The sequence below is a fragment of the Phaenicophaeus curvirostris genome, chromosome Z (assembly GCF_032191515.1).
Source record: "Phaenicophaeus curvirostris isolate KB17595 chromosome Z, BPBGC_Pcur_1.0, whole genome shotgun sequence".
Classification (NCBI taxonomy): Eukaryota; Metazoa; Chordata; class Aves; order Cuculiformes; family Cuculidae; genus Phaenicophaeus; species Phaenicophaeus curvirostris.
Window position 1 is genome coordinate 8,363,742 of NC_091431.1, and position 128,848 is coordinate 8,492,589.

The window sequence follows — 128,848 nt, forward strand, 5'->3', positions numbered from 1 at the left end:
AAGTACAAGTCTATTTTCATTCCTCCCAATCCAGGACAACTCTGAGAAAACACCTGGGCAGAGGAAATACAAACAGAAACTCAGGCACCAAGGAGCTCAGTCTTTGGTAGAAAGCGTGAATCCCTAAATTGCTGGTATGCCTTTATTTTACCAGGGAAAGGCAAAGTAGCTTTCTACTGTGCTTTGATCTTTCTCACAGTAGGGCAGGAATCTCAGGCTTGTGTTCTAGGATAGCCCCAAGTTTATCACAGGCCTGTGCTACCTATACACAGAAGTTCCTGCTTATTAAGCACCCGAGACTACACAGTGACTAACATCATTTCTGTGTTTTTAATACATCCAGATGCAAGATCACTTGAGTGCGTTTTACAATTCCTCATTGCAAATTTTGCATTATAGTTCCACACCAGGGTAGATACATTCATCATTACAGTGGAAGAATTTGTATTAAGAACCTCCTTTTTCATGCACAGACATGCAACACATTTCTTTTTTACTCAACACACCAGAGTGTCCATTTGTCTTTCATGTTTGTTTGGGGTTTTTTTTAATATTCAAAAAAATTGCCTTCCATTTTGATAGATTGCATCTTGCTTTGCATTTTTAAATAAGGTTGGTGGTACTACCCCATTTATGTAGAGTCCAGTGAGGACAAGTTGTACAAAGATAGTGGCAATCAAAAGTGCTGTTGCTGGATGATAAAAAGGAATAAGCCAGTATAGGTAAATACAGTGGTTGACGTTGTGTTTCAAAAGGTTCAGAAGAATTTAAGTATCACCTGTTCATTTTCCAGTAAGTATGAGCCCCTGTGGAGTTGGATAATGTGCAGTCACAGGGTCAGAGTTTGTCCTTATTAGTCTGCATTATTAGATTACCTGGATGAGTAGGAATAGACCTCCATATTTATCATCACAAAATAACAGCCTTAGTGTACTCTGAAGATAGCAAAGGCCATGTCATTAGGAAATGTTCATGAGGGGTGTATAAGTTTGAGATAAAAATGGGATCCCTCAAGCAGTTATACAGAAAATAAAAGATTAAGCAGTATATGCTTAAGCATTCTAACAGGAAAAATGTTAAAGACAAATCAGGAATAATCAAATACTTAGTAACTGCTTCAGTTGCTATTCTTATACAATACCTTTCACCTTTATTTGTGTGAACTATATTTTCAATGAACACAGCATCTATTTGCACAGAGTCCACAAGCTAACTAGGTGTGTTGATAAAACAATCTTGACAGTATTAGCATGTATATGGTCACAGTTAGGCTTAAAAATTTACTGTCCAAAAGGGGTAGTTCCTACTTAACACTTCTTTCCATGTGTTCAATACAGATCAACCGTGTCTTTGTCCAGATTTACCAATTCATCTTTACAACTGGAAAGAAAAAAAAAATCCACCAAATGGAAAGCTCCATCGCTGCAGTGAAGAAACATCAAAAATCAATTGGAATAACAGGAAATCTTAAAATGCCTAGATAGTCCTTTAGGCTTTGAACAGTCACATATGGCATCCTGTTGCTGAACACTTAATTTCACAGCCTATTCAGTACCCATTTTAAAAAGGTGGAAAAACTTAGGCTGCTGCTAGATTTTGGATTTGTTGATAGTTTAAAGAGAGGGAGAAGAAAACAAGAAAATTATCACAGGATATAGTAATGGATCAAATTCCATTAAGATGGCTTAACTAAATATTTTTAAACAAAAAACGTCACACAAGTGGAACCAGCAGTTTATATTTCCTAGTGCATTTACAGTTACCTTTCTAGTACTAATCTATGGTACTACTGTTCTACAGTAGACTGATTTAGCACATTACATTAAAGAACGGACTGCATCCAACAGTTCATGAATGCATGGTTCAATGTAGAGTGCTTTTAATGAAATAAGTCTGCAGACTTAAGTTAGTTTATTTCCGTCTGCTTGAGATTAGGCCTAGATGACAGCAAGGCGTGTCATAATGATAACCATTACAGCAATCTTGTGATCTGTGTTCCCCAGATTATGTGACTATAGTCTCCATTTGTCTTGGCAAGTACAGCAACTGGTTCTGACCAGTCAGCTTTGACTGCTCATTCAATTCCCTAGTAAGGCATTTTATATTGTATGCCGAGTTCTGGTCAAAGTAGATCCCAAGTATTTCCACTTCATAAATACCAAGCAGGGCCTAACAACAGAAGTTTAATGTGAAGTGCTGCTTCATGCTGTTTGCTGTTCTTTTTTAAGAGCGTCAATTCAAACTTAAAAAAAAAGATGTCAGGGGATTTATATCATCTACTGAGAAGCTTTGAATTCTTAGTAGAAGATACAATTTCTGCTCAAGTGATTCTTGAAGTCACTCAAACTTACTTGTACTATTCCCCTGATGAATCAAGTCAGGAGCACTCAGCACACAGATCACCTTATATGAGGTTCATTGCTGTAGATAAGAAGCCAACTCCAAGTTCTGTGGTAGGCATATACTTGTTTTCAATGTCTTCTGGTCTCTAAAGATCATGCACCACGGACCTCATGTCTGGCATGTTTCCTAGGCGTAGATTTAACATAATTTACCTGAAACAGAAACTTTATCCAGGTGACATCTTTAAGGTTTTCTAGTTGTTGTTGATCTCAGCAGTGTATTTTATAGTGTACTTACATATATCTGTGTAGTTTTGTACATCCATGCTTATGTGTCCCATGATGGAGTTTTAGAACAGTATCATTTAAACCAAGAGCAATAGTGCTTGTTAATTTTCAAGGTAATGCTGACAAAAAGAGAGTATTTAGTTATGTCAGAAGATGGAAAATAACGTCCACTGCTTCGTAGAAAATGTACATCTCTCCCCTTTTTGCACTCAGCTTGTGTTTGAATGCCCCCAGTTTTGTTAGCCTGGGAATGTCCACTGAAAGTTACTGCAAAAATGAAGGTATAAGGATGCTGATGTACTTCTGTGTTGAAAAAAAAACATCCTTGTTCCAAGATCTTACAACATACTGCAAGATCTTTCTGTGTACTGTAATTTTTGATTTTTCTGCATTACTTCTTTTATATGTTACCTCCATTGCCTATGCTGCCCTACATGTCTCTGTGGAGTTGTCTCTCCAGGACAATTCCTGTGGGGATGGAACCCAATGTCCCTCATTCTCTGTTCCCTCAGACAATGCTAAATCACGAATAGTCAGGTATCTCGGTCCCTGTAGCAGCAATTGGCCTTCTATCCAAACACTCCTGGCCCACTTTGTGTATCTTGCCTAACATGTAGTACTGCAGTTCTCAGACGAAGGATTCTTAGCCATGCCCCATCATTTCCCTGAAAATTTAAGTGGATTTTGCAATATCTTTTAATATACCATTTCTTGGAGTTGTCAGAGTAGGTTTATTAATATAAACAATTTTTGGTCTGGGAAATTCCATGACAATTTTCACGTAAAGAGGTAATCTGTAACAGAAAGCCCACAATAAAAAAAACCAGAATGTTAGAGGAATATAGATTTCTTAAAATAGCACGTGTACAATCACAGTTAAAAACACAACATTAAAAAGCTAAAGTTTCAATAACAATTGTATAGTAGGCAACCAAAATTCAACAGAATGGCACATTACTTCACAGACATATTTACTCAAGTTAGCTTCTTAGTTGTTTTCTCAGGAAAGGGTTGATCTATTGTTAGGCACTGTAAATCCTGAATAATCTCTTGGACTGCCTTATACATGAGCCTGCAATAGATCAAATGAGAAAACCCGTCACTAAGGCCATGATCAAGACTGTAAGGATACATATATCTGGAAATCCATCAGGCATGTAATAGCACAAGCGTGCAACTAAGGATCTAAAAAGAAGGTTTGCTGGAAGTGATGTAGTAATTCAGCCGGATCAGTGAGATAGAGCAAAAAAAGTTGAAGGGTTCTTGGTCACAAAATTGATCACATACGGCACAGATTAGGCAGGCAGATATCGTGATGAAGAGCTCATGTGCTAGAAAAGCTTGCCCCTTTTTTCATGTTTTATTAATCTAATGAAAAACTTAACTTGGACATTGGCCATCTTGACTTCACCTTAATTCTAAAACAAAGTAACATTTGCAGGAGTAGTAGGAAATAACACTCTCCATTGGAGCTAAACACATTAGATTTTCTGGAACAGCTATAAACTAAATTTTCTCTTTTCACAGTCGCCAGTTTTGTTAAAGCTACTTCGTAAGACTTAACTTTACAATTGTATAGTTTACAATAAAATACTTCAGGTGGAATGGACCTACAATGATCATCTAGTCAGTTGCCTGACCACTCCAGAGCTGACCAAAAGTTAAATCATGTTATTAAGGGCATTGTCCAAACACCTCTTAAACACTGATGGGCATGGGGCATTGACAGTCTTTCTAGGAAGACTTCTGCTGCTGCTCAGTCTGTTCCATGCACCAAAACTTCTCTCCCACTCATCAAGAGGACTTTTTTTAAAAATCATCTAGTATTTCACAACACACTTCAGACACTTGCTATCAACTGGTGGAGTGTTCCTGTCATTAGAAGTCACGTAAAAGCTTTGTAGAAGTTCAAGCCATTTTACAAGCTACAAGATAGTCAAGCACAACATCTATTTGGCAATTAAAGATTCTACCCCTCAAAAAGTTACCTAAGTTCAAAACAGTGAGAGCCATAAAACAGCTAGGTTTCAAAAAGGAAGTGGAAATAAATGATGGAAAATTAGGTAAATGCAGTTTCCTTACCAGCATATGAGACCAGAGTTAATATTAACCAATGTTAACTAATAAGCTTGTGAAAAACACCATGGAACTCTGGGCCACTTCTTTACTGACAAAAAGCCCAGTCAATAAACAGCCTCATTGTGCCAAAAAGCAGAAGTGTGGTTGGGGTGGGCATTGGAGTTGACAGTCACTGAATCAGCCATTTCCTACATTTCCATCTAGGTGACCTGTAAGTACTAAGATGGTTGGACTTCCTGGTGGTGTATTTTGATCTAAGCTACACCAGAAAGATTTCCTGCAAAGATCCTGTGCATTACAGATTTTAGAAAAGCAGTCAAATGACAAACAGTGTAAAAAGTTTTATTTGCTCTGTATCTTGAAACAAATCAAGTTTAATTAATCCACAGTATTTTCTCAGTTATAGTATGTCACAAAATATGAAATAAAAGTGTGGGTTTCTTTCTGCATACACTTCTAATAAAAACAATTATAGCAGATCAAGAACAAACCTACAGCATTCCTTTACTTTAGCCGGTTCTGAGACAGAGGCATACTTTTTTATTTGAGAGTCAATTCCAAGAGACTTAGCTAATTGCACAGCATTTGTATCATCACTGATTAGCGTCCCAAGAGCCACAAGCAATCTAAAAACGGCTTCAAGATCTTGAACAACTTCCATAACTGTGCTGATTACTGATAAGCATTGAGCTTTGCCCTCAATGTTGTTGACTTTATGTAAACATACAGCATAGTTCAACGTCAGTGTGGCAAGCGCTATGTGGATATTTTTATTATTGCCAGATTTCATTTCTATTGCTTGTGTCATTATTTCACCTCTCTGTTCCATAACAAGCTTCTGGCCTGCTGGGTTGACAAAACAATTGCAAAGAGTTCTAAGTGCCAACAGCTGGTTTGCTTGCTTTCCTTCAGGGTTCAGAAATTTAAGGAGAAGGACGATAAAGTGTACGTGGTCCTTTTCACTGCAGAAATTCTCATTTACAGTGGGATGCCTGATAGACAATCTAAGAATGTCTAGAGCTGGAAAAACAATATCTAAGAAACAAAACAAAAGAATAGTTTAGTGTTAATTATGTTCAAATGTGTTGGTGAGTTTCTATCAGATACAGACATTCTTAAATCCTTAGGTTTGGGAATGGACAGTTAAGTTTCATGCAGGAAGAGATTTAGTTAAAGCACAAGTTGTTTGAAATTCATAAAGACGAGTATTGACAAATCCATTCTAGTAACACTCAAAATGATCAAACCAAAAAAATGCTCCTTAATTTAGTGCTTTGCAAAAAATCGTTCCCAAAAGAGCTGGTAATGCCAAAGGCAAGCATAAAATATGATAACTAATCAAAAAATGTCTCAAAGCTTCCCAGTGATTGAATGCCCCTACACAAGCAGCATTTCCCTTTGCTGTTGTTCCATATCTTAGTTGAGTATAGCTACAAAGCTGCTTACTGAAAGAAAAATGAGAAATTTAGACTACCTTCAACTCTTGGACATAATTTGCAAAGAATAAAAAAAGATGCTCGCAATCTATGAGCTGGAAATCATTGCAAGAAAAGCGAACTTAACAGTTTGTTCAGTGGTTCTCCCCACTTTACCAAATTTCAAATGTAGCTGGTTCCTTGACTCTCCTATTGGTATCCCATGCTTATAGCCACATCAAAGCTGAACTTCTTTATCTACTTATTGAGCAGTTTTTCCTGCAGATATGCAGAATCTTCAGAATTAAGGCTTTGTACACTACGATGACTCTGAGTAGTATAAAGACATTAGCCATGATCAGCACCCAGCTGATCAAAAAATATACTATGTTCCTCCCATTCATAAATATTTATGTGCAATTTCATGAAAGTAGTCAATTTTAACTGCATATTCAGATACCTGTATATGCAATGTATTCATTTTCTCCAGAACGTGTGGTAACAATCAAAGTACCCATCAGCACTTATGAAGGTAAATTATCAAATGAAATTACATCACCTCTACTTGCATTCATTAGGAACATCATTCCCCTAATGCAGTTCTGACCATATAACCTAGCTTGAGTAACTTCTGCTCTATCACATTAAACAGGAGCTACCTTGAGTTCACACTTCCTTCCTCTTTTCCATACAAGCCTCACACCTCTTTCTTGTGGATGCTCCTGCTAATGAAATAACCATGACTGATGCTTACATCAAGTTTCTCTTTTATGTTTACTGTCGGGCCAACACCAACACCTGACAATGAATTCCCAATTTTCCAGTTCATGGCACTGCCTCAGCTACTAATCAATGCTACTAACATCTGTTTATCATTTTCTAGTTTCAATGTGGGTTATAAACTCTGTGGGACAGGCTCTGTGTAACAGCCAGCATAATGAGACCTTTTATTCATGAGGAAGTCTTGATGAGGCTATGGCACAAAAAATGATTGCAAATGTCTACCTTCAGGCCAGTTAACAGCTCTCCATAAAGTCTGAAGTTGGTTTGCTGTAGGTGTTTCTGCAGAGGCGTTGCAAGTTGCCAACAGTAACTTTTCCAGGATTATCAAGTCATCTTCTGTAAGTTTATGTTCTTCGGTTGCATTGCCATTAAGTTCCTTTAATTTGCCTGTAAGACCAAGAGAAGAGGCACAGCTTTCCAACCTTGGAACTTCACAAATCCAGATCTTGACTGAAATGCTACAAAAGTACTTTACCACTAATTTTTCTGTTATTAGGTAGTAAAAACAAAAGCTGTATATTCTTACTGTGATTACAGTTTTTGTAGTTTTATTGTCTAGGTACCATAAGCAAATTATGATTGCACCATATCCTATATTCAAATTTCAATATAATTAAAAAAATCAAAGTATTGGAAAAATTATTTTTGTGTACAACATTTTGCTTAAAATAGATCTACAATCGAACACCTACCAATCACGGCTCTTCCACAACTGATAAGGGCCACATCAATAAACAAAAAGACAGGCAGCATTACATTAGTACACCCTTAAGGATTTTATGTTATACACAAAAATCAACTGTAGGCCTCATGAAGAAACCCATAGAGATATCAAATCTGTCCCAGTCTAGCCACAATATTTACAAGTGTACCTGATCATGAACTGTTACAAAACTGCAGAAAACTCAGTAAACCTAGCCTTCAGATTCTAAGCTTCAAAAAACTGAACCACCTTCTAAGCCTGTGGCTAATACGATTATCCTTCAAGAATACCGAGGAAAAAAATAAATTGATGCAGTGTGTTTTTAAAACTAAATAAAAACCTCTGCTTTACTATACAGAGTGAAAGTCAGCTGGTCTTGCCATTCCCCCTCTTGGTAAGTCTATGAGGCTAGAGGGGATCCATCCCAGAGTATTGACAGAGCTGGCGGATGTGCTGGCCAAACCCCTTTCCATCATCTTCCAGCAGTCCTGGCTAACTGGGGAAGTTCCAGTGGACTGGAGGCTGGCTGATGTTGTGCCCATCTACAAGAAGGGTCGCAGGGAGGATCCAGGGAACTAGAGGCCTGTCACTCTGACCTGAGAGCTGGGGAAAGTCACAGAACAGGTGATCTTGAGTGCTATCATACAGCACATACAAGAGAACTGGGTGATCGGGCCCAGTCAACACGGGTTCATGAAAGGCAGGTCATGCCAAACTAACCCGATCGCCTTCTATGATAAAGTGACAATTCTACTGGACAAGGGAAAGGCTATGGATGTAGTCTTCTTGAACTTCAGTAAAGCCTTTGACACAGTTTCTCAGAGCATTTTGCTTAGGAAATTGTCAGTCTCTGGACTGGACAGGCAAACGCTCTCCTGCGTGGAAAACTGGTTGGATGGGCGGGCCCAGAGAGTGGTGGTAAATGGAGTTAACTCCAGTCTGAGGCCAGTTACAACTGGTGTCCCCAGGGCTCAGTGCTGGGTCCAGTCCTTTTCAATGTCTTTATCAATGACCTGGATGAAGGCATCGAGTGCACCCTTAGCAAGTTTGCAGATGACACTAAGCTGGGTGGAAGTGTCGGTCTGCTGGAGGGTAGAAGAGCTCTGCAAAGGGATCTGAACAGGCTGGACCGCTGGGCTGAGACTAATGGCATGAAGTTTAACAAGGCCAAGTGCCGGGTCCTGCACTTGGGACACAACAACCCTGGGCAGAGACTAGGAGAAGTCTATCTGGAAAGCTGCCTGGAGGAGAAAGACCTGGGGGTGTTGGTTGACAGCAACTGAACATGAGCCGGCAGTGTGCCCAGTTGGCAAAGAAGGCCAGTGGCATCTTGGCTTGTATCAGAAATGGTGTGGCCAGCAGGTCCAGGGAGGTTATCCTCCCTCTGTACTCGGCACTGGTGAGACCGCTCCTTGAATACTGTGTTCAGTTCTGGGCCTCTCTCTACAAGAAAGATGTTGAGGCTCTGGAGCAAGTCCAGAGAAGAGCGATGAAGCTGGTGAAGGGACTGGAGAACAAGTCTTAGGAGGAACAGCTGAGAGATCTGGGGTTGTTTAGCCTGGAGAAGAGGAGGCTGAGGGGAGACCTTATTGCTCTCTATAACTACCTGAAAGGAGGTTGTAGAGAGGAGGCTGCTGGCCTCTTCTTCCAAGTGACAGGGGACAGGACAAGAGGGAATGGCCTCAAGGTCCACCAGGGGAGGTTCAGGCTTGACATCAGAAAAAAATTTTTCACAGAAAGGGTCGTTGGACATTGGAACAGGCTGCCCAGGGAGGTGGTTGAATCACCTTCCCCAGAGGTGTTTAAAGGATGGGTGGACTGGGTGCTGAGTGGCATGGCTTAGTGATTGATAGGAATGGTTGGACTCGATGATCCTGTGGGCCTTTTCCAACCTTGTGATTCTGTGAAGTTCTGGACAAAATTTTACTGTAAAATCTGTGAAAATTTAAGAGGAGGCTAAATCTATTTATTAGCAACTATCTCCAGAAGGAAAAACATAAATGCAAGTTTGTGAATCCCTTATCTTCTCACTGAACAGACACCAGAGCACAAGAAAACTCAAGGAAACGGGATTGTAAACCAATGAAGCTGACTGGGGATTGTGATTGATGTATCTGAATAGAAAATGAAGCCTGCACAATATGTAGAAGAGCAATACTGCAGAAGGAAGCCCCCAGAGAGTTCTGGAGATGTTTTGAGCGGCCTGGGGAGTGGACCCATGGAAACTTCATGATGTTCAACAAGACCAAGTGCAATTTCCTGCAGCAGTGTAAAGGCAACCCTCAGTATCAGTACAGACTAGGCAATGAATTCACTGAGACCAGCCCTGCAGAGAAGGAGCTAGGGATATCGGTAGATTAAAAATTGGACACGAGCCAGGAACATGCATTTGCAACCCAGAAGGCTTATTGTATCCTGGGCTGCATAAAGAACAGTGGCCAGCATGCTGAGGGAGGTGATTGTCTCCCTTTATTCCACTCCCGTACCTAAATGTGCTGCATCCAATTCTGAGGTCTTCAGCGCAAGAAAGACTAAGACCTGCTAATGCCAGTCCAGGAAAAGGCCACAAAATTGATCCAAGGAATAGAACACCTCCTCCTATGAGGAAAGGCTGAGAGAGTTGGAGCTGATCAGCCTGGAGAAGAGAAGGCTTCAGGGAGACCCTGTTGCAGTCTTTCAGTACTTAAAGGGACCTCATAAAGAGATGGAGGGAGATCTTTTATCAGGGCCTGTAGTGATACAACAAGAGGTAGTAGTTTTAAATTGCAAAAAACACTGGAACAGGTTGCCCAGAAAAGCTGTGGACACCCCATCTCTGGAACTGTTTGAGGTCAAATTGGATGGGGCTTTTGGCAAGCTGACCTAGTGGAAGGTATCCCTGCTCATGGCAGGGGGGCTGGACTAGATCTTAAGAGTCCCTTCCAACCCAAACCACTGTATGATTCCATGACTGTAAGGCCAGGAGCTTGTCCTCTTCAAGAAGTTGGATATGGATGAAGGTACACTTCTAAAAAACAGAATCTCTTGTTTAAAGTTTCCTTGTCAGACTATCTATTTAACAACATTTTCAACCTGTTTATATAAAAGAGAGGGAAGGAAGCAAGAAAATTTTAAGTTGGAGATCTTCAAGGCAGGCATGTTGTAAATACAAACTAGTTTTACAAAACCCAGAGATTTACTAAGGCACTTCATGGAAACACACTAAAATAAACTTCTTTCTGTGGAACATTTACAGAAGATATAGAAGTAAGAGTAGAATAGCAATTGAACATGGGAAAAGAGATAGAAAACCAAGCCACTAATAATTTAGCAAAAATGGGGATAATTACTTAACATCGTATACTGTTTTCTTTTTCTGTTACGCAGCGTTCTGCTTAAACACAGAAGTGGCTGTTACAACTTGTGAAACTGCAGAATGCGTTACTTTGAAACTTCATAGAGCCCACTGAATAGCTAACTGGTGAATTATAACTTTCATGAATAAAATCAGAAAGGGGTTGGACTAGATGACCTTTAAGGTCCCATCCAAGTGAAACCATTCTATGATTCTGTACTCAGCAGCTAGGCGAAAACAAGTAACAGTATTCAAACGTATCAGCTTGATAAAAAAAAAGACACTGAATGGCAGATAAGCCAAGAGGAAAACAACTGGAAATGCTGTATCAGGTAGGAGTTCTTCTGAAATTTACTCATAATTCTAAGCCTTCAAATGCATGCATTATTAAAGTGATGAATGCAATTTTAAAAGGTCAAAACCAAGAAACAGTAGGAAAATTATTGGAGATGACTTAGTGTCTTGAAAAGATCCAAAAACTGCCATTACTTCAGACAGCTGAAAATTAAAACCATCCTTGAAATTAAAATACAGACCCAATATCTGCGTAGGATTGGCCTGGTCAAAGGTGACAGCATCCTTCTTTGGAAAATAAAAATTTTCAACTTTTGTTGCAGCTGACTGGTAGGCACCCCTTCCTACATAAAAGAAATACAAAAAGTTCACCAGTGTACCAAAGTGTCTCATGTAGAACAATATCCTACCAATAGGTCTCTCCTTCTGGACATTACTCAGAAAATACCTCTAAAAAATTATTTTTTTATGCAAATAGCCATCATTCCTTACATTATTTTTAAATTCATGGGCTAAAGCCGAAAGCAATACCTTCACAAACTGTTTTCCCCCAATATAAAAAAATGGCTCCTGAATTATATGAACTAAACACATTGTCATTCATAGGACTGGGTATTTAAGACATAAGAATAGCAAGGGTAATTTTAGAACAAAGATCTCCACCGCTTCTAGAAGCTTTCGGTTATTTTCATAACAAATAGGTGAAGTTTTTGCATATTGGAAGATGTGCGGATATGACCAAGTTATGTCACATGCAACAGTAGCCTAAAATCTCTTTAAAAAAAGAGAAATGAAAAGTTTTAATCTATGGCCTATAATGATTTCGTAGAATCACAGGTGAGCTAAGGGTTGATAACATTTAATTTCTGTTAAGTGCATATATCAATTTCTTTAATCAACAACATGACCAGTAGAAAAACAAAAATCCCTTTGAAGAGATTAATGTCATATTTTAAAGCTCCTGCACATGATTCCTTTGTGTAAAGGAAGACTGTGTTACCCCTCTTTTCTGAATAATTTCCAGAGTATAAGCAGCTTCAATCAGCTCATTATTTTCAATTAATTATAATTTTGTATCAACATAGAATCCATGTAAAAGGAAAACAGAAGTAACGTATCAGAAATGGTTTTCATTGGCACACATCATCTCTTACCTGTATATGGATCAACCCCACTTCCTGGAGTTAACGCATTTGATGCTGAGCCAGGAACATAGCGACCAGCACCTGAACAGAGACAGAGGGTTTTTAAACACCACTGCTGGCAAAGACATCATGTATACCCGTATTTATTTGCTAGTTTCAAAAAAATCACTAATAAAGATGTGTTTTGTACTAAAGGAATTAAAATTACACTAAAGGAATTAAAAAGTAGTCTTGAACACCTCCTGAAATTTAAGTATTAAATCTGTGCATGTGTGCAAGTGTGGTGCTGATGGTGATAGTGGCATTCACAAGCTAAGTGACCCACAGCTGGGAGAGATTCTGGCATGATCTCTGGCACCCACTGGTGCAAAGGCCCTCAGCTCAGCAGATGCCTTGCCCAGAACAAGCTTAAGAAGGAGGACAAAGTAGCCCAGGCCTTGCCCCTCTGTATGTCAGAGACCAGTAGTGGCCTCTCCTGTGGGAGATGAACTCCATTTGTGGTACTGAGACCTCAGGTGAAGGAACTGCAGGGTCTTTGCAGATGCAAAGACCACAGTCAGCGGCCGTAGAAAGCAAGGGAGGAGACATAGCTAGAAACCACAGTAGAATAGGAACAGAGAAAGACAGTCATGTAAGGGAAGTCTGATGTCTGTGCCTTTTGGCAACAGTGGGAAAGCTTCTGCTCTAGATATGCAGCTGCAGAACAGGCAGTTTCCTGACAGCGCTGAGGACAAACACCCAGCAGGGGATGCATCAGAGCAAGCTGAGACTGCACTGCATATCTGCAAAACAGGAAAGGCAAGCAGCAGTGATGGGAGGCTTCCTCCTGCATGGTTTGGAAGCATCCATCTACTGACCGCATACCTTGGAAGGTCTGTGCCTGCTGGGGGCCAGGATGCTGCAGAAAGACTGTCAAGGCTTGCCTAGCCTTCAGACTATAACCCTGCTACTCTTCTGCATGGGCCAAAATTATACTGTCAAGAAGTCCTGCAGAGTATTAAGAATGATTAGAGAGCTCTACAGGCAAGGATGAAGTGTCCAGGTAGTTATCTCTTCGCTGCCAGCGAAGCTAAGTGTTTGAGTAGGAAGGAGCTCATCATGTGACTTGTCAGCTCACTGCATGACTGGGTTTGCAGGGAGGGCTTTGGCATCAGTGACTACAGGACCCTCTGAGGAGCAAGGGCTACTGACCAGGGATGAGATAAGTCTGACAAAGCAGGGCTGGAATGACTTTGCAAACAGCCTTGCAAAATAGTGAGGACTTTAAAGTACCCATGCCAGGGAAAGTAAGAACCTAAAATTTAGGGTGGAACGTACCAATAAAGGTCATGTAATAAGAAGAAAGGAATAACAACATAAAAAAGAAAACTATTTCTCTGAATATACCCATTCCTGCGTTGGTCATACATATGAGAATTCAACAAAACATAAGTTTTAAGACCTTATTCCTCAGCTATAGAGAACTGTGACGTGAGGCAGACCAACAGCAGAGGGCTCCCATTACTAAAGAGATCTGGGCGTGCTTTGACAATGGTGGAAGCCCATGTCTCCAGTCTGTCCTACTCTACTGCCCTGAATGGAGAACCGCAAGAAACAGTGGTCTGGAGCCAAACACTGGATGCAGCTGAACATGCTAAAATACACATCTTAAATGCTAACAAGACAGATGATGAAGTTTACAGTACCTGTAAATGGATCTGCTGCAGGCATTGTACTTGATCCAGATGAGGAGCCTGGAACATAACGTCCAGCACCTAGTAAAACAGTAAGACAAGCAATGACTACTATGCACAGCTTGACGTTATTAAAATGCCAATACTTTTCAGACAAAAGCAACTGAAAAATAAAAGCAAATATCAACTACATCTTAATATTTACTGTGGTGTTACAAGAAATGTGATCCCATCCACACAAAAGTCACCTGATACTAAACAAATTGTTCCTAACAACCTGAGGGTGAGAAATGTCTTTTTTTGGGACATAAACATTAAAAGTTTGGATGCAGTCAAATCAAAATTATGCGTATAAGTTCAGATGACTACACCTCTGAGTTCTATCTGAACTTGATTAGCCTCTACTCTTATTTCTAGCGCATTACAAAAAAAAGACTTAGCACAATTATTTTAATGACACTTTATTCCTAAATAATTTTTTGTGAAACTTTTAAAATGAGAGTGGTTTGATAAGGAGAATGTAATTAACATGGTTCAGTTTATGAGTAGTTAACTTCTTGTAGTTCCATTTCCTGCCTGAAAAATGGTCACTTATGTATTTCACCCAGTTTGACTTCACTCTCCAGTTAATTTTTTCCTAAAGCAAGATGAAAACTCAAGTTTTATTCCACTGGATAGACTGAAAAATACAATCGGCCTAAAATTTCGCTGAAGATTTGTTCTGACAAATACATCAGAATTCTGTCAAGTCTTCATACTTTTCTGGTTAGATCGATCTGTGCTTTGCCCTCAATCATTTAAAGACACGTAAGTGCTGTACAAGTAGCACAGGAACTAAGACACTGAATTCTGCCTGAGCAGACAGTAAGGTGGATTGAAAACTGACTGAACAACCAGGCCCAGAGGGTGGTGACAAGTGGCACAACATCTAGTTGGAGGCCAGTCACTGATGGTGGACCCCAAGAGTCAGTATTGGGTCCAGTCCTGTTCAACATCTTCTTTAATGATGTGGTGGATGGGTCAGAGCACACCTTCAGCAAGTTTGCTGATGACACAAAACTGGGAGGAATGACTGTTGTCATCATCTAAGTTTAATTTTTTTTACCTGTAAATGGATCTGAAAATTGAGCGCTCGTACTCAACAATGTTTGCCCCTTAGTGTTGTCCATAATAAACTTGGCCACCTGATCCAGAAACATAGGATTTAGATCATTCTTTTGCAAGAAGTTATACGCAGTCAGCCATGGATCATCAGTTATGTTGTACGGCAGTTTGTAGGAAGGCCCACTTTCATTTACATCGATAGTGAAAACATAGTCATACTCCTTTAAGCAGAATAGAAATACAAACAAATTAGAAGTTTATCAGCATCTTTCAGATAACGATGTATCAAACGCAGGCTACTGATGGTCGAGAGCTAAGCCTAAAACTTTTATTAGTGCTACTTGCAGATTTTATCAATAATACTGTCCTACACAGACTGCAAGTAAAAAATATTTAAGCTATACCTTGTGTTTTCCAGAATTTTCTGTCTCAGGAAGAGTGGTCTAGAACAGCATATCATGATAATGTGTGTGCAGATATATTGCAAAATAATATATACACCTGATAAGTCTCATGGATAGCTCTGGCTACATGCAGAGCTATAAGGCAGTCATATGCCTTCAGTCTTAAAAGCCCCCTTCTAATACTAAAAAATAACAAACTCCTAAGATATCTTTAAGCCACGAGAGGGGTAAAATTAGTATCTCAAAGGCACCCCTTCTGTGGTGGCACCAGATCAGACTTTCCTGTGTGTATTTCATAAAAGAAACATTTTGCAACTTATCAGACTTTAAATTCAAAAGTTACTACATAAAAGGGGTACAGAAAACCTGGTGCCTAATATTTTATGTACAACTCGCATTATAAATTGTACAGTACACTTCCTTCGGAAAGGAAGTTAAAAATAACTTTTCAAGGTATTAGCAATAAATACTGAAAAAAAAATCCCAACTAATAGTTTACCTTTCTCCAAAGCAATTTGTCTGCATTGGCTTGCTCATTTTGCAAAATGTTCTTCAAAAGTAATAGAGCAAGTAGCACATATTTATGCTTCTACTGTGAGTTTTAATACATCAAAGAAAACAACAAATACCTATTTTCTAAACTATATTTTATTTAAGTAAAGGCTGGAACAAACTTTTTACAGGAAATTAAGTATTTTACTAGAGAAGTAATAAAACCAATTGAAGTCTGCATATACCTTTCCTTCAAATAAAACCTTTCCAGATGTTTGTTGTGTGGCTCCAGAAGAACCAACAACATCACCAATCTTTATCCATCTTCCTTCACCAACACTCCACTGATATGCTTCCACTTTCCCATTATCTTTAATAAGCCGTGTCTGTCCATCTCTTGTTCCTGTAGACAAGAATTTAAGAGTTTGAACAAATTCAACAATATGATTTATTTTAGGAGAGAAAAAAGATCTCAAATAGTTTAAAGATAAAACGACAGCTCACCAACATTTACAGTCAGAGCACAAGAGGTAACTAGATACTCTATGTTGCCACAAGAAAGGTAGAAATCTTAACAGCATTTTACAATTATGATAACAGTAACTTACAATAGACTAAGTAGCAAAAGCAAGCCTTCACTCAAGTATTTCAAAAGTTTACTATTTTCCCAGGGAGATGACAATCAAGAAAGGTGATATTCTATCATGGTATAACAAGATGGGAAGCTTCATATGACTGTAAGATTTATGCCACTTGCTGATCAGAGCCAAGGGCTGAGGACATGGCATACGTCACCTTGGGAAAAAGTATTTGTCTATTTAAGAGTGATCTTAACTATCACTGCTTCCACTGTATTCTCAGTGATCTCCCGAGTACCTGGAAAAAGTAAACTGAGTCAATCAAGACAAACTACTTTTCAAGCCTAAAGCTAAAGTGGAAAATTTGCATCTATTCCTTTTCTAGGGAAAAAATTCCCCATTCAGTAGTCCTTTTGCAAATTACTTAACTGTCTCATATACTGTTGGCACAGCAGGCATAACAGATCCAGAATGTCTTCAGCATACTGCAGAATCCTGAATTCCACCTTCTAAATTATCTCATAAGAGAAACATTTTTTCATCACTTTAGTCCGCAGAAAAAAATACATATTTAAACTAGAGCCTTGCCTCCAAAAAAATAAATGAAATGACAGTAGAGGAAAATTAAGCCATCTCCTTCAGCAACTCTACTGAAAGTGATTAAAGCTTTTACTGTGTAAACTACGAAAAGTTTCAATACCTCAGAACCAAGATTTGGAGACATCTCTAACATGTCAAAAGTACAATAACTTACCAGGATCCTTAAGATGTTCTCTTCCAGGAAGGTCATCAGCATTAATATCTCCTAGATCACCAGTTTTAGGGTCAATGGATGCTTGGGAGAGCTCATTTTCAAAAGCTTGGATCTCCTCAGCACTTGCTGTACGTTCCAAAGACTCCGTAAACACTCTTATAATTCCATCACTGAATGGAGAGAAAACATTCAAACAGAAACATTACTTAAAATATCAAAATCATTACACGTGTTCTAATGGTGACTTCTATGTTATTAGAAACCATCATAACTTCTAACAAATTCACAATTATTTTTGTCAAAGGAATTCACACTCATGCTAAAATACCCAGAGAAGGACTTAAGCAGGTAATCTTATCTGTATAATTTTAAAATCAAGATAGGCTCTGCAAATCAAAAGGGTTACTTATACAGTACCAGTAAGTCCATTCTTAGTCTAGTCATGCTTTATCACATCCACAAAGAACTCGTTCTACCTCTGTGATTCACATAACAGAAGAAAGGCTTTTGGATAAAGCAATTCTGGATAAATTTAAGCACAGCACATATTTAAATTTAATCCACATACACTTTGATGGTTGTATTTTTAAATATAAAAGAAACTGATATGAAAAGTGATGGTTGCAATTTCATCAAGGATTCACAGATTTATATCTAAAAATACACTGAAGAGTAAAGCCTGGATACCTTGCACCAACTACAATGTCACCGTTGTCTAACACACAGCAGCACCAAACAGACTGAGCTGGGAGTCTGATTGTTTGAGAACATTCCCCTTGTTTCCAGATCCGAAGAGATCTATCCTCTCCAGTAGTTACAAAATCTGGAATAAAAAACACACCAAATTTTGAAGCATATTTCTGCTGTACTGTAATACTAAATGTCATTCTGCAAATGAGTATCTAAAACCAGTAACAGTAAAAGAACCTGTCTATGAAAGTCAATGAAAGTCAATGAAACACAACCATAGTTCTTTATTTGTGACGCCTCCACAGGACTCTAAAATTCCTACCTTGTAATTTCATTTTCAAAGCATGTTGGTCAATAGTCACAAAAATAATCTTACCTTTAGAGCGAGGGAAGACAGAGATGCTGTATATATAATTTGTATGTCCATAATACACCTGCAGACACTCGCCAGAGATCTGCCATCTTCGAACACTAGCATCATTAGCACAGGAAAGGAATTCCATTTCACTGAGAATAGCTAAACCTCTCACACAATCTTCATGTCCTTCACAAAAGAAAGGAAAACTTTTAATGCAGCTTTTCTTCCCATTAGCAACAGTAAACCATTTTTATTTAGCTCGCATCTAAATCCTGGAAATCAAGCTTTATTATGGGAGCAGTCTGAAAAAGCAGATCATTGCTCATTGTTCTTTGGGAAAAAAATCTAATTCTAAAAGTTATGTAACTTCCGTGCATACAACTTGAAAGACTTCAGACACCTTACCTACCTAACTGTTCCATTTATCTACAGTTTTGTGGGGTTTTAATTTTTTTCTGTTTTTTAAAAGAACACATAAACCGGATGAAATTACCAGTAAACGTTCTTTCACATCTGCCTGCCTTCCACAGTTTGATAGCTTTATCAGCTGAACCAGTCAACATTAATCCCTGTTCAGGCAGTATTTTCACTGCCCATATTGCAGCTGTGTGACCCTGCAAAAAACCACAACATTGTTAGACTCATCATAATAAAGTTCAGAAGACCTATTTCATATTTATACAGAGAAACTTCATACCTGTAATGTCATCATACATCTGTCATTCAACCAGACCTTGGCTGTTGTGTCCCATGATCCACTTAATAGTGTGCCGAATTTCCCAGATGAGAGGCTGCAAACTGTAATGAACATAGAAATCAGCAATGAGAAGTTTCCTGATTTGCTACCATTCTCATGCCAGCAATTTAGAGAGATGTGTTTAACTAGATTAGCTTTGTATCAGTAGCATACTTAGTGTTGAGAAGTTCGGGGAAGAATTAAATAGAACTGTAGTTGCACTGCAACCTAGAAATGAGCTGCTTAAAGATCTCCTCATTTTCAATTTCAAAATTTCACATCTTTTTTCCATTGATATTTTAAAGTTTCTCTTAGTATCAGATCTCTTCTCAGACTAGAACATGTTGATAAACAGCTTAAATAACTAATCAAGATAGAACTTATGCGAAGTTTTAGTTTTAAGACTACAGAGAAAGCCAAGATTTTATCAACATGTATTAATTTATGCCCTCAAAAAGCAACATTACATAAAAAAAAAATTACTTAGCTCATCTTCCTGCAAGGTAAAATTCTACTACCAAGAAATGGTGGTGACATTTAAAGATTTAGCAAAAAGATAATCTGCAAATGCTGCAGTAATACACAGGTATAAAACTGAATAAACAAGCTAGTAATAAGTTTAAAATAAGTTTATGAAAAAGGCTAAGTCATAAACAAAGCATACCTGTCCATATAATCATTCATAAAAGGAAAGTATGGCCTTAGGTTTCTTGCTTCTATGACTTCAGAGTGAACTGGACAGTATTCTACCCCTGCCATTTGTCATGTCCTACTTTTTTTTCACCTTAAAACAGATTTTACCATTAATGTAATTTTACATTTTTAAATGTTTTACATTACTGTAAAAATAGATAGAAATACTTTTTTGTAGGGGAATCTACAACTTGCCTAGAACACATCAACCCTGTTTACACCTCTGGAGGAAGCATGTCACATGTTACTTTAAATGCTAGTCAATGCCAAGGTTCTCCCAGGGTTCTGATAAGTGCATACTCTGTTCCATTCTTCCTTACACAATAAGATTATTTTCTTTCTTTCCCAGAGAAAACCAAGAGGCTAATAACAACAATAATAACTTAAAAAAATGGTGCTGCTTAGCAGTTCAGGGTATTTTCAAATGAGTTTCCACAATCATTCTTTAACACAGTTAAAGCCCTGAAACATCCAAGACTTGACTGTTCAAAGGTCCATTAAATACTAGATCAGCTCATACAACAACAAATTTAGTACGGCTAACATGAAAATTGCTGAATAGTTTATTATATAGCTCAAGAAAAAGAATACAAAGTTGATTTAATATGTCACATGCTGCACTGACCTGACTAAATAGATGAAATTTCTGCAGTGACCTTTTAGTCTTCACTATGTATTTAAAGCATCAATTACTATTAGATCCCCATCTAGATAACAAAATGGTCAGTGAAAGTTTATTTAGGAAGCTCACTTTTTCCACTTTTATCAAGTAAGACATAAAAATTAAGCTTCATACATGGAGACCTAACAAAAAGCTCAAGAACTCAGTGTAAACTGGGAAGCCCTTGCAATGGAGACACTGTATGAGCAGAGATTCTAAAACCTAAAAATTCTAAAACCAGAAATTCTAAAAATGCAGAATACAGAATTAAAAGTTTGCTATGTGAAATGCCGAAGAACTAAGAGTTATATAAACTTCTACCAAATTTCCTCTCCAATAAAGCTCACTAACTTTTATGCAACAAATTAAAAAAAAAAAAGGGACTACATACCTGTGTTCTTATGACCCTTAAGGACGTAAAGGGGAGCTGTGTTGTCAACTGTGAAAATGCAAATATTATGATCATTGCCACCAGTTGCAATCAGCCCACGAGGATAGAGGTCACTTGGAGGTATGATGCACACACAAGATACAAAATTTGAGTGGCCACTCATACAGTGCATTTCAGTAAAACCCCTGTTAAGACTAAACATACATCATAATCAGTTTGGAGTCATGACAGAAACAGTACTTATCTCAGGCACTGAATTATAATAGGTGTTTTATACTCTACTCTTCAATTAATAACTATGCTTGCATTGTGCTGAATAAATACTATGGATGACCCAGAAAGAATAAAAAATTTCAGAGAAAAATTATATCCCAGCATTCCCAGTAAGCAATACTTAAAGCTTGCTGCTTATTTTTCAGTAAAAATACGCATGGAAGGACTTAGCTTTGGTTCCCTTACTCATTGGCAAACACTATGCCCAATTTGATCAGAAGGAGGTGCAGTTTGCCTTTGAGCAAACTTTTGCTGTCTCAAAATTCAACTATGTACGCCAATACATCCTGCAGTAACAAAGCATGGAAATGAAGTAAGCTTACTGCCTCCCACATCTATTCACAGGCTCTCAATTAAGAGCACTGTAAAGGTTTAACTTTAGCTTTACACTCCTAAAAAAAAAAAACCACCATAACATATTACATCATACTGTCATCCTTCATACTCTAATGCTTGGAAAACTTTGAACACAGAGGGAAACCAAGACAATCTTCTAATTTCTAAAACATCTTCATCGCTGAACATAGAAAGCACAAATGAAGGTAACATACCTTCTGTAAAATTTAAATAACAAAAATAATATACAGCAGTTTCCTTACCCACTGAACCCTGCCTACTGTAATCCCAGGGTCTTCAAAACAGAGAGAAATGATCCTTACAAGAACTATGACTGCAGTAGTTACTCCTATATTCCTCACACAGGTTTGAAAACCTAGGGGTTACAATTAGTTCCTTTCCTGCAACAAATGTCTATATAGTTTAACATGTTCTCTACCTTGTGATGAGAAATTCAACATGACAAGCTTAATGAGATTAACCTTTCCTCCCCTCAACTGCAGAGCCTCAGAGATCCATTCAAACACACACGTAAATATTCATCCAAATTTACCAATTATCTGTTTCACTGGAAGGCAGTGTAAAGAACATCCATGCCTACCAACTTCTGAATGCAGTTCTGAAGTTCAATCTGGAAGCATGTGAGAAGATACATCCTGTAGCTCCCTGTAACATCCTACATCTCCATCACTTCCTATTCACATCGCCTAGTGCTACCTACCTCGCCTGGTTACAATGATATGCTGAAAAATTTACTGAGTGAATTTAATAAGGAAAATCCAGTAAGAGACAACTCTATACAACATGAACAGCATAAAAAAAATGTTGGTTCCCCCGCCCTGCATTTAAATTTTCTGTGTAGTTTTTGGTTCACATTCCATTTTATCTCTGCAAAAGCGAGAAAAGAGTTAAAAAAAAAATCAAAATGTATTTCCTTGTTATCAAAAACGCAGCATTGTTACAGAGCAGAACTGCTTTGATATTGAACACTAAGAAGTAGAGACAGCGTGGACGCCACCAGGACTGGCGACGTTCAGGTTTACGGGCAGCGTTAGCGCCTTCACACCGCTCTGAAAACACCGGCACTCTGAGCGAACAACGCTCTCCCCAAAACGCGCCTCAGACATTAGGGACCCGCCCGAACGCGTCTAGAGAGCGGATTCCGGCCGCCATGCACCAGCCCGCCGCTATCTCAAGTCCCGCGGCAAGAAAAGGCCACGGGGAATCGCCGCGGCCAGGGCGCCGGCACCTCCGCACCCATCCTCCCGCCCCGGCCCGCCCAGCGAAGGCGGCCCCGCCAACAGGGCCGCGGCCCGGCGCTCACCCGTCAGGAGCCCAGAGACGCGCGGTCCGGTCCCGGGAGACGGAGACGAAAGCGCCTTCAGGGAAGAGGCCACGGGTCAGGCCCCGCACATCCTGTCCGTGCCCCAGCAGGGAGCAGCGAAGCCGATACGCGCCGCCCTCACCCGCCATGGCGGGAACACGCCTCACCGCCCTGACACAGCAACCACCACTCCACCGGAAGCCGCAGCGCGCCGCGCCGGAAGAGGCGTCAGTCCGAGACACCGCTGGGTGTGGGGATAAAGGGCGGAGGCGGCGGGACTCCATCTCCCGGCAAGCACCGCGCCCGGCGGCAGGGGTCGTGTCACGGCGCTCCCGTCGCGAGGCACTCTGGGTGGAATAGTCTTCTCGGGCGGCAGCAAGGAGATTTCTGGCTGTCGCGAGAGCCGGGAGGTTGCTGCGGTACGGGTTGCGTTCTCTGGCGGGGGCTTCGTGGCCGCTTGGGAGTGCGGTGAGCTGAAGGGGCTGCCGCTGCCCAGGGAGCGGGGCCCGCGTACCCTGCCGCAGCTGGGAGTGCCGTGCCTTCCACGCCTCCCCACGGCCCCAGCCTGTCCGCTGGGGAGCTTGTTTAGGGCATGGCCGACAGCATCATCGTCTCATAGCTGCCTCCGAGCACTTGCCGCCCCGAACGGGGCCTGCGTGAAAGTTGGGGAGGGACTGTTTGCAAAGGTTTGTAGTGATAGGACATGGGGCAATGGGTATAAATTGGAGAGGGGTAGATTTAGACTAGACGTAAGGAAGAATTTCACGATGAGAGTGGTGAGGCACTGGCACAGGTTGCCCAGGGAAGCTGTGGCTGCCCCATCCCTGGAGGTGTTTAAGGCCAGGCTGGATGGGGTCGTGGGCAGCCTGGTCTAGTGGGACGTGATGCTGCCTATGGCAGGTGAGCTGGAACTGGATGGGCTTTGAGGTCCCTTCCAACCCAAACTATTCTATGATTCATCAATGGGAAACCAGTCTGCAGGTGCTGCAGCTGGGGCTGGTGAAGGCTGTCGGGATTTATGTGGCTTTCTTTCTGGTGGTGCCTGGGGGACTGTCTCCAGATAGGTATTTACAACAGCTGCTCGTTTCCAGGTTGTTTAATAAGAGGCCTGAATTCTGTGGGCAGATGCTGAAACAATGAAAGCCCCAAGAATTAGAAGGAGTTGTCTGTTTAACAACATAAATTGTAGAGTGCCTGAGCACTGAAGAGGGCCAGCTGTCCCACCTTACTGATGGACCTCCCCTTGCCCTTTCTGGGCTGTTTCTCTGTCTTGTGCTGTGCTTTCCAGTAAGGAAGTGCTTTGGAGTTTTCTAAAGAAAACTGAACTTCTTTTAATCAGAGGAAGAATTAAGATTTGAAGAGTTGATCTCTGGTAGTTTTAAAGAACTCATGCAAATTAAAGGATTATTTCCATCCTTTACAGGGAGAACTTTAAAAGGGAACAAATATGGCCAGCAGTCACAGACCTCCAATAGCTCGTCCTTCTTCAAGAGCAGGAATAGGGCTGACCACAAGGCCTCCCTCTTCATCAAGGACTCCATCAGCAACCAGAATAGGAACAGGGGTATGTTAAAAAAATAGAGCATTAACTTTGGTGTTTAGATTTTTATCCACTTTTTTGTACTTTTTTTTTTTAAGTACCATGGCTGGAATGGTAGTTTCTCAGGAAGAATATTAAGGTATAATTATGTAGAGAGTTGTATTTTCTGATTTTGTCTGAAGGAGGTCAAGGTGGTCTTGCATCAAGGGTTCACCTGGGAGACCTTAATAGCATTAATGTTGCTAGTAGAGGGAACAATGAACAGCTACTGAAAAGTAATCTTCATACTTCTGTAGCAGGCATTTGACTGAAGCTTTGTTTACCTGAAGAGATGTAAATGCTAAAAGATTCTTATAGGAACAGTATAAAGACTAACTTAAGCTTTTAATTGCTTTGGCAATTATAATAAATTATAATAATAAATTCATAATAATAAATAATAAATAATAAATTCATAATTCAAAGTTGAGTGTTTTGTGTTTGGGTTTTTTTTGGAGATGCCTCCTAGCTCATCAAGACCCATTTCTCGTGGTGGTTCTTCAGCTGCTGGAGGAGTTTTATCATCTCAGATTAAAGTTGCAGACCGTCCAGTGACTCAACAGGGATTAAGCGGAATGAAAACTGCAATGAAAGGTATTTTTCACTGACAGTAGCCTTCAAGGTGCCTTCAAACATTTTAAAGAACTATTCAGTTTTTTAAAGGAAAATTTTTAAATGCAAAGCTATCTTTAACAGGAGTGGGAGAAAGGAAAGGAAGATTAAAGCATCTCTCTTTTTTTTTTTTCATTTGTTCCTGGCATTTGGAGAAGACAAAGGCATTTCTGAGCCTGAGCCATATTTAAAAATCATTCAAAAGAATAGAACAGGATAAATTGTGTCTTCTTCCACCACCGCAGAATAATTAAAATACTTTATTATATAGTGACTATTCATACAGCAGAAAAAGTAATGTTTATCTTCACAGCAGTCTAAAATAGGTTTCTACCTTCTTTTGTTTTAGGCAAGTGAAATATTCAAGAACACTGAGAATAAGGCAGTTCTCTGCCTGCAAATTCTGCAGATCATTTTCATAATTTACAGTTCATCAAAATTAGTTGTTTACTAACAAAACATCATCTTAATCTCCTTTGTCAGGTCCTCAAAGACAGATAATGGATAAAACATATTACCTTGGACTGCTGAGGTATGTTTTAATAACACATTTAAACTGTTTATGGTTTAATTCTCTGTTCTCTTTCTGATGTGAATTTTCTTGTATTTAACAATAGCATGGGATAAGTGGTGTTCACTTATAAAGAAATCTGTGCAGTTATAAGAGTTAAGGCAATTTTGCATGTAGCTTGTAGGAGGAGAGGACCTTTATGCTGTGTCCAAGAACAGGCATATTTCTTTGATGTTTTATTATTAGGCTTGCGTACGTGGTATGCAGTCCCACAGTGTTAGTAAAATGAGGGCCAGTGATTTTAAACTTCAACTTGTAGTGCTTGATAAGTCTGATAGCTCCTTACTGTGTAAGAAGCAGCATCACAAACGAAGCACTTCTCAGTGGATGTTTCAGGTAGTCTACTAGGATTATATGTTGAGCTAACACTGGCAAAGGCAAGGCCTTGTGGAAACTATATTGCATACGCTACTTTGTCAGCATATCACATTGCTGTATTGGATAATCGGTCCTAAAATAGTTATTTTAAATGTGGATGATATCCACGTTCCATGAAATGGTACTATGATTTTTTTTTTTCTCTTGTCCATTTGAGGATAATTAACAGTTGTTTCACCAGCAGGGACAAAAAACTAATTAAGACACTTCATATCCAGGTTTTCTGACAACTACTTATGTTTTTATCTGATAGAAACATGCTCCTTTTTCCCTCACTTATCCAGCTCTTCTTGGAAATACGCATCTGAAACAGGGTGCAGCTTGAGAGATATTGATTGTGTGTCTCATAAGATGTAATTTCAGTTTTATCTGTTCTGTAGTTGTACATTCCAATGTTAATGATTCTTTTTTGTTTCTTTTATTTTCAGAAGCAAAACAAATGAACTCACAACAGAAATTAACAAGCTGCAGGAAGAAGTAGATAAATACAAGCAAGAGAAATCTGTCTATTTGTCATATGAAAAAAGGTGCAACGTATTGCAGCTACTGCAGTGCTAACTTTCTCAGTCACAAGACTGTTCCCACATATTGTGGCGGCTTCAAGGAACCATTAAATAATTGATTTTTTTCAGTATTTTATTTTTACGTGTACAAATCTCCCCATCTTATGTTTGGCTTTTTGTTTTATATTTAGGGCAGAGGCTTTAGCTGCTGAGATTAAAGAATTTCAAGGTCATTTAGCAGACTACAACATGGTATGCTGCTGTCAGCTTTTGATACTGAATGCTCTCCCTTGTCTCATTTACTTTGTACTGCGTTTACTTTACTTCAGCATATTTTTATTTAAATTTTCTGAAAAAAATGTGCTGGCTAATACTATCTTTTATTCAGCTGTTGGAAAGGAAGAAGATAGAAACTAGGGAAACCGAAAGAAAAACGAAGGTGTACTATACATTTGCAGAACTAGTTGCATATGAATTTAAGAAAATACTGCTTCAAAGTATTTGTGGGTTTTGAAGAGCTATATGTAATGATGATTACTTCTGAAAACTTCACGTATTCTATTAAGATTACCATATCATATTTTTTCCATTGGCAATAACAGAAAATTGATATGTTTTCATGAAAACTTTTTAAGTTTCTAGTTACTTTTCTGATTTTTTTGTGTGTAGTTAAAAAAAAAGGAGAGCAATAACAAGTTGGAATTCTGTCTTCTTTCAGGTTGTGGATATACTTAATACCAATACAGACATATCAGAAGTTATTCGAGATTACAATATGGTAAGAACTGGGATATTTGCGATGTTTGAACAATGGAATGGTGTGTGTTACATTCTTGGTGCTTTGAACGTATGACATAGTAAAACAACATAGCACTGTTTTAAAACTTATCCATTTTTCCAGTTGAATTCACCGTAATATTGGCAATGTGTCTGTACTAAGACATTGTCTGAAGTGTTGCATTAGCATGCCCCATGATAGTTTTCTGTGATTTAGATTTGAGAAGTCTGTCATCCCAATCCAAATTATGAGTGTTAAAATGTATTCTTTATTTGACTTGAAAGTATGGAATGCTAGTCTTACAAAAGGCAAATTCACTAGACTGCACTGCCTTGTAAAGGTGCCTGGTCTTCTGGAAATTTAGTTCTCTTTTACCTTCTGTATTTCAAATTACTCCAGTGCAGTAAATACTAAAAAGCTCTCTGACACGGCCAACCACAAAACTATTTGGCTTTAGCATTCCTTTATTTTCTTTTATTTTCTAACACAGTTGGAGTCTTCCCTTAGATATTAGGGCCTGAGTGGCATTAGCTGCATTCTCTTTCTTATGATGCTTTGCCCATAAGAAAAAGAAACTAGTTTTAGAAAAGGGTATTTTGTTAGTGTGGAAAACCATCAGTGTTTCTTGGTCAAAGCAATAGGGTTTTTTCCTCCTGCAGTTTCCCCCTGCATTTAACCGAAAAATAAAATCAGTATGTCTGTGTCATAGAGAGAAGAATGCTTTACAAGTGTCAGATTTTAATTTTTTAGACTTAAGCAGTATTTTATTAAGTCATCCAGGAGTAGATTCTGCAGTAATAAGAAGTGAATTGGTTTGTTACAAACTTTCTTGTATTTCTTTTTCAAACATAGAGATGCCTTCTTACTTCCTTTCATTTCCAGTGGAAGAGTACATTTTCAGGCCTTTCTTCAGTATCAACTGCAAAAAAACTCTGGAGCAGGCAATCACTGCTGGTCCTTCCTCTACTGCATTCTGAGCAGCTTCTTGCTCATTTGAAGCTAACATTTGCTTTGTATATAAAATCTGTATCTTTATTATTGTATGCATATCTCTTTTTTTTTTTTTTTCCTTTTTAAGTTGAAAGTTCAGAATGATCGAGATGCTCAGAGTGTGGATAAAATTTTCACTGAAAGACAAGCGTAAGTACATGAAGTATATGTTTCTCCAAAGCTATTAAAATCGTAACTGAACTTAACCAAATCGGAGTGTTACCTACTTCAGAAGTTCCGTAACAGTGCAGTGATGCCTGAGCAATTTCAAGCTGGGCTCTAGCTTTAAACACTTCTGAGTAACTGCTGGGGAGATATTTAACCATGCCATCCGGGAGGAGTTTAGGTGGCAGTGGAGAAGCCTGCCTTTTGGCAAACCGCTGTCAAGGTTCTGGGTTTTGGACGTTGTGTTGTGGAGTAGCAGAGTGGGGAAAGCAAGCAGGAGTGGGAAATCGATCTCAGATTCCTATATGGTAATGTATGGGCGTGCAGAGGGGAGGACGAGGACAGTGAGATGCTTGCACTAAGAATTTATAAGCGACGAAAATTGCTTGTGTAGTGGTAGGCTGAGAGAATGAGTTTGAGATGTTTAATTGAATTACAGGAGACGTGCAGGAGTAAGGGTGATCCCAATGATTAGACTTGATTTATAAATAAGCGCTTCTAAAAAAAAAATCCAGAACAATTTACCATTTAATAATAAGTGACTTTTCAATAATACTGTTGTTTTCAACAAATGTGTCTGTTCTACCCTTGAATGCATTTTTAAGTATAAGAAAATATGGAGAGAAAAAACCTGATTCAGTAGCAAACTAAGGCATAAAGATACTAGTAATATTCATTTATTGTATTATTATTAGTAATAGTAATTTATTGTTGTACTATATGTAGACACATAGAGCAGAATGGAGCTATTGACCTTGTTCTGCTAATTCGAGTTAAAAAAAAACTCGAATGCTCTGTTCTCCCCTTGTGTTAGTTTTGCCTGTTAGAATACTGAGCTGTGACACCATTGGTTTGGACTCAGTCCCCAGTCTGGCTGTGGTCTGCTTCAGTGTTTTTGATAAATTAATTTTCCTTTCTGGACTTCATCACAATTAAAGCAATAGTGATTATGCGAGCTTCACAGTGTGCTTTGTAAAGACTTATTAATGTTAAGCAATAGAGAGTAAGCCCTCCCCCGGCATGAATAACTAAATAGGCTTATAAAAGGTGGATTGTGGGTATTTTTTGCATATTTGAAATATCTGTTGTGACATTAACGCATGCAGCCATACCTTGTTATGGATTAGACAAGATGAAAGGAGATGGACTGCTTAGTATCTTTTTGTATTGCACAATCTTGTTTAATATCTTTGTCAATGATCTGGATAAGAAGATTGAGTGTTCCCTCGGTAACTTTGCAGATGACACCAAACTGGGCAGGGATATTAATCTGCTTGAGGTTAGGAAGTCTCTGCAGAGGGACCCGGGCACGCTGGATCAATAGGCCGAGTTCAGTTGTATGAACAATGCCAAGTGCTGGAACCTTCACTTCAGTCACAACCCCATGCAACACTGCAGGCCTGGGGAAGAGTGGCTTGAAAGCTGCCCGCAATAAAAGGAGCTGGGGGTGCTGGTCAACAGCTGGCTGATCATGAAGCAGCAATGTGCTCAAGTAGCCAAGAAGGCCAACAGCATCCTAGCTTGATTTTGGAGGTCTATTCTGAACTTAATGATTTTAAGATTCTCTAAGTAGCATGACGTGGAAGTACAAGTTTACTACAGTTTTGAAAAGCCAGTTCATCACGCGTTGTTTAAGGCATTAACTCTCCTCAGTTACATAAGAATCTATGTATTTATCCTCACTAAATCCATCTTCCACTGGCGCAAGTGCTTGATTTTTCTCAAATATTACTATGGGTTCTTCATCATTTGTATCCAATACTGTAGGAAAAGAACTCATGTCTGCTGAGAACTCTTGCTCAAACATCTCTGAGTCATTTTCTTCCAGACGATGGTGACTGTAGCTCATCAAATAGTGACACCAGGTTGGGCATTTTATGGCAGTAATTATCAGGAGTGTAGTGCTTAGGACAAACCCTAAGACACCTGCTAGGAAGGTCCAACTTTTACCAATAAGTGGGAGCTCTTTAAAACAGACAGGAAAAAAAGAAGAGTTATCTTCAGGAGAAATATGAGCAAGAACTCAAGTATTATTTTTTTTCACAGTTAAATTCAGAACTTGTAAAATAAACAGTGGTAGGAGAGTTACTGAGTGTCTTCAAACCTTTAATAGAATGTTATTGCTATTTTATTAGGGAGTTAGTAATATCACTCAGACCAGAATTGTGTAGACATCCCATATTTCCTGGCAATATAAGTCTGCCACATACGTGTATCAAAAACAATAGTTTCAAAGTCAGATAAAGTTCTGAGGACATATATAAAGTCCAGTAATCTTTTTTTTTTTTTTTTTTTTTTTCAAAATTTGAATTCCAAGAGTGGGCTGTAGGGGAAAAAAAAAACCAGTAATGTACCACCTAATTCCTAGGCTTAAATATTTGTTTGCTGATGATCTCTGCACCCTAAAATATTACATCTTTTGTATGGCATATTTCTTTTATGATAAAGATTTCAATAGACTGTAGTTGCCAGTAATCTTTATTTAGAAGCTGATTTTGTGTGCTGGACGTTGTACTAAAATAAATGATAGTTGCTGTAGCAAAATAAGCGTATGGTAGTGTTGGCATACAATTTGTGTATGTATTGGGGTATTGATATTACTTCTACTTTAGCCAGAAGCAAGAAATAAAGCATTTCAGTATGGAAGAGTGGAGAAGAACATTAATTTGCATGTAAGAAAAAAAAAATTACCAAAAGAAAAGCTAGACTATTGCAGAGTGATGGTGAAAGGGGCGTCAAAAGGTGAAGAAAAGTAAGGAGACCATCACTGACATTTTCGAAGAATGTGGGATGGGTCAATCTGTGTCCTTTACACTGAACAAACTTGAGAGCAGGACTGAAATTAATGGACTCGCTTTTTCATGTTTCAAGAAGGCAACTACATCTAGAAAGGAGTTTGGAGGAAGTATAATTGGAATTTTTTAAAGATGCTTCCCTAGTTCTGTTAGGCAGAGATCTGGACAATTATCTAGATTTCAAGCCTTTGAAATTTCATCGTCAGTTTGTGGTATTATTTGAGAATTTGGGAGTAGTGTATCCATTTTGTACACTTACTCAGTAGAGCTTAACATTTACGATCATGTCACTACAGTTTAGCAAAACCTGGAAATATGCTTGTTCTGTAGCCCTGGCTTTTGTGGAAGAATTATAGTGTACTAGGACGACAAAACAGTATAAGATCATGGAACAGCAAATCAGACAGTCTGTAAGCAGTAAAGCAAAACATCGGTGTATTACCTGCATGTGTTCTGTTGTTTCCAGTGGTGGTGTTGGGGGTCAGAGCTGTTGCTAGGGTACTACTTTCAAGTTTACTGACAGAAGTGGAAGTTACAATGCTTTTTAGAGAAGCTTTTTGAATTTTGCAGTCATCTGCTTGGATATCTGCTGTTATGATGGAGAACTTTTCCATGGTGTTTTGGAATGTACATGTAGTGTTGTCTTCATTTTCTGTGAATGTGAGCAGTGGAAAAGCTATGACGTAATTAATTGGCACTCTAGTCTAAAAAAAATTTCATGGATAACTAACATTACTGCCAAATACCAACAGGTTGATGGTGGTTATCCAGATCAGGAAAAAAAAGCCTAGATAAGGCTGTTTGATGTAAAAAAGTATGGAATGCTGCTCTTGCCAAACTTACCCATTGTCACGTTGGAGGCAGTTAGCCATATCTGTAAATCAAGGAGGTCACAGGAGCAGGTCCATGGGTTTCCAGCTAAAACGATTTTAACCAACTTAAAAGGTGATTTTATATGAAAAGATTTCAGGTAGTTATACTGTAGATTTAAAACTGCCAGACTTTTTAGAAAACTGAAGACATCTGAATCTAGTTGAGTAATCATGTTATAGGATAGATTCAACACTGACAGCTGATTTAATCCTGCAAATGCTGCTTTATGAACTGTGCTAACATAATTGTTGCTGATATCGAGAATTACAAGTTTTGTCAGATTGCAGAAGCTGTTGTTATAAAGTACATTAATCATGTTTTCATTCAGATAAAGTTCAGTTAGGTTAAAAAAGCTTTGAAGAATCTTTTTGTCGCCGTCTTTTAAAGTGATTTTATTATTTTTGAGGCTTAATTTAGTAACATTTTGGAAAAGATCAGTGGAGATATTAGAGAGGTTCTTTCCAGACTCCTCACAAGTGACCTGTGATAAAAAAAGAGAATGACAACAATTAAATACTCTATGGAAGTCTAGGGATGAAAGTGTCTCAGTGATGACTACGAAGGGTGTGAAAAACTTTTCTTGTTCTTTTTCATGCCAGCAATTTAAAAGAAAAGTTCAACTGCTCTTCATGCAATCTTATTTATTTTTCTTAGTGTATTTCTGGTCTGATGACAGAAGAATGATGACTACTAGTACATACAGACTTGAAGTTCCAAATTAGTGGTATTTAAACTTTGTTTGAGATGCAAGGCTCTTTATGAGATGATCATCCAAAATATAACCAATTTGGCATGCTAATTTGGAATTAGTAGGGCTATCTATTTTAGAATTCTTTATAAAGGTTGAATAGGTAGAAAATTTTTCGAAGTTTTTTTTTTAGGAACAGATAGGTTTACTCTTTAAAGCATCTTCAAATACCTGAAAGGAGCCTACAAGAAAGCTGAGGAGGGGCAGTTCACGAAGGCTTGTAGTGATAGGATGAGGGGCAATGGGTATAAACTGGAGAGGGGCAGGTTTAGACTAGACATAAGGAAGAATTTCTTCACACAATGAGTGTGGTGAGGCTGTGGATCAGGTTGCCCAGGGAAGTTGTGGATGCCTCATCCCTGGAGATGTTCAGTGCCAGTTTGGATGGGGCCTTGGGTAGCTTGATGTAGTGGGACATGTCCTTGCTCATGGCAGAGGGGTTGTAACTAGATGATCTGTAAGGTCTCTTCCAACCCAAACTATTCTATGATTCTATCTTTGGAGCAGACCTTCAACAAAGTATTTACTATATCTTTTTATTATAAGTATAACGCTTAAATTAATTTTGGGTTTCTGTGCTGAAGTTTAGCATAGCTGCAGTGTTTTCAGGTTTGAGAGTATTTACGCTCAATACCTTGAAACATATCTATTTTCTGAAAAGGAAGTCCTTATATGTATATGTGTGCATCACTGCAGGCTGCAGTTTAGTGTCGGAATACTTGAACTGGCATTAAAGTAAATTCTAAATAGATTCTAAGATTCTAAGTAGATTCTGGAAACAGATTGGTTGTGTTATCCCTTTTCCTAAAGAAGTAGCATACATTCAGCTTGTTACTGCTGTAGCCAGATTGAGAGCAAATAGTGCAATACTGATTTTATCACTTGACACTTAGTCAAGTCCCCTTCCTTTCCTTCCATTCCCGAATAAATACAAAATCCATTAAATTAATCTCTGAAAAAAAATATAAAATTTCTTCAATACATTTGGACCTGACTTGAGCAAATGCTGCGTCAGTAAATCTCACTAACTTGAGCAGTAGTTGGTCTTGTCTAAATAACTGTTTCTTTTTAGATCTGTTCCAAAAATATAAAGGAAACATTCCTGTTGACTGCAGAGAGTTTTGACTGAGATATAAAACAATCTCAAATATGTTTCAGTGTTATTCACCCACTTAACAACTGCCAACAGCTAGTTGTCCATTTTGCAGTAAAAACACATCTTCGTATTTGTCTTGGTGTGCTTCTTTCTTCAGGAATTTTAAGTTTACAGAGTAGGTTTTAAAATGCCTTTAGCTTCTAGTTTATCTTTCAGAAGTAATTTACATACATATAAAACTTACAGTTTGAAGAGTAATGTTACAGTCAGCAGTGACTGGATTTAAAAACAGTGGTCCCGCCCAGATCACAAGCCAATGCAGTTTCATCTTAAAGCCTAGCAAAAAACAACACTTTTGTATACATTGACCAGAATACCAGTGTCTTCTGTAATGGTAGTTTAACAAATTATTAGGTACAGTTATTTCAATGATAATTTATTCAAGTTTGTTCTACAACCATAACTACAAAATGTAAAATTAAGAGGAAAACCACAGATTATCAGAATTAATGCATTCTGCTTTTACTTAATTACCCAAACCTAAATTCCGGTGAGCAGACTGTATCAGCAAATAGAAAAGGCATTTACTGGGTAAGTTAATAGGCAACAGTTTCAGAAATGGATAAAGCAATCAGACAGGGTTGGACTCCTTAACATCCCTGTTGAAGCAGTTATGGGTGTAGCAATTAAGGCACGGACCTCGTTGATGGGGGCGACAATCGAGATCAACTTTATTTAGAGAATGCAAACCTTATATAGTGCCTCTGTATCCAGCAACAGCTGTCCCAGTGAATTTCTACCCATGAGAATCCCACAGTGCAGCAACAGAGCGCAACCCCCATGATTGCTACAGATGTGCCTCTTATCTCCATGTTTTACACCTAGAGCATTCCTTTCCTATTAACCCATGGGTCTTTAATAAAGATTCCAAGGTTGCAACAAGCTAGCAAGCATGAGAACATCAGCCGTTTGCTCCCTGCTTGCTGCTAGTATTGCAGGTATATCAAGGCATCGGCCGTTTGCCCCAGCATGCACGCAATACTGGAATCTTTATGCCCACATATGGGTACTGGAAGACTATGATAGGAGTAAACTGCAGAAAGTATTCAGGTGTGCATGCTCTCTGTAAATAATTTCTCTTGTTGCCTGTGACAGAGACAGGATCCTGTACTAGATGGATTGTTGGTTTATCCAGTCATATTTCTGTTACGTTTTAACACAAGTTATTAAGCAGTTTCTGTGATTTTTTTTTTTTTATTTAGTGGATTTATCTTCTAATATCTTTATTATCCATAATGTAACATATATCACATGACATAAACCTATATTATGAAGGTGTAGTTGTTGCTTTGATCTTTGGAACTAAGTAAACATAGTTCAATTTGTTGCGCTGGAGTTCGTGTATTGATTTGAACCTTATTTTACGAGAGTCAAGAAAGCTTTTCTAACAAATGGTATTCACTGCAAAATTAACTTTTCTCATAGAACGTGTCACCTGTCTCTTTTGGATCAGGACTTATTTGCAAGATCTACTAATTTTGAACAGGAATGTTAAACCATCTGTTTATGCCAGACTTGAGTTAAAATGTTGTGTAAAAGGTATTTTTACACAAAAGATTATGCCTTAATTTTTACACTTTTTCTTAAGCACCTGAATAGAAAAGATAGTGGGCTAAGTGAATCTCAGTATCTCCTTCCCAGATTTATATCCTCCAGATTCAAAAAGACCCAAAAGGTAGGGTGTAAGACACTTACTTAAAATGCCTACTGGATCTTGAGCTGTAGAAAGTATACACTGAATTTAACATAGAAGAGTTCGGGAGTTGAAGCTCAACTGCACAAACAATACTAATTATAGGCAACTAGTCAAACTAAAATAACCTCCACCAATCTTTAAAAAGAGTGCCAGGAGGCTTTTGCTGATCAGTATGGAGTAGAAGAGAACAAAGTGGTCAAATCTAATTGATTGCTTCTATACATTTGTATGTTTGCGGACAGACCTCCTTCACCTAACTGAATCTCTGACTTCTTAGGAAGAAAAAGAAGTTCAATGGCACTTACAGAGCTCTGATCCCCAGTGCATTGCTACTGCTATTGGAAATTTACATTAAATACAAAAAGAGCTCATAAACCTTTCCTGTTAAACATTATCAGGGGCAGGGGCAAGGAGTCCTATCAGCAGCAACCACTCTGGTATTTTGTTCTATGTTAGGTATTGTTCTTGTCAGTGATGGTACTGGTGGCCTGCATGCTTCTTGGAGCCAGTTTGTATATTGCTAGTGGAAAACATGATGCACTTTAAAAATTCCTGGTATAGACTATGTTAACAGTTGGATTTGTGGCATACTTTGACTTTAAAGATGTTCAGAAGCAGAGTAGGCTTTAGCCAGTCAATCTAGAGATTAGTAGTAATATTGTAGTTTGCGGATTTCCAGAAAAATACTGTCTCTAATAGAGTGGGAGAAATATATTTAAATGTTATTTTAAAAGTTAGTCAGTAATCAAATAACAATCAAGTTGAAATTAGAAGTTAATTTAAAAGTTTTTCAGAACTTCAGGCAAAAAGTTAACATGTCGAATGAACTTGAAGAAGTAATTCCTTTCTAAAAAATTACATGTCTAAGTCAAAAACATAGTTCCTATTTTTTACTTTAGCTTCTACTAAAATGTTAGATGGTTTCTTAAAAAATTTTGGTGGGGAACCTGTGTAATCAGTGTAAGAACAGGAAAACATCTAATTTTAATTGCAGTTTAGCTTTTTACTAGAACCAGAATTTAAGAATTGTTTTTTAAAGCACGTGCTTTGGAAGGAAACTGAGCCTGGCAATACACTGGTAGTACCTTGATATTTCCTTATAACTAGAAGTGTTTTCTTAAAATGTTTTCCTTGGAGAACATTTGGAGATTTCTTTATTTAATAGTGATGTGATTCCTATTGTTTTTCTTGTGTTTATAAAGACGGATTTGGAGAGGTAATGGAATTTATATGTATGATCAGGTAGTCTGCTTTTCAGAGAAGCAGCAGACTGTTCTCTGGCTTTCTACTGTAGTACAATTTGCTTATCAACTTGGTGTGTCTAAGGTTCATAGTAATTCCTGAACTTTTAATGTGTCTCAATATACATTTGTTTCTTTTCTAGCAACAAAATTATACTAGTAAATCTTTACCTAAATTTTGAAAAAGATGTGCCAAGCAGCTTACCTTTCTGTCGTTTCTTAGAGGCAGCACTGACAAGCACTTAGAGGTGCACTGCCAAGAAATAATACAGTGCAACAGCACTTTGATTTTGTTCAACCTTTGTACCTGATGAATAAGCAGGCTGTGTAAAAAAAAAAAAACCTAGAAAGTCCTTAGCAAAAGATTTACTAGGTTGAGCAACTTCTTATAATCATCTTGGATTTAATTGGATCTGTAGCCAATAGGCAAGTCTCAGAATATTATGCTCAAGTGTCAAATTCCAGATCACATAGGAAGAACTGAGTTAAAATGGCACCAGGAATTTACAAGCAAGTTGGGTTATAATCAATTACAGAAATGCTGGAGACTGAAAGACTTGCATTTTTTATGTGATCAGCCTTCAAACAAACAAAAAAAAATCAAGATATTTGCATACTATAATAAAGATCTCTAGTAGTTAGTTAAATCTGTGTTAAAATCTCGTGTTTTGGAAACACCAACGTGCAGGGTGTGATAGATAAAGCTCGTTTACAAGGAAGCATTCTGCTTCGGAGACTGTCAGCCTCTGGCCTGGACAGGCGCACAATCTCCTGAGTGGAAAACTGGTTGGATGGCCGGGCCCAGAGAGTGGTGGGAAATGGTGTGAAATCCAGCTGGAGGCCAGTGACAAGGGGGGTTCCCCGGGCTCAGTGCTGGGTCCAGCCCTGTTCAATGTCTTTCCCAATGACCTGGATGAAGGCATTGAGTGCACCCTTAGCAAGTTTGCGGACGACACTAAGCTGGGTGGAAGTGTCGATCTGCTGGAGGGTAGGGAGGCTCTGCAAAGGGATCTGAACAGGCTGGACCGCTGGGCAGAGTCCAATGGCATGAGGTTTAATAAGGCCAAGTGCCGGGTCCTGCACTTGGGGCACAACAACCCTATGCAGTGCTACAGACTAGGAGAAGTCTAGCTGGAAAGCTGCCTGGAGGAGAAAGACCTGGGGGTGTTGGTTGACAGGGACTGAACATGAGCCAGCAGTGTGCCCAGGTGGCCGAGAAGGCCAATGGCATCTTGGCTTGTATCAGAAATGGTGTGACCAGCAGGTCCAGGGAGGTTGTTTTCCCTCTGTACCCGGCACTGGTGAGACCGCACCTTGAATACTGTATTCAGTTCTGGGCCTCTCTCTACAAGAAGGATGTTGAGGCTCTGGAGCGAGTCCAGAGGAGAGCAACGAAGCTGGTGAAGGGTCTGGAGAAACAGGCCTTATGAGGAGCGGCTGAGAGAGCTGGGGTTGTTTAGCCTGGAGAAGAGGAGGCTGAGGGGAGACCTCATTGCTCTCTATAACTACCTGAAAGGAGGTTGTAGAGAGGAGGGTGCTGGCCTCTTCTCCCAAGTGACAGGGGACAGGACAAGAGGGAATGGCCTCAAGCTCTGCCAGGGGAGTTTAGGCTGGACATTAGGAAAAAAATTTTCACAGAAAGGGTCATTGGGCACTGGCAGAGGCTGCCCAGGGAGGTGGTTGAGTCACCTTCCCTGGAGGTGTTTAAGGCACGGGTGGACTGGGTGCTAAGGGACATGGTTTTGTGTTTGATAGGAATGGTTGGACTCGATGATCCGGTGGGTCTCTTCCAACCTGATTATGCTATGATTCTATGATTCTGTGATTCTATTCTATGATTCTAGTTACAGGCACTTAAAGACACCTGTTATATGGGCTATATTTCATGATGAAATTCTGAAAAGAAATCATACTTGCTGTCATTTGCAGGCATGTCTGTGCCAGCTGAAAAGGGGGTTATATTGGTGCAGAAACACTATGTACAATAGATATTTTTCTTGCATTGGTGCTCATTTTCTAAGCCACATTCTGTCCAATGCACAGCATTAAGCTACAAAACCGTTCAGTGTCCTCTCATTCTCCATTCCTCACAAATATCTGGTTGTAGAAACCATTTTACTTCACTACCGCTCTTTGATGTTATTGCTACTTTGATAACCTTAATATCTCAGAACATTCTGCAACTTTTCCAAGCCTCATCCCTGATTCAGCTTCATTGGGGACATCTAGCAAAAGCAGTTTCTAACCAAAACTAATTAGAAATTTTTGGTGGATAACAGAGTCTCTTTTCAGTGATGCACAAGGGCAGGACAAGAGACAATGGCCTCAAACTGGAGAATAGGAAGTTTCATATAATGTAAGAAAAGACTCCATTTACTGTAGCAATGACCCTGAGATTACCCTGAGATTATCTTTGTGCAGTTCCACTATTCTGCATTATCTTTTAAGCCTGGGGGCAGTCTTGGCTGCAGTGGTTGATCTGATAGTATCAGCTACACAAAGTTTTTGGCATCTTTTAACTCAGTAAGAGTTAATGAAAAACAGAAGAAAAATAAATCCTGAAGGAAGGTATCTAGCTGATTTTGTCTTTTTTAATAAAGGAAGTCATCCTGGAAACAAGCAAACAGTTTATAACAATCTTTCATTAACAGTAAAGAAAAGGAAGGTGTGCTTTTCAGGGTCTCAAGACTTTTTGTTAATTTCCTTAATCTTTAGCTATGTCCTTAAATTGACTCTCTAGCTTTAAGGAATTTCACAGAAATTACTAGACAATGCATCAAACAGCGAAAACAACTTTGTATGCCTTCCCTGAATCTGCTTATACACTTGCTTATAGCTCACTATAGCTGCAGTGATAGAGAAGTTTTTATGGTTGCAGCTCATTGATTTCGTAAAGAAATTAAACTAATGAATGAAATCTCAGGAACAGCTCTTATTTTTAGTTCTTCTGTGGTTAAGAAGCTCCTCACTGCCTAAGACTCTGAAGTCGCTATCCACTCTTACAAGATCTAACAATTCCTTACTAAAGAAAGTCATCTTGATCTTGTAAGTCCTGGTGTCTGTATAATATGTTTTCTATATGTGCAATAGCAAATCACATACCGACGTTTTTATTTCAAACTTCTTATTCTAGGAATTTGCTGATTGAGAACAATTGAGGAGTAGTATACTTTTGCTATGTTGAAGACTATGCAGATAGACAGGGTGGGAGTGTTGAAAAGTACTATGTGGGTACTGTAAGGGCAAATAATTCTTCATCTGCTGCATTCTGTAGTGTGGATGTTTATACAGCTAATCCAACTCCAAGTTAGATACAAGTAGGTAACTCCTTTTTTTAGAGTCTGGAGTTTTTGTTAAAGGATCATTTCTGTGAGACTGAAGAAATACTGGAGTTTGAAATGAGTACTTAAAATAAGCATCAGCTAGTAGAAGTTACAAAACCAAAAACATTCTATTTTTACAGCACAGAAAAGCTAATTCAAGGTGTGGAGGAAGATATCGAACATCAAAAGGTTGTAGCAGATGACATAATAAAAGATATGTCACAGGTGAATCAAGCTAAATACATGGAGATGAAGGCAGCAAATGAAAAACTCTCCCAGGTTGGTTTGTTTCATTGTGCGTACCTAAAATGTTTATCAATGTGGCTCCATTGATTCCAGATACAATTTAAATATTAAAAAGCTAGAGAACAGAGTAATGTAATAAAAAGCTTGCTGGTGCATTAATCAATTGTGGAAGTTCCTGAAAAATACCTACAGCAATTAACTAAAACCAAATACTTTTGTCTTCTTGTATATCTTATTTTAAGAACAAATTATGTTTTTAATTTTCCTTTGAATTTGTGCACTGATATACAAATTTTAAAACCCACTGTAGTGCTTACATGTTTCATAACGTGTAAAAAGCAAGTGAAAGGAAGAACCAACCCATGCAGGTTTTTTAGTTCACTTGAGCAGAAAGTTTCCTTGCTGTGTACAGAACTGAATCTGACTGGGGTTTGTTTGTTCTTATATGTCTGAATGTATCAGAGAAATGAACTGGGCTTTTTAAAATTTTTATGACTTTGCTAATCCTAGTGTTAATGAAAGCAATAAGATTTCTAGGTTCTCTGGGATAATATAGCTTCAGGCATACAGTCTTAGAAAGTTTCTCTGTGTAGTCTATACAGAGACAGTGAGAGACACCTTTTGAGGCCAGTGTCTTGGGATGAGCTGAATCAATAACCAGGGCCTACCTATCTCTTTCTGGACTATGAATTAACTGTGGTGGCCAATTTTTAAACCTGGCTTTAAAATTCTGAAGTAGAAATGATAAATTCCACACTCAGTACTGATTATAAGATAAACAGTGGAAAAGGGGCAAACGTTTTTTTATTGTAGTCAAACTGCAAATAGCAGTAATAAGAGTTTATTGGAAAATCTGGATGCTGAATCTGATTATTACACCTGAATTATTTGGAGAAGCTAGACAGTCTTGTCCTTTAAATTTTAAGAGCAGCAATGAGATATTTTACAGCACTTTCTAATTCTAAGTTGCAGAACAAAAAAGTAATTCATCAAGTAGTAGTTTTTATCTTAATTTTGCATATTTTTCCCTGTTTAGGAACTGGTTGTTCAAGAGCAGGAACTGGATGCATTAAATGTAAAGGAGGAGGCTCTAAGAGCTGTAAGTGTGGAAACAAGTGACCTCCAGTCTTCACTGAACTCTAGCGTAAAAAATAATATAGTAGAAAAATTCCCACAATCTTTGTGATTAAATTTTCAGATACTGTAGGATCACAGAATCACTAGGCTGGAAAAGGCCCCCAGGATCATCTAGTCCAACCATTCTTATCAGCCACTAAACCATGCCCCTCAGCACCTCATCCACCCATCTTTTAAATACCTCCAGGGAGGGTGACTCAACCACCTCCCTGGGCAGCCTGTTCTAGTGCTCAGTGACCCTTTCTGTGAAAAATTTCATGCCTTAGAATGGGAAGGCAAAACTGCCTCTGTTATGCACCAAAAATTTCTAATTAGTTTTGGTTAAAAATTGCTTTTGCTAGATGCCAAGAACAAAATTTTGATAACAATAGTGAGTTTTCCTAGCTTTTTTACTTGTGTGGTTTCAAATAGTTTGTGATGTGTGATTGATTTGGAATTAATCTCTGAAAATTAATGTAGTATTATCATTCACATCCTTCTTAAAGATTTGTGAGACATAGTTTTTCAATATATTTCCAACTTCCAGGATGTGTGAGAATGTTTTTCTTGTTCAACATTCTATTTCAAAAGCTGCTGGCATTTGAAATACAAAGTGGTACATCATAAGATATTTTTTATGCCTCATACATACTTCTATTCACACTTCTATTAAACTGTCATATTGCTAGATTTATAACAATTTTCTCATACTGGGTCTTTCAGAGATAAAAGGATTTAAGAGTGAAAGCATACAGTCCTATATACAGAAACTGTAATTTTCAAAAGCTTACTAGAAATTTTTCCAGTCTGTTTGAATAATGTATACAGTTTGTGATCCTGTAGAAATTATGAAGTAGTACATCTACTCAGAAAATTGGCCTGAACTCATAAAGTGAGAATTAGCTGACTAGGATACTCCATTCCAGAATATGCAATATTTGAGAATATGTATTATAAATTTTATTGTTTATAATGTCTCTGTACCTTTGTAATAAATAAGCTTAATTTTCAATGTATGGGTAACTCTTGCTTAACTAAAACATAACTTCTGAAGATAGTTAGTAAGTGTTTGTTTTTCCCAACAGGAAACAGCACATTCCCAGGTGAAACAGGAGGCTGTGCAACTCTATGAAAAGCTCCATGACCTTGAGGAACGTCGAGATCAAATGATTGCTGAGGATAAGAACATGGAATCTCCACAGGAAGAAAGAGAAAGATTACTAAAGCAGGCAAGAACATGAAATGTTATCATGTAAAAGATCTGTAAAAGAGTTCAGTATTTTAAGGAATGACTGTACTTGAAAATACTTGAGTTTGAATCTTGCTTTTATTTGCTCTTTAAGCAGCAAAATAATCTGAAATTAAGAACAGTTAATTGATTAGCTGGATTGGAAGTTTCAGGTTCAGCCAAAACAAAATTGGCACAGTCAGCTTTTCAGCTGGTTGGTTTGTTCCTATTTATTAGTCATGTTGGTATCGGAAAACCAATTGTATTGAACAGTTCTATAACATGACTCCAGACAGTATCATTGTGGGGTGCTGAGCAGATGTACTAATCCAGGATTGATTTAGTTTATAGAATCATAGAATCACCAGGCTGGAAAAGACCCATCGGATCACCAAGTCCAACCATTCCTATCAAATACTAAACCATGCCCCTCAGCACCTCGTCCACCCATCCCTTAAACACCTCCAGGGAAGGTGACTCAACCATCTCCCTGGGCAGCCTGTTCCAGTGCCCCTTTCCATGAAAATTTTTTTCCTAATGTTCAGCCTGAACCTCCCCTGGTGGAGTTTGAGGCCATTCCCTCTCGTCCTGTCCCCTGTCACCTGGGAGAAGAGGCCAGCTCCCTCCTCTCCACAACTTCCTTTTAGGTAGTTGTAGAGAGCAATGAGGTCTCCCCTCAGCCTCCTCTTCTCCAGGCAAAACACCCCCAGCTCTCTCAGCCGTTCCACATAAGGCTTGTTCTCCGGCCCCCTCACCAGCTTCATTGCTTATGAGGGTCTATGCCGTGTTATGTATCTATCCATATATGCTATACATGGATTTTGGGACTGAATGATACTGGTAAGTGTCTCCAATTTTTTAAATGTGTATTGATAAAGCAGGAGAACATTCAAAGAGCCATTGTTTGACAATGTGACGGCAAGTTTGTGATTTCTTATGCTGAGTTTCTGTTCCCCGTATACTGCATTAAGAGGTCTTTTTTCTTTTACTTTTTTTCATTTTTACATTTTATTTCATATGCTGAAGTTGTTAATACTTTTTTATAGGTTAAGGATGATAGTCAAGAAATAGCAAGCATGGAAAGACAGTGAGTAAACCCATTATAATTATACTGTTGCTACAAATTACACTTAGATCTTAAAGACAGATAGCTGAATTCTATCACATATTTCTGTGGACTTCTAGAACGTCGCTACATTTTCAAGCCTCCACTAATGTTAAAATTCCACAGGGAACAGAACATATCCTTCTGTTTCAGCTAAACAACTCTTATAGTGGTAGGACATTCAGATCTGCAAAATAACATGCTTCCTATCCTTATGAACACGTACGGAGAACATAAATTGGTAGTAGTACTGCCATAAATTTTAAAGCAGAAGAAGATGTTCATTCCTAAGGGCTATTCATCTAGGACATCAATGAAGTTGAGCTTACATTAATCTGCAGTCACATTTTCATAAGTTTGTGTTCTGTCTTCTTAAACTTAGGACTTAACAAAGTTGCTTAGAGGAAGTTCAATTCTAAAGAGTAACGGTGTCACTTCTTGATTCTTGGGTACTTTCTGAAGGTTGTCCAAAAATTCTGGTAAATGTCACAATTAATATAATTTATTGAGGGGAAGATAAAACAGTACAATATTTTTATGATTTTGAGCCTTTTGATTTCTCCCGCTTTACAGAAGAATCACCTAGAAGCAATTTTAAACTTTTTTAAGTCATGTTCCCAACTGTAAGTTAGTTGGGAACTAACTTACAAAAAAACTAACCAAAAAACTTTGGTTAGTTTTTAATGTATTGACACAATTGATTTTATAATAAGTTGATTAACAGAATTTTTTAAAGAAGCAATAACAATTATATTTGAGAATTTACGTAGAAGTACTTCTAATATAATTTCCTTTCTCACTTCGGTTGATTATATAATGCAGTATTCTACATGGTAATTTCTTGATGGGTTTTAGTGAATACATAGGTAAGAAAATTGTAAGGAATACATAGATAAAAAAAAATTAAGAAATAGTTTCCTGTTGCAGTTTACCTATTGTACATCCTGTTGTACATCTGCAAAGCTGCACAGCAACCAGCAGAGGGACCAGTTGAGTAAGTTAAGAACTACTGATGACTCAACAAAAAATGTTTTTAATAAAAAAAGAGCTGCAGTACTTATATTTAATAGATATAAGGACTGAAGTGACAGGTACTTTACATATAACATTTATAATAACAACAATCCTCCTGATATTCTTTTGGTTTTGATAAACTGAAGTTTCCTGTTGGGTTTTTTTCCCTCCATTTTTGCCTAAGAAATTAGCTATTTTACAACAGATTATTAATTTTTGCATTTCATTATCTCTTTGTCAGGCTGACAGAAGTAAAAGAAAAAACAAACCATTTTAAAAAGATTATTGAACAACTTGACATGGATCTGGAGAATCATCAAGGTAATATGATTAGAGTTGTAGCAGACTGTGCAGAGCTGCATCTATACGTACTGCAACACATACTGTTATGGACATTAGTTGTTGAAACTTTTAGGCTTATGCAAGTATCCATTATTCAGATGTGAGGAATGGGTAGTACTCACCCTTAGTGGCATGTTCATTGATTTCATATTCAGTAGTAAAACTACCATATAAAATAATTGTACAACTATCTGGTTTTGCATCCCAATTTTATTTTTTTAACTACTAGATGAACAGAAGGTTCTCTTATTGTCAGCATTGCAGAAATACCTCAGCTTTAGAAAAGCTTTTATTTATTTTACCTTTTACATGAGCTGATATCCTGTCAGTGACTGTGGAATGCAGAAACAACAACAACAATAACAATAATAATAATAATAATAATAATAATAATAATAATGTGTAAAGTGGGCAGAATTCAGTACTATTTTTACCTTTGAAACTTCTTGGGTTGATCTTTGTGAGAAGAGTTTGGGAGCTGCCTAGAAAAAGCATTAAATTAGAAACTTACCTCCAGGAAACACCTGCTGTAGTACATTAAGCTAGGTTAGGTTGGGATTTGTCCTAGTACTGGAAGATATGGGAAGTCTGAGGGAAGTCACTTAGTTTGGACATAGGCCCTTAAAAGCTGTAGACAAGATTCTCCTTAAAATGGAAGTTCATCCCACGGAAAACCTTTTTATTGTAAGTAATCTTGTTTAGGCAGGAGTTACATAAATATTTGTCCACATTCTAGAAAATTTTGTAACAAGTTATTTAAATTCTAAAGAACTGATGAATCTTTTGTACTTCATATGTTTTTACAGGCAGTCAGTGTAATATTTAGCTGTATTTAGTGTAGTAGTATTTAGTGTAGTATTTAGTGTAGTATTTAGCTTCTTCAATGTGAAGAAATATTTCTAAAACTGACCCTCAACAAATAGTTGATAGATCTGTTTCTTCTTTATTATAAATTACTTCATATTTCTTCAGATATTTCATTATTTCTATGCAAATAATTTATTTAGACTGTTCAGCTTTCTCTTTTCCAAATAATATAATTGCCAACTTTACTATTCCACTTTAATTTTTCCTTTTGTTTGGGTTGCAACTCTTCTTTTGTACCTTTGGAGAAATGCAGAACTTAAGAAGTGAGTTGCTTTTTACATTTTATACTTATGTTCACACACAGTCATTCATTACTGGACTTTATGTTTTTCATCATTTTAGAAAAAGACTTCTGTTGAAGAAGAGCATTTAAAGCATGTGTAGGAGAAAGCAGAGGCTTACTGTCAACATAGCAGGAAAAGTCAGGATATTCATAATAAAGTTTCCTTGTGGTATAATATAGAGGGCATTATACCTGTTGGTACACCACAGAGGGAATAGATTAGATATTCATAAGGAGTAGCTTTAAGACACAGAAATTTACTCTCTCAATGCCCTCTTCTTTAGTGAATGGAGAGAGAATCCCAGAGGGCTATTCATACTTCTGCTGTAATTCAGCATCTTGGCATGTCCTTGAGGTTCCTGCGTCCTCTCCCTCCCTAGTCAGCTTATTTCTGTCTCAGTATTTAAAGTATTTATTACAAAGCATTGATGAAAATTCAGTTCCTGAAGTTTTTTAGTTATATTTAAGGTAAAATAGCCAGTTAGGGAAAAAAAACTACAACTAAGGAATTTTTATGTTTCAGGATAAGTATTTCAGTTCTAGGAACATTTTTAATCAGGAAAACAAAAAAAAAATAAATATAACTTAAGTTTTCACTTAAGAAGATATGAGTAAGTAAAAAAATCTCACCCACTTCTTTTACGTTCTTTTACTAGCAGTTACCTTTAGCTGATTTCTTAAAATCAACATTAGCTCATAATGGACTAGAATAAACAGTTCATAAACAGCATGAGAGTCTAAGATGCTGACGTAATAATGCCAAATTTTGAAGAAAACTTCTTTATAAAGACATGTTAAAGATTGTGATCTTTATTTCAAGTAATTTTTTTTTTCATTTAACATGTAGCTCTTTGTTTCATGGCTTACTGTAACTGTACATTTTAAGAGTACAACAGACTGAGTTATTAAGTATTGGAGATTTGCCTTGTGAAATGAAAGAGAGAGACTAGCAAGGAACAAAGCCACAGCTGCAAGGAAACGAGTCCCTTAGGGGCCCACGGATGTTCTTACAGTTTGTATATACTAGATAAAAAGAAAAGCATAGGGGAGTACAAGTAAAAAGACCTGGAGAAATTTGCTTACTCAGTTATATCGGTAGCTACTTAATTCCTTTTCTTTGTATTCTTTAAAGTTACAAGATTATGGTAAAAATTAATCAATGAACAATGCTCAAACTTTAGATATTTGAAACTTAAAATTATTCTTGGGAGCTGAATTGCTCATCTTGAAACTTGTGACAAATATAGCAGGTGTCCTACTTTGCTACTACATTTTAATTAAGAGCTATTTATTTTCAGCAGCTGGATTTAAAGATGAAGTGAATTATGGAGTGTGTTACTTATTACTCCTAGTAACAGTGAAAGAACGCATAAGGAAATGTTATTTTAAATGTAGCTGTAGAAAGCTTTCTGTGCATTTTATTTTCCTATACTATCGCTCCTACAGTTTTCCTGTTTATTTCCCTGAGATTGTCACACACTTTATAAGCTGCATATGCTTATGAAAGTTGTTTCTAACATGTGAAAGTACCATTGAAGTGGCCTATATGTTAAACTGAGCTGCAGAAAGTTTTATCCAACCAAGGTGCCAAAATATAAAAAAGCATTTGTTCTCCATTATTGAAATTCAGCTGACTTCAGAAAAATCCTTTGAACTTCCTTTGTTCGATCCAAGTATTTATCCTACTCTTATTTATCAAAAATTCTAACCATTATAAGGTTCTAAATATTGCATTGAGTCTAATTTGTTAAGCTAATCATCTTCTTTTTTAATATAAAATTGTGAATAAAATAGTCAGTTGACACGACTACATGAAATTACATAGGATGAGTCCTGTAGTTTTTGGGCACATAGACTTTTTAATTTTAAAACTGACATTTTGCCTACCTAAAGGAATCCAGGACTGAGACAATATAAAGTTAAATCAATACTACATCTCTTGCAGGAGAGGAAAACTGGAAGTACAAGGAGCTTACGAATAGAGAAGAAAGCATGGACAGTAAGTTGTTTAATATACTTCAGTTAGGCCCAATTCCCTTAAAATACAGAGTTTCTGGTATTGTTAATACTCAGTTAATTTAGAGCTGAAAAGAACTGATGTTCTGATTTTGCGCAAAATTTCTGTGTTCTACCTCAGAACAAGATAATTGGTATCTTAGGACTCACTTAGAACATTCACAAATATACGAAGCATCTTTAAAGGCTCTTCATCAGACATTAAAGGTCTTAGGAACACAACCTTATTTTATGAAAGTAAGGCTGAAATTATTTTTAAAATGACTTTAAATAAAAGGTATATAAAACCACCTGTCAGTTCTGATTAAAGCAGAACTTCAAAATGCATCAAGACAGACATTACATAATTCTTTAAATTTAAAGCTTCTTGTACCTGTTTGTTCAAGATGAACTCTACTAAAGCTTTCTCCCATGTTAAAAGGTTCTACATATTAAAAGGTACTATCTACTGTAGCTGGCAGCTTACAAAATGAGTTGGTTATTTACTCATCAAAAGGGGAACATGATCAATAAATACACCATGAGGGCCAATGTAATACCTTTTTCTAATAGTGTTATCTAAAACTGTTCAGTATAAATTAGGGCTAGTGTGATACTGAAAGAAAGGTCTCAGTTAACAGTAGGAAAGATGGATAAAAGCAAATTTAAAAAGTTTCTGCATTTTCAAATTACCTGATTTCCTGAGAAGCAGAAGGGCAAAAGCTTGCTTGATCTTGATTTTCAGTATGAGTACAGACTGTTGAAACTGGGCCCTCGTGATCCTTTTGAGTTTTGGATTTTGGTTCTGCTTCTGCCCTTTAGCAGAGGATTTTGATGCAGTTCCAGAGCTGTTTGAAATTAACTGAGAGATTTGAGGATACATGCAGGAATCTTACAGATGGTACCTGTCTTGAAGAAAGGGATCCAAGAAAGCATAGACCAGTCAACTTTCTATTAGTTTCCAGTCTGTCTCTGCATATACCTGGAAGATGGAAAAGGAGTAATATGCAAATAATTGCAGCAAGATTTCAGGTTGGATACTAGAAAAAAAACTTTCTAACATTAAAGCTCACCAAGCACTGGAACTGATGGTTCCGGAGGATTATAGAATATCTATCATGACCTATGTGTAAGAGGAATATAGACAAGTATCTGAGTTACTGATGTAAAGCTTTTTTTGTGCTGGAATAAATCAGTTAGATGACCCCTTGCTGTCTCTTCCATTCAGTTTTTTATGAATCTGTGAAACACAGCACTCACATAAAACAAGCTCAACTTGACAGGTGTGATGAAAAGGACAGTTGCTTGCAAAAAGAGATGAGATGTAAATGTGGACCTTACTGATATTTCAAAATAAATTCAAAAAAGTTTTGGGGAAAAAACCCACTGAAAAAGGTCCAGAATGCCAAAGGAGAAAAATACTGGTCAAATCATATAGATGTGATTCTTAGGTTCTAATTCCACAGTTTTAGGCTCAGTTTTATAAAACATACACGTGGACGTAAAGTGCTTTTGTTTTGTTCTCATTTCATATTTTTGAATGTGTGAGAATGGTCTTTCATGAAGGTGCTTTTTAGTTCACTCCTCTGCCTTCTGTATGTGTATGCTTTGGAAGATTCAGTATCCTTATTGTCTGCAGCTTCCTTAGAAACAAATAAATGTATTCCTTAGAAGCAATCGACGTATTTAAGACATCTTGCTAAGGTGCAATCTTAGGATTGTCCCCTGGCCCCATTAGTGCATATTTTCCCCTCTGAAAGTTTTACAAGTGGTACTTTTGTGAAGAATCTCTCTTAACTCTTTCATGGACAGTTGCAGATGATGTCAGACATTACAATAGTTTTCTTATCCATAAATGTTTTATTATTAAAGTATTAAAAACTAAGGTATTTTTAAAAAAAGCTGGATGCTCCAAAATTCTTTTGTCAGTCCTTGTCCCTTGTCAGTATTTCCAGTAGTTTCTCCTGTATCTTTCTCTGTTTCCAAATAATCCATCTTGAATTTACTATTACCTAATCCTTCTTGCTCAAACAAGCACTCCTGTTTTTCATCCAGTGAGAAAGTTTGCAAACCGTTACATTTTGTGAGTGCTCCTATGTATATAAGCCACATTTCAGAAGACGATCAAGCATAATTTGATAAGTTGAAGATGATTGATAATAACTTATAGCCTTGGGTGGCATTCTTATGGACCTCCGACTTTCATATGATGTGTCCAGCATCTGCTTTTCAGTATGTCTGTCACCAGGAATATGACATAGTATGCCTAGAACACAAATGGAGTGCATACTACCATTATAACTTTCTTGTCAGATTCAATTGGACATTTATTAGTATGAACATAAATTAGGTATGTAATAAAAGGGCATCATAGATAAAGAAAGAGTTGATACCAGGTGAATATTGGTCTTGGGTCCTTAGCAGTGTTTGGCATTTACTCCAGGCCATTAGAGATAGTGAAGTCACCTGTTTCCTTTATTCAGTAGTCCATTTTGATAGCTCTCAGACAAAAATGACGACCAACAGCTGCTGGGACAATCGTTCAGAAAGGTGTCAGAAATGATGGTGATGAAATTCCTTTCCTCTTTGTCATGACCCAGCCTGAACAGCCATGGGGTCCTTGGGTTAAGACCCAGGGCTTCCCTGTAAAGTTTCTAAGTTCATTTCCCACCAGGCTAAAGGAAGGCAAAACGATGCCAAACTATTGATCTAAAAAGGAATTTATTTGTACAGGCAATCTTAGAAATAAGATAGGCATTGACTTGCTAAATCTGTAGTAGGAAAAGAAAGCAAGGAAGGGAGAAAAGGGGGCAGAGAGCAAAGCGCAAGGACATTGCCTGTGCTCCGGTGCTGCTCTTTTACCAGGATGGCAGGGCGTACCCCAGCTCTATCAGCCCAGTTGTATTTATAGATTGAGGTCCCCAGGGGGAGGGATTCTCGGTGGGGTTCTGGAACTGACTTTGGGGAGGTCTAGAGCAGCCTCTGGCGAGTCTCAGGTGCCGTTCTGCCCTTGCTCCCCCCGCTGGCAGGATTGCAGCAGGAGCTCTCCGGGCAGCAGACTCAGCAGCCTGCTTCTGAGAGTGAGATAAGGTGCCGACACTGCCTCTTCGCTGCAGTCTAAAGAGCCGCAAAACAAATGATTTAAAGCAGACTATTTGAATAGAAAAAAATCAGTCTCTCACACAGTTGGACAATGTTTATCACCTAAACATTGTCCAGGGAGGTGCTGATCTCATGACCACCAAATATGTGTCTTTGGAGAAATTGACCTCTTTTTAATTACAACCCTAATTTGTGAAGTTTCAAGGAGGCAGCCACCTGTCTCTTAAATAAACTATTCATCTTAATGTAACCTGTCTGAAATTCTACAGCGTATCAATTTAGTACAAAGTTTTGACTGGAAATGACAAGGATTTGTGCTGCATCCATGCAAATATAGCAGGCTTCTTCATCATGTTTTTTGATTTCTAGATTTTCTTGAGACTTTTGAAGAGGTGAAGAATCAGGAATTGGAACGAAAGGCCCAAATAGAAGCCAACATCGTTGCACTCCTGGAGCACTCAAGCAGGGTAAGTGCCTTTGCCTCCTCCTGTGTCAAGCTCAGAATTTAGAAGCACAGAACAGGGGAATACATGGATAAATGAGGATCATGGTTTTTATATGTTACCTAGTCAGTGTCTGCATAATAATCTCTTAGGAGGATTATGCATTAAACCATGTACAGCTGTAGTTAAAAGAAAAAAAAAGTTTAATTTATTTTTATTTTTGAGGAAAGAGTTTTGAATATTAGATGATGCTTGCAATCAGAACAGAAGAAATGTTTGCATAATTGCTGTAACTCATCATTGCTGTCAGGAATGTTATTCCATTCCTAGTAAACATTTTAGAATATTTCAAATAAAATTACTGCAATATTTTGTTTACCTAAAGTCAACAAATCTCAATTCATGGGTATTCTGTCACTAACATTAAGTAACTGACAGTATTTCAGTCATCATTTAGTGACCTACTAAAATTGTATCTGGAATACTGTCTGCCATTTTTTGTACTTTTAAAACTTTTTAACTTTTTTGGTTCCTGTGTCATTTTTACTTACAGAAATCTTTCAGCCAAGTAATACTTTGATTATGTCATCACTTTAATTGTCTTCTAACTCTTTCAGTATGGTATACTATAAGGTATATTTTAGGCAAGGACATTTACTTTAGAAGAGATCGATATGATGACACAATTTATATTTGTGGCATTTTTGTTTCATCTTCAGTAGCCTGTCAGCACACCTTTCATCACAAGTTGGCAGAATGAAAATTGATCACAATTAAATCACATCAGTCTATTTCCAATATTTTCAGTCTTTGTAGTAGAAAAGCCAAATAACAGACAATTTACTAGGACAGGAGAGTTTTACTTGTCCAGTTACCGTGTGTTGTTTCAGAGATACAGCATGTTCTCATTATTGTTATTGGTAACACACAGAATGTGAATCGTGTGAAACAAATTTCATCTGTTACCAATCAAGAGCTGAAGATTATGCAAGAGGACCTCACTTTCAAATCAAATGAAATGCAGAAATCACAGAGCACTGCTAAGAATCTGCTTACAGGTGAGATCAGCAGTAAATTTTCAAATTCCATTTTTAAAAAATGAAGACTACCTGAGGTGTTGAACTAATAACATGTACAAGATCAGTGATCTCCAAATATTAAAATACAAATACAATGGCAAGTTGACAAACAAACTCTTGTGAGTAACAAGTTATTTGTATTACATAGAATTATTTCACTTGCTATCATCAGCAAATGATCAGCTTTCTTGCACAGGTTTGTGTTGAAACAAGTGTATTTTAATAAAGATGTTCAAAGTTCTTTGAGCTAGAAGTATGACTTCACTAATACTCACCTTGGAATAACCATTTTTTGCAATCTTAAAATAGTGTTTAATAAATTGAAGTACAGACTTTCACAGTTATCCAGCTATTTATTTTTTGTAAATGTTCTTCATATCACTTACTTGTGGTGTATGCTTTTCTAAAGGGGTAGTGTGCCATAGGACAATAAATGCCAACAACAGTGAATAGCCATCAAAAAGCTCTCATATTCTCAGGCTTTGGTTCTGCAAAGTGAATATTCATTTTGACTTCCTTTGGAAATTCTTAAATATTTAAAATTAAGTTTAATAATCTGCAGGATCTTGCCTGTAATTTCAAAAAGCAAACAGTATTTTTCTGTCATTTCCGTAACAAGTATCTATTTAGTTCTTTATTTGCACTGTTTATAGTCGAATTGTTCTCAAAATTCTAAGCCTTTGCCAGTATCATTATTGGTTCAGCAAGCCTTTCCTTGTTTGTTTGGTTCAAAGGAAGGGGCAGGAATTTAGAACCATTAATCATTTTGTTAGAAGGCTATTACATGCTGTACTTGGTAGTAATTTTAAAAAAAAGGAGCATGTTGTAACTTCAAAAGTAGTTATGTGCAAGTAAGTTGTTATGCACAGAATGTTACAGAAATTGATTTTTTTGGAGTGTGTTTGAATATTTAGTGGTTTTGTCTGCAAAAACTCACTTTGCAGTTCTAGCATAGTTTAAAAAGCTGGACCACATATTATTGGTTCAAATATGACTTTTTGTTCTTTCATTTGAGCATAATTCTTATAACTACAATATAAGGATGTTCTGGAAGCACATAGAGCTATACAGACATTATTGAAATATGTATTTCTTCCTTCATAAGAGGAGAGAAGGAAGTTACAGCACAGAATTTTCAGATCTTTCAAATGATTCATAAGTAAACTTATTAAAGCAAGCAGCCACAGATACTGTAATAAAATACAGTGAATGTTCAGTTTGCACAGCTGAAGTTCTTCCTAACCCTTGAATTATAGCAGCCATCTTCAGGATTCTCTTGTACTTGTAAGCCGCATTTCTGAATCTTCTGGCCGTTAACAAAGATATAAAAATTCCACTAGCAGAAACCTAAACAAAAAAGAAAAAAAGAAAAAGGAAACATGAAGAGTAAACAAAAGTGCTGATGGCATAGTTTCCCAAAAACATTTCCCTGGGTCACTGTAGTTTGGTCTGAGATTTTGCCTCTGTATACACACTGCTTGCTAGATGCTGCAACCTCATGGTGTATCAGAAGGAACTGGGCTGCATCCTCTTCCTGTCTCTTCCCCTAGAGAAGACTTGAGTTTTTTTTAATTCTGAGTTTTTTTTTCATTGAGCCTGTTACTGAATAAGGGTAAAAGTCACCTTTCCAGTTTCTTTCCTTTTCTCCAGAGAGCATGAATAGACAGGAATAGCCCACTGCTGTTTCGCTGTGGTTTTTATCTACATATTGATAGAATCCTTTTTGGCTTTTTGGCATTTATGTTGTTATTACTCGTTACATGTAAAATCAATCCCAGTTAGTAAACTATGTATTATTTTAAAGTAACAAAATATAAATATTAGAAAAACTATATAAAGAGAAAAAATGCTGTCATTAAGCCTAAATAAATCCTTTAGAAAATCTAAAGTTGTTCTCTGCTATTTCCAATTTTAATATTTTTTTTATTTTAGAAACCTGTTTTTTACTGTTTTTAATGTTAAAGCCGTGATTTATTGATGTCCTTAAGCACCTGTCTGTCTTTAGACCATAGTGACATAGGAACAGGATAATTAGAGCTGTGGTCTGTTCAGTTGCGTTCTAGTATCTGACACTGACTAATATCAGGCATTTCAAAATGAGACTGTGGGCAGTTATGAAATGTTCTGGACACAGGGAAAGTGTTTTCTTACGCCCTTTAGGGTGGAAGGCAGCATAAACAGTGAATCACAGACCTGCAATGCAGTTCTAAACCTTTTGGTTTTAAACCCTTTTTATCTGTATGGAAATTTCTCATGTTTGTATAAGTGATTTTTGAACATACAGCGCCCTTTCAATCATAAGGAAGTGTGTTCCTCAGGATAATAACATAATAATTAATAACATAGTAAGCACACAATAATCTTGGCTTGTCATTTTTTTATTTCACATTTCCCAAAGAAATCACTAAAGCACTCTGTAATAAGCCAAAAATGTTGATCAAAGCAAATCTTTCATTCTAAAAAATTAGTATGTGGCATAAATGCACAAGGGGAGACATGAGTACCAAAATCTTGCCATGGCAGCATTTGGATCAGGTAAAATTTTCCCAAATAATTCCACTAAGGAAACCATACCTACAGTTTTTGGAAAGGTGGACTTTCCTTTTGTTGCATGTGAACATCTGCTCCCTTCTGCCATAAAGCCCTCTACTGCCTTGGTTAAGATGGGAGGAAAAATTCATATCCTTTTTCCAGGTGATCAGCACAAATCTGAGTTTTTGAGCAAAATATACAGTCTATGCTGAGAGGAGTTTCTTTGTGCTGTCTCATCCCCCCCAGTAATCCACTTTGCCTTCTATTTTAGACAAATTATTTGTACCATTCTGCTGACTTAGACACAGTTCTGAAACATAAGGTGATGTAGCCATGTGTTCAAATGTTCATGAGCATCAAGAAAATACAATTAGAAGGCTGCAGGTCAGAAAACTGTTCAAAATAAGTCTAGATTCATCCATACTCAGGGTGGATAATGTAACTTCAAAACTAGATCAAAGTATAGTTTTTATTTTGTGTATCTTTATTGTGCCTGTATCAGGTCAAGCAGTTCCAGAATTTACATCTTTCTTCATAAAAGAATCCATCCATACTTCTAACTTCTTTAATTACCTGTGTCCTTGTTTCTTTTTAATGGATTGTCTGAAGTAAATGCTGCATGTTTTAGCATGCGCTCATTTTATAAGCTGTGACATTTCTTATTCTGTGAAGATATGGAAGCATTTTTCTGTACAGAGTAAAAGTTTAAAGCAAATTAGGCTATTTACTCTTATAAAATTCAGTCTTATCATATACAAGCAACATAAATGAAACCAACATGATGCTAAAAATCTACTAAAATAATTCTTTTAAATATATACATTATTGCAGTCAACTTTTTGTGATATATTGCCACTGCTTTAAGACTTGAAATTGTTGTTATTTTCAGTATTAGAAATACCACACTGTGATATAGAAAGTAATTACTGTTTCACTACTATTCACTTATGAATAATACAGTAATTGTGCTATAGTAATCTGATTTATGGGATAATTGTGAAGATCAAATTTTTTTCTTTCCTTCACATTAACATTCCCATGAATATCAAAATAACAAAGGTATGTAGGAGCTGTTTTATTACTTAAGAATAGTATAAACCTTTATATGTTGGGCGATGTATTATGTAATAAAAAGTATTGTTAATTTGAGATTTTATATCTGGTAATCCAGAGAGTCAAAAAATGCAGATGGACCTACAGAAGATGGATCTTTTGGAAGGCAAGATGGTTGATGAACTGGCTTCTCTTAAAGACAAAATTGAACAGACAGAAATGGAGTTGGAGGTCTATAATAATTTGCCAGCTCTGAAAGCATCAGGTGAAGAGAAGAAACAGGTAATGAAAGGAACAAAACCTTGGATTATACAGAATTTGTGTGGTTTTGACAGCCCAATCAAAAAAACATCTATCCTGCTTATATTTGCTCCAAGACAATCTCCATCTAACACTTCCCATTTCACACACGGTAAATTTCCTACAAATTCCTAAGATCAGTATTGCCAGTTGTGCTGATATAGTGTAGTCTAAGTCCACAGCTTGGTCATAACCACTGAATTGTTTTTAGGATAAAGTATGTCTTGCTAGAGAAAAGCCTTATGAGTTCTTTATGCATATGATCTTGTTCTGAAAGGAAGAATAAGTAGCATGTGGAAAGATTAATTAAAATAATCTGTCTGTAGTCCACAGCACAAGAATGCATCCATTAATGAGTTTGTGTTGGTTTTTTTCCAAACAGAGACTCCAGGATGACAAAGAAAAGTTAACAAAGCGTAGCCATGCTTTCAAGAAAATAATGGAACACTTGAATGCAGAATATGAGACACTAAAGAGAGAGCTGCAAGAGAATGAGACACATTCGCAGGTATAGCTCAAACTACATATTATCTCTTCAGCTGTGTCCATTGCAGTTTCAGTTTTCTCATATGTATGAGGAATTGTATGGATGGAATCAGTTTATTCTTTCTCAGGGAGTTTTCAAAATTATGTGTTGTAAAGCATAGCCATATTTTCTGTTTTCAAACAAAATGTAACATTAAGCCAATAAAAATTTCTTGTAAGCTTTGGATTTCAAAGTTACTATGCAGAAATCCTTCTAAGCTTAAAAAATGTGTGAAACCTTTGTTTAAATGTTTGTACTCTCCCTTTTTTGCCCTTCCTTTGCTTGAGGAGTTTGAGGACCAACCTAAAAATAAATTACAGGGGAAAAAAAGTCAGTACTAATTAAATAAGGTCTCTTTTGCTTTTAAAGTTATAGTGTTAAATTTTTTCTCACAACCTGTACTATTAATTCCATTTCCCTTTTCCCAATCCTTCTGCTCCTTGCAGACCGCTGAAGTTTTAGGGTTTGTCCAGACTTCATTAAACCCAAGGAATTCTGTGTCTGCATATACTTACATTTACATTTCAAAAGTGAATCCAGATAGAACATGTTTATAAACTCTTGATCAGCTTTGATTCTTCCATTTTTGGGGGTTGGAACTAGATGATCTTCCAACCTTAACTATTCTTTGATTCTGTGATTCTAAACACTCATAAGTTGTTGTCATTTTGGCAGCAATACTTCACTTGTGTGAAGGTTTGAGTGCATAGAAGGAAAACTAATAACTTGAAAAAAGCTGAAAAATAGAAATTAATTATTTTCTTTGCATTTCACTGATTTTTTTATTTTTTCAGGTTGTTCTTTGGAATAGTTACTTTTTCCTAATTCACTTAAAAGCTGAAGCTGGTATTTGTACATGTTTAACTTTTTTCTGGAGTGAACTCTATAGAGTGCAAGAGAGGGCCTAGCTCTAAATGAGGAGATACATGTATACACTCATCGTTGTGGGCTAACCCTGGGGTGATGATGTAAAACCTCAAAGCTACATGCAAAAGTCTCCAGGTCTTCAGATATCATGTATTTTTTTTATGCCAAGATCAGATGCTTATTGCCAGAGTTTATATAAATCAGAAATGAATACCCAGGCAGTGTTATGAAACTTGCATGTTGATGTTAAAAAGATTGTATAAAATAGTTGTTGCATATATTTCTTCAGTTTATTAAGCTGTGGCAGTTTTATTTCAGTGTGTGCAAAAAGGATTTGTTTCTTTGCTTTTTATGTTATGAGTGTATCTTAAAATAGCTGATTAGTTGACATGCAACAAGCATTTTGAAGTACAAACAGCATTTACATATCTTGACATTTTGGGCAATTTTGCAAACAGATAACTGTATCAGTTGTGCATTCAAGGAGTTTCTATAGAAATGCAGTGAATAATTACCAGCTGTATTGCATGTAGCAACACAGGGGTAATAAAAATGGTAATAGGTCAGAAATATCCTGTCTTGGAAATAAATGACTGCCATGTTTGCTATGAACCAGTATACTAGATAACTAATTCTTCACTCTAAGATTTATTTTGAATAATATAGCAACTATTTTCATATCTTCTGGCTTAAGAATAAGCTTTTCAATGAAATGTTGCAATGTTTTCCTCATTTATTGCCTTAGTTTCCACTGAAAGCTTAGTCTCAGACTGATTTTCAGTTTTTGCATTTAAAAATAACATCTGCATATCTTGAAATGCAGGACCTTGAACAGTAGCATCAGAAAAACAAATATTAGAAAATTGTATTGTAAGGAAGCAGCCATCGATATAATGTCCACATTAGTTTCCTGTTGATGCTGAAAGTATTGAAGAAGTGCCAGCACTTAGCCCATACTTCTACAATCTACTTGCTGCAGCTCTGTTCTTATCTCAGCTTCTGGCATCAGACAGGAAACTTAACTATGGAAGTAAGGAAGTTTCTTCTGTATAGCTCAAAGTCCGAGACAGTGTCAGGAAATATTGTATCTTTGGTGATCTTACTGATTTCAAGAAGAGATCTTACAAATTACATGAAGTATAATGAGAATAAGTGTCTTCCCGTAGTGTTCACCTTTTTACTCCTGATTTGCTCGCACGTTTTCCTGTATGACAAGTCTTGAATTCTCATCTGATTTTTTCCATCTGCCACTTCACTCGCATGCAGTGCTTTTATACAAATAGATGTATGAAGTGCTAATTTATATACAGGTTAACTATTGGCAGCTTTGAAAATAATCTTGCTATTGTTTCTCATTTCTGTGGTGTTTTTGTAAAATAATTTTAGCTTCTCAAGTGATAAGACGGCGAAGTACTAATATAATAATCCTTTTGTATAAAATATGTGTGTAGTAATTATAGTTTTCATTTTTGGGTATTTTTGTCTTTTCAGCTTACAAATTTGGAGAGGAAGTGGCAGCACCTTGAGCGAAATAACTTTATGATGAAGGAATGTATCCTTTTCTTTAAGAAATACAGTAAAAATCGTGCACTATATTAATTGAGGAAGAAGTCTGTTTCCTCCAGGAGAATAAGACAAGACTGAATGGGGAGCAGGAGTCAGGGGAGGAGGGGAGAGGCAATGTTTTGCAAATGCCTGGTTAGCTGATAGATATTGCACATAGCAAAGTTTGCATGTGTTGTCTGAAACAATTTTATGGCGTCCTAAATTCGCTGAATAAAATTTGTCTTGCAGTCTGGAGTTTTTTCTGTTGGGTCAGTTTTGCCATTAAGTCTCATGTGAAGATCATCTTCACGTCTGTCCATCTGTCCAGTCTTGTCTGAAATCATCAAGCAAGCGTAGCTTTGTTTGAAAAATCTGTATATCACTGTGCCTTTGCATTGTATTTTTCAGTTTTACAACACCATAAATATCAGTAATGAAATAGTAAACAACAAATGGAATGCATTTAATGTATTTCTCATAAAATAAAGAGGACTTGCAGATTAAAAAGCAGATATTTGTGGTAAAATATGACAAGGAGATGCTTTAGCTGCAAAATGACCTAGGATGGGGCAACTGCATTGTAGCTTTCTTGCTGTCTGATGCTAATTAAAGAGTTACATTGGACAAATCCTGTAAGACCTTCCAAAACTTCAGTGAACTTTTACTTACGGCAAGTGACATTCTTAAGACACTTTTTGAAGTTAGCAAAAGCTCTGAAGTTTTTTTAATTAGAATTGTTTGTTCTTCTTACCTTGTATTATTCTCTGTAGTTCTTGTTGAGATTTGAGTAGGACATAGTTGTCCTTCTATTTCGTATCCTAGGGACTTTGAATTCACTGAAGAAGTTATCTTTAGTTATCTCTTTTAAAATTATTTAGGAAACAAAAAATCTGAAATTTCAAGGATGCGTCAAATCACTTTTATGTGATTAGAGTACAAATGAGGTTGATGAAAGTAATAGAAAACCAGACTGCATCATCCAGTATTGTGTATGGAACAACAGACATTGCTACATGTCTCAGAAAATGGCACAAGAATATATTTCAGGCTATTCTGTAATAGCCTAGCCATCATGGAAAAGAAAAATAAAGGATCTGCCTATAGCATTATCTTTTCATATAACAGACATCCCATTTATTGTATCTGGTAACTGCTCTAATTCCTGGAAGAAATCTGAAAAGAAAGTCTTGGGTAACTTAATGGAATTGCAGCCATCTCCTCTGTAAAGACAGCTCTACAGGAATATTTTATTAAGGCAAGAATCTTAGATCCTCTTTTTTCTAACAGAAAAATCTCTAAAACAAATCAGGAGAAAAAGTTGATCAGGACATTAAAAGCACCTCCTGACTTGCTGAAATGTTTTATAATACCTGTACAAGTGCAGACCCTTACAAAGAGTTTTAAGTCTGCTTGGGCCAGTGGGAAGAAAGGTTCTGCCTTTTTCGACTGAGACTTTTCTAGCCAGAGTTCTGAAGTGCCAGACTGTATGGCTGTAAAAAGCTGAGTGCCTTGAAATGGTTTTGTCTGCAGTGTAACAGCAGGCAGAGTCTTCCACAAGGGACATGCTGCCTGTATATATGAAAACAAATCTAACTCAAGCATGTAGTTTATTTTTTTTAACATGCTTGGCATGAGATGGCAGCTAGTAAATCTTTTAGAACCAATTTGAGTTTTTTCCGTTATTTGCAACTGCTGACAGTTTTCGCCGAAGGGAACTTACTGCATTGTGTACCTTTATGATCTCTAATTATGCTAATATTTATACTGGCAGTTTGTTTCCTTAATTCTTTTAATCAGTCATAGCAACAAAAAGTCAGGAGAGTGACTACCAGCCAATAATGAAGAACGTGAGAAAGCTGGTTGCAGAATACAACAAAGCTCTCATCGAAGCTTTACAGAACACCAAGAACTAAACCCAGGCACTTCCTTCCTGCCCCAGTGGACCAACAATGAGAGATGTACACAGGCAGCATGGAAAACTGGACCTCTGAGCTCATTTGCTCACCACTGTGGCCAGAGATATTCTTAAAAGTATTTTTCCAGGTTTTTAGAAGCCATAGCTTTTAATAGTATCCCTTGTTTTGCAAGATTTAAAAATTTTAGAAATAAACTTTGGAATTTTAGACACTTGTAGAAATAAAAAAGAAATACTGCACAATGAGTGTAGAATTGTAGCAGTATTTTACTGAGGCCCATTGCTGGATTGCATCTCAAATGTGACAATTCAGTCTGCTTTGCACAATGGATCTTTAAATTGTCCTGTAATCCTATACCTGTCAAACCGTACAGGCATTTTCCCTGCATAAGGGCTGCCCAACAGGCTCTCGCAAGCGTTATCTTAAGTGAAGTGTATAATAAGATAAATGGTAATAGTAGCATACAATCCCTATTTAAACGACAATTTATAACAAGTAAGGAAAGCATCTAAGGATAACAAGCATCCTTTTAAGTCAGAATTGCTTCATAGTATAAAGTTGTACGATAAAAACAAATGTACTTTAGATCTGTCAGCAAGTTTTCTTTTTCCAGTGAACTGATTAACTTCCTTATTTTATATTTTTAGTGTAATTATAAGGAGAGAGCTGTGATAAAAGCTAGTGAAACATAGCTAATACTGACTGGGGGGTGGCATTTTACTTTTGTAATATTCACCAATAAAGGAAATAAAAGGGAAGATTATTTGCATTTTCTGCAATGTATTTTTTTTCCCTCGTCTCAAGCTGCAGTGTCATTGCAACCTCTGTTGTGATAAAAATATGTAGAAAGAGATTTAACAGAGAACAAACACAGGACTTCTTATACAGAAATAACAATGTGCTTTATGATACAGAAATTTCAGAAAATGTTGATATAAAACAAAATTCCATGTATATATTTCCCTGGCATTATACATATAAATATGGACTACTTACTGACAATTTCCTCCACCTGTTACATTGTAAGCTAGTCATGATCAAAGAGAAAAAGACACAATTGACTGGATAGGAATCTTAGCCAGAGAGTAAACAAGCCTTTGACAAAAAATAATAAAAACCTTGGGTCTGGATTTATAGTTGTTCTGCTCTTGTAGAAAAAAATTCTGAATAAGAAGTAGACTATGTGCTTCATTTTATAGAACTAGAATAGACAGAGTTAGAAGATCCATGATATCCTTTAAAACAGAAGTTCTGTATTTTTGTCTTTACATTTCTCTGAATCTAAGATTGTTAATTTTCAGTAGAAAGAAGTATGTAAAACAAAAATACTGAAAATTCTTTCAGAGAGAACTGTGTTTCCAAATTCAGGACAGTAAATGCTGTTCCTCTGTATGTTTATATTAATATAATATTTAGAGATAATGGAACAGGATTTCTATAAACCAAGGACTGTTATCTAGGGGAAATGCCCACTAATGTCTCTTCCTTCCTGTCACAGTTTCAGCTACTCCAGAGAGAGCCCATTATTTGCTGAGGTAAAGTTGAAGTCTAATATTCTCACTAATCAAACCGTTGGCTGGACAGATCGCCTCCTGAATTCCAGTTGTGCTACAATAACATATTTTAATGAACAACGGAAAAAAGTTGTAGACGGCATAAACAGGCTCCTTTAAACTCACTTTCACTCAAGGCAGGGGATGGACTTACTCCTTGGTAGTGATTCTGTAAGACAGCATAGTGAAGTTTACAATTTTTTGTTGTGTTCCCCAGAAGATGCGTGTCATAACAGCCCTCTCTCCAGCATGCTGCTCTTTTCATGTACTTGATCAGCTCATCTATGAGGATTTTGTGGGAAACCGTGTCAAACACCTTGCTGATGTTGAGGTAAACAACATCCACACCTCTCTCCTTACTCACTAAGTTAATTGCCTCATTGTATAAGGCTATCAGGTTGCTTAAGCATCATTCCCACTCCATGCTATCTACTTATGATCATCTTCCCATCCTTCATGGGTCTGGCGAGGGTTTGACAGCTTCGTCACTTTCTCTGGGGTCGAGGTGAGACTGACTGGCCCGTAGTTCCCTGGCTTGCTCGTCTTCCTGAATATAGGAGTGACATTTGCTTTCTTTCAGTCTTCAGAAGCCTGTCCCTATCACCATGAAAGAAACAAAAGAAAATCGAGAATGGCATTGCAATGCCATCACCCAGCTCCATCTATGTACGTGGGTGCATCCCAACAAGCCCCCTGGGCTTCTGTATGTACAGTTTGTTTATAAGTTCCCTAGCCTGATCCTGCTCCCAGAAGATCGCCACTGAGGCACTAGGATACCCGGTCTGATGGTATCTGTTACTCCAAATCCCACTTCACGGCCCACGCTGGATGGAAAAAAGCTTTTCAGTTTCAAAATCTTAATCAAAGGTTTTGTTACTTCTATGTTATGTGCTTTGCATGAGGATGAGCACAGGAATGGCTGTCAATATTCTCAGCTCATGATGGGATGACACTGCACCAACCTTGTTCTCGTACTCACAGATATTTTCATATCCCCACACAGCTGTATTTTTGCTGCAGGCAAGAACTAAACCTCTCATTGGTCGCCCTGCTTCATCTTACCTTCACTGCTTTTCATTGTGATCAAAAAAGCTTATTTCTCTTTCAAAATCAATTGATCTTTTCCTTGCATTGGTGAGCTTAGAAGACAACATGAAGCATTCCTGAGAGAAATTCCTGACAAGCAGAACACTGAGATGCATTTTTTAGTTCTTTCTGCTGGATGATGTTCATTAATGTTAATGCTTCTTAGTACTGGTATGTGCTATTTCACAATCAGGGATACATTTGCAAAGTGAAATCATAACGTTTTTCAGTACACATCTGGTTTTATGTTGCAAATTTAAAACGAAAATACAAGGCATAATCCAGGCATTATGATGAGGCACTAGCCATAAAAATGTCTTAGTTTAAGGAGAAAGATAATAAAATACTTAGTTTATAACTGTTCTGCAAAGTATCTGCTTTGACTGAACTCCTTGGAAACATGCCTCAGTGATAAGGCATCTGGGCGTGGTGGCTGTGGCAATTATCTGGACTTAAAAAACCTTCACATTCTGAAAGAGTCTGAAAATTGGAGTTCACTTGAACACATGCACCGTGGTGAACACTAAGTCATATGTGAATTGCAGGTGACAACTGCAGCCAGAGAAATGCTGCAAAATGCAGGTTAATTGTAGGGAAGGAGGACTGAATTACTCACAGACAAAATAGTTGTCATCTTTTTCTTCTTCAGTAAAAGGGACAGAAGCCTTTAAGCATTTCACAACTGCCGAGATAATCTTAATTCAAATCTCAGCCTTCAATCATTCATTGGGATTGTCAGAAGGCTGGAGTAGAGGAAGAAATGCTCCTTGCCCTGACTTGTCATCTACATTTGCAGGTTCTTCTCTCAGGAAGGAGGAGTAACTGGACAATATGCCAAAACTTTGAAATGGAGGAAGCTTCCCACATTTAAAAAAAAAAAAAAAAAAAAAAAAAAGAAGAGCCAGAAATGTAAAATGATCTGCTCTTGTTTCCTCTTGTAAAGCTAATTCCTTGAAAGCTATATTCATTTAAAGAGACTGAGCTCAATTTATTGGGTGCTGCTGTCTTTGGACAAGATTTCTGCTGTGCAGCAATGGATGAGTAAGGTCTGTCTCCAGCATACAACACAAGTTTGTCCACAAATACTGTTTCAAATGAGGTGATAAGGACTGAAAATTAGAAAGATAAGTAATGATTATAGCCAAAAGCATCAATAGCGTTAGTCATCCCAACAGTTTTGCATGAGAGACAAAATTCCAAATAAAGCCTTCAGATTTTCAGTATACTTCCTGTTCCTTCTTTAACTGAAGAGAGGGTGCTTAATGGTTTGGATTTCTGTAGTTTGCTGTATTTAATAATTAGTCAGGAAAATTATTTACTTATGCGCAAGTCTACATTTTAACTTCTTACCTTAAAATGAGATGTGCATATCTTTCATACTTTCATATTTCTAGAATTGCTGAAGTTATATTGTTGAAACTCTCAAGAAGATCTGCCATTTAGAAGTCTTTCTCTCACAGAGAGAGAAGACTGAATTAAAACTGGAGTGTTCAAGAGAAGGAAGTGTTACACTGCAGGTCACTAACACTGTATGTGTGCTTCTCCTATATGTACAAGATTTTAGCCAATCTCAGTGTGACATAGATTTGGAAGAACAGACACGTAGATAGCAAATCTATCACTAAACTGCACTTGTTGAATGCTTGTTAAAATTGAATAGTTAAATGATGTAGTCATCAAATAAAAATTACCTTAGAATCACATTAATAGTGTGAAATTAACTAAGTAGAAGATAGTGGGTCCTGCGAATAGGATTTTAAGAATAAATATTTTTAACCTTAACAGAGGAACACACTAACCCTGAGCTTTAATTAGCATGACCCATTTCCTGGTGCTTGGAAGCAACAGTCAGATCTGCAAAGTTCATGTGCATTAAGTAGCTTACAGAATTAGTGTTTGTCTCTCCAAACTGCACAGAAATGAAATTTGCATTGTTAATGCTGGGCTGCTTTAGGCAGTCATATTCTTATTGCTCTGTATTGTTTGGAGTGATTCAATATTAATATCTTAAAGATATTTGGATATATAGTTGTTACCATTAAACATAAATACACAGACTTCTTCATCCTTCAAAAGTATTGTAGGAAAAATAAGTAGAAAATCAGTAACAAAACAGAGAGGAACAAAAAATGTGAACTCTGTAGCTGCTGTACAAGCTCTACTTATCTGCTGTTGCATGATGCCTCTTTGAGGCTGGAAAACCTCATTTATCTCCAGACTTCATTTGACATTGGGAAAGCAGGAGTACTAAAGCCACTTACACTTGTGCTCCCAGAACCTGATCCAATTTTGGCAGAGGAAAAAAAAAGCTTGATTTGGTGTTAATTTAGCAAATATTCAGAATCACTCACTTAACAAATCTTCTGAAAAACAGAGCAGATATTCTTAAAGCAGATCCCTCAGCATGGGCTGCCAAATCAGGAGAATAAGCTGCAACAAAAAAATAGAATCAGTTACCTTTTCTGCCTCTCCTAAAGTTTCTCACAACCACTTACTGCAATATCACTTCCACACTGTCCTTCCAGATATGATTAACTTCTAATTATGTGCCACAGAAACCTTTATTTCTCTCCAGTTTCTACACTGCCACACCATTGTATAGAAGTCCTCATCCTCACTGCTCAGGACAGAAAAGCACTTGTCCTCTGACTGACCAGCTGGCTACTACCTTTCATTTCTAGGTGATGCAAAACAGTTGGCTTAGGTGCTGCGGTTAACCTTGGTGGCAGGGGCTGTTCTGTAGGGGAGAACAGGATCTGTTTAAGAAAAGAAGCTTAAACTCCATCATTTATGAGCCTCTGCTTCACATTAGCTGATTGTGATGAGCAATAATTCCTGAAGTTCCTTTACTGCCTCCTACTAATGCTTGTTAGCATCATGTCAAGGCCAAAGTAATGGCTTGTTTCCAGGAAGCATAATGCAGCCAGACACTGCAAGAGGATATGTGCTTTCTGCTAACACATCCACCTGATTAAAGAAGTTTAGAGTGGCATTGTTCCTTTTTCCTCCTCACATATTTCCATGCACTGCAGCATGGATGAATGGTTTGTCCTTGAGACAAGCATACTGCTTATCTAAAGAGGAAAGCTGGGTGTCAGGAGTTCAGGCCACTTGACATATCATAAAACTAGCCTTCAGCAAACAGAGCTACGAAAAGTCATGTTTAATGCTGGGGTTATATTTACATGTTGAGAGACAATTTTTTTCTCTGCTGTAACTAATTTAAAAACACATGTGTGCTGTTGTGATGGGTGTTAAGTTAGATGTGAATGCTGATATGCATTAATCAGGAGTTAACCATCAGCAAAACTGATGGTCCCAAGGAGAATACTTTAGAAATGTCATGGGCTTGGACAGCCTTTCTGAGTTTTTCCACATACCTTTAGAAAACAGAAAGAGTGTAGTCTATGGGGCCCAAATACTGTCAAATACCCATGTGAGTATGTGCCATGGGCATGCACAAGGGCCAGCCTAGTGGTCAGCAGCTTCTATTAGCCTCACATGCAAGGAAAGCTGGAGTTACTCAGTAACATGTTTTCCTCTTCTTGCCATCCTTACTTTTAGCCCATTTTTTTTCACTGGCAACCTGGTTTTACCAGAATCCTTCTACTTTTTAGCTGTGAATATAGGCTAAGATTTAGGATCCTTTTGTTTCATCAGCTGAGGATTAGATAGCAAGAGATATCTCATATTCTGCTTCCTTTAAGCGTCAAAATGAAATTTTAGTAGTGTTGGGACCTCACACTGTGTTTTTGCATCCAGAGGGTATTTCCTGTTTAAATTCTTACTGGGTCTGGCTTTCAGTTTTATATTTTCAGGGGACAGATGGCAAGAAGCAACTCTGGATTAATCCACTGAAATCTGCTGTAGATGACACCCATCTGTCCACATGGCAATAGATATTGAGTGTAAATTACTTCCTCTGAAATCTACACCAATTAAAGGCTAAAAGGTCTTCCTAACAAAATTAAATCAAAGGAGGAAAATCCATACCCCATTTCCAAAATAATGCTGAACATCAGCATTACTATACTTCTGTAAAAGTCATTCTGGGTGTCAATGTCTTGGCAGAACTACAGGTCTTCCCAGTGCTACATTGTTATGGGTTATATTTAGCCAAGTGGCAAGTAAGATTGCACTTTATTTGCAATTCTGTTCTTATAGCTGGGTGCTGTCTTTACATTTCTTTAATTTTTTTTTTTCATTATTGGTTTCCTTTGGGTTTTTTCCATGTTTTCCATACATGTTGCCATGTATGTTTCGTTTCAGCTTCTGAGTTTGGAGACCCCCTGAGAGGTGTGAGATTTTGATCCACTGAAGTCATAACAACTCCCCATGCATTTATTATTGCAATAAGTTTTCAGTCTGTTTCCAATTGTGAAATATGGACAAAAATTGTTTCCAGTAAAGGGCATAAACTAATGGAGTAGTTTGATGGATTGTGGCTGGCTTTTGTCTATACTGGATTCAGCTGGTTGCTTTCTTTCTGTTAACTTCATATTTTTATTACTGTGTGCCTACATGCATTGCAGCCAGCAGCTTGCATGTGGATTAAACAAATAAGGGAAAATATGATAGCACAGAGAAATTAGCAATCTGTACACTGAGAAAGAGATGACAATTTCCACCTACTGTATGTAGGTGGAGGACTTTATACTTGCACTCTTCCGCCTACTGGAGGATGCTATCATTCTTCCTATTTTGCTGACTGTGACTAACAGCAGTCCCTTGCTTCTCTAGTAGCTCCAGATAAATGTTTTGATATACTGCTGGATGGATGAGATTTGAACTGCCCTGCAGTGCTGCTGATACAAAAATGCCTTTAAGATCCTGCCTTTCCCATCCTAATCTACAAAGGAAACAGGAAAAAGGAACTTAACTCCCTGTACTCAGACAGCAATGAGACTGTTCCAGCCTGCGCCAGGGTACAAGTTCTTGCCTGTGACTTATAAACTCTGTACCATGCAGGAGAAGAGTAACCAGTAAACGTCTACTCTGAGAAAACGATACTCCATGAGCAACTGTAAGAACTGGATGGATATTTTTTGGAAAGCATGGACCCTTTAGCACATCTAGTTCTCTATGGATTCAGCCTGATCATTTCAGGTAAGTCTTCCCTTTAATATCTGGCATCCATCTGTTGACTTGTCATGCCTATGTTGTTTCTCATGAGATGTGCAGGCAAAACACATGACTCTCTATGCCTTACCCCAGCACTTATCTTTATTGATTTAAGTACTTGTTTGTTTCAGTGAGACCGCTTATACCCGTGCAGTGTTCTTACAGTGAGTGAGAGCAGGACTGCGGCCAAGATATTGGGGAGGATTTAGCTACATGTAAAATCCACTGCTACCTCTTTTTAATTGTTGAAATAATTTTTTGAGACATGCACACATTGCAGTGAGGTTTCTCTTCAGTATAACAGCATCAACTTTTTCAGAAAGCTCATTATTTTGAAATCACTGATGTCTTTCCCCAAGAAAATATGCTCTAAATACAGATTAAGTATTGATTTTTTTTTTCTGTAACTAACTTTATGAACTGGCTGGACAGTCAGAAATATTGATGCTTCTATGTATTCCAGTATGTGATAGCTGGAATCTAGATGAAAGTCAATGGACAAAAAGTGCAGAAAAATGCATGTGATAAAAATCAATTAATAGCACTTCAAATACAGCTGAAGAATGATTCAATATTATCAGCAAATGTCATTAGTTCAGCAAGTCAGAAGTTAGTCATAAGAGACAGCTGCAGAAAGGTATACAGTAAGATTATACTAGTGCAAATTTAGTTTGTAGTATTCAGATATTAGTACTAAAGATGCTTCATTGAAGCTATTGCAGACAGAGTCTTGAGCAAGCCTGTGCCTTCCCGTTGGATTCTTGACTGCTTGGCATGTGGGTATTTCTTTTACCATTCATATTTTGATTTTCTAGGCAGTTTTTTCTGGGTAATATACCAAGCAAAATCAGTAAAGATAAATACAACACACAATAACCTTAGACTTACTTCTAACCACTTCATTGAGATATACATAGGTTGTCCCAATCCATATCACAGTAAAAAAGTAACACACTGTAAAACTGCATAGGGCTGCAATGAAAGCAAGAGGTAACTAGAAAAGCCAGAAGTTCTCACTGTCATTTAACTTGCTTTACAATTTCCATATCTTCTTGATGATCAGCATGTTATAGCTAAGTGAAATTATGAACAAATGAGTCTGAGATGTTACTTTTGGAATCTATAAAAAGCCAAAGATTAATACAGGGAAAAAAAAGGTGTTTAAAATCTGTTGAATGTGTGTTTAGAATTATTCTTACCAAGGCATTGCTGTAATAGTCTGCACATTGATTACCAGTTTCTTTTTAGCAGCTTAAGTTTCTTGATTGTTTAGCTGCACATTGATTCAACCTATTTAGCTCTCAGATCACTTTGAGCTTTTCACTTTAAGGATATCTGGTGCTGTAAGCATTATGGATGGAGAAGAAAAAAAAGTAAAGTCACTCGAGATCTTTTTTCTTGTCTCTCCTGTTTCTCTGTGTGGTAGCACATAATTGACACAGAAAGCAAGCAACTTTCATAAAGTCGCAGGAATGGGAAAAACCAAAGTCAGCTGCAGAGATCAGCTATAAACATCATCCATATAGCCATCTCAGTACTGAAGAGCTGCCAGTCACTGCCTTTTCCACAGGGGCTTACTAGCGAGGTGTGTGCTGTAGTCACACCCATCTCAACAGATCTGTCAGCTTTCCCGCTTTTGTTTGAGAATGATATCATGCTTCCTGGGGCAAGCAGTGGAAGACAATGTGAGCCCGCTTTCGTCTAGATACTGCAGGCGGAGTTCAGGAAAGCAGGACTGACATTCTCTGAGTAGGGGAGGCGTTAGTCTCAGTGCAGACAGTGAACTGATTTAACCTTGTTCTTAATGATTGTGGGCTTCTCTGGGTGTGTTGCTGGGTAGGCACAAAATCCACTCCACCCTCTTCCACGGTAAAGACCACCAGCTTGGCTTCCATTACAAGAAGTGGCCTTTGCTTTAATGTTGGGGAGGGGAGGTGTGTTTAAAAAACAGTAGTCCATTCACAGCCAGAGCTAAAGATCTGATTTGGAAGGTAACGTTCAAAAGAGATGCAAATGTTCACCATTACGGTGTACAAACTGTTGCTGCTTACCACAGAAAATATTCAATTAAACTGACAAGGAGCTGAATTTAATACTGTTGGGATTCTTGAAACTAGACTGAGCATCACCATATGATTTTCTTCTCGCTGACTCTACTCTAGTAAACACTTGATCCTGGCATTCTTCTTGATGTATGGATTCAAAGCACAAGGTTGCAGCTAGGTATAATCCGTTATACCCTGACTAAATAATTGCTGCAGGCTCACCTATTGCCTTGGAATGCTGAAGACAAAGCAAGGAACGAGTATCAGAACTTGCCTTTTGCCCTTATCATCAGATGGTCTGGAAAATTGCATGAGCTTCTCACAGTGGGCTAACTCTCAGGAATGTTCATGTGTGAATTTTATTGCAGCAAGATGGCCATTATCATTAAGTGATTTGTAGAAAATAGCAATAATTAAAACCAGGTTTAAGCATATTTCTTTGACTCCTTCTGACAGGAACCAAATATATTGACAAATGTCTCTATTCTCCAAGACAAATAGAATCCTCTGTGCTATTGCTTTGCTCTACCAATAATTTAGATCTAGCGGGTTTCTAAAAATACTAGAATTTTATGTGTGTGTCTGTGTGTGTGTGATTTAGCTGTTGGATCCATATATGGTAAAAGACTCCAAAGGGTATATTAGCATTTTAAGAAATGGTAACAGTGGAGCTATCAATGTAGTAGTATTCAGTGGTAGCTCTCCATCATCCCTGCTAACATCTGCATTTTCTTAAGGATTAGTAGCTGTTATTAAAACCCATAAATTTTATGTATTAACATTATTATATGAGTAATTTACATATTCAGAAAATTAAGCAGGTTTAACATACATTACCAGACACACACGCACCGTCATGACACCATAGGCTTTTCAAAATTACAAGAACTCGTAAGTTTGAGTTAGACTGGAAAGTTCTAACAATTTTGCTTCAAGACTTGTTTTTCGTTTGTGAAGCTTAACTTAACCTAAAGAAAAACTGTATTAACTCTTGTTAATACATGTCTGAGATAATGAACATGAATGTCATTCTTCTCATAATTAAAGGGAGTAGGCCTGTGAGTATGTTGTCAGGCCAAAACAGTACCTGAACTTCAAACAGTCTGTCCAACGGCTGCAGTGCTGGGGTTTTGAGCCTTCCACAACCAATGGACACAAACCATGTTTGAGGTTTTAATCCCAGTATTTCAAAACTATGCTGACTAGACACATGGCCTTTCAGACATCTAAATTATCAATGTGAATTGCAAGAGAAATTCAAAGATGGACTTCATTCCTTGTTCCTGAAATGTATATTACTAGTGAGACCCAGCAATTTCATCTGCCTGCCACGCTTAGGTTATTCACCCACAAAGAAGTGTATTCTGGTGCCTTTTTCATGAGTTTGAAGTTCACTTGGAATTTAGACTCTCCTTGAGATGTAGCATTCATCTAATCCAGAAATTATTGGCCCATGACAGGAATCACTGATTAAAAATCTGACCTGCCGATTGTTGGTATTTCTGCACAGTTCTGTTAGGATGATCATGACTATAAAATTGATGTATCTGATTTATAAAAGGAAGAGAGCTGTTCTGTTTTCGCTATGCTGTCAGCTATATGTTTGCAAAGAAAAAACTTCCAGCTGTGACTGAATTCATTGCTGTCTGACTCTGCAGCTGGAAACAAAGAACAAGAGCTTCAGCCTGTGCTGTAAGATCTGTGCATCTACCTTAAGTGCAATCATGGAACTGGGCTGATTCTCTCCAGGTCTTTTATTGTTTACAGTTTGCTTTTGGTGAGTGACTTGCTCAGATTTAGTGAGAGGCAGAGTAGCTCTCAGGAAGCCTGCGTACCCAAAGGCTATTTCAGCATCTGGGAACAGTCAGGAGTGAAAAGACATTGCATCATACTCAGAGGAATCAAATATAGAAGGGTGAAATGAAATCACACTACATTCACAAGTATTAACATATGCTATTGTTTTAGATACAGATTTCATATGTATTTATATACACACCCATATATTAGATTGTTTAGGTATTTAGTCATAATTAAGCTAGTTGGTTGGATTATTTTTTTTTGCTGAAATATCATTTCAGAGAAAGAATGGAGTTCTAACATTTGCAGAGAAGGTCTGATACCAGCAATTTCATCTGGAAAAGTGAACAAGAAGGAGCATAGAAGTTAGAGAGGGGAAAGGGACCACTCTTTGCCAGTCCTCTCCACAGGACAGCTCTCTGCAGGACACCTCTACATGGCTGTCTCTCCACAGGGACAAGTCTTCAAGAGGAGTCCCTAGTGCCTGGCATCAAGTAGTCTGACCAGTGGCATCTGCTGGACTGCTCACTGCCAAGCAATCTGGCCTCCCCTTGAAAAGCTGTCTTCACAGACAGTCAGACATGTAGAGGGGTCTCATGGAGCACTATCCACAGGAAGTTTTCCTAGAGTAGTCAGAAAGACTGGTCGCAGCTGAGCAGCTGGTTTTGTGGCAGGAGGGATATAGAATTCATTCTTCATGTGCCCACAATGAGAGTTATTCAATAGCTGGATTGTAAACCTACGGTGTATCAGTCACATTGATTTGAGCCTGCTTGGCCCAGACCTGCCTTTTAAACACAGAAAAACCCTGTTCAGCTTTCCATGGAAGACAAAGAAGCTTCCAGTGTGACACAAGAGCAATCTGGGATTAGAGGAATGAAAGTCTTAGAGAAACTGCAATGCAGAATTGTCCTCCAAAGGCAGTATCTACCTTGTGCTAGTGACAAGATTGTATTTAAGATGCTGTTTCACTGTGGAGACACATAGCACAGAACAGCCCATGTCTGAACTGGAGACTTTCCTTTAAGAAGTTTAAAATGCTGATTTTTTATTTAGGTTATGGATGTGATAACTGTTCCCCAATGAACTCTAAACCTAGAAACATGCATTAATAATGTTAAACAAGGATCATATAATGAAGTAAAAATCCCCATCAAAATTAATTTTGTAATTCGTCACTAGGAAGTGCAAGGACTTTTACAATGTGAAGATATTAGGCATTTACAAAATTCTGAAAGGATTTTTGAAAGACAGGTCCACAAATGACATATCTGTTTTCAAGGGTAATAAATATAAACTTTTTGCTTCAAGATAAGTATTTTGCTTGCCTGTTATTTACTTTTTGCATTCTGTCAGCCTGTCTAATGAAGTGGCTTGGTTAATTTTCGCTTTGGACTGTAACAAGTCTTTCTTGACAATGCAATTCCATCTGCACTTCTGGTAATTTTCTTTTGTATTATCTTCTGTCTGTTCATCCTAGACCTGCCACTAGTCTGGGTCCTTAGCCTCACTAGTCACAAAGTGTGCACAGCATCAGAAACATCTCCCACTACTCTAACCAGAAAAATCAGCAAGTGGCAAAATGAGGGTACACTACTGTATAGTCAAGAACGTACTAGAGTATGTCCATCCAGCAGCCAGAGTTCATAGACAGTTCCAGACAGTCAAACTTATGCATGTTATATACACTGATCTATCCTGTAAAGACTAATTGACTACCTATCCATACTTCAGCTTGGCATATGCTTACAAACAACATATAATAAACATATATAGTACACCTAGTTGCATCATGAAACAACTTAGAAGGACCACCCTTGTAATCGACGTACTTATTCTTGCTTGTATGTACTTTCTCTATGGAAGCATCCCTATTTGGCCAGCTGCAAATCTATCCAGATGTAGCTGAACTAGAAGCCTGTCCCAATCCAGCTTTTCCACATTTCCCATCCTTCTTCAGCATTACCAGCATTGTCAGCTGGTTGTTCAATAAGCAATTTCTCCTCATGTGCTGTTTTCCACTTTACTTACTTATGGTCAACCAGGCCTAGGAAGTTTTGTTTACTTTCACACATACATTTAGGCACCCGCACTGGGAAACCCCTACTGAAGCAGCACCAATGTTTCTTGTCTAGCTTTTTCATCTTAAGATTGCTTGGATGGGATGTGGAACAACTGAAACAGAGAAAACAATTACACTATTTTACAAGAAAGCAGTTGCACTTCCTTCAGTTGCTCCAGATGTACCCAAGGATTTCACAGAATCACAGAATCACCAGGTTGGAAGAGACCCACCGGATCACCGAGTCCAACCGTTCCTACCAAACACTAAACCATATCCCTCAGCACCTCGTCCACCTGTGCCTTAAACACCTCCAGGGAAGGTGACTCAACCACCTCCCTGGGCAGCCTCTGCCAGTGCCCAATGACCCTTTCTGTAAAGAATTTTTTCCTAACGTCTAGCCTAAACCTCCCCTGGTGGAGCTTGAGGCCATTCCCTCTTGTCCTGTCCCCCGTCACTTGGGAGAAGAGGCCAGCACCCTCCTCTCTACAACGTCCTTTCAGGTAGTTGTAGAGAGCAATGAGGTCACCCCTCAGCCTCCTCTTCTCCAGGCTAAACAACCCCAGCTCTCTCAGCCGCTCCTCATAAGGCCTGTTCTCCAGCCCTTTCACCAGCTTTGTTGCTCTTCTCTGGACTCTCTCCAGAGCCTCAACATCCTTCTTGTGGTGAGGGGCCCAGAACTGAACACAGTATTCGAGGAGCGGTCTCACCAGTGCCGAGTACAGAGGGAGGATAACCTCCCTGGACCTGCTGGTCACGCCGTTTCTGATACAAGCCAAGATGCCATTGGCCTTCTTGGCCACCTGGGCACACTGCTGGCTCATATTCAGTCGGCTGTCAACCAACACCCCCAGGTCCCTCTCCTCCAGGCAGCCTTCTAGACAGACTTCTCCTAGTCTGTAGCACTGCATAGGGTTGTTGTGCCCCAAGTGCAGGACCCGGCATTTGGCCTTGTTAAACCTCATGCCATTGGACTCTGCCCAGCGGTCCAGCCTGTTCAGATCCCTTTGCAGAGCCTCCCGACCCTCCAGCAGATCGACACTTCCACCCAGCTTAGTGTCGTCCGCAAACTTGCTAAGGCTGCACTCGATGCCTTCATCCAGATCATTGATGAAGACATTGAACAGGGCTGGACCCAGCACTGAGCCCTGGGGAACCCCACTTGTCACTGGCCTCCAGCTGGATTTCACACCATTTCCCACCACTCTCTGGGCCCGGCCATCCAACCAGTTTTCCACCCAGGAGAGTGTGCGCCTGTCCAGCCCAGAGGCTGACAGTTTCTCAAGCAGAACGCTATGAGAAACTGTGTCAAAGGCTTTGCTGAAGTCCAGGAAGACCACATCCACAGCCTTTCCCTCATCCAGTAGCCGGGTCACTTTGTCATAGAAGGCGATCAGGTTAGTCTGGCAAGACCTGCCTTTTGTGAACCCATGTTGACTGGGCCTGATCACCCGGTTCTCTTGCATGTGCTTCATGATAGCACTCAAGATCACCTGTTCCATGACTTTCCCTGGCACTGAGGTCAGACTGACAGGCCTGTAGTTTCCTGGGTCCTCCCTTCGGCCCTTTTTGTAGATGGGCACAACATCAGCCAGCCTCCAGTCCAGTGGGACTTCCCCAGTCTTCCAGGACTGTTGGAAGATGATGGAAAGGGGTTTGGACAGCACATCCGCCAGCTCCTTCAGTACCCTAGGGTGAATCCCGTCCGGCCCCATAGACTTGTGGCTGTCCAGTCGGGCTAGCAAGTCTCTGACCACCTCCTCTTGGAGATTTGTAAGAAACCATCAGCCCTAGCAGCTTTGGCAGGCTGTCTGATTTTTCATACTTGTGATCTAGTTTTCCCATTACTTCTAAGTAGCAAAGTCATGTTCTGCTACTAGTTTTTTGTCTCTTACTAGTTTCACAATAACTTCCCTATACATTGAGGGGGATTGAGCTGTGAGTAATCTCACCTTACATAAGATAAAAGCAGTAAAATGCTTTCTGTGGACAACAAGAAAGGTTTTATTGGAAAAAAATTTCTCTTTTTTGAGCTGTTTTTCAGCAGCATTTCTGTCTCTCCTTTTACCCCCTGCTGCTGCTCTGTGGCAGAGAATCTTAATTTGTTTGGGCAATAACAACTTTAGCCTTGTTTTCCTGTGGAGGACTGAGCTGTCAGAGGAGAACTTGACTCACTGGGAGGAATTACCTGAGCTGCTGCAATCTTTGCATTCCAGATGAAGTTTCCAGGACACTAAAAGACTACTGAGCTGATAAAATGAATACGCGGTTTCAAAGCCTCCTTAAATTATTTATTTATTTTTTAGAGAACTAATAAAAACTTACCAAGATGGATAAGAGAAATGTTGACTGCTGAGAAAAAGAGGAAATTAAGATTGCCACGTTATGGTGTGGTATATGTTCCATGCTACATATGACAAATATCCCTAAGCATCTAATGTTTTGGATTAGTTTCTGACTGACCTTAATATTAATTAAGTAAGAAGTACTCTATTTTTCCCTTTTTTTTTTTTTTTTGTGTTAGGGGGGAGGAGACGTGGGCATCGAGTCTCTATTTTGTTAATTTCTTCATATTTCAGATCATTATTTCCATAATTTCTATTTTCCAAACTGGCTAATCAGTTGATTAAAAAATCCAATCTAATTTATTCCATACTTCACTGAGAATTAATAAAATGTTATACTTTTTTTTTCAGCAGAATTGCTTATATGATTTCCATTTGTATTGCTAAATAGTTTAGTTAAATTCTTTTAATCTGGCGTGTGACTTTACACAGAAAAATACAATCAAGTAGGGTACAGCTGAACTTATAACTACAAAACAAGACATAATGAGAAATACTGAGGTGATGCTATTTAGCAAGTTAGGTTTGTTTCAAATCAAAACCTTATTCTTTCAAGCAGAGGGATTCTTCATGTTCTTTTTATGTGACTTGAAGATGGAGGAGTTGATGACTTGATGGTCTGGGGCATGTGTTTCCATCAGTGTCAAAATGTTTTTTAAATCCTGCAGTGAGTGCTACGTGCAACTGACTGTTTTCCTTTTAGTATAACACCAAATCTACACTAAGGATAGTTTCTAGTTTTTCCAAGATAGTATAGCGTATATTTCTTTTACATTTATATTCTCAGATAGTTAATAGCAGAAATAATTTGTGTTCTAAGCAGTAACAGTAAAAAAAAAACCCACAACTGCCCAAGCATTTCAAATCGCATCACTTTTTATTCCCCTTGCTTTACCTGATGAAAAGAAGAGTTGGAATTTACTGGTATTTTCTGCCCTCCTCTCTTCTCTTAAATAGTTAGCTCTTTAAAAGTATTAATCTTTCAATTTATATGTTAACATGACTCTTCTTTTTCTTCTGTGATGCTCCAAATGCCATGGGAAAGATTTTGAGCTTAAAGTCACTTCAAGCAGTTAATACAGTATAAATCTGGAATTATTTGGGCAGGGACTTTCTGAGGTGAAAGGATAAACCCTCACACTTTCTATTCTCATAAGACTTGTGTAATCATTCATAGCACTAAACTATCTCAGCTCAAAATTGCTGCTTTGTTTTATTCTTGAACTAGTGTCTAGTATAAATTCTGATCTAGGGAAGTGATGCTTTACACTTGATCAGAGACTTTCTTGCTCTTTGAGCAGACCTGGGATGTATTTCAGGGAATTTCTGAGAGCCAGCTGGTCCTGACTGTGTTTTGCTGGTGCAACACAACACAGAAAATGACATTTTGGTAGGGAACGAGAACACACAGGGGATGCAGACAGTGTGATACACACTTACGCTCTGTTGAGCACAAATGCCCCACACAAATACATATTAGAGAAGCTGTGAAAAATACAGCCAAGTGTCACCTAGAAAGGGAGAACACAATCCTTAGCTAAGAATGGGCCAAGAGGAACTGCAAAGGTCTCCCTGCATTCATTTGTTGCTGGGTTATAATGGGTGTGCTGCTATTTAAACTTACTGTTTTAGAGGATGCCATTTTTCCTGTGCTGGAAGGGCTCAAAGCACAGCACCATAATAAGTGTGTGTCATAAACACCGAGCAATGAATCCTCTCTGGATGATATCTCCTGTTTCCAGCATTAGCTTTCTGCAAATGCTCTCTCTTCTTAAAATTTATTTGCACACACAGCAAACTGCCTTCCTGATAAGGTCAGCTCTTCAAGGACCAGGGCAGGAGTCAAAGGACTGTTTCAAGGAAGCACAGAGAATTGTCACTGGTGAAAAGACAGGCCATTTCCTGTCTGTGTTTTTTGTGCTTTTCTCAGAGAACTAAATCCTGTTGTCCTTCTTTGGTCCTTACACATCCAAAGTTTTCATTAACATCAAGGGTAGGATTTTCGTAAGTTTTCCTAGGCTAGGCAAATTCCTTCAAAACAAGGACAGCTGAGTTCATTTAAGTTGCATAACAGAAAGACAACGCTAAGCATAATGGATATGTACACTCTGGATATTTTACACTTACGCATAAAGGATATTTTACCCTTTTCTTTTTTTTTCATAGTTTGAGGGGACCAGCTCCCAGTGGAGTGAAAGGAAGGCTACCCATCACCTCAGAGGCCTCAGGCTGACTTTAAAATGCCAGTTCTGTTAGATTCAGTTGAACATGTGAGTTGCCTTCAAGTCAATCTGCTGTTAGGGTGTTGGTTTGTTGTTTTTTTTTCAAAATACGCCTAAGGCATAGCTTTCCGTATTGCAGAACTTTCACTTGGATATGTTTTAAATTCTGCTTGTAGTATACTGCAGCTGTGAAACCTTAGCTGCCAAATCACAGTCAGTATATGATTCCATACTTACGCATAGATGGCATGGAAAGTCTTCTAGTGTTCCTCCAGGAAGTTGTGAAACTCCATCTGTGCTGCATCTGTGCTCCATCTGCCTCATACAGGTGTCTGGGTTACTCTGTAACAACAAACACACAACCCCCCTCCCCATATTTACACAATCAATCAGAATACCATCCATCTACCAGTAGCTAGATTTTGATTCACCTGGAACTGTCATTACTGTAGATAGCAAATACGCCTGAACTATTGTTGTTCTACACCTTGATTACATAATTTGTATTTCTACAAGGGAACAGAAAAGTACAAAGGAAATTCCATGAATGTGGTATGAAATTGCTTCACTGTATCTTGCATAGCAATCAAAGGCAACATGAAAGCTAGTCCTCAAAACTCAGACTTCTACTATTTTTCTCGGCATATTAAAAGTTGAGGTACACAGGGGAAAGGGGTGTTATTCTCATCTTTAAATCTGTGTTGGAAGTCAGAGGAACAAACAAATGCTATAGAAATGGAACTGGAGCCCTGAATGAGCAACCATCCTCTGAAGAACTCCAGCAATTTGGGCCCGTACCTCTGTATTGGAAAGACAGCTGCAGCTCCATGCCCTGTGGATGCTAGGCAGAAATATCGAAATATTTCAGTTCTGACTGGCAGCACCGTGCCTTACCTGAATACAAATAATTACATCAAGTCATGAAGTTTATATCCACATTTGGTTCTGAGTGTTCAGAAAAGTTTGCAGAAATCAGGACCTTGCCGTTAATGATTTCAAGGACTTGCATGGGATCCTTGATCCTACAAACTGAAGCCCGCTCCCTTAATGTTGGTGACTGCTGAATTAAGGTCAGCCTTCAGCAGATGCCTCAGACCCATAGTAAGAGCACCAATGTTTCTCATATAAAAGTAAAAATGTTGCAGTAAGTGCCCTATAGAACAAATGCACAAGTCTGGACTAATTTCTATCACACATTTCTTCAACTTTCTTCACAGGATTTATTTCTGTAACACGCAACAGGATGAACTGACTTCACAAACCCACGTGTTTATGCAATACTTACTTTAACGGCTGTTGCCTCTTTTTCAGGAGTTTTCATTTCTCCATTATGTAACCACAAGTTATCTGGGCTGACACATTAAAGGGTGGTAGCTGGGGCAGAGTGGTTGGGTGTGGTGAGTGTCAGTGTGCTGTCAAGATACTCAAATCCCCAGAGTCCTCACTGACTTTGAAAGCAGAGGAGGACCTCCTCCCTTGGCTCGGAGTGCTACAGAGACACACAAAAAGACTGCAGTCAGCACTTAGACCTTTTGACCTCCCTTATCTAAGACTATATCCCTTCTTTCCAATTACAGAAATTTCTGGAAGCTGAGTGGCACTAAATACTGGGTCTCTCTGTGTAAATACAAAATATACTTGTACCCAAAGCAGGAAAATAGATATGATGAATAAGGGAGATCAATTATTCTTCCTGTTTCAGCTGGAAAAAATGTTACTGTTTCCCTTCTCCTTACCCTGAATTTCAAAAGTAAAGGGAAACGCCTATTATTTGCAAATTGTTGATTATAGGAGAGCTGTATTTCCCTCCTGCTATGCATATTTGAACAACTAAATCTGTAGCACTCTGCTAGAAAGAGCTTTAATTAGGCTTGTATCTATAATTTTCAAAGAACTTCCATCTCCATTTATTTATGGCAGTTCTATTGATCAAAGAGAGCCATTTTAATTGATTTTAACCTAACCGTATAAAAATAGATTAACTAGTGCTGCTTCTTTGCTCTTGTTTATGAGAAGGTTTCTTTGTGCCATAGCTCTTGCTGCAGTGTGTTAGGGTTTTGAATGGTTAACATGTGAATGATTATGACATCATTAATTCTAATTCATAGATCAGGTGAAAAAATACTCCAAGTGTTCAAAGTACCAGTTCCTGTATCTGAAAGACATTCTGCTTTACATCAGTTCATATGTTTTCCATCCATGTAAAGGATATAACAGAAATCCTATCAAACTGACAGCTTTATGATCTACTGACTCTGTTACCAGCAAAGTACCATACTTGAGGCATTTATATACATGTCTGATTATCCAAGGATCTATCTGCTTCTGCAGCCCATGGTTTTCCTTGGGCTTCTGCAAGAGCTCTTAAAAGATATTCCAGTTTTTGAGGCTTGTGGAAGGATAAACTCCAGCTGTTCATGACATAACAGGTAAATCCTAAAGACAGCATAGCAGAACTGTTAATTTACAGTCTTCCTATTTCACACAAAAACTTTGCAAGACACTAGCCAGAGAAAACCTGAGTACTGGGTGAAATGTCTTATCTGATTATTTGATCAGCCGCATACTTAAACTCTACAGTCAAATCTTTCCTCTTGCTGCTTTTTCCCTTAGGTAAAGTGGAAGCTGCACTGGACCTCATACTCATCAATTCATTTCCTCTGGTGGGCAATTCTGAGACATCACTTATCTGTATCACTTCCAAATGGCGTTCTCGTGAGTCTATCAAAATAGACCGAGACCAGGAGGATGTGACAAACCAGCACCGGGAACCGCTGGAAGTTAGTGAAGATTCAAGGAGACCAACAGCAAAAACAGTGGTGTGGAAGAGGGAGCAGGCCAGTGAAACTATTGGAGCATATTACTGTGAGGGGAAACTCAAGGATGAGGTGACAAGGATACATACAATGAAGATGCCACTGCGAGGTACTGTATGGTGCTCAGAGTTGAATTTTGCATGTCACTGCTTGCAGCCTGGCAGTTATCCCTGGTTGACACAAGTGAACGCAAATGTGGCTCCAGATCAGGCAAGGCAGTTTGGAGTCAACAAAAATAGACTTGGCTCAAGCCCATGTTTTTTTTCTAAAGTGCAGAGACAACTGGTCCGTGCTAGCTGCTAGTCATTTCCTTGTGGAAGTTAGTCGGACATATGTATGTGTTCTGCCTGTATCTGGCTACTGCCAGGAATACAAAGTCAGGTGGCAAAAAAAGGTAAGTATTGGCCTCACTGACCTCACAAAATAACATGTAGGATAAATTGCTCCTGCAATAGGTCTTTTCCATTTTAACATCTGCACAGGTCTGAGATGTAGACAGACAGACGATATACATCACTAGCCTTTTCTTTTCTTTCTTTTTTATTTTTTTTTTAAATGGTTAGCTTGAGCTTAGAAAATAACTGCTTTGCCTAAGATTGAGTAAAAGCATAACTCAACAACATTGGATCTGCACAGTCTGTGTCAGTATAAAAAAAACAATGCAGCTCAACAATGGAAAGAAACTCCAGAGAAGTCTCCCAAAATCCAAGATGGTAATTCACAAATATCCACTATGGCTTTCACTGTTGACAAGGCTTTGGTTTTAAGGCTATGCACAGCACTAATAGCAAAGATGATAGGAAGATGGGATAAGAAAATGGTATCTCCAAGGCCCAGCACTCTGGCTATTAAAATACCTTTTTTTTTTTTTTTTTTTTGCATTTTGCACGTAATGTCTCTGGATGTCATTAGACATCCGAGACAACTTCCAAAGCAAAGAGATCACTATAAACTACAGAAAATTATAGAAATTTGGCTAATTTTATGTTGCAAATCAAGTTTCCAAAACTTCAGCTGATTTTTAGTAGACTTGACTGTATGGCTAATGTTTTGTGCCGTGGCAGCTCATCTATGAGGAGATTTGACACTTTTAGTCTTTCTTTATAAGGTTTCAGCAAGAAGAATTATTGTTGCTGGTATCACTTGAAGTTAAACAGCAAATTTAGGAAAAGGTTTTTCATTTGTCCAAGCTGCAGCTAGTATCCATTTATTTTATCTAGTATGGGAAAGACAGTAGCAAGGTGGGCAGGACAAGTGCATTTTAGTTTGGCTTATGTTTTCTGTGACCAAATGTGGTCTTTGGAGAGTTGGACTGGTTACCAAGAATGCTCTGCAGTTGTGAGCTGACAATTCCATTGTTTCAAAGAAGCCTGTGATGAGAAGGAGGAGATAAAATAACAGTCCATGGAAAATCAATGTGACCTTCCCTGGGGCAGAATGCCAATGAGCTGAGTACATCCCTGGCCATTGTGTAGAAAAATGTCCATGGGTGGAAATATATCTTCTGAATCAATCAGGTTTTTGCACTTGGTATCTGTGAATGTAGGAGAAGATAATTTATAGTATTCAAACCTTGAAAGCCTCCTACGTGACAGAAATCAATCTAACCAGAAATATCACAGCATTCATATCAATTGGAGGTAGGTTTCTTTGAATGATTTCTGGATTCGTTTAAATCCATTTCTTAGATATTGTCTGCAAAAGCTTTCACTGACAATATTTGAGCTAGCAACTCATGGGTAAAGCTGTATAATCTAAGCAGGCTAGATGGGTGAGAAAGAGGTGTGACAGAAATTCTCAAAGCTATTAAAGTGCACAGAAAGAGGAAGAAGAGGTCAGTGAAGGACTGTGGGGTTTGGCAAAGCATCTGTAGTTGGAAAACAGGCCTTTTTCCCCTCTACTGTTATTGTCTGAATAATTTTTAAAGGCAGAGTGTGTTTTTCAACACTAAAAATTGAGCAGAGTTGAAATGTTTCCTATGGACGGCACAAGTGGCATGGGAAGGAGCAACACATCTGAAAATCCAGCATTTTGCAGCCTCAGGGCAAGGAACTGCTGAGACACTCCCTAACTGTTAATCATTTGGGAAGCCTCACTGACTTTAGCAGGAATTGTCATCTGCCTGACTATATACAAATGATCATATATGCAGATACTGTGAAGATTTTAGGCTACATAATAAGGAAAGATAAGAGATTCATCTTCCTGTTGTACTTGACCCAAGTGCCATTCTGAAAGTAAAGAGTTTGTTCTCCTGAATTCTTTCTGTTTCAGTATTATAGTTACACGTGTAATATTCATACATGCAAAGACAGGGAATAGATTATGCTTTATATATATATATACAGGGAGTTAGGCTTAACTGTATACAGCGCACATACCTAGAACATAACGCTGTATAGCTTATTCTGCATCTATTCAAATGTAATTTATGGAATTTATCTGCACAATGAGTGTGTATTTTCATATATACGATTGAGTTTACCCTATAGAAACTCTCTAGAGTTGGCAAAGGGACAATAATGGAAATGCTAGCAACAGGGCTTTATGGCACTTGCACTGCAACTCAGTTCATTATGTCTCCATAAGGAACTGGCACACTTTAGATGTGAAATCACGAAATACGAGTCATGATCTAAAAATACGTTGGAACTGAGCCCACCATGGAGTGTGGGTTCCTTTCCATTGTAACAATGCTCTGAAGAAAAAGTCTTGTGGTTAAGCTAAACAACATACAAAGAAAAGAAAATGGGAATATAAAATTTTAATATCTTCATAAAACAATTAGTAATGCCTCACTAAAATTGGTCCAAATACCCATTGCAACTAAAATACTTAGAGCCATCTGTAACAAGCAATTCATTCTGGGGAAAGCTGTAAAATTTTCTTTTCCTAAATTGATCATGATTTTCACCAGACGTTTGTTATTCACAAATAACTTGTAACTTGGAAGCTGACAGTAAGTGGGGACTGCTCTCAGTTTTTGTTTGGCTGGTTCTACTGAGATCTTATTTCACTATTCTGTATTAGAATTCTTTGTTTCTCTAGTATGTAAGTTCAGATACCAGTGCCTAGGTAACATGGCAAATGCTCAATATGTCCCCGAGCATGTGCTTAGTATCGTGGAGGAAGAATCCTACTGAATTCAACTGGATAGCACTTACAAAGGAATGAACACATGCTAGAAGCTCAGAGCACAAATACTAAAATTGCAGAGGGGATGGAAATTTCGTTCTGCAAAGAAATGCAAATTTTCAATTGTTGTCTTATTTCTAATCAGAAATGAAAAAAAATGAAATATCAAAATTGTCAAGAAATAAAATTATGGGAGAATAAAAATAATAAAATTATTTTCCCATAAAATTATGGGAAATAAAATTATTACTTAGTTGGATAGAAATGTCCTAATTTTTACTAAAATTACCCTTCCTTAGTTTTACATCACATAATGTAACACAAACAGCTTCAAAAAGCAGAAATAGAAAAGAGGCTGATGAAAATCACTGTCTCATGCCCTTGGATATTCTAAAAGGGGAAAGCACAGAGGTGTAACATTGTCGATCAGATAAAGAGCTGAATAGTTTGGAAATTAACTTTGTCTAATATTAGAAGAATTTGTCTAATTTATTTGTCCTACCACGTATCAGTGACAATATAGCCTAAGAACTCAGAGCTAAAAATGGTCAGTAACCCTGAATTTGTCCTCAAAAATCCTCATGACATTCCCTTGGAGTTTTCCAACTTAATGAAAGGAAGTGTCCTTAACTTCTAACTTGTTTCAAAGTAACATTGTAATTAAAGTTATCTTTTCACTCATTTCAAAAAGTAATAATTTTGGTGATTTTTCTGTCCCTTCCCCAAGTCTCTTCTGATATTTATTTTCCATTAGTAATTATAAGAAAGAGGCAAAAATTATGTGAAAATCCTTCCATCTACTACTTTTTTCTTTTTCTTAAATTGAGAATGATAAACAAATACAGACATGTACTTTCCTGTTGAAGCAGGAAAATTAATTTCAATCTCCCATCTGGAAAACTGAAAAATATCACCGACCTAGACAGTTCCTCCCACAAAATTTTCATTTTAATTAAGCCACATTTTCATATTATAATATTTTAGTAAAAGTACCACTAGCTATGAATAATGCAAGCCAATACTCTCAGTATTTATAGAGAGCGCGGTAAACCCCAGCACAAGCTCAGACCTGCTCTATGTTACCACTTCTCCCTCAGACCCTGCATGACTGTGGTCTCCTGAACTAACTTGACTGTTCTTGACTGCATCATAAAGCTCAAATAGAAAATAATGGAGTCACTCAGTGTATTTGTCTGCCAATGACTGCTTGCTCCGTGCAATATATTTTCCAGTACTTTATCCAGTCTGCTTTAAAAATGTCTCAAAGGATGAAGTAACATGGGAAAGTGTTATACAACCAGCTGGAGCTTCTGGTTAAGAAGTGCCTCCAGTTCCTCAGTCAAAATAAAATTTGTTTTTAAATTCCATGCCCCATGTTATAGTAGCAGTCTGTTGTTTCAGGGTATAGGTGTGTTCTCTGTCTTTGCCCAAACATAGAGTTGAGGTTGCTGGGAATAAATAGTCAGTGTGTGCGCTAAAGAAATCTAAATGTCAAAATCTGAGTCAGGATCGTGCTGGAAATCTTTTTCAGCTTTTGACCCAGAGACCAGGGAGAGATAATAACTGCTGCTATTTATACTATACTTCTGTCCTGTTCTGTTTTCAGCCTCATTCCACCCAGTGGCATTAACTGTTACAGCAAATAAAGGAGAGCACGTCAATATTTCTTTCATCAGAATAGCAGCAAAAGAGGAAGATGCAGTGATCTACAAAAATGGTAATTAACTTTTCTCTCTTGCCTTTTCTCTTCCTGCTATCATTGCCTTAGCCAAGTGCCATGTAACTGTCTTAAAGACATTGCTGATGAAGCCTATGATGTGCAACTGGGGCAGACATAATTCCTCATGCATTTAATGTTCCCTAAAGAAGCTATTTGCCATATCCAATACATGGAGCTGATCTGTTTCTCTTCTATCAGAATGCCAAATACACTGCTTATATCTTCACTTTGTTTATCCTTTTCCTATTTTATTTCCTTCTATATCCTCTTGTATGTTTGCCTGGGTGATTTTAGCTTTTTTTAAATTATTTTTCTTTTGCTGTGCCACTGTGAAGATCTAGTTACTATATGTTTCTTTCCATTTCTGCTGCTTTTCAAGTGCATACCTTTCCTTCTTCAAATGGCTTTTAGAGGCCATTTAGCTTCTATGATGCTCTTCAGGCTATGAAATTAAGCATTAGTAGCCTGCTATTAGAAAGGCAAAACTGTCATCTGAAAATCCTTATTTCCAAAACTGAAATATGTATTTCACTCAACTACAAAAGTGACGTTGTAAAATTTATGACACCAACTTTTCTATGGCACCTAAATCTCATCTAATTCATCATTCAGCTGTGTGTAGCTAATGCTCAAAGCTTGGAAAAACGTGCAATTTGATATCTACCTCCGATAGAAATGTAGTGAAATACTGCTCAATAAGGCTCAGTGCCTTCATACTTAATTAGAATGTTAGAGCGCAACAAATTATAGTTGTGGAGAGCACACATAATGTAATGGTCCATCTTTGTTTACTGATAGCCTAGCTGACAGAGAGCTATCAGGAAATAGTAAATGGAGCAGGATGACATAAGGAAGTGTTGGCACACTGCAAAAGAATGCATGCTGTGGGTCATCCTCAGCCCCAGTTACTGAACACTTGGAGCACTTCTCTACAGGCCAGAAGAGAAAAATAACCAAAAAGTGTCTTTTTCTTCAGAAATTCATCTCTGGAGTGCACAGTGGAGAAAGTGTGCCATAACTTGTTCTTTCAGGTCCCCAGGAAAACTTTTTTATCTACTGTCAGCATTTTCTCACAGAGAGGAGTGCCTACATAATGGTGCTGCCTTATCTGGGATTCCCATTGGAAATTTGGCTAAAAGCCTCAAATTAACCATGACTGTGGGCAGCAGGGCAAGTTCTCCACCTGATACTGCAGTGGAAATACCATCTCTGAGGATTCCTGATACAGCAGCTGGCAAAGAAGAGAAAATACTTGTTCTGTTATATTTAACTGTCACGGTTTTGCGCTTAAGTCATTTGATGTACCGCTTCCCCCTTGCAGATCCTCACAAAGGCTTTCTAAAGAGTAAAACTATTTTGCTAAACAAGATTGCATTAAGACATTGGCACAACTCATGCCAGCTTGGAAAACAAAACCTGAGTCCTGCTAACAGACTACAAGCATAAGACTTTCTTAATATTTTGCTGCCAAGTTTGTTTGTAGCCTGTAACTCAAAAGATATGCAAAATCTACCCCCCAGTTTCAGAACTAATGTCTTCCATTTTTGCTCCTTTTCTTTGTCTCTGTGTTCCTGAAGAACTGTTATGTGTTTTCATAGACTAATCTAACGCAAGATCTTTTTGCTGTTTTGATTATGATCCTTAGCAAAGTTTTATGTCTTTAGGCTGCCTGAAATTTAACTATAGTCAAATGGATAGAATAGTACGTATGATCACAGACACTAAAGCTCCTGCCTAACCCTGTTTACCTTATTTCAGCAAAGTGAAAAAAGTTGCTTCATTATCAGTAAAACTCTAAGCAGATAAAGGAGGTAAGGACGTTTGATTTGTGAGAGTATTGTCTGGTTAATGGCCATTCAGCACAAAATGTTAAGTGAAGAAACAAGAGAAGTAATAATTAGGAGAAGCAGATGATGGAGAAAACATCAAAGGCAGAGCTCAACAGTTTCTGGAGGCCACTGAGGGAACAACAGAAAGCCCTGAGTAGCTTCAGTCAGAGCTTTGTAGGTAAAAGAAGTGGGAAGCAGGATTATCATGGGCCTCAGGGGGAAAGAGCAAACTTATTTTGACGTGACTGAGCAGGACTGTGAGTGTGTGTGAAATTATGAGATATTTAGAGAAAAAGCCAAATGGAAGAAGGGGAGGACTCAGAGCAATTGAGGGAGAAAGAAGCATGGGAAAATGGGGCAGGAGGCAGGTAAAAGCTGCCACTGGTCTGGCCCAAGTTCGGCTTTACAGTTGGTCTGATCTTATTAAACTCTATATTATTCTCCAACATTAAGTGTGGTTTCTACTTGGTATGCATAGGTACAATCTACTACTGACTTTTAGGACAGACTAGAAGGCACAACAGGTATGGTGGAACAGGCAACAGGAAACATATGCCAGGGGTCAAAGCATCTTGCGTGTCTGGGGCCAGCAACTGGAGAGGCTAAATGTCTAAGGCCAGTGTGACACTAGTGAACTTCAGGCCAGGCTAACTAGTGAGATGTCTGAGAACCAGCTATTAGAAAGGCTATAGGTCTTAGCCAGCTAAGACCCTGTTTTGCGTGTGTGATCTGCCAGTAAGCCTGACTACCTAGCAAGGGAGAATAGGATCAGGCTGCCTGAGTTGTTGATGTATATGCGAGTCCTGCGTGCACACGCATTAGCTATAAAGGCACAGTTCTGCTGCCTGGTGGCTAGCTTTGTTGGTACAGTGTGTGTGAGTGTGTGCAGGTATGTTTTGGTGATATGGGGCTGGATCTGGACCTGGCATTAGCCACCTGCAGCAGCCTTACTCTAACAGGCTGAAGTGGAAAGACTCCCAGGAGTCCTGAAGTCCATTGGTGTAGCTTCTTTTTGACAGCAACCAATGTTCAAATGTTGTTACTTGGTTATCCAGAGGGATGGAAGACCATATGCTGTTGCCTTATTAGCACGCATGTATGACTAACTATAACAAACCTAGAAAAACAGAGATAAGTTCCCTTGGTGAAAAAATATAGAAGACACAGAAACATGTTAAGTCTGGGAAATAAAAAAAAGAGCTGAGTTGAGTTCTTCCTGCTTTGATCTGCTAAGTACATTTTTATGCTGCTCAGATTAAATAAGATCTGGCTGGCATTTGCTATTTGACTCCTTCCAGCCACACTAGACTCTTCCAGATCGTTACCCTTTGCTTCAGGAAAGGGCAAGAAACAAAATAAACACTTTTAATCACTAGACTCTTAGCAACATTCCTGTATAGCCATGCTGAATGAGAAGCTGTTTGTCTCATTCATCTACAGAATATCCCCAAGATCTAGCTTCCTTTTCATTTGCATCTCTCCAGTTATCAAAACCAAGGGTAGCTAAAGAACTGCCAGCATATTAATAACTGATATATTCTGCTGCTTAGTTCATCTATCAGCTGTCCTTCCTCAGTAACCAATGCAAACTCACTTCTGTCTGTACAGGATGAATGGCTTCTGTCTGTATTTTCTGTGTGCTCCTTCCCTAGGTTCCTTCATACACTCTGTGCCCAGGCATGAAGTGCCAGGGGAACTGGAAGTCTCCTATCCTCAAGTTCAACCACAGGATGCAGGGGTTTACTCTGCCAGATACATTGGAGGAAATCTCTTTACTTCTGCTTACACTAGGCTTATTGTGAGACGTAAGTTCCATTAATGTGTGCTGATGATTAATTTTTTAAAGTCATGTGGAATCTGAAATGAAACTTATACTGTGCTCAAATGAGGGCCAAAATCTTCCTTGGCATAAGCTGCCACAAGCTCATGTCAGAAGAAAAATTTTCCCAAGGATCCTTGGTACAAGCTGATACTGATTTAAACAGCTGAGAGAGAAAAAAAAATCAGATTTAGATTCCGTTCATCTTAGCTATTGTCAGGACAGCTAGCGTTTTTCTCAGCACCTCAGCTTTTCAAACACCAAGTCAGTATGAATGAAGAAGGTAGCACTGGGTCATCCCATGAGATGTGTGCCTGAGCACAAAATGGGAATTTTCAAATGTCTCTGTTCTCTGTGCTGGGATATAACCAAACACCTTTACTCTAAGATTTATCATCCTTAGTTTATACTATTGTAATTTCACAAACTTCTCCAGCCTTGGTTAGTTCTTAAGGTTCACCTCCCAGTGGATGACAGTGCCAGTTTACAATGCAGGTGGATATTTTCTGTTAAGTATTCTATGTGTCATGTAGCTCATGCTGCTATGTCCGTTTTCCTCATATATAAAGAAAATCACATCCTATTGACATGGATAGAAATATGAAACTGGCATGTAAAAATAAATAGCTGTTCAAATATCCTACATTACAGAGAATATGTGTCTGAGGGTAAAACATATTTTATTCGCTAACATTCACAGAGTACTCTAGGAGTGGGAAATGAATCAGTATAATGCCCCAAAGTTGGATTTCGAAATTATTGCCACCTTATTAAATAAAATGGTCCAAGATCTGTTCTCTGCTCAGTATAAGACTTATCCCTAAATTCTGCCCCATGACAGGTAACAAGCTTTTCACTTGCCCATGCTGCCTATTGGGAAAACTCTTGAGGCATAGTCCAGTAGGGAGAACACCAACAATAAAAACAATGTATGATTACATGCCAATGCTCAAACACAGGTCCTGTCTTTCTTTGAATTAGTATTATAGATATAGAGTGATAATTTTTAGAAAAGCTCTTTTTTTTTAAAAAAAAAAAAAAGAATCTGCATGTAAGAATAACATTCTGGGAGAAGACTGAGCTCCATGTTTCATTAAATGCTCGCTGAAATCTGAAAAAGCTGATCCAAGTATGGATTAATAAGTTTTAGTGAGCCTGCCTCAGAAGTTTCCAGTTTGTCTTCTCAGTCATAGCCTTACACTACAGGAAGTTGTGACAGAAAGTTTCTGTGATGCAAGAAAGATTATTACAAATCAAATAATGAAAATTATTGTGTTGTCTCATCTCCCACTGATTTAAAGATCAGCTTAGAGAATTTTGCATGTTGTTGGGAAAGATCAACTATTTGCATTATGAAGTCAGATAGACTTGTTTAGAGTTTGATCTCAACTTCTATTAAATCAGCATCAAAACTCTCACTGGCAGGATTAATAGTAGCAGTATCTTTTTACATTATGAAGTAGGAAAGAAAATCGTGACAGGCGTTAAAACAACTGATTGCTTTTAGACCATTTATTCCAGAAACAGGTCATCAATTGATTAACCCTTATTAGAAAGACCCAGTGAAGACAGTAAAGACACAATAGTTGTGAACCTGGTCTATCAAACTTTCAAGAAAAGTATTGTTACGGAAAAAAATCATGACTTACAGAATGCTGGTACAATGCCAGTGATGCTAAGCTTAGTTCTGCTGACTTACTACCAGTACAGCCAGCTCCAGGTAAAGCCTGGGCCTTTTCTGGGTCTCGGATCCCTGCTACAAGAATAGGAATCTTATAATTGTCAACTTCCAAACTAAAAAAAGAAAAAAGTACCTCTAGTTTCAAAAATGACTATTTCAATTCCTTCCCTGCATATGTCATTGCATCATAATGCAGCAGTTCTACTCCAGAAATATGGGCAGTTCCATAATGAAGAAGTCATTCTTTACATGATGTCAGTTGGCTAGCATGTTGGCGTACCCATGCGGATCACGTTTATGTATTTTATTTTTTCTTTTAATTAAAAAGAACTTTACTACTTGATTGGTTAATTAAGAAGGCAAAAAATGTCTTATTTTTGCATAAAAGGATGTGAAGCTCAGAAATGGGGCCCTTCCTGTAGCTCCCACTGCCTTTCGTGCATGAACAATGGCATTTGTCATGAAGATACTGGGGAATGCATCTGTCCCCCAGGTTTTATGGGAAAAACGTGTGAGAAAGGTAAGCAGATATTATTTTCACAGCTTGCTTATTAATTTGTTTTCAGTAGAAGAATTTGGCTGATTACTGAGGGAAGCAGCAAATACAGAAGCCTTATTTTACTCTTTTATACATATAGCATCTACAGCTGGTGCTGGAGACAGGACAGTATTGGGTGACATAAACCCTGACTTAGTGAGGCTGTTCCAGTGATTTGACTTCTCCCTCTCTTTTCCTAGTAGAGATTATATTACCAGGGAAAATGCATGTTGATCAAGAAGATTTGCAAACATTCACTTGGATAGTGTGCTAGATATCTCATCTACACTCCTTTTCCCACAAGAAGCTGGACCATATGATCTTTAAGGTTCCTTCCAACCTGGGCTGTTCTAGAAATAACCTAAAATTAAGTATACTCAAAGATCTGACTGTCAAATGCATGACAGAATGTCAGCTCTTATGGATACACTGGCATTGGGAAATAAAGCCCTATATTAGAGACTCCCTGGATGCTTCTGAACAAGCTAGTAGTGCACTCACAGGGTGATTTGTCTATATAGGAGAATATAAACAGTGTATGTCTATTTGTTCATATTTGTGTCTCTAACAATTAATTTGGATTCTGGAATAATCACAGCAGCCAGTACACTGCTCTGATCTTTCCAAGCAAGTTTTGGGTCCAATGCCAAGTATGTGTGCCAATATTTTGACTGAATTTCAGTGCTGCATATACTAGAGCTAAACTATCGGAATAGCTGACATTTGAACCACTCTAATGCAGCACTGATCACATCAGGAAAACAAAACCTTGAGCTTAGCTGTTTCACACTCACTGACCTCTAAGAACATTTAGTCTTCAAGGCACTGTTTGTTCCATTTGGATTAAAACAGCTTATAAAGAGGGTTTATCCAAAGCAATAAGTGTTTTGCTGATGGATCCTTGCGTGGGAGAAGGTTGGTTTTTCTTCTGCTCCCTGAAGTTAACTATTAGTGCAGCCATAGCTTAAGATGGTGTGGATGTTAGTATACTTGCTATCTGAATGGTAAAAATGCTTATTTTTATTTTAATTCGTGTTTTCTGTTGTCTAAAGCCGTATCATTAGAAGAACTAGCTCTTTCAGGATGTAATGCCTTTGGGCTATTCTTTCTCTCCCTTTAACAGCTTGTGGAGCCAATACATTTGGCAAAACATGTGAAGAGAGCTGTAAAGAAAACCATGGCTGCAAAAACTATATGTTTTGTCTACCAGATCCGTATGGCTGTTCTTGTGCCACAGGGTGGATGGGACTGGAATGTGATAAAGGTACAGTAAAAAATATGAGGAATTGTGAGAAGTCCTATGCTGCACATAGGAAATATAGAGGGGAACTAACAGAATAGAGTAAAACATAGGACTTTTTACATTCTGTAAAAGAGGAATACTAGTATTTACCCATCTTAGAGGACAATGACAGATTCTCAGAAGAAGGACATAGTAAAGCTGAAAACCATTCAAATAATTCTGCAAAATGAATTGACATTCTACTGAGATGTTAACAAATAACAGCTAAAAGTCCTGTATTTCTACAAATCAAACTGAACCATTCAGTGCCAAATATATTTTGCTGAGCAATACTAAGCATAATCAGCTTTGTTCATTTCAATTAGACTGCACTTTCTTTGGGGCATGAAGTTCATTTTCCTTTATGAAGATGTTCCACCTTGTTCAATGGTGACTTTTCTCTGATGAAGCCTCTGGACACTGCTGCAGTGTAAATGAAAAAACAGTGGAGGTTGATGAGGCTTCCACACTGGCATCTAGTCTATAAATGACAGGCATGGATATAAATGTGCTCTATTTTTTTTATATTAGTGTGTTCTCAGGACACTCCATGGATGGTTTAGTGTCAATACATATATTTACAAACTCAACTCAACTGAGAGAACTAAATCCTACTAGAGAATTGACTCATGAGATTGAAAACTCGTGGAAGATATTTTCTAGTATTTCTACACTAACTGGAAATATATGTACTTGCAGAATGCAAACCTGGTTTTTATGGGTCAGATTGCAAACTCAAATGTAATTGTCACAATCGAGGAACATGTGACAGATTTAAAGGCTGCATCTGCTCCCTCGGATGGCATGGTCTGCAATGTGAAAAAGAAGGTAAAGCAAGGTAACACGGTAGTAAATGGCTTTTCCCAGTGTAAATAGAACAGATCTTCACGCTGGTACAGCATTATCACTCCAGCTGGTACCTTTGCTCTGCCAGTTACATTCCAGGGGCCCAAACAATTCCCTACATCTTTATTGCAATACAATGTTTTTAAACCTCTACCTCATATGCTGCATTTAGCAGGCTGGTAAGCTACCATGTCATCTGCTTTTGCTTTCGTTAGAGGTAGGTTTTCAAACCTTGTTCCAGAGGATTTATCACTGACCTTAAATCAGTTACTGAGAGAAGCTGCACATCTTACCTGCGTGATCAGCTTTCAGATAGCTCATAGTATTTTACTATTACCTACCTCTTATTCATCTGCATACACTCCTACACCATGTGTCTCATGATCTGAAACCTTCAGAGTTTAAAACAGCTCTGTATGTCTGAAAGAGAGTTAGGCTTGCAAAGCTGACCATATCTCATTCAGAATCTCTTTGGATCCAGGCAAGGTTTACACACAGGTTTTTTTTATAGGTTTGTTGTTTTTTTATAAGATGCACTCAGCATCTACTATTTCTGCTTCATAAATAAAATGACAAGTCCATTGTTATCTTGTAAAAACTTGAAAGCCCGACAAGTGCAAAATCCAGCAGAGAAATAAAACTGTGATCCAACCAGCCAAACTACATTTTTATTATCTGGCTGCTTCTATAAACAGGCAAAATGGAGAGCAAGTAGATGCTGTACATTCAGTATAAAATATGTATGATTTTGCCATATCTAGACTGTTTGTCCTTAGAATGTCAGTAAGGAGGAAAGGGGAGGGGAGGAGAGGGGAGGGGAGGAGAGGGGAGGGGAGAGTTGGGGAGAAGAGATCAAGGGAGAGAAAGGGAGAGGAGGGAAAAAGAAAGAAGTGTGGACACAGGGCTCGTTCCCTCTCATGTGATATTTACACTGATGTGACAGTGTTGATTTTACTAAGCATGATCCTTGCAATATGCCCATATGAGTGAAGGGATAAACAGACACTTAATGCTACCTGTGCTCATTGTACACCTTATCCTGTTTTGATGCTGCCTTTTTAAAGTTCTGTTTGAAGGCTGACATTAAAATACTATATATCTTCTGTAGGTTCAGCAAATCTTCCACCTCAGATAGAAAACTTAATCAATCCTGTAGAACTTAATTCTGGTGTGGAGTTCAAGCCTTTTTGTATAGCAACTGGAATTCCTCTTCCTAAATCTGAGGAATTTAAACTTTTGAAGCAAGATGGAACTGTCATAAGGGTAAGCTCCTGATTAATTGCTTCCTATTATTTCTGTTGTTCATATAGACTTTGTAATTAGTTAATGCACAGTATGGTTTTCAAGCATAATGTGACATTTCGATATTTTGAGATACCTCATGAACTCATGGGCACATATGAATCTATGGAATTCACCACTCTAGACCCTTTCTATTGGCATGACTAAACTCTAGATGAGTTCCTAAACTGTGAGAAAGGGAATAATTCTAAATGCCCACATCTTTGGGGACCTGTACATCTTCTGTCATTTCAGCCTGCCCTGACTGTTACCAGTAATCACTCTGAAGCCATGTTTACAATTAATCGAATCCAGCCCCGTGATACAGGAACCTGGGTCTGCAGTGTGCAAACAGTAGCAGGAATGGCAGAGAAACCATTTCAAGTTACAGTCAAAGGTAAAAGCATGAATCTCTTCAAATATCTTTGCTCCTCTGCTTTTAAGGGTTTGATACTCTAACATAGCTGAGTTTTCTGTTCTTTGAACTGCATGAAAATGTCTGAATAAATATCTACATTCAGAATATGAACAGAAATTTCTTATAAGCAACATCCTAATTATGTGTATTTTAAATAAAGGGTGATGGCAAGGATTAGGGGTTTTTTTGAAAGATCTAAACTGTCAGCTTTAAGGTGTAAACCTCTATCTACTTTGTAAGAGTTTTGAAGAACATCTCCCATTTTCCTGCAGATCTAGAATGATACCATAGTTTTACTGTTATAGGGAATTGAAAGATTGGTTTAATAATTGCATTCTTGCTCAGTTCCTCCTGTGCCACAGTATGCCCCAAGGCTGACAGACAGTGGACATAATTTTCTCATAATTGATATCAATGCTAAGTTACATCTTGGAGATGGACCTGTTGTGTCAACAAAACTTCTATACAAACCAGCAAAGCGTTATCAGTCCTGGATGTCAGTGGAAGGTAAGAGGATGTTCTTCAGTTCCCTTAAACATAAACTTTAGCTGCATGCTGAAACGTAATGTTGCAGCTGCTCTTGACTAGACTCAAGACTCTACAATACATAAAGTTAAATCTTTTATGATTGGACACTGACTCTTCATGTATCACTATGTGTAATATTAATGTAGATGTGGTGCACCAACAGCAGTCCAAAGTGTATACTCAGTTTTCTTTAACCTAACAGTTCCCTCCTAGTTCCTTAAGATAAAATGCTCTCAGTGATGGGTTCAGCTGCTGAGAACTCCCGTGTAAATAACACATTTTCAAAAGCAGTGACCAGTATGGCGATGTGCTGGAGCATCTAGAGTCTTTCTTTGTGTCTATTGTGCCCTCTGGTGAGATAAATACTGTATTTAAGTATTTATTGGGAATGGTATGGGCAAAACGAAGACTACTGACCTTTTCCAGTCCTGTTTTAACAGTTTATGCAAATAATATAAGGAACATTACAGGAATTTTAACAAGTAGTAAGCAACTGTTGCTACTAGTTCAAGATAACCCAAAATCTGCACACGTAATGCACACTGTCTAAGCAACAAGTCTTGTCCTGTCCTCAAGGGAGAGCATATGGAAACATCTTTCAGGTTGGGTTGGAGCTTAACTTAAAAATAAGTATTGTACACTTCTAAATAGTTTATCTTAGGGAATCAGGAACAAAAGAAGAGCCTGAGTATCTTATCTTCCATGGTTAGTGCTTCAGGAACGTTTCCTAACCATTTTCTTTCTTAATGTTTTTCCATATGGGGTACAGCTTTACTTTCTCCTTTTGTTGTCAGTAAAAGGCACAACAAAAAGACTGGACAACCTGGAACCTAAAACAGAGTATCAGTTCTGTGTTCAGCTGAGTCGGCAAGGGGAAGGTGGGGAAGGCCATCCTGGACCACAGGCTAGCTTCACAACAGCTGCACTTGGTAAGTCATCATCTTGGATTCCCAGAAAAGGGCTGTTTCAACTGTTTTTCTCTGCAGTCTGTTCCCTGATTTCTGCCAGAGCACTTTCATTTAAGCGGAGAAGGCTGGACCTCAAAACTATGTAGAGTCTTTCAAAATAATCTCAGGCAAATCCCTCAAACCCTGACTTAAAGATAGGAAACGTGGGAAATGAAAACTGGCATATTTTGGCTGGCTATGCAGAGGAGTTGGACGTACAAATCCTTTCTCTCGCAAGCCAGTCAGTCCTCCCAGTACCAGATCAGTCCTCCCTCTTAGAACTAGGAGAGTTCACTTTAAAAATTAAGAAGTCTGAATGAGCAGAAAATCTTTTAGTCCACTGAGGATAAAACCCAAACTGAATAGTACAAAATAAATGAGAATTGCACCAGGAACAAAAGAGAAAAAAATCTGGCTTCTCTTGTCTAAAAGTGCCTCTACAACACCAGCTCAGCGAAGAGACCTTTTTTTTCTATGCAACAGCTGTTGATAAGATACTTCGGGACTATCAACACCTCTTTGATGTAATTTCTGCCAAATTGGGTGGGGTGGTGGGGAGAATTAACCCTTGCCACTCTAAACTAAGGCAAATTGTCGGGAATAACTGGTATCCCTCTTGTAGCTTCCATACAAGACATGAAATGTTGTTCCCTGTCTCACTGTGGCTTTTCCAAGGTCTTCCTCCACCAGAAGGCCTCACTCTCTTTCCAAAAAGCAAGACATCACTGAATCTGTCATGGCATCCTTTAACGTTGAGGACAGAGGATGATGCTCGTGTTGAAGTAGAAAGGAAAAGCGTGAATGACAACGGTGACGAAAGCAGTGTTATTACTCAAGTGCCAGGAAATATGTCCACCCTGATCATTAAAGACCTTGAACCTAGACAGCAATATATGTGCAGGGTACGGGTGAACACCAGATCCCAAGGAGAATGGAGCAACTATGTGTATGCATGGACTTTCAGTGACAGTAAGTAGATGATTCAAATCCTTCTGTTTAATTCTTCTTTCCCCCAGTGAACAGATAGATAGTCACATAACTACTGTATTAAGTGCAATCCTTTGATCTAGTAACATTCAATTCCTGATGATCACTTGTGGTTGTTATTACTCTTATTATGGAGACAGCTCAGTGTCCAAAGAAATTCTTATGCTGGAAAATATCAGGAGTATCAGGAATGAGTTTTTCTAAGAAACGCGAAAACTGAATTAAAAGCTTGGGAATCCACATCTTCATTTCAGTGCAATTCATGCTTCTGACACACATAATATTTTTTTCCACTTCATAATGATTAACCCACAGAGCTCCCTAGCTCAAACTGCTAAGAAACACTTAGGTTCTATAATTCAGCTATGTCAACTCAGAAACAGTCAGCAATTAAAGAACAAAGAGAAAATGCAATGCAAGGTAAAACCCCTGTAGGCAAACCTGCCATTGTCCTTGAAATCCCCTTTTATAATGCCACAGTAAATGAGTGCCTATCTAAATGAGTGCCATCTGAACAGGTGAATGGCTGTTTGGTGCCACTACCCATACTACACATTGGAAAGGTGGGCTTCTTCCTCCTTACAGGTCCTGTGAGAAGACCTTTACTTACATCCTATGTATTAACAGAAGTATCAATGGCTGTCAAGGGACAGTCCAGTTTTCTGAGATCTGATGCCACTGCACTAAGGAAAACATAAGAGTACTGTTTTCCAGAAGAAGGCACTTAGCTTAGTACTCATGACTGTGTCCACAAGTCCTGCATTCACCACTGTTGGTGGTTTCCTGATTAAATTTGTGGAAACATTGGTATTGATTTACCTTCCTTCAATAGCCTCAGTCTTGATAGGCAATTTCTCCCTGCAGCAATGTGAGTATGAGACCTAGGAATCACACAGGGATGATGATTTATTGTACAAGGAAATTAACCCTTTCTGCATTAATTTGGAAACAAACATGATGTTGTTGCCTACAGCCCAGAGCATTCGTATCTTCATCCAAGGACAGGAGTACACTGGATTGTACTCCAACTTTTGCTGGAAGTATGCAGTACTGCGATATGGTGACATCATATCAAGTTCATAAAACCACTACAATCAGTTACCATAGCCCATCAACAAAATTCTGCTTCTCTTTAGCACAGCACTAGCTCTGAGGAAAGTGTTTGACTCACTGCAGGAAGGAGAAAGAGGTGGATGTACACTCCAATACTTTGTATGTTTGTGTTTGTTCTCAGGAATCCCTCCTGCACCGTACAACATCAGGTTTTCTAACACCACAGACACATCCTCAGTCATCTCTTGGACAACTGCTGAAGGTCATTCCATCTCCTCCATCATCATCAGCTACAAAATTTATGGCAAGGCTGAGTACAACCACATTGATATTATCATAAAGAATGCCAGCGTTACTCAATACCATCTCAAGGGCCTTGAGCCAAACACTGTGTACCAGGTTCAGATTAATGCTCAGAACAACATTGGCTTGAGCAACCCAAACACGTCTTTTGAACTGAAGACTCTTCCAGAAACAAAAGGTTGGTTATTCCAGCATGCTGGACTTGAGCAAACCAGGGCCTGATATATAAACTAGTTAGCTAAGAGAAAGTCATAACCTTTTTTTTTTAATATTAGTTCTCATTTGCTTTTAATATTGATACACAACATCATATCACTAGAATTTCTTTCTTAATTCAGTGCATGGCAGTGGTGAAGTGACAACATACAACAGTTGTGTTTATGTACTTGAAAGTACCCGACAGCTCATAAATGAAAGGAGCTGCATCTAACAGGACTATTACATCGCTGAATGTGACTTCAGCTCTGCTCTGCCTGAATTCAGCAGGACCTGCAGCTGCTCGTATAACTGATAATCAGAGAATCCAACATTGGGGATGGTTTTGGATAATAAAGGGACATGCCTCTGTCTTTATAGTTTACAAGACAGGAGAATTAAGTTATACATTGTTGAAATTTTTTTCAGAATTGGCTGGAAATAATGGGGAACTTTTTATGTGCTTCCTCAACAGCTCCATATGAATCAAAAGGTGGCAAAATGCTGCTAATTGCTATCCTTGGCTCTGCAGGGATGACCTGTGTAACAATTCTCCTAGCCTTTCTCATCATGCTGCAGTTAAAGCGAGCCAACTTCCAACGCCGAATGGCTCAGGCTTTCCAAAATGTGGTGGTAGGTTTCCAGCTTTCTTGTGTTAATTTTGGCTGTTAATTTTGGACCCATATTTTCCTGTGTTTTCAAATTAATTTTCTTTGACCTTTCCAAAATAGTCTTCTCTTCATGCGCACAATTAGTAATGTTGTGAAGCTTTTCTTCTAGTGACCCTGGAACTAAAGTAATTACAGTTATAGGCTGTGGTGTGGAAAACAGACTTGAAAAAAGATGCACACTATTGATCCTTCTCCTTTTCTTGCTTTGTCACATCCATGACAAGTACCAAGCCAGACAGAATGGAGGAGCTTTTTTTCTCCCTTTATGAAGTTGTGCCTGATTTTGAAAACTACAATATCTTTTAACATTGCTTTTGAGCACCAGCAACTGCTTCATCATTGCATTTCAGCTTGGAGTAGCACACCAGGGATCAGGGAACATCATAGTTCTGGCTGTGAGAAAATTTCTTAAGGTATTAACATCACATAGGAATGTGTCTATATATCTATTTCTATCCTCATGTAGTCTCTTTATCACTTTGTGTTTGGATGCTGTTCTCTCACTTCAGAGAGGAACATGTGGAACAGAATAAAGCTAGGCCAAAGAGCTCTTCCATATGTTTTTTTGTAATGAGGAGGCCAGGAGACTCATCCAAAAAGATAATCCAATTTTGGGAGCCCTCAGCACAGCATACGCATGTTGGATCAGGTTCAGAGAAGGACCACAACAATGATCAAAAGCCTGGAGTGCCTCCTCTATGAAGAGAGGCTGAAGCAATTGAGGTTGTTCTGCTTGGAGAGGAGAACACTCCAAGGAGACCTTATTGCAGCCTTTAAATACTTAGAGGACACTTATAAGGAAGATGGGGAAAAACATTTTAGCAGGGCCAGTAGCAAGGAGGAACGGTTTTAAACCAAAAGAACAAAAGTTTAGAACTGATATCAGGAAGAAGTTTTTCATGCTGAGGGTTGTAAAACACTGGAAGAGGTTGCCCAGAGGTGGTAGATGCCCCATCCCTGGAAACATTCCAGGTGAGCCTGCATGGGGCTTTGAGCAACCTGATCTAGTTGAAGATGTCCCTGCTCAGTGCAAGGGTGTTGGACTAGATGACCTGTAAAGGTTCCTTCTGACACAAACCATTCTATGATTCTATGATCTGGCCCCAGGCCACACAGAATAGCCCCTGCTCTTTGTCCTGAAACTATTTCCACAACAGTATTTCATAGAAATGTGTAACTGAAATAGAGGTGTCTCCTCAAGCATGAAGGACAATAATACCCTTTCTCTTTTATTTTCTTGCTTCTTATTTCCTGAATCTTCCTACTGAGCCTGATTGGCACAGGATTTAATCAACCCTCATACAAGATGAATCTCAAATCTGAGAATTAAAACAAGTTTGAGATTAGTTTTACCAAATTGTTTTTGTCAATCTTGTTCATCTTTGAAGTAATTATAAAACTGTTCACGAGGTCTAGATCTACAAAAGTACTTGTACACCTAAGCCTTGCAGGAGGAGCCTGATCAATTTTGTGGATCTGGGCAGAAGCACTTGATGCAGTTAGCATCTAACATAGGTTCGATTGTCTACTATACTCATTCTTGTGTAAGCAATCATAGAATCACCAGGTTGGAAAAGACCTCTGAGATCATCAAGTCCAACCATTCCTATCTGCCACTAAACCATATGCTTAAGTACCTCTTCTACCCATCTTTCAAATATCTCCATGGATGGCAACTCAACCACCTCCCTGGGCAGACACTGTCAGTGCTTGATCACACTTTCAGTGAAAAATTCTTTCCTAATGTCCAATCTGAACTTCCCCTGGTGCAGCTTGAGGCCACTCCCTCTCATCCAATCACCCGTCACTTGGGAGAGGAGACCAGAACCCACGTCTCTACAGCCTCCTTTCAGGTAGTTGTAGGCAGTGATAAGGTCTCCCTTCAGCTTCCTCTTCTCAAGGCTAAACATCGCCAGTTCCCTCGTAAGCCCTTTCACCAGCTTCTTTGCTCTTTTCTGGACAGACTCCAGAATCTCCACATCCTTCTTGTAGTGAGAGGCCCAGACAGAACACAGTATTCAAGGTGTGGTCTCACCGGTATCAAGTACAGGGGCAGAGACAGGTTAGGCTCTGTGCGTTTCTGTACACATGTATTCGGGGAGTGTAAACAGAACATTGCTCAGTAAAGCAGAAATCATAGTTAATGTCATTTGCTTAACTCTGTTACAGAGGGAAGAACCAGCTGTGCAGTTTAACTCAGGTACTCTCACCCTGAGTAGGAAAGCCAAAAACAATCCAGATCCCACTATTTATCCAGTTCTTGAGTGGAATGACATAAAATTTCAAGATGTGATTGGGGAAGGTAACTTTGGGCAAGTCCTCAAAGCACGCATTAAGAAAGATGGCTTACGCATGGATGCTGCAATTAAAAGGATGAAAGGTAGTAAAGATGAGAGGCTCTGAGACTGAATGCTTTTTTGGCTGTTTGTTCAAAGTGTTTCTCTGTCATAAGAAATGCTTAATAGCCCTATGCTAATGCTAAAATAAATATTCAGGTGCTAGTGAAATTTTATCAGCTGTCACTAGGCCAAGATTTGTGCCCTGGCAAAGACTGTATTTCTGCATAGTCAAGATGGCTTGTACTTCTCTTTAATTCTTATCATCAGTAACTCTTACGTATTTTTTAATTTATAGGTCAGGACGAACTTCATATATGAATCCATCTGCAAAGTGAGAGCTGTTAAAGGATGCATTTAATAGGCAGAAGAGCACAGATCTAGCCTTTAGGCCCAGCATTTGCTCATTTTGCTTTATCTTCACCATTCAGAGCCAACTGTATCTACGCATCTAGAAATACACATACTATAAGGATCACTCACTTTCTCACGTACTGCCATATTCCAGAGAGAACTACAATACATAGAATACTGCATGAACATATATATTTCCTTGCAATTCACTAGATCATTATCTAGGCAAATCAGGAGACACTCTTCATGATCACTTAAAAAAGTGTCAAGATCTGCATGAGGCAGAAATAATCGATAGCACACACATAGGCAGATTTTTAGACATCTAGTTTATGCATAATCTGCTGACATTTCACATTCTCAAATAAGAGAAGTTATGTGATATATTAAGATGCTTTCTTTCCTTGCAGATGGCTGCTACAAACATTAGGTTCTCTCTTTTTTTTGCTTCAATTGAATATTCCTGTGTTTTCAGTAAATACTAATGTATCTTAGATTTTTTCTCTTTCCCTTGAAGCTGAAGCAGTAGTGCCCCAGGCAGCTCAGAGTCCTCATAGTTGACAACAACATGGTCATAAATTCAATTCAAAGGAAAATAAAAACATATGTTTATTTGATTTTCAGAATATGCCTCAAAAGATGATCACAGAGACTTTGCTGGAGAACTGGAAGTTCTTTGTAAACTTGGTCATCATCCCAACATCATAAATCTTCTGGGAGCATGTGAGCATAGAGGTCAGTTAACTCTTGAATACATGTAATTTAAAAATTAATTTATCAAAAAAAGCCCACCAGAGTACAGCTCATAGAGTCCATAGAAACACTAGTTCAGAAGCAGGCCTTTCTGCAACATTTGCCAAAGAGCTGAATAAACTCAGTTTTGGATCTACAAGCCCAATTAATTCTTCAGAAATAATGTTTGTCAATAGGTCTAAATTCTCCTCTGCACCTAGGAATTAATGCTGCTTGGAGGGAAAATAGCAGTCTGTTCTGTTTCTTTCTTTTTCACTCAAAGCAGTGTAAATGTTCAAAAGCTATTACTGATCATCTTTTACTTTGTGATACACTCTCTACCTCATGTTTCTTTAGGATATCTTTATCTTGCTATTGAATATGCCCCCCATGGAAATTTACTGGACTTCCTTCGGAAAAGCAGAGTGCTTGAGACAGACCCAGCATTTGCTATAGCCAACAGTACTGCATCTACACTTTCTTCTCAGCAACTTCTGCATTTTGCAGCAGATGTTGCTAGAGGGATGGACTACTTGAGCCAGAAACAGGTCAGTCTTCAGTTCTCTATCTATTGGGAGCACAACAATTTATTTTTCAGGGACTATGCTTTTTAATAAAATCAAAATAAGGTTCAATTTTACCCTCTATAGCACCCACTGGATGAGTTTTGTCATGTTTGTTTAGCACTATCAAATACACAGGGAATCAAGGAAGAGGTATTGACACAAAACATGTGGTAACTAACCGCTTTCATCTTCTGATGAAGCTTAAAATATTCTTTGTAGAGGCATACCAAGCTGTTAGTGCTGGCTTTTGTTCTTACTCTGAATGCAATTTTCAGTATAGCAATAATACAAGTAGAGCTCACTGATATTATGGTGATTTCCTTTCTTTTCCAATTTAGTTTATTCATCGAGATTTGGCAGCAAGAAATATCTTGGTTGGAGAAAATTATGTTGCAAAAATAGCTGACTTTGGCTTGTCAAGAGGTCAAGAAGTTTATGTTAAGAAGACCATGGTAAGTATCAAACCAAACTGATAAAGCTAGTTTTTCTAATTTTTTGTTTTCTTGTTCCTTACTTTGTGTTTTCATATGAACAAGCATGCAAACTCATGGGTATTACAGAACTGATTATTTAAATGTTATATTTACATGTGCAAATATTTATACTGTTTATTAATATGAAGATCTGTTTTAGAACATGTTTACAATATACAATGAGATTGAAAATTAGGTATGCAAGTAAGAATGGCAGTAAAATAACCAATTTTGCAGCCAGTTACAAAATTTAATAAAAATGTATATTATATCAGGTTTATAATACATTTAACATATGAGGAAGTTACGTGCATAGATCTCTACAGCGACAAAAAAATATTCTTGTACCAGAATTTGTGCAGCAGAGACATGCTGGTCTAATTCTACTGAACAAGGCCAAAGTTAGCAAGATGGTAACCAGAAGTATATCAGGATCTGTGAGCTGAAAAGAAAAAAAAAAAAAATCCAGAGCTGATGCTATGGAAGATCTGAAATTGTCAGGGTACAAATTGCAACATTGCTATTCCAATGACCACCAATTAAACTTTCACAAAAAAATAAAATAATTTCCAGGGACGGCTTCCAGTGCGGTGGATGGCAATTGAATCTTTGAATTACAGCGTTTATACCACAAACAGTGATGTGTAAGTATGTTTTCAAGTGTGTTTTTTAAATAAAGGAATTTTTCAGTATCAGGGAAAGTTTGGCAGCCAGAATAAGACATCCACTCAACTCGAAAAAACCTCAGTAGCTGTGTCAGCATGAGAAAGCAAGGCAGGAAAAATAAAACCCACGAAAGAAAAAGTTACTTTTATTTCATCTTCCATGTCTGAAGAATTTATGGTCACAAGCTAATTGGATATGGGTCATTTCTTTAGCTATAGTTCTCATTTAAAAGCAGAAATCTAATGAATCCTTGGGAGATCCAGTTAAACTCACTATTTTAGTCAGGAAACTGGAAGTGATATCTGGCAAAGCAATTCTGTATTAGCACTATCTGCTGAAAGCTCACAGTGTATTAAAGGACTCTAGTTGATGAACTCCGAGTGAATTAATTTTGCTAAGGATATAGCATCAGAAAGCTGGAGTGGTGAATCCTATCATTTTACAAAAATTAATAAAGAAATATAAAAGAATGACTCACTTCTGTGTGATTCTGAATACTAACAAAACTACCATTTAAAATATGAAATCTTGTTGCATTCTTCTTGCACTCCGTAATATGCCTCTGTTGCAGATGGTCGTATGGTGTCCTGTTATGGGAAATTGTTAGTTTAGGTGAGTATCTCTATTTTGTGCTGCACAAATAAAGCAATCTGAGCCAAACTAGGTCCATTCACTCAGTCTGTTAAAAATCTATTGCTTTGCAAAAAAAATCCAGGTTTTCCTATTTCTTTCCATCAAATTTTATTTAGCTTCAGTACACTCGGAAATGTAATTACCACCTTTTTCAATTTGGGTACCACTAAACAAGAAAAACATAATGACTATTATTATTGCACTAGGCCATATTTAAATACAAAATCCACCTTATCACATGATTTATAGTCCTAATCCAATATGTTTTGAGTTTGATAAGGGCTTTTTCCTCAGCCTCTGAGTTTTAAATCGAGATTTACATTTTAATGACTTGGGGCCTGAGGGGAGGGGTGAAGATATATCTGCTACTCCAAATATCCTCAAATAAAATTTTTGAATGTTCATCTTGAAATAAACTTTAGACCTCATTTCTGCACACACCTTTGTTGACGATGTAGGTGATATGCCTCAAATCATTCAAAACAACTGTGTTACACAGCCTTTATGATTTGCCTTTGAGTGTGCCTCAGTCTACTCTCCAAGAGATGCACGTTTCTTCTGTTGTTTACTGAAATAACAAATTCCTGCTCTCCAGTTTGTTCCCTGCTTTCCTTACTAAATGGGTTTGTGCCAGATAAGGATGCTAACACATTGCAGTGCGGAAAATCAAGAGTCTAACCAACCAAACATCTGCAAAAAGGGGAAAAAACAGCTTGACAGTAACAGCTCCCCAAATCCATACCAGGCCTTATTTATACTCTGCTAATGAAGGAATAACTTGCCTATTACCATCGACGGTAACTGGTTTTGTGATAAGAGGCACGCCCTCAGAGTTGCAGAGGAATTTAGGCCAGCCCCACAGATGACAATGTTCATCCTTGCTTTTGTTATTCTCTTCAATATTGCATGTAAAATTAACAACAAAAATGTAGCTACAAAATATTCCCTAATGTTGGGCTAATTTATCCATTACTAAGTCAGTCTTTTTCATGACAGCTACAAAATTATTTTTTTTTATTAAAAATGCCTTGTGTTCATGACAATGGTTGAACTATGCTTTAGGTGGAACACCATATTGTGGAATGACATGTGCAGAACTCTATGAAAAATTGCCTCAAGGGTACAGACTGGAAAAGCCTCTCAACTGTGATGATGAAGTGTAAGTAACTTCCTCAGCCAACAAAATGAAACTGAATGACAGAACATCTCCTACAGGAAATATATGATATCTACAAGAAACCAATAAAACAAACTTTCTGGAAAACAAACCTCACGCTTCTTTTAAAAGAACTTTTCAAAATGTGAACAAGTGGACGCAACAACCTAAGTCCTTTTGTACCCAGCACAAACTGTTATTTGCCATGAACCTTCTCCCGAGTTTTCTGCACCTGCCAGATATTCAGTTCTTTATACAAGATATCCGGGTTCTAGCTCAAAGACAGCTTTTTGATTATTCAAAAAAAAAAGAGTTACTTTCAGATAGCAACCAGCTGTAGAAAATGTAATTTCAGTTATGTATAAATCCATTTTCCTTTGAAAAATAGAATAGGCAAAGTCTTCCGAAAAACACGAATTTGAAGCTTTAATCTATGTATCTAAACTGTCAATGTTATTTGATTTTTAAAGGTATGACCTAATGAGACAGTGCTGGAGAGAAAAACCATATGAAAGACCATCATTCGCTCAGATACTTGTGTCACTGAACAGGATGTTAGAAGAGAGGAAGGTAAGAACAAATCCCTAGAAAAGAACTAGTCTATGAATAATTTTGGTATTGTTTAGGATTCAAGGTAATACACCTTACATCCCACTCTGTTTATTTTCTTCCCAGACCTATGTAAACACTACCTTATACGAGAAGTTTGCTTATGCAGGCATTGATTGTTCCGCTGAAGAAGCTGCTTAAGACAGGAGAAATCTTCACTCACCAATGATGTACTGAAGAAAACCAAAACTCAATCTGCTGGAGCCCCAAATGTGATATGCTGTGTAGAACTGTGTATAGCTGTAGCTGTATATAATACAGTAATACTGTTTTACCACAGATATGTATGTGTATATCACACAGTAACCTCTGCCTCCACAGGCTGCAGATGTGTATATACTGTTCAGAGTGGGAATAGACAGAAGTCATGAAGTCTGCCATTTCATATGCAGGGTATTCTTTTTGCCTAGTCATGTAGATATAGTTTATACACACAGTTATTGTAATGCATTAGTATGCCATCTTAGATATTTGATACTTTTCAAGAGTTACTGACAGCAAAGTCAGTATGTTATAGCAGTGTTTCATAGACATTTAGTTGTGATTCAAAGAAAAATGCTAACCTCAATGCAACAGTAGGAGTTGTGATCAGATGTCAATCCAGTATGCTCACCAAGGATAACTAAGAGTCCTATCTGAGTGCAAAAGTGAGCTAGAAGAAATAATCTGTTAAAAAATGCTATTGGTGTTTGCAAGATAAGGCATGCTATTGCTATTCCATTGTCCAGTTTAACAGTGTTTGCCTATATGCAAAATATGCATATACTTCGAAGTGTTTAATACTATCAGAGGCAGCTGTACAGCAATATGAAGCAGAAGATTGAGGAACATACTACAGATAGAAACCCACATTTTTACAGTTACCCTGAATATACATGAGGGTTATTCAATCTGTATTTAATTTAATAATTTCACTGCATGATTATAAATTACTACCTATCATAAACAAGCAGGGCTGACTTTAGCTTATTTTATCCATTATGCAGGCTGCAGGGTGGCATAACCTTATGAAAACACCATACTGAAACACTGAAAAAGAACTATATTTGCCCTGCCAGAAAGATCTTCTAGTTGTTAGGTTAGACAAATAGGGGCAGGATTGGACTGAGCTTCTGATATGAAGTCAACCACATAGGATCCCATGGACTTGCCCTATCCAAACTTCACATATCTGCTAACCTCATGCTTCATGCATATGTTCCCCTTATCCCATCGTGACTAGCCAGCTCATAAGTGACCCTCAGGCCACAGCTAGGTGTATCAGATCACTCTTCCAGGCCTGGAGGAAAACACTCGAGAAGGAAAGATGAAGGTTTCTCCTTCCCATATTTTGTGGGTATTTGGTTGGTTACAAGGCAGGGATATCAAAGCACTCTAGAGTAACATTACTTGCACACAACACCAGACTGGCTCAAAAAGCAGAGGCGTCAAGAGCCTTATTAGAAGGGAATAAGTCAAACAAAGGTGCTGAAATAACTTCTGTGGCCTTGAGACAGTCACTGTAACTACAGATGCTATGATCTGAATTTACAAAGGGTGCACAGATTCACTGGACCAATGAACGACTCCAAAATGGAAAAGAGAAACAAATTCCACTATGTTTTTTTCACAACAAACTACTTGGCTGGGCACTTCTGAAGGGTAGACATTGCATTTTGCCCTCCAAATAGGTTCCCACAGGTCAGTGATGTGAACAGGAATGGACCTCCACTGGTGTTTTCTAAGTTGCATTGCCAGGCAATGCCAGCTAACAACTGCTGGAACTGCCCCACTTTCTCTACAGATTTTTTCACAGTTCCAAACCAGTTCATTGTCTCACACATCTCTAATAGACACAATTGACTGTACAGCTGCTTGATGTGAACCTCTTCTGTGGCAAACTTCTACTTGGATCAATATGACACCAATGGAAGGAATTAGGAAGAATTCATCAAGCCAACAGCTCTTAATAATATCTGCACTTTAAATGCTCAAGTCTCACTGTAAATTTAACTGAGGGGGATATAAGTGTTCGTACAAATGTTTTGTCTTCATTTAAGATTGTAGCATGCATTAACTTTCTTATCTGCTGTAATAAAATTTAAAATTTTTTATGTTGCCTTTTAAAAAAATATATAGCAGAAAACACTAACTCTAATGCACAGCTTGAGTTGTCTCTATTCCATCTATATATCACAGAATTACAATTACTAAAAACATCCACCAGTCATGAAATGTCAGATGTTGATTATTACATACATATCATCAAAACATATAAATATCTGATAGAAAAAAGGCAGGCTGGTGAAGTAGCCTCTTCTCAGCGGTATTTAGTGATGGGATGAGAAGTAGTCAAACACAGCTGAAGTCAAACACAAGTTTTCCCTCTTGCTACTGTTCTCCTTGTACTCATACACAATACTCTCTGCTCTCAATACACCATATTTGCCTTTCCCCAGGCCACATATTGATCAGCCATTCCCACATGGAAGGCAACTGCCCAGACACAGGGGAATGCTGATTAAATAATGGTCAGAACAAAGTAAGCCAAACTATTCCAAGCTGCAAGTGAAAATCCTCAGATCAAGTAAATGCAATGTAATGTTTTCTTATAACACTTCAGAGTTCTTTCACACTTTCATTTAAAAGCACACCATACAGGTGGTGGTATTTCCACAGCAGGAGCTCATAGTTTCAGGAGTTCCCTACATAAACTGTGGAGGTCCAATAAGATCCCACAAGTCTCTTACATCTCCAAAACCTGAACTAAGCTTCCAGCTCCTGAAGGTGCCAGATCAGATTTTGCAGTCCATATCATATATATATGTGGGAAAGAGAAAACTATGCTTACTGTAGACAGCAGCAGAGAGATGGCAGATCTGAAACAGAATTAAGTCACTGTTTCAATGATCAACTGCCCCTATATTCACTACGACCTGCTTTCAAAACCAGGATGATCTATGAGCAAGTCTATCCCTTTTTTAAAGAACATGCCTAAACCCCTTCTCTAGAATCTTCTATACAGGACTGTCCTGTTAACATAGAAAGTACTATTACTCTTAGGTGAAGGAAAATCTGAAGCTTTTTTTTGACATCCCAAGCTGCAGATACAAGACAATAAATACATAATGCTATTTCTAACCATAGCTATCAGCTGTCAGTATCTCACATAACATCTGTGAGTACTCTAATGCACAAGAAGCAGTTAAAGTGATTTTTAACCTTCATTACAGATTTAGTCATACAGTGTACTTGACCTTTGAGGCATGTCTGTAAGAACCAAGATCTTTGCTACTGATCTTCTCTTACACGGTCCTAAAGAGCATTTTTTCTCACCACTTTCAGCTTTCTTTTTCAAATGAGGGCAAAGCATAACTTCAGCTCAGAGCAGGTGTTGTATAAAAAAAACCCCAGTGGGCCATGCTTAATTTTTTTATTTCCTTCTATTTCTTTAACATAAAGATACGTGGCAACAGACTTTAAAACCCTCCACTCTCAAAGTAGCAGGTGCTGAATCCTATCTTAACTGGGAGACTGACAGTTACATGTTATAGTATAGTCCAGTTTTAGCTGAAGCTGTGAACATATTTACTTCTTGAAACACAGCTTTTTTTTGGAACCCTTATTGCTTTTACAGTTGAAAAGGTTCCTACAGACTTGACTTATCTAAAAAATACCAGCTGATTCTGAGAGCAGAAGAGGTCACATTTCTACATTACGTCTTATATCACTTAGTACATTAAAGATGACTAAGTTTGTTTCCTGTCTCTCTGAAAGTAGACTGAGAGGGGAAGAGAAGCAGGAAGGAAAAGTGAAAAAGCAGTAAAGAGAAGTAGCTACCTTTGAAAATTGGTTTCAAACAGGTTATTTTACCTTGAGAGCAAATTAATCATTTTCAAGCCCTGTCCAATTAAAATTTTGTATGCGCTGAACAAGTCTAGCAGTATTGTCTGTATATCCTGAAGAGATGTTGTGACATTGTTGAGATCATCCTATTTTGCTCCAGAAAGTCTAAGAACAGATTTAGAAGAGCTTCATTAACAAAGAAACCTACCTGAAAGGAGGTTGTAGAGAGGAGGGTGCTGGCCTCTTCTTCCAAGTGACAGGGGGCAGGACAAGAGGGAATGGCCTCAAGCTCCACCAGGGGAGGTTTAGGCTAGACGTTAGGAAAAAATTCTTTACAGAAAGGGTCATTGGGCACTGGAACAGGCTGCCCAGGGAGGTGGTTGAGTCACCTTCCCTGGAGGTGTTTAAGGCACGGGTGGACGAGGTGCTGAGGGATATGGTTTAGTGTTTGGTAGGAACGTTTGGACTCGATGATCCGGTGGGTCTCTTCCAACCTGGTGATTCTGTGATTCTGTGAAAGACATTAAAAGATATCTAGAAGTGCTGGGTCTACAGTGATCATTTCCCCAGCACCTCAAGTTAATACTAGCCAGCCTAGAAATCACATAGTGTTGAAGACTTTTTTCCATTCTCTTCTTCTTCACCTAGGTAGTATAAGATAAACCAAGCTAGGCAATATTAAGTTAGCTCTACCACTGCAAGCAAATGAGCCTGGTGTTTTAAGCCTGGAGCAAAGACAGGGCTCTGAACAAACAAATATTGCTGTTGAAGCATTAGGAACATACTCAGTCATAAGAGGAACAGGACAAACATCAAAAAAAGCTACTTACGAATCTTACATCTTACTACTCCTGCCCCATCCCTGGAAGTGTTCAAGGCCAGGTTGGATGGGGACTTGCACAGCCTGACCTAGTGGGAGGTGTCCCTGCCCATGGCAGGGGGTTGGAACTGGATGTTCTCCAAGGTCCTTTCCAACCCAAAGTATTCTATGATTAATTACGCTGAAGAAGAAAGTGGAGCGCCATTGGAGAGCCATACTAAAGTTTCAGTAGAAAATGCTAGTTATTCTCTGCCTTGCAAACAGGCTCACTGCATACCACTAATCCTCCACTAATCCTGGATGGAGAGCAAGGGTTTACAAAGTTTAAGGGCAATTCCTATTAAAATTCCTGCTTTTCATTACAAGGGCTAAAGGTCACACACCACAAAGGGAAGGTCACATTCTGCTGACAAGGAAGACTGAAGTCATCTGCTTTGTTATTACACTGACACACAGAGCCTCAAGCAATCCTCCCGAGTCCAGCTTCCTAAAGCCCAATTCCAGGCACAAACACCAGCTTATATAAATTAATTAATTGTATTTGGGGCAGTGTGTAAAAAGCAAAGGAAATTGAATAATTGTGTTCTCTTAAAAAATCTTCTAAGAGGTCATTGTTTTTCTGCTAATGCCTTATTGTTATTTAGGCTTGCATGTTGTTGTATACAGGACTACAATGTACACAAACATCCCATAATGCACATACACACAACTTTCCCAAAAGAAGGATATTTTTTTTAAAAAGTTGGTTCTATATTGCTCAACAGAATTCTGATTTGAAGGGTAATTATTGTTTAGAGATTATCATTATTCTCCTATTCAGTGTGTACTTCTGATATTGAATTGCTTGAATTCATTTCAAGAAGTAATTGTGTTTCAGCTGTTCCTTTTTAAATGAGGAATAATGTATAACTATCGTCTGGCCAGGATTGTATGACCCGACACTTGATTTTGAAGCATTTAATATTTGCTTGCAAACATTTGTGATAAAACTCTAATTATGCATCACTGTCTTACCAGAATGTAAAGTTTATTCTGACAAATACAGTTGAGTCACAAGTACTATTTATATAAATATAGTTGCATGGATACCAGCATCTGAATTAGACACTGTGACAATTACTGTCAATGAGGTTCTGTTTAGATGTGGTCTCCATTTAACTCTTCATGTGAAGGAGTACTGCTGAGTCTAGATGCATGAGAAATCTGATATATCAACTACAGATTTTATGACAGGTAATATTTCTGATTTGGTGCTTTTCCAATTACTCTGTATGTGTGATGCTGTTTTCTTGTCCAAAAGGCTACTTTCTTGAGCTCTCAAAACTGAATAATGAGGAACTTACTTTAGAGGGCCAAAGTAAGATACAGAAGCTGATCTCTGTTGTTTAATTTTGGATCTGAATGTATGACAAATATTCCTAAAACACAGAACAAAACTCATTGTATTATTCTAACCAAAGGAATCCAATAGAAACTGAATGACAATGAATACTTAATTACTGAACTTTTTCTTTTTTCCAAGATTTGAACTGACAAATGGGAGCATCTCCACTTATAAGGAAATGTTCAGTATGTACACTTCTGGTAATAATACAATTTTCTATTTTTTAAAAAAATTCTGCCTTTAATTTTCAGTTGTGGGGGTAGTTTGGGCAAATTAATTATGTGTGCATACAGCCTTTTCGAGCTTTTATCACATTTCTGCATAGTTTTTAGTTCTGTGTTTGGACCACCACTTTATTTTACTAACCAAATAATAAAGTAAGCCATGGCATGTGATTGGAAAGCACCATTTTTCAATTTTATACTTGCTGAAAGCTGTACATCAGCATACCACAAATATTAAGGAGGAGGCAGGAGTGGTACATGACACAGCAAGCAGTACATTTACTTTAAAATCTTGGTTGGTTTCTTGAGCTGTATTCCTTTGAAGCAAATCAACATTATCTGAAACCATGACAGTAAAACACACCACGCCAGTAGTACTCATGTAGGTTATGTCCTGGACAAACTGTTGTACATAGAAATGGGTTATATCTATGTAATTTACAAATGAAAACAAGCACTTCTTAATAAAAGCAGTAGCTCTATTAAAACCTTAATTCCATTCAGTTACTGATGAATTAGCTCACAGCACATCATCTGATCTGCCTAGACGTGATTGTATCCATCATGAAGAGTAATTCTGACAGAAGGTTAGCAGGTTCCAGGACTGTGGAGATCCCATTATTTTGACTTCATTAGAAACCATTTTTAACCTCTGAGGAGATGGGATGGCCTTAAACATCCATGGAACCGTGGATTCTACATATTCCTAATTCACTGTGTGCAAAACTCATCAAGATCGCTATACTACATTCTTACTAGGCATTTCTTGGAAAAATACATTGTTTGGTTAGGTTCTGATGTCTTTGAGATCAGGAACTTGTGTGCTTTTGTTTGATGATAAAAATATCTTTGGTGCAACTAAAAAAATCCATCTCTTTTCTTCATTTCTGTTATTTAAATACATGGCTATTTCTTTTGTTTCAAGAGAAGAAAGTGGGATTATAAGTAATTTGCAAGCAGCTGGGTATTCTACACAGATTGAAAACAATTTGTGTGTGACTGCTATAACACACTTGATTGTGACATTGTTACTTCTCCTGCTCCTGATAAGGAATGAAGTTTCAAGCTGCCTGTCTTAATTTTTTACTGCTTTTTATAGCTATGTACCCTAGTTTTGTTATAGTTTATACAGTTCTAAAAATCACTTGGTTTCTCCTATATCCTGTTTACTTCCTTAAGGGCAATTTGATCTTATAAGCAGTAGCAATGAGGTTATTTTGATTTTAGCACTGCACAGTTTTTGAATGGTGACTAATTCTCAAAAGTTAAAAAAAAATAATAATAGTTTCAAGTCAGTCATAAAGCTGCTTTTATCTATCAAGGTGAAACTCTGTTTGTTCTGTTACCTTCAGAGACATCCCCATAAACATTCATAATCTTGGCTCTTGAATCTGAAAAACTTAAGATACGGTAATACTCCAGTATTTCACAAGGAAACGTCATCTGACCAGGATTGTAACTCCTAGGACTTGATTTTGAGGCAGTTAATGTTTACTGCTTTATGATTAAGCAAGACTTTTTTATTATGCCTTTTATGTTTTTTTTTATACAAACTCACAACAGACAAACCTTTTAAGATAATTTCTTTCCTTATAGTTTGTTTTATAGAAATATTTTTACTTACTAGCCTGTTGTTAGAAAAAGAAAGTTGGTATTTTTCCAGCTGTTCAGAAACAGAAACAAGCTGATTTGTGTTGCCTGAGACAGAGAAAGCATATACTGCTGTTCCACTCATAAAGCAATATACATAAAAAACATACGGTCTCAGAGGCAAAATTTTGCATGCAAACGCAGGACTCCTTTTCAGGGCAGTAAAAACTTCATACATGTATTCATGAATACATTTATCATTTTCCTTTCCCTCAGTTGCAATAAGATGTAATTGGAGGTAGGAAAACGAGATATACAAATTAAAGCATTCTTCAACATTTTGAGGTAGAAGCACATTTTCAGATTCAAAGTATTTTTTGCATTACTTTTTCTATAGCTTTCTCATATGGCCCATGCTAAGCTGTCTTCAGACTTCAGTTTGTTTACCTGCTAACAAGTGTGTGTCTCAAAAACAGAATGACTTTTACTTCTTCTATAATTCTCAGATGAAGATGTCTAAAGTTTCTTGATTTCAAGTTTCATTTTCATTTCATTTTGCCCATCAAATTTAGAATTGATGTTGCTCTTATACTGTCTAATTAAAGAATTGAACTTATGTTTACGCTTTTGCTGAGTCCTCTACATTACTCTCCAAAGGTGATCCTTCACTGTACCTCTGTGTGAGAGTGGTGGGGTAGTGATGTCCAAATCTAAACTCTGGAAAGAAACAAAAGAACAGCTGCAAAGATTATTCCTAAGATAAATCAGAGAAAACAAAATCAGAAAATTCAACATCTGAGGTGAAAGGAAAGGAGAAGAAGCACATCTAGAAAACCTGCTTAATTTTTATTAAAAGTTTAAAAGCCAGAAAAATCATAAATTACTGTAGTTCCCTAGCAAACCTGTTTGGAAAAATGGTAAAAATTGCTTTATTTAGAAAAAAAAAAGCAGCATGTATGTAGTACTTCACAGTTCTGCAGTGATTAAAAAATTGAGAACTTGAAATAGATATGTTATAAACTTAGAAATAATGAAGGAGTACCTGGTCTTGACCTCAGTGAAACCGGGAAAATCACATCAGATCAGCATGTCAAAAGGGATATTTTTTTAATGTGATAGTATAATACCTGAAACTGCAATGAAAACACCAATTACCTGTTAGCTATTGCCTCCTCTTCCAGAGAATTGTCCTCTTCTTTACCTTTGGTGGAGATGAATTTTTCTACAAGCAGTGGTAATAAAGAAGCTGAAGTAACACAGGGTGTCTCTCTTTGGAGTAGAAACTAACTACTACAAAGATACCAATCTTTATATAAATGTAAAGGCAGATCTGTTTTTCTGAAAACAGATTTGTACTTGATTTTTGATGGCCATATAATGGCATGTCATATGTCATTTGCCTGTGGTGTTCTGGATGGGTTAACAGGTTTTACATGACACCACTTATCACACTTCTTGGCAGAGTTGGTGAGCATGATAACCCACGCCAGTATGTCACTTCCTATATGCAGGTAGTCACGCAGCAAAGCAATACATTACTATTATCATCCATTTTCATAATCTTCAAGTGATAAGTCTACATTGTTACAGAAATATCTTAAAGGAAAGATTTAGGCAGAACTGGGAAGAATCTGTGTCTGTCAATACACAATGCCATGTGTGTTGACAGACCCTGTGGCTTTACTTTTTTTTTTGCAATGAATACAGGTGTGGGCTTTATTTAAACATGAACTATAAGGATGTTGCTGACCACAAAGTTCACCAGTGAGCAGTAGATAGGACAATTCTTGAAATGTACTGAAACGAAGCGGGAACTTGTGGGATCTGCTTTCTCACAAGTCAAATTCTTGTCTGTGAATGGATTTTGTTAAAAGGTGGGAGGGCACCAGGACCTTCATTCTCCTCTCTCACCTGTAATTCTCTCATTTTGTTTAGCAGTTAGAGACTTCTTCACCTAACCTCTTGTCAATTTGTCTTGTTCTTAGAACAGTTTTATTGGTAACAAATGAATGTAACACAGTCTTCTACAAATTCTGCATACTCATAGAATCATAGATCCTAATCATACTCCTCATACTATGATCATATAGTATGATCCTAATCATACTCATCATAGTCCTAATCATATTCCTCTTTAATAGAAATATAAGTAGCAGAAGATATCATTTAAGCAGTGTAAAAATATATACAGCTGCTTAAGTAGTAGGTCCAGAAAGAAGAGCCTGGCACAGCTATCAGGCATCTACGTATCCCAAATTATATCTTGCATTGCATTCGTTTGTAAAAATTTGGCATGGTTAATTTTAAATTAAAAACTTATGAAAAGTATCCTGTTCCTCATCTGCAACAGTTTGTCAGTCTACCTATGTGACTGCCACTGTGCCACAGCCTTTTAAAGAAACTTTAAGGCATGAGAATTCTTCTAGCATACATGAACCGAAAAAAAAGGCAGAAGAGGAGATTCAGACCACAAACCTCCAAGATCTTACATCAGAAAGTGACATCCCTCCCTCTGCTGGCTGCAAAAAGAAAAGTCAGGTTTTAAAAAGTAAATTCAAAAATGTGCACTGAGAGGAAAGAGTATTGCAGAACAAAAGTATGAAGAAAACCTGACATCTGAGAACAATATAATTATACTTAGATAATAAAAATCCACCGACTCTATATAGTGATTATACAGTGATTAGTCAGCAATCCCAAGCACTGGAGGCTCCAGTGACATTTATAACATCCTGATTCCTTGTCATAGCTTTATTCTGAGCAGGATTTTAGGAATTTGCTTGTATGAACGTCGGTTTGACAACCAAGAAAAAGGCTTGGTGACTTTAGCCTATGGAAAGAATGAGGTAAAAGGATTTGGACAATTCCTTTTATTTTTCCACATCCCCCTAGGCTCAGAACAGAGGACCAGAGGCAGTGTAGTAGAGGCACTTAAAAAACAAACAAACAAATAAAAACCAAGAAAACCCAGCCTGAAGTGCCTGATGTCTGGACAGTCAGCACAGCTATGGAAGAGACATTCTCATTTTTAAATATGAAAGAACATGAGCAAAAGCTGAAATCTGTACATTCAAACAGGAATTAGAAAGATAGAAAAAGTAGTATTTCAGTGCTTCCACAGGAAAATTTCAGAGTTTCTAGAGGCAAATGTAATCTGTAACAGTTTCCAGCTGTTTCACTAGGAAAAGTTAAATACCATATTTAGGTCTCTTTATGGTCTTTCAAGTCTTTTATTGATCCAAAATAAAATAAAATCTCTCCTTTACTCAGCCTTGCTACTTGTTGCTTTTTTTTTAGCCTGTTAATGAGTGAGCAGCAGTAAAGCTTTTATAACTCTTGATTTATAGAGAACATACTTACAGACTTCTATTTGAATTCAGGTGCAAGTTTTGCCTCATTCCAGTAGTTTGATTGCTTTTCAGAGATCAGTACATCATGACAACTCGTGGATATGCAAGAGCTCACCCAAACTGAAGACCTAGTGTTTCACAGCACCTGAAGTGTCAGTGTCAAAAACAGCAGTACAGGCTGACCTGCAACATCACTTTTCAGAGCTGCAGAGTAAACCTCTAATTTTTTTTTGTTTGTTTGTTTTATTTTTTCCTGTCTTTGCTAAGCTACATTTCTTTGCTGTACTTTGTATTTTGGAACTGCTTTTTCCAATGGCCTGACATAAAGAATGATTCATGTAGGCCTATCCAATGAAGACAACTTGTGAAATGTTAGTTAATAGCAACAAAATGCTGTGTCATACTAAAGCAGAAGCTTTACCACAGTTTCTGCTCATCTGCAGGAGCATTCAGCTTGTTTGAGATGGGAACTGAGAGGCACTTGGGCACTCATCTGTCAGTAAATTTCAGTGTTCCAGCTGTTATTTAAAAAAGACATTTTAAGGGTTGGCCATACATCATAAAGCCCAGTATCAGGCACCAGTGACAGGTAAGTGGCACTTATAATTTGAGTCTATTGACTGTGCTCAGCCCCTTCCTTTAGCCTAAGTTTCTTCCTGCTTTTATGACTGTATGTTATATCCAAGTAACTCAGAGCTAGAAGCATAGGCTAGGCAAGTCTGATTACACTGCCATGAACAATGAGCTTAGAAGTACATTATCAGCAGGCTGGCTGATTGATGGGCTTCTAATATCAGCACTAAAACAAAACAATACTGTGTTTGTGTATTTTTCTTTTCTTACATGGATATTATCTTTCTTCTAGGAAACTCTGCCACAGAAATACTTAACAAATGTCCTGCCAGTGAAACCTGCTTACTAAGGAAACCAGCTTTGCTTCACAGACTGCCTGCATCATTTCATAAATTTATTGCACACCTCTCAGTTTGAGAAGGATAAATGATATGTATTAGATGATTAGGATTTTGATTTTTTTATCCTTAAAGAGTTTGTCAGCTATTTTATGTTCACAATTATATATATATATATAAAAATATATATATGTGTGGAATATATATATATGGAATATATATATGTGTGTGTATGTATGGAGCAGGCCAAAGGACAAAGAGAACAGTCTAATGAGCTTGAAGTCCATAGCCTGGAGCTGTTAGTTTATGCCATCCTATTAGAGCTCCACTTCATTCTGTGGCAGCCAAATTCTAACCAAGGCTCTTCAGTTTTGTTTCTGGAAGATGAAATTTTGCCTTGAACTGGCTTGGTGCTACTTATGTGTCCCTCCTTTCATGGAGTGTTCCATCAGAACTTGATGGAACCTGTGAGATCATAGAATCATAGAATAACCAGGTTGGAAGAGACCCACCAGATCATCGAGTCCAACCATTCCTATCAAACACTAAACCATGCCCCTCAGCACCTCGTCCACCCGTGCCTTAAACACCTCCAGGGAAGATGAATTAACCACCTCCCTGGGCAGCCTGTTCCAGTGCCCAATGACCCTTTCTGTGAAAATTTTTTCCTAATGTCCAGCCTAAATCTCCCCTGGTGGAGCTTGAGGCCATTCCCTCTTGTCCTGTCCCCTGTCACTTGTGAGAAGAGGCCAGCACCCTCCTCTCTACAACCTCCTTTCAGGTAGTTACAGACAGCAATGAGGTCTCCCCTCAGCCTTCTTTTCTCAAGGCTAAACAACCCCAGCTCTCTCAGCCGTTCCTCATAAGGCCTGTTCTCCAGCCCCTTCACCAGCTTTGTTGCTCTTCTCTGGGCTCGCTCCAGAGCCTCAACATCCTTCTTGTAGAGAGAGGCCCAGAACTGAACACAGGATTCGAGGAGCGGTCTCACCAGTGCCGAGTACAGAGGGAGAATAACCTCCCTGGACCTGCTGGTCATGCAGTTTCTGATACAAGCCAAGATGCCATTGGCCTTCTTGGCCACCTGGGCACACTGCTGGCTCATGTTCAGTTGCTGTCAACCAACACCCCCAGGTCCCTCTCCTCCAGGCAGCTTTCTAGACAGACTTCACAGAATCACAGAATAACCAGGTTGGAAGAGACCCACCGGATCACCGAGTCCAACCGTTCCTACCAAACACTAAACCATATCCCTCAGCACCTCATCCACCCGTGCCTTAAACACCTCCAGGGAAGGTGACTCAACCTCATCCCTGGGCAGCCTCTGCCAGTGCCCGATGACCCTTTCTGTAAAGAATTTTTTCCTAACGTCTAGCCTAAACCTCCCCTGGCGGAGCTTGAAGCCATTCCCTCTTGTCCTGTCCCCTGTCACTTGGGAGAAGAGGCCAGCACCCTCCTCTCTACAACGTCCTTTCAGGTAGTTGTAGAGAGCAATGAGGTCACCCCTCAGCCTCCTCTTCTCCAGGCTAAACAACCCCAGCTCTCTCAGCCGCTCCTCATAAGGCCTGTTCTCCAGCCCTTTCACCAGCTTTGTTGCTCTTCTCTGGACTCTCTCCAGAGCCTCAACATCCTTCTTGTGGTGAGGGGCCCAGAACTGAACACAGTATTCGAGGAGCGGTCTCACCAGTGCCGAGTACAGAGGGAGGATAACCTCCCTGGACCTGCTGGTCACGCCGTTTCTGATACAAGCCAAGATGCCATTGGCCTTCTTGGCCACCTGGGCACACTGCTGGCTCATATTCAGTCGGCTGTCAACCAACACACCCAGGTCCCTCTCCTCCAGGCAGCTTTCTAGACAGACTTCTCCCAGTCTGTAGCACTGCATAGGGTTGTTGTGCCCCAAGAGCAGGACCCGGCATTTGGCCTTGTTAAACCTCATGCCATTGGACTCTGCCCAGCGGTCCAGCCTGTTCAGATCCCTTTGCAGAGCCTCCCGACCCTCCAGCAGATCAACACTTCCACCCAGCTTAGTGTCGTCCGCAAACTTGCTCAGGGTGCACTCGATGCCTTCATCCAGATCATTGATGAAGACATTGAACAGGGCTGGACCCAGCACTGAGCCCTGGGGAACCCCACTTGTCACTGGCCTCCAGCTGGATTTCACACCATTTCCCACCACTCTCTGGGCCCGGCCATCCAACCAGTTTTCCACCCAGGAGAGTGTGTGCCTGTCCAGCCCAGAGGCTGACAGTTTCTCAAGCAGAATGCTGTGAGAAACTGTGTCAAAGGCTTTGCTGAAGTCCAGGAAGACCACATCCACAGCCTTTCCCTCATCCAGTAGCCGGGTCACTTTGTCATAGAAGGCAATCAGGTTAGTCTGGCAAGACCTGCCTTTTGTGAACCCATGTTGACTGGGCCTGATCACCCGGTTCTCTTGCATGTGCTTCATGATAGCACTCAAGATCACCTGTTCCATGACTTTCCCTGGCACTGAGGTCAGACTCACAGGCCTGTAGTTTCCTGGGTCCTCCCTGCGGCCCTTCTTGTAGATGGGCACAACATCAGCCAGCCTCCAGTCCAGTGGGACTTCCCCAGTCTTCCAGGACTGTTGGAAGATGAGGGAAAGGGGTTTGACCAGCACATCCGCCAGCTCCTTCAATACCCTTGGATGAATCCCATCCGGCCCCATAGACTTGTGGGTGTCTAGTCGGGCTAGCAAGGCTCTGACCACCTCCTCTTGGATCATGGGAGCCTCATTTTGCTCCTCTAGATCCTGGGTTTGTACACAGATGGAACGACTTTCTTTACAATTAAAGACTGAGGCAAAGAAGGCATTAAGTACCTCAGCCTTTTCCTCATCCCCTGTCACTGTTGTTCCTTCTGCGTCCAATAGGGACTGTATGGTCTCCCTAGTCCTCCTTTTATTATTTATATATTTATAGAAAGATTTTTTTGTTATCTTTCACAGACTTTGCCAATCTGATTTCTAGTTGAGCCTTAGCCCTTCTGATTTTTTCTCTACACAATCTCACTTCCCTCCTGTAGTCCACCCAAGAGGCCTGTCCCTTCTTCCAGAGGCCATAGACATTTCTCTTCTTCTTGATATCACTCAAGATCTCTCTGTTCAACCAAGCTGCTGTTTTCTCCTGCTGGCTTTTTTTCCGGAACATGGGGATGGCTTTCTCCTGAGCTGCTAGGATTTCCTTTTTGAAGAGCTCCCAGCCCTCATGGGCTCCCTTGCCCTTAAGTACTGTCTCTCATGAGACTTTGCCAACCAGCCTTCTGAAGAGTTCGAAGTCTGCCCTCTGGAAATTTAATGCTACTGTCCTGCTAACCACCCTCTTCACTTCACCTAGAACAGAAAACCCTATCGTCTCATGACTGCTTTGTCCTAGGCGTTCACCTACTGCCACATCTCCCACAAGGCCTTCTCTGTTCACAAACAGCAGGTCCAGGAGGGCACCCTCCCTTGCTGGTTCATTCACCAGCTGTGCAAGGAAGTTGTCTTCCATGCACTCCAGGAGCCTCCTAGACTGCTTCTTTTCTGCTGTATTGTACTTCCAGCAGATATCAGGAAGATTGAAGTCTCCCACAAGAATGAGAGGCATCAATCTAGAGATTAAGCCCAGCTGTGTATAGAAGAGCTCATCAGCTGCTTCTCCTTGGCTGGGTGGTCTGTAACAGACTCCCATCACAACATCCACCTTCTTGTGGGCTCCTCTGATTTTAACCCACAGGCACTCAATCTCCTCATCGCCACAATCCATCTCAATGATGTCCAAGTCCTCCCTTACAAAGAGGGCTACCCACCCTCCTCTCCTACCCTTCCTATCCTGCCTGAAGAGTTTGTACCCCACCATAGCGAGTAGCTAGCTCCAGAGTGCCCATATCTCCCTTAGCACCCCCAGGTGTGTTCTCCCCCACTTTCTGTGTGGTGAGGTACTGGTGGTCCTCACCAGCACACCCTCTCTGAATCACCAGTGCCCCACGTCCAGGCTGGTTCCTGTCTAGCCTGGGCTCAACCCCCTTCCCCTTCACATCTAGTTTAAAGCTCAATTTATGAACTTAGCTAGGTTTTTGGCAAAGGCTTTAGCCCCCCTAGGAGACACACGTGTCCCATCCTTAGCAACAAAGTCTGGGGGTGTGTGAGCCTCCCCATGATCAAAGAAGCCAAAGCCCCTTTCCTCACACCAGGCTCGGAGCCAGGCATTAATCAAATTCTTCTTCCTGACTTCCAGCTCCTCTCTATTTAGCCTTGGGATGGAGCAGAATACTATTTGTGCCCCAGAGCCCTCCATCATTTTCCCAATGGCCCTGAAGTCTTTCTTGATGGCTTTGGTCTTTTTGTTTATTAGATCATCATTACCAGTTCGGACTACTATCAGAGGATAGTAGTCTGTCTCGTGGACCAGGGAAGGAAGTTTTCTAGCTACCTCCTTCACTGATGCCCCCGGTAAGCAGCAGACCTCTCTGTGGAGCGGGTCCGGTCTGCAAATGGGTCCCTCTGTTCCTTTTAGGAGGGAGTCCCCTACAACAATCACCCTCCTCTGCTTCTTAATGGAGGATCTTTTTATCTTTTTCTGAGGATGGTGCAGCCTAGGGAAGGATTCTAGGCTGTGGGAGCCATCATCCTCATCCTCAGGGTTGGATTCCACCTGCAGCACCTTATACTTGTTCACCACGGGGATCTGGGGTTTTGCTGTCTGGGTGAGTGGAGCAGGTTTCCTTCGTCTGGCAGGAACTTGCTGCCATTCCCCATCTCTTGTTCCCCCAACCTTGCAGTTTGCAGGTGGATGGTGTTTGGAGACACCAGCTCCAGCAGGCTGCTGAGTTAGTGAGAGGGCACTACTCCACTGGTCTATCCCTCTCTCACACTCCCTGATGGTCCTCAGCCTCTTTACCTCCTCCCTTAGCTCCTCCACCATGTGGAGGAGTTGCCCCACTCGAGTGCAGCTTTCACAAGTGGGGCCAGTAACAGAGGCAGGAGCCGGTGTGGGAGGCGGCACTGCCTGCAGCCCAGGGTCTGGGGAGCTGCCTGCACCCACTGTGGCTCTGGCTGGGTGGCAGCATCCACCCTGCCTGCTGCAGCACGAGGGGCAGCTTTAACCTTCTGCCGGGTGGCCACCATGGTCTTTGGTGTCTTCTGTCTAGTCTCTACGTCCTCTCTGCGCCCTGCCCGCTCGAACTGCTCCACTCCTCTTTACCACACTCCTCGGTGCTCCCAGGGGACTGTTTAAACCTCCCGCGGTATCCACCGGGGCCGCCCCACCCCGTCAGGCCCCTTGCGGGACCAGCGTGTGGGGCTGTCAGGACCCCTGCCCCGCCTGGGTTTTTCTGGGATTTTCCCGGCTCAGGGAAGCTCCCACCGCCTCGAAATGTCCACCCCACCACAGAACTCACCGTCCTGCTGCCGGGTGCCGCCGAAGAACTGGTACTTAAGCTTGAAGAACTGATAGGCTTAAGAACCAGCAGGCCAGCTTAGCTAAAGGAATGTGTGGCCAGTGCAATCCCACTGGTGTTGATGAGAGGTTGGCCATTGTTCACCGGCATGATATTTGGTTATTTTTTTCCTGGTGTTGTGTTGGTACCAGGAGGGCTGTGAGGAAGCTGGTGCATTGGCAGTGATGGATCTCACTCACCTCTAAGTCCTGTGAACCTGCCAGGAAATTCTGCCCTGCAGTATGAAAACCACATGTATTGTTCTTGTTGAAGAGTTAGCTCCCAAATAACTTAATACTCCTGCAAGGTTATGTTTCTTCTATTCATAGTTGGATTTCATCACTTGTCCAATAGGATCGATTTGAAAAGCAATCTTTCCTTTTCTTTTGATGGCTACAACAATTAGTGTTGGTCTCTTTTCCCATACTGTTGAATAACCATCTAATAACAAACAGACCTAGAAAAGCCTAAGACACATCTGACATGATTTAAAAAAATGAACATACCAAACAGCACTGATGCATGGAGGAGGAAAGGAATCAATCACTTATATCTTAGAAAGATGATTCCCCCTTAATAACTACCAAAATTAAAAAATTTACTCTGTAGAGAAGAGCTTGCAGTGTGCAAATGCACACATTGATACTTCCATATCCTCACTCAAACACACACACACACATAAATACATATGTGTGCACATACATATACACAAACGCAGGTATTAGACTGGACAAGTAATTTATTTTTTATCCTCCAGAAGAATATTGTAACAATTCTTAATTATATTATATTTATCTTTAAAACAGGAAATTTTATTAAAATGGAAAGGAAACAACTACCTTAATATCTCAAAATTATTTGGCTAAATGTTGAAAAACATCGCCTCTCTATTTAGGATGAAATACATGAGAAATCAAATTCAATCACTTTAGATTTCAATCAATACCACTACCAGGCTGTTATTACTGATTTGGATTGCTTTTCTCTTGGAACAGTCTCCATATTTATTAAAAATGTCTTTAATTTCTTCCAACAGATAGGAAAAAATGTCTAAGCACTGACTACTTTTCTATACTGGATCTACCAGCGTTATTCCCTTTCTAAAGCACTTAATGCATGTTATACAATAGCAAGCACGTTTCTATTTTATACATAGTGCATCCTGTTTTGCGTTGCTTGCAGGTACCTCCTTCTTTCTACTTCTGCTCTTCTGAGAGATAAGTGCAAAACCAACCCTTGGTGGTTTCTCCTCAGAGGGTGCAGGTGAGAGGTAACCTTTCTGGAGGCACAGAGTGAAGTGAGTCTTTGGGGAAGCAAAGAGAAGACTGAAAAGCAGACATCCAGTTCTGATATTGCTCTCCCAGAAAATGTGAGAAATCTTAAGACCAGGCAGAAAAGGTAAAAAGCAAATGGAAAGAATGGCTTTTTTGAGACAGCTCCAGATGTGCAATTTATTCAACCTAATGTACCATTCTCTGTGTTTTTTCCACAAAGCCCGAGGAATTTTCTTGCATATGAAGGCTAGGACAATGCTTACCCCTTAGGTTTCTGCACGTCTTGAGTAAGCTGTCTGTAGGTCTCTATAGAGCTACATGTTAAATGTTTTCCTCCTCCCTCCCAACCTCATTCTTAATGAATCCATTGGTCAGGAGAAATAAACATCTTGCCTGGTAAAAGTTTTGC

The 128,848-nt window shown here is 38.6% G+C and overlaps 4 protein-coding genes across 6 annotated transcripts; 2 read left to right on the top strand and 2 right to left on the bottom strand.

Moving 5' to 3' along the window:
- Positions 1-5,035: 5,035 nt before the first annotated feature.
- On the bottom strand, positions 5,036-23,046 carry PLAA (phospholipase A2 activating protein). Its single transcript, XM_069881262.1, has 14 exons — positions 22,851-23,046; positions 20,918-21,111; positions 19,134-19,234; positions 18,930-19,050; positions 18,455-18,622; positions 18,076-18,211; positions 17,389-17,558; positions 16,302-16,459; positions 15,162-15,381; positions 14,069-14,137; positions 12,393-12,464; positions 11,481-11,582; positions 7,130-7,294; positions 5,036-5,744 (listed from the first exon to the last, which is right to left on the bottom strand). Exons 1-14 carry the CDS (start codon positions 22,997-22,999, stop codon positions 5,179-5,181), a joined length of 2,391 nt encoding a protein of 796 aa, XP_069737363.1. The 5' UTR covers positions 23,000-23,046; the 3' UTR covers positions 5,036-5,178.
- Positions 23,047-23,252: 206 nt separating this feature from the next.
- Positions 23,253-62,586, top strand: IFT74 (intraflagellar transport 74). Of its 3 annotated transcripts, none has more exons than XM_069880623.1 (20): positions 23,253-23,269; positions 24,274-24,414; positions 24,888-25,023; positions 25,525-25,573; positions 26,419-26,517; positions 26,685-26,745; positions 27,212-27,271; positions 28,350-28,411; positions 40,399-40,537; positions 41,541-41,603; positions 42,706-42,849; positions 43,895-43,935; positions 45,209-45,288; positions 48,405-48,458; positions 51,926-52,023; positions 52,931-53,057; positions 56,782-56,945; positions 57,346-57,471; positions 59,848-59,908; positions 61,699-62,586. In XM_069880623.1, exons 2-20 carry the CDS (start codon positions 24,298-24,300, stop codon positions 61,812-61,814), a joined length of 1,797 nt encoding a protein of 598 aa, XP_069736724.1. In that variant the 5' UTR covers positions 23,253-23,269; positions 24,274-24,297; the 3' UTR covers positions 61,815-62,586. The 3 variants fall into 3 exon arrangements, with proteins under 3 accessions (XP_069736724.1, XP_069736723.1, XP_069736725.1); XM_069880622.1 differs by lacking the exon at positions 23,253-23,269 and adding an exon at positions 23,514-23,536; XM_069880624.1 differs by lacking the exons at positions 23,253-23,269; positions 48,405-48,458 and adding an exon at positions 23,514-23,536.
- Positions 29,984-34,461, bottom strand: LRRC19 (leucine rich repeat containing 19). The gene is made up of 4 exons (XM_069880211.1): positions 34,183-34,461; positions 32,065-32,575; positions 31,664-31,873; positions 29,984-30,391 (listed from the first exon to the last, which is right to left on the bottom strand). Exons 1-4 carry the CDS (start codon positions 34,264-34,266, stop codon positions 30,066-30,068), a joined length of 1,131 nt encoding a protein of 376 aa, XP_069736312.1. The 5' UTR covers positions 34,267-34,461; the 3' UTR covers positions 29,984-30,065.
- A 6,651-nt stretch (positions 62,587-69,237) lies between the features above and the next one.
- Positions 69,238-111,860, top strand: TEK (TEK receptor tyrosine kinase). The gene is made up of 23 exons (XM_069880619.1): positions 69,238-69,562; positions 82,665-82,976; positions 87,609-87,719; positions 91,204-91,356; positions 93,440-93,571; positions 94,713-94,853; positions 95,571-95,699; positions 96,826-96,980; positions 97,254-97,395; positions 97,762-97,923; positions 98,739-98,873; positions 99,567-99,860; positions 101,113-101,412; positions 101,905-102,062; positions 104,270-104,480; positions 105,415-105,525; positions 105,880-106,070; positions 106,427-106,540; positions 107,135-107,205; positions 107,799-107,839; positions 108,923-109,019; positions 109,487-109,586; positions 109,692-111,860. Exons 1-23 carry the CDS (start codon positions 69,511-69,513, stop codon positions 109,764-109,766), a joined length of 3,387 nt encoding a protein of 1,128 aa, XP_069736720.1. The 5' UTR covers positions 69,238-69,510; the 3' UTR covers positions 109,767-111,860.
- The last annotated feature ends 16,988 nt before the right edge of the window (positions 111,861-128,848 follow it).

What these genes read in the sequence shown, in the direction of transcription:
- PLAA (XM_069881262.1), bottom strand. Translation starts at nt 22,999, where the DNA reads ATGGCGGGTGAGGGCGGCGCGTATCGGCTTCGCTGCTCCCTGCTGGGG. An exon ending in TGTCTTCCCTCGCTCTAAAG is followed by an intron (nt 18,212 to 18,454) that starts GTAAGATTATTT and finishes TTTTTATTCCAG; the next exon opens with ATTTTGTAACTACTGGAGAG. An exon ending in TGGGGTTGATCCATATACAG is followed by an intron (nt 11,583 to 12,392) that starts GTAAGAGATGAT and finishes TCTTTTATGTAG; the next exon opens with GAAGGGGTGCCTACCAGTCA.
- IFT74 (XM_069880623.1), top strand. Translation starts at nt 24,298, where the DNA reads ATGGCCAGCAGTCACAGACCTCCAATAGCTCGTCCTTCTTCAAGAGCA. An exon ending in CAACCAGAATAGGAACAGGG is followed by an intron (nt 24,415 to 24,887) that starts GTATGTTAAAAA and finishes TTTTTTTTGGAG; the next exon opens with ATGCCTCCTAGCTCATCAAG. An exon ending in TGCTAAGAATCTGCTTACAG is followed by an intron (nt 53,058 to 56,781) that starts GTGAGATCAGCA and finishes CTGGTAATCCAG; the next exon opens with AGAGTCAAAAAATGCAGATG.
- LRRC19 (XM_069880211.1), bottom strand. Translation starts at nt 34,266, where the DNA reads ATGAAACTGCATTGGCTTGTGATCTGGGCGGGACCACTGTTTTTAAAT. An exon ending in GTAACATTACTCTTCAAACT is followed by an intron (nt 32,576 to 34,182) that starts GTAAGTTTTATA and finishes TTTTTATCACAG; the next exon opens with GTCACTTGTGAGGAGTCTGG. An exon ending in TGCCTCCAACGTGACAATGG is followed by an intron (nt 31,874 to 32,064) that starts GTAAGTTTGGCA and finishes TCACATTCACAG; the next exon opens with AAAATGAAGACAACACTACA.
- TEK (XM_069880619.1), top strand. Translation starts at nt 69,511, where the DNA reads ATGGACCCTTTAGCACATCTAGTTCTCTATGGATTCAGCCTGATCATT. An exon ending in TGCATGGACTTTCAGTGACA is followed by an intron (nt 99,861 to 101,112) that starts GTAAGTAGATGA and finishes GTTTGTTCTCAG; the next exon opens with GAATCCCTCCTGCACCGTAC. An exon ending in ATGGGAAATTGTTAGTTTAG is followed by an intron (nt 107,840 to 108,922) that starts GTGAGTATCTCT and finishes ACTATGCTTTAG; the next exon opens with GTGGAACACCATATTGTGGA.